Consider the following 144,179-nt stretch of genomic DNA (forward strand, 5'->3'; position numbering starts at 1 on the left):
ATATTTCAAAATCATGGATAAGTTGTAACAATAAAGCAGTACCAAAAACATAATCAATTAAACTGGTATTCTAACATGTTAACATTCCAATTTTATCCTTCCCAACTCTACCAATCAAAATATATAAGTAATTATCCTTGCAAAAACCTTATTATCTTTCGGCCAAAACCATTTATTACAGTATCTGGGCTGTTCTTCATTCTTGACAAACCCATGTAATCTAAAATGTTTACGTCATTAAACTCACTGAGATCTAAAACATTTTGTACAAAAAAGTCGTGTTTTTTTTTTAATCAACAAAATAAGGCAAAATGTGTTTCGTTAGAAAAATATTGTTTGCATCTTTAGAAAATCTATCACGTTTAAAATGCTTCTTCTTTTGACGTTCCTTTGCTTCTTTAAAGTATGGCCATAGTACCTTGCAACGATCATTAACCTCTTTCGCAAATAGCTCTCTTATACCATAGTAAGTCCCTTTTAGAGCATATGCATTTTGTCGAACCAGTTCTCTATCATTAAATGTTTTGAATCTGCAAACTATTGCCCTAGGTTGTGTGTCTACTATACCGAATCTGCGCACACGGACGAATTCAATCAAGTTTGATAATTTTAGTTCTTTTGTCATAATAATCTATGCATATGTGCAATTGTATATTAAAGCAATATACTACTAGTTTTTAATTATATGTAATCTTTACTGTAATTCTAATTAATCAGATTACAAAACTTTTGCAATTATTTTTATTTAGGAATGTTATTTTTTTAATGCTGCGAAACTTTAAATAATCCATGCCTTTTGTATTTAGTATTATAGAATTATATAGAAGTAACATTCTTTAGAAAATAATTCAATATAAATTACGTTAATATGAATATGCATTTAACTACATATACATTGTGGCATTTCAAAAAAATCCTTATTATGCAGGTTTGTCAAATGTTAATTGTTTTAAAGTAGGACGAGCTTTATAAAAACCATCAAATCAAAATCAATTCAAACCATGAAGAACCTACACAATCGATCGCTGCACGCAATTAAACAATCTAACATTAAGATCCAATTTTAATTTTAAAAAACTAACCAGGGTTTACATTGATTCCACGATAAACGTGTAGACTAAAATCGCTATTCATATTCGTGTTTAGGTGACCATGGTTTATTCCTAAGAATATATGTAAATAATGATTTCTAACTGTTTCTATTTTTCTAAAAGTTTGTTGTTTAATGAGGTATTCAACAACACGATTACAAGGGTGTAACGTAGAGAAATTAACAGTATATATCAACATTATATTGGCCCTACAAATCTGGAAACTAGGAAATAAGCCTTTGCTTAACGATTTGACATATATGTAGATATAATTACCACAAATGTGTATGAAAAAATGCTTTGAACGTTTAACGTGTGGTAGTTGTTTTTACCAGGTATTTTTATATGTGACCCGGTCCAATGGCCTGTGAGGAGGAGATATAGACAGCACAGCATTACACATGATAATAATGAAGTGAGAGCACAGGAAAATAAAAACAAACCGCTATAACAAAACACGAACAAACAGCAGAACAAGCCAATAACATATTGATGTGTTGAAATAGTCGACAGTGAATATTTTTCTCGATGTAATCAATTTACACTTAGGGAAAATGAGAAAATGGCTGAGCGTTCGAGATCTACGCAAAAGGTAAGGTCATCTAGAATTAAAGCTTCACGTGTTCAATACTCTCCCAAAGGAAGAAGAAACAATGTTTACTTAGATGAAGACGATATGCTTTCTAGTGAAAAACTAATAAAAAATCATAGAGATGTAGAATTTGTTAGAAGACCAAGATCCGAAGAACTAGAAACGTATGTTAAAAAGCAAGAATCTGAAGAAACAAGTGTAAAATACATTACTAGGAATAGCTATCAAGACAGGCAACCTATTGGGAATATAATGAAAGAACAAGCAGCTGATGAAAAGAATTTTCAAAGACAGGAATATATAGACTTCCCACAAACCGCTATAACAAAACACGAACAAACAGCAGAACAAGCCAATAACATATTGATGTGTTGAAATAGTCGACAGTGAATATTTTTCTCGATGTAATCAATTTACCCTTAGGGATAATGAGAAAATGGCTGAGCGTTCGAGATCTACGCAAAAGGTAAGGTCATCTAGAATTAAAGCTTCACGTGTTCAATACTCTCCCAAAGGAAGTAGAAACAATGTTTACTTAGATGAAGACGATATGCTTTCTAGTGAAAAACTAATAAAAAATCATAGAGATGTAGAATTTGTTAGAAGACCAAGATCCGAAGAACTAGAAACGTATGTTAAAAAGCAAGAATCTGAAGAAACAAGTGTAAAATACATTACTAGGAATAGCTATCAATACAGGCAACCTATTGGGAATGTAACGAAAGAACAAGCAGCTGATGAAAAGAATTTTCAAAGACAGGAATATATAGACTTCCCACAGGAAAATGTAGGTCGAAGTCCGCAAAAGCGCAACGTCTGTTGTCAGATGACAACACATTATGTGATACAATCGCAGCCGTTACAGAATAGACATGATGAACAAACTCAAACTCAACTAGAGATAGTCGTACCTCAGCATGACATACCTTCTCTTCGAACTCCGACTCCATCAACGCCGCTATCACGGCGAGACGAATCACCTGACAATATCAAAGTAAAAACTTTTGACGATGTAGATTTTAAATCATTGTACCCGAAGCAACCTAAAAAAGGTTACCAGAATTATATAGATTCCACACCTACTACAGAAACATCAGAGCCACCAACAGAAACATTAGAGTCACCTACAGAATCATTAGAGTCACCTACAGAATCATTAGAGCCACAACCATTTTACGGGTTGATCGTATCTGAACCGAAGGTAAGAAATACAAAAAATATTTAAATTAAAATCAGATTTCATAACAAAAACAACTTTTAAACAGAATCACGAAACAACGACTACATTAATTTCTGAGTAAGAATAAAAGAAACACTATTCTTCATGGGATATCTGTGTCACAGATGACAACGGAAATGTTCCAACTGTTGTACATGAAGCATCAATCTCATCCTGTTTCCTCGATTGTAGCATCCGCGAATGCAACTCATCACCTAATCTGTGCTTGTCATACACAGTACTAGACGAGTACGATGTCCTTACCCTTCCGGAGCACCTTTACTCACTCGCGGTTTTTTAAGGGGGTTCGTGTTACTCATACGTAGTTCTTAGTCTACCGTTTTGTAGATCAGGCCGGCTCGTTATGCTAGTAAACGAATTTGATCTCAAATGGTTAATTTTGATCTGAACAGATACTTAAAAGACTGAACACGTAATTAAAAAAAAAAGTCTTTCAGTAAATGTTTAGATAAATCCACTACGGTAAATTCAGTACTGTTCAGATAATACGCTTGCAGTTGATTAAGATCTGTTTAGTTTGTGTTCAGACTGTTCAGTAGTTGATACTTACCTGTACACATAAAGAACAAACTGAATTGTCTGAAAAGCTACTGAAAAACGTACCTTATTGTCTGCAATCGAATTTTCTGAAAAAAAGTAGAATCACAAAAATACTGAACTCCCGAGGAAAATTCAATCGGAAAGTCCCTAATCACATGGCAAAATAAAATGACAAAACACATCAAACGAATGGACAACAACAGTCATATTCCTGACTTGGTACAGGCATTTTCAAATGTAGAAAATGGTGGATTGAACCTGGTTTTATAGCGCTAAACCTCTCACTTGTACGATAGTCTCATCAAATTCCGTTATATTTACAACGAGGCGTGAACAAAACAGACATAATAAATAAAATAGTCAAAATATGGGTACAGCAGTCATCACTGTGTTACAATATCAAAACAAACAATCATTTACAACAAAGTACAAAAGCCTCTATCAAATTAAAAACCATATTCATTGCTTCGCGTGTCTGATGTCAGAAAATGTAAACGTCACATAAGAAGAAATTTTGTCGTTCAATGTTTATTCAAAACAATTTAATAATTTCACATGGGGAATGTTGGTATACAGGGTTAAAAAATCAAAAGTAATGTTAGAATTAATTTCAGAAATAGACCGAGATTTAAAATTGTTCAAAAGTTCTTTAGAATTTTTAAGAATCCACATATGGTTAATACCACTACGCGAGTAAAATAAATCTGTCGTTTGTCGTTCAAAGTATTTTCAAATTTATAATAGAACAATAACATACTGACATATATAATAGAACAATAACATAATGACATATAATAGAACAATAACATAATGACGGGATCTTTTAAAGTACAGAGTCACGTTATAAGAACCAAAGAAACACAAAAAGTCCCATAAACAAAACACACCAGCAAAAATGAAAGATAATACAAATACATTGACGGGATGTATAAGTACCCAGCCTCGTCAAATGGATATCACAGAAAACAAACCAAACAGTAAAAGTAATATTAATAACAGAACAAAAACAAACGAAAGAACAATATAACACGTTGTTTACGATGGTAAACAACGTCAGTACGCAGAATCTATACTTCAAGACCATCATGTATTATTTGTGAAGTTGATACGGAATATTTATCAACAAGGTCTTGGTACCTTCCGATGAACTTTTTTAGAAAAAGGACGAGACGTTCTTTGAGATACCCCTGGTTCATCAACTTTCTGCTCAGACACTGGTGACGTTTTACAAAGTCTGAGTAGGAGCTGCAAGCTCTTGAATATCGAATAAGTTGGGAAATGTATATCCCATATGCAGGTGAAGTTATTATATTTCTACTAAGGTGGCGGAAATTTATAATTTTAAAATTAAAATCGTCCCGTTTGTCATAGATTCTGGTACTGAGATGACTGTGTATGTAAAATTCGAGATATAACTGAACAGTACCAAATTTCACCGTGATCTGCCTTTTTACAAATCGAAAACGATATTGGTCACAATAGTAAGTTAACGTGCATTGAATATATATTTCAAGAAGTATTAAATTCTTCAAATCGTATATATTTTATATAAAACGTTTAAGTTCTGATCTGTTTTTAAATGTAGCAATAATCTTTAAAATATGGTTATCAGATAAAATTGATTAACAATGGCAATAACGCGCAGTTCATATATTGAATAAAATAATCATGATAAACGAAAGCAATATTGGTGAACAGTTACTAATATTTGTCATGTTTATAGTCTAAAATTCACTACTGTTTCTTCGTCTGCATCAATTAAGAGTGCCAGCATGTTCTCTTCTTATTCAAATAATTCAATCGTCTCAAAAAAAACAGTAGTTTTCTCAGACTCAGACTGGCTCGTATAACAAAACTTGTTGACACCATCAACATACTACAACTGACCATTTTTGCACTTTATTATAAAAAAAATTGTATAGCTGCAAAATAAATCAGTTAATGTTTTAACTCAGGACAGATTGTATTATACAAATGACAGCAATAATGGAACACAATGACTACACAATTTTGTCCGCATCAATTTAGAGTGCTAGCATGTCCTCTTTTTATTCAAAATATTGATGTCTCACAAACAATCAGCAGTTTCGATATCTTAACCTGGCCTGTATAACAAAAATTGAACCGCATCAACCAAAACTGACGACATTTGCACTTTATTATTAAATCTATATAGCCGCATCATAAGTCAGTGATTTTTTTATGTAATGATAGATTGTATTATAAAAATGACAGCAATATTTGAACACAATGACTACAAAATGTTGTCTGCATTAATTTAGAGTGCCAGCATGTCCTCTATTTATTCACAATATTGATTCGTAAAAAATCAGCAGTTGTGATGTCTCAATCTGGCTCATATAACAAAAAATGAACGTCAACAACCATAACAAACCATATTTGCATTTTACTATGTAAATTTATAAAGCTTAATAATACATCAGTAATTTTTCTTTATGCCAGGATAAATTGTATAATACAAATGACAGCAATATTGGAATACAATGACTACACAATGTTGTCCACATCAATTGAGATTGCCAGCATGTCTTTTTGCAGAATATTGACTCGTCACAAAAAATCATAAGTTTTGATATCTCAGACTGGCTCGTATGATTAAAATATTTGACCGTATCAACCAAAACCTACCAATTTGCACTTTAATATGAAAGGTTTTATAGCCGCATAATAAATCAGTAAATTTTGTTTAACTCGGGATCGATGGTATAACACTGTATAATACAAAAGACAGCAATATTGGAACACAATCAGTAGAAAATTTTCTCTACATAAATTTTGAGTGCCAGCATGTCCTCCTTTTATTTAAAATATTGACTTGTTACAAAAATTCAGTAGTTTTGATATCTCAAGCTAGCTCGTATAACAAAAATTTGACTCCATCAACTAAAACTGGCCATATTTGCCACTTTATTATGCAAGTTTATATAGCCGCATAATAAATTAGTAAAGTTTTCCTATGTCAGTATGGATTGTATAATAAAATTGACAGCAATATTGGAACACAAAAAACTACATAATTTTGTCTGCATCAATTTAGAGTGCTAGCATGTCCTTTTTTTATTCAAAATAAAAGTTTTGTACTCTTTGCATTTACTGACAACTTGTTTCTGAATAGTTGTATGTTAGTCGTAATGATTCTTTCTCCTGTTTGGGTTGTGCATTACTGCTTCCGTACTCATCTTGTCTGTGTAAAATAGTTGTACCACTGATACGACAATTTAAATGTTTTTCCTTTTTTTTACTTTCTCATGTTTGTACAATCAGTAATACAAACCTATCTCAAAGACAAAAAAGTTAAATCATTTTACCAGTCTCTAGTTCATGTTAAGATACATTGATGAACCTAAATATCTATATAAAAAAGAAGATGTGGTATGATTATCAATATGACAATTTTTTACTAGACCATCCGACACGGACGTACGCAACTATAGATCACCGTTCGATATTCAACAATTAGCAAATCCTTTACAGTATAGTGAGTAATAAAAGGCCCTAAATGATTAAATGGTCCGAGGACACAGTTATCGTCCTTTGATTTTCGTTGTCTATAAATATAGTCCCTAGAGTTGATAGTGTATAACTTGCAAATTTTTTTCATACACATTCAGGGTTTATTTCTATAGATTGTATGCATGACATATTTGGTAAGGGGATAAAATTACTTAAACGTTTTGGGTGCTGAATCTTTATGTTAAGTAGTGATTTGGTCCAATTAAAAAAAGTCAAAAATTATTATGTCTGAAGCTGTCAAACTGAATTGTAGACCCTCTTAACACAGAATTGTCAATATTTTGAGTTAGAGCTGGTTGACTTTTCTATAATTTGATAATATTTGTCCCAATAGTAGTACACTGCACTGTAAAAATCTTTTTGAAATAGAGCAGGTGCGATTTTTTTTTATTTGAATTTATTGTCTAAAAGAAATGCACTACAAAATAACTGTGTTCTCGGGCCAAATGTGAAACAATCCAAACGGGAAAAGCCAACGGCGTTATTTATCATTAAACACTTAACAACAAAACATAAAGCTATATATGAATCAGATAATCTTTGCATCTCGTTTATCCAATCAACTTTGCCATAATGGGTACTGCCGAAAAAAGAAAGTGTTGTTTTTCGAATTTTGATGTCTATGGCTTATATGATAGACTTTAAACCTAAATCCAGGAAAAATTTAAAAATATCCTTTCTGATGGATAAATAATTTGTTTAATCTTACTTTGCCTCTTGTGCACTTTTTAGATAAACGATCTGATAGATTGATCTATAAATCAATGTCAAAATGCTGAGCAGAGTGGCAAAAAAATATCATTCTAGTTTTATTGAAAGCCATTTAGACTATCGCTGTTATATTTGACGCCATTACGACTACTATTTTCATTATTTCAAAAAACAATTGATGATTTTATAGTTACGGTTGGTGGAGGATGGAATACGATGAACGACTATATGGAAATACATGACCCTGTGCAGGGATTGGTTTATGAAAGAGAGCATTCAAAAAATTCTGACTTACCGGAAAATAAGAAAAAGTACTATGGATTCAAATCAATTTATAAGTACCCTCAATATAAGACAGCATATCGCTTTTATAAATCAAAATATTTTTTCAGGGTAATAGATAAATTACGTACAATTGTCCTCAATTAAAGTTACAAATTTACTTTATTGTAAATAGTCTAAGATCTATATTGCTGCTTGTTAATCCCCTAGTGAACCATAAGCGCTGTTCACTGTTACTAGTTAACTTCTCATGCTATTCATATATCAAAAATATTTATTTTATAATCTGTATTTGTATTAGGGTACAACTCTGAGTTGGCCATATATGGTTTATGTTGTTCTGGTGTGATCAGCTTTTTGCATTTATACTCTGAGATATTTAATGTTATAACAGTTCTCAACTTTCGGGAGAAATGCTTATTGTAATTAAAGTTATCTATCAAATAGTTTATCACTTATCACATGAGACGCCACAATTCAGTAGGCAAGACATTTTTGTTCCCGATTTTGATATGCGAGTTGTGAGTGAATATTTGTTGTGAGTTTTCAATAATTTAAATATAAATGAAAATTCCTTTCTCGGGGTATATTTATTTCACCAAAGATTTTCAAACTATATGTAAGCAAGCTTTGTTGTTCTTTCTGGTAATCTTTCTATATATTGCTGAAATATATTTATCATTTAATGCAAATTAAAACATGTTCTACAATAAAACATATTAACATTAAGGACACAGATAAACATCGAAAGAGCAGTACAAATGGTTATTTAATTCTAAAGCAAATAGGAAAAATGCTCTTCGAGACAAATCCAGATAATTCGATTCCATCAAATGAAATACGTTACAATTTGACGTTTCAATTTAGACTTTAAAGGATTTTTTTTCTCATATAGACTAAAAAGGTCATACGTGAAATATGAATTATGACATTAAGATGGCACTGCTGGTTGGCGTTACGTGCCAAAGAGTATCAACAGTTTAGTAATAAGACCTTTTGGGTTGACATAAAATATCATTATTATGTTAACTCTCTGTAACTTATTATTAATAAAATGTTGAAATTGTCTGTAACACTAAGGCATAGATTACATTAGCCGTATTGGCAAAACTTTTCGGAATTTTCGGTTTTGTGATAATATTAGAAAACGGACACGGATAAGAAAAAAAAACAATGTCAAAATGTTCAGGCTTTAATTAAATCTTTATTTGGTAAGTTGATGCAAGCGTACGACCATATTGTTTCTTATACTGTAAGCAACAAATAATGTTTAACGATTATATTAAAGTAGTGATAAACACTTTAATAATGAGCTATGAAAGTCAAGGAGTTTGCGCATTATTTTGGGTAGGTTTTGAAAAGTTTCAAACAAATATACTCTACTGTGGGTTAGCATTCTTTAAGCGTCACTATCCTGTAGAATAACAACTGTTGATTACATTGATAATTTTGCTTTGAATCTTCATTGAAGCTGGAGCACGAATGTTGTGTTAATTAATTCGTGTGGTGTGTCATTTCTATGCAAGAGTGACATCCCTTTGAATTATGTTTCAATTCTAAAAAGTATATCGAATCAATGTGTTTATTGTCTCCCTTGAACAGGTTCACAATTTCATCTTAACTTATGATAGTTATCTGATTAATTTTAAATCAATACAAAATTTATAAATTTAATAGATCATAGTATTTATCATTCTATTTGGTTTAATAAAGACGGTATGTACAAAATGTATATCTATAATTTATTTATTAGTTTTGAAATGTAAAAAAAAACTGTGATATACCAATATGAAGAACCTTTTATATTTTATAAATATTATTTAGTTACATATTTAGTTACGTAGTAAGATGAGGCAATCTACTGTGAGAGTGCAGATCGTTTTCCTCAAACAAAACGTAGAATTGTATACTTTCAAAGCTGTATCTTATTCCATCTACCCTCAATCAGAACTAAGATGTAGTCTAAAACAATGTGACGTGAATTATTTTAAGTGATTTAGTGAGATAGAAAGATTTCTACTTTCGATATGTTCAAATATCCTCAAAGTGCCCGTCAGATTCCTTTTTCGACCATCTCCATACCCTGGTATCTTGTTAACCCGTTTCCCTGTAATATTCCCCCTTTTCATAATATGCTTTTGTCGATTTAGGTTATTTCTTTTTCGCTTTACCAATTAAGGGTTCCTCTCCATCAATCCATGAAATTATGCTTACTGGTGATATTGGAAAATATTTCAATCTCATTCAATGGAAAATCAATTCCAAAGTTTAAACTAGATCCATTTTTATAGAAGTGCAACTTTTGATTTCTGAAAAAAAAACAATGAAGTCTTTTATTTGGGCTCTCTTTGTCATATCAAATGTTGCTATGAAAAGTCTATTCTAAAATGGCGAATTAATGGAGATATAAAATGTTATTTTGATTTGTTTGCATTCTTCCTACACTTAACAGCAGTTTAAATGTGTCTATTCAAATAAGACATGCCTGCGTATTTCTACATCCTGCACATCAAATAGACACTCCCCTTTCAGTATGGATACCACTACCAGAAAGGAACATGTTACAGAAGTATATCCACAAGACAATATGTTTTAAAATTAGTTTTAGAAACATCTTACTGAGGTCCATTAAAGTGCATAATGAAATAAACATTATATTTTATATTATTTATGTCAAAGTTTCTGAACATTTGGTTTTTTTAAGACACAAATGTAAATATGAACCTTAGATAATCCCGCCCTCTTATTCCCGATTGTGTTCACTGAATAAGACTTATCACCACATGTGGAACAGGATCTGATTACCCTTCCGGAGCACTGAGACCACCCCCAGTTTAAAGTTGGGTTCGTTGTTCTGAGTCTTTAGTTTCGTATGTTGTGTTTTGTATAAAGTAATTTGTCTTTTGGTCCGTTTATTATTTTATTTTTGCCATGGCGTTGTCGGTTTATTTTTGACTTATGAATTTGAATATCCCTTTGGTAAGTTTCGCCTCTCTTTTAGAATATTTGCTCACAAAATCAGTACTGGGTCTGAACCTGCGATTGGATGAGATAACATGTAAACTGAAGCATGACTGATCCTTCTCCTTCCATAGAAGCCAAGAAAAGTCTTTTCTTGTACAGCGAGTGTTGAAAAATTTCAAACTATTGGCAGACAGGAAGTGATTACATCGCTGATGTAAAAAACAAAAACATTCACATAACTCAAGAGGAGGACCAAATATAACATTATTCCCCTCCATAGAGGCCAAGATAATTTAACGAAAGATTCGTACAAAAGGTCTTTCGGACGGAGTGGAACAATACTATTACTAGACCTGCTTCGCCGATGGCTGTGCAGGTAAAAATACCTTTAAAAAAACAGTTCCTTTTAATCCCCATCATTGGATCAATTCCTGATTTAAAAACCTCTTTACTTTTTTTTTGGTTTTCTTTTAATCTGTCAATGATAGTGTTGAAAAGGATTTAATATTAGTAAACAAATATATGAGCCCAAGTTAGTTTTGATAGAATTTTAATATTTGATTTCAATTCAGGTCAGTGATTAATTTTGGTTTTTCCAACACTACTTGCATTTTGCAAAGTAAAAGAAAAATAGAAAATAAAAGAAAACATTTATTTTGAAATCAAAAAGATTTCGCAAAATTCCATTTTCAATTGTTTTTATATAACAAAGGTCTTACCAGAATTGTAACAGTTACGGACCTGAAATACATGTGTGTAAAATCAGGTCCGGCCATCATCCCGATTTGTATACGGTTGGTGTGTTCACTACATGATATATCAAACTTTGTCAGCAAAATCAACATGATTCAAACAAAATATAAAACCTGTGTTGGATGCCTGATTTTGATATAATGACAATTTGTGTGTAACGTTTGGAGGGAGTGATGTTTTAGCAACAAATCGGCATGTATTTTGGAACCAATATATATTCAATAAACACCTGCATATGAAGTATATACATCACACTTGTTACGATATTTAAGAGTTTGTGTGTTCTATCATAATTTCCTTAAAAGAGGGTAGCTGCATACAACGAAGTCATTGAACCGAGGATGCTAATTGGTAAAGTTGAAGTCATTCCTTCAAACGTTCTATGGAAGCCATCATAAGTTGGTTTACCTTTATGGAATATTTGTGTCCAAGATGACACCGGATATGTCCCACATTCATCGTTTCCTTGATTGCGACATCACTTAATGAGACTTAATTTCAAATTTGAGCTTACCATGAGCAAGACGATGGTTGATTTACTTCGCAAAACCTTTTAAAATATGGATAATGTTTACAATTAAGCATGCAACAGTTTATCCAGTTTTGATTAATTGTAAATGTCTGCAGAATTTTGTCATGAGAATTTGAACGTGAGGATTTTAATTTCCCATTTAAAGCACCGCAGAGATCTGTTGTTAAATCCAAATATTTTTCGTGAATGTGGGTGATGATGTCTAAACATTATCTGTATCTAACCTCAGATTTAGAATTTGTTGTTAGCATATAAGTGTTGATAAGGCAAAGATTTTGATTATTGAGTTCGATTTTGATTGCCATAGTTCTGGTATTTAAATCCGGAAGTTTTTGTATACATTTATTCATAGTATGCGGCCACATAATTGCAGTTTCAGCTTGTCCACGTGGAGACTTAAAGTTGACAATAAGGTCATCGTCGTCATGGGAACGAATGAATACGGTATGAAGAAGAAAATGTGTTTGTAAAAAGTCCTTTTCGAAATCCCAAAGCAAATAATTAATGAACGATCTTTTGCCAATTCTTTTAGGTAGTTGATGTTTGTTTTCGTTCCCTCCACATTAAAATTTAATAGTTTTAATCCCGGGTGAAAATCAAGTGGTCTTTGGCGATGTCTGGCGCTTTTTCCCGAGGCGGGAGATATAAAAAATTATTTCCTAGATTAGACTGGCCATTTTTATTCTTTTCCTTGTTGTTCTATGTGTCTCCCATTAGGCTAGAATACTGTTTTCAGCTAAGCTGTTATTAACTTGGTCCACTGCCAGTTTAGCAGCTTGGAACATCCATGCTGACTGGTCAGATTTTCTAGAATATAATTCCATATAATTTATATTAATATGCATGTGTATTCAATAACATATAAGTTATGTTATTAAAACATAATCCTTATTATACTGATTTTTAAAAAGTTCATTGTTTTAAAGTAGGGCTAGTATTTTAAAAACCACGAGTTTAATAAACCGTGATGATCCTAAAAAATTGGATTCAAAAGATCACTTCACGCAATTAAACAATATAATATAAAGATCCAATTAATAGATTTAAAAACAAACGAGGGGTTACCATGAATCAACAATAAACGTGTAGACTTAAAGCGCTTTTCATATTCGTTTACATGTGATATGGGCTTTTGCTAAGAATGTATGTAAATAATAAATCATGACTGTTTGTACTTTAATATAAACAAAAATTAAGAGGTATAGATCCAAATGATTACCTGCTTGTGACGTAGAGAAAGTGACAGTATATTTCAAACTTACAAACTGCTATTTAAAGCTGGTTACTAAGGAAAAAGCCTTTCACTGACGGATTCAGTATTAATAGCTACGAAAGTGTAGAGAAAAATGCCAAGATCTGAAGAAACAAATGTTAAATCCGTTACTCGAAATAGCTATCGAGATAGAAAACCTATTGGGTATGTTACGATAGAACAAGCAGTTGATGAAAAGACTTTTCAAAGACTAACATATATAGACTCCCGACAGGAATATGTAGTTCAACGTCATTCACCGCGAAACGTCGGTTGTCAGATGAACACAAATTACGAGATACTACTATCAAGACGCACCTCTCCTCCGACTCCAACACCGCCACCATCACCACCACCGCCACAGCCGTCACCGCCAGCACAGTGCGACGTCGGTTGTCAGATGACCACAAATTATGTGATACTACTATCAAAGCGCATCCCTCCGCCTCCGCCACCACCACCACTTCCACCGCCACCACCACCACCGCCACCACCACCAACGCCACCACCTACTAAAAAGGTAATTATTTACTTCTTATTTGACTGATGTCGAAAAAATCTGTATGAAGAGTCCTTTCATTCATATTGTAAAGACTACAAAGATCATACGGATATAGATCAAACAATACTTACTCTCATTTTCTAATGTCGTCCTTTTGAATTACATGAATCTATTCAATATTTTCGGGCTGATAATTTCATTTTCTGGGTTCTGTTATTCAACTTGTCGTTAAACTTATCATATGATTAACTTTATCGAGCCGTTCAAACTTAATCGCATGATCAGTAAAAACAATGATTTAATTTTGTTGTTCAACTTTTATCATTGTATTATTTAATCACTTTATTGCATATTCAATTTGTGCAATAAATATACAATTATAGATTTGTTTTGTTTCATTCCTTCGCCAGAATAATATAAACAACAAACAATTGAAATTTGGCTTATTATTTGTCATGGCATTTATTCAACAATATTCAACAATATCAACCAACAAACAACCAACATCAACAAACTGGCCAACAAGTTAAAACTTGATGACAATTGGTCACTGAAGGTAAAACCAACAGTAAATGCATAATAATTTCTAGCTGCTGGGCAGATCCATAACAGCTCGATGAACAATATTTGAATAAATCACTGCCAGTTGAATTAATGTGATGATGACATCCAACGCACTTTCCATATAGAACGTAATGCCATGACGATAGACATTTTTTTTTTTTTTATTATTACTGCAAATTTCTTGAATATTCAGGTTTCATTGAATCTGCCGATGAATGTTGAAACGTCCGACATTTTTGATGATATATGACAATCTAATTGAAATATTCAATACATGTGGATCTGTTTACCATGTAATCTGAAAAATAAACTTAAAACAGCAGCAATTTTGTTTATTAAAGGGAGGGAGGGTGGGTTGTGCAATTCTGTTGAGAAATAATCATTGAATGAAAATTGAGCGGGAACACGTGTTTATATATGACAAAAGTCCACGAGGCGCTTCAAAGCATATTCTTTCGTATGTTTAAATATATGGTTGTAAAGATTTAAATGGCAAACCGTAAACAATGGACTGACTGTACAATCGAAACTCAATAAACAAATACATGTATTTTGAATGCAATAAATCAATTTAATTATTAGATCATTAAATTTTATTATTGCATATTCAATTTGTGCAATAAATATACAATTATAGATTTGTTTTGTTTCATTCCTTCGCCAGAATAATATAAACAACAAACAATTGAAATTTGGCTTATTATTTGTCATGGCATTTATTCAACAATATTCAACAATATCAACCAACAAACAACCAACATCAACAAACTGGCCAACAAGTTAAAACTTGATGACAATTGGTCACTGAAGGTAAAACCAACAGTAAATGCATAATAATTTCTAGCTGCTGGGCAGATCCATAACAGCTCGATGAACAATATTTGAATAAATCACTGCCAAAATTGGCATTTTATTGAACTCTCAATCAAATGCTAATCCGCCATGACAATTGAATAAGCAGCATAAATTAAACGAAAATATATCAACTAGTTGTTATTCATTTCAACATACAACAAATATAAACAAACATCATTCATGCATCGGATAAACAGAATTATTTGGTATATTATCAAATTGTTCTAAAGCAGTTTGAAAAGAATTCAAAACTATATCATTGCCAATAAACGATAAATGTACTCCATCATGACTAACCAAAGATAAGAGTTTGACTTCAAAATCAGAATGAATTATAGTGTAACCCCCAGTTTAATTAAATGTGATTGAACTCCCCTATTTGTACGTTTCCTGGTTGCATCCATTGCTTTTAAATCTTTTGAACATCTTCATTTCAACCTTGGTAATATGCTTGAAAAAATAATTTAACTTCCATTCACCATACGTCCAACTATATCTAGCATAAATTAAATATAAAATAAATTTTTTTGCACAGTTTACAAGTCTAATTTCATTGCCACCACAGTGAAGCAAAACAGCATCTGGTAAACCCCCACCATGTATCACATTCTCTTCTATTGGTACAAAATTATATAGTGACATACCGGACATTCCTGCCCACATCAACTTGTATGTAACTGTAAGTTATCTGCAAATGTTTTGACAACACAATGTTCATCATCATTATCATTTGAAGACAACATTAAACTTGTCGAACAACCAATTTGATCCTTCTTAGAAGACATAATTGTAACAAAAACTTTAGAACTAATATCATCAAATTTAATATCTGAATTTTTTTAAACATGATCATCAGTTTTGTGATTTCTCTAATTCTCATAAATCCAAAAAAGGCTTAAGCAAATCCTCCCCTAAACATTTACAAACATTGAAGAATTAATTCAAGTTGTTTTAATACATCAACAGTAATAGGTTTTCTTTTACTTTTTTACCTTTTAACATTATTTTCAAAATAAATGATTTGCTATAATCATTTCAATTATTTATTTTCAACTTATGATTTATTCCTGATAGATATGTTTTTGAAGGTTATAGGAATAACTATTTATGAAAGCTATGTAATTTAATTGTATGATTAACAAGAGGTGGCCAACTTTCCTCTATTCGAAAACAGGTCAGAAATTTATGAATGAATAGATGCATTTTCATACACATCCATTGTATTTGAAGAAACAGATTGCCTTAAAAGTTTATTCACTTCATCTTTAAAAGGTTCCAGAACTCCACTGGAATTGGATGTGGAAAATCGCTGTCAAGTGGTGCAGACATTGAAATTTCTGAAAATTTGCACGAGATAATGCATCAGCAATTGCATTGTCCTTTGACAAAATGTGAACAGCTTTAAACTGAAAATTACCAATTAGTGAACAGTGAATAATTAAACTAAAAACGGACGAAACTAGTTAATATTTTCTTGACATTTTGTTTAAAACATTCACTACTGCCAGGTTATCAATGGGAAAAAGTATGTTTCTTGTATAATTTATCAAACCAGTGTTATTGGAATGATTTCAAAATATGTTATATCTTCAATTATTTCTGAACTATTACATTCTTTATGCCACTCAATTGAGCATTAATATAAATTGCACACCCTTTACCTTATTCACCAGCAGTATCTGTATATAGTTCAAAATAAAAATTTGATATCCATCCTATATCATTTAAATACGAAATCCTATTATACTGTTCCAAAAATAATTTCTATATCAATAGATAAAAGTGAAACGGATTTGACACTTTGTCCATGGTCGAATACAACTAAACGCTCTTCCATCAGGTATAGCCTTCGTGCAGAAAACTAATGAACCACATATTGACTGCAATTCTTTTAACGTTACTTTTTTCATGGCTTATAAATTATTAATTCTGTTTAAAATTTCTTCAATCTTTTCATGTGGAATTTAAACAAGCATATTAACAGTATCAATTGTAAGACCCAGATATTCAATCAGTGTAGTTGGACCTTCATTTTTTTTTTTTGCAAGTGAGACTACAATATCTTTGCAAATTTCATCATTCTGAAACATCAGTTGTTCACATTCATCAGAATCTGATTAGCCAACAATATTAAAATTCTACCAAATAGTGGTCTATATTATTTAAACCAGACTTATTTTTAAAACCAATTCAAAAAGGCTAAAAACTTCTCAAATTTAGCATATGAAATTGAGCAGCCCAATGTCATTGCCTCGTCTATGTAGTATTCATTTACAATTTTAAAACCAAATTAGTCAAAATCTCATGTATAAACCGGAAGTAATCAACAGCATTATCAAATGAAGAATATTTAACAGAGGTAAACCTTTCATCGATGAAGTCGTTAACGCTGCTCAATGGCTGATATGATAAATGGGTAATCAGACGAAAAACCTGTTTTTTTTTTTATTTATTTATTTTTTTTTTTTTTTTTTTTTTTTTTTTTTTTTTTAACTAATCCAATAGGAGAATATCTAAGATTAGATATTGGTCTCTTACAAAGAGCACCTGCTATTCTTCATAACGATATTTCAGATTCAATCTTACATCTAGCTCCAATAGGATTTGTCAAAAAAGATTTTAATTTTTTGATTCAAGTGGAAATCTTGGTCAATTATGATTCAATCTAAATCCAAATTTAAAACCAATAAACAAAATTTGTTTGTCCTGTTCATTAGGATAATCTTAATTGTTCAATATTAAAGATGAATGTCTCTTCTTCCAAATATCATATTTATCCTTTGACAATTCTGAAAGAAAAGTTAACTATATGTCATTTGATTAAATCTAGGGACGAAATACCTTGTGTTTATTGGTGACCTATATCTATTTGTTGAACAAATGAAGGCCTGTTTTGTCGAAACTGGTTAGACATATGAGATCTATTTTGGATAAACACAGGTGGCATCAATGATCCCTTATGATAACCTTGGTTACTTTGTAAGCTATCAAATCTAACACATAAGACTGGATGTTGTAATGAACATTTCATACAGTTATGTCTGTAAAACACTTGAGATTTCTGACAATAACCTTTAAAGTTATAGTCATAACAATGTTTTTGTAAGTTAGCCTGGCAGACTACAGGATTAGGTGTGCCTTGCGATCCCTTTACAATGAATTTCAACCAAAGAAAGCCATCAATCTCAGACAAAGATTTAGAGTGTTTTAGTGATACACTTAATCTAAATTTTCTATCATACGGGTAAACTCTGTCAAAATGTGCATCTGATATAAAAACTCTTATGATTAACATGTATGTAAACAAGTCTTGTGTTAAGCCAGCATGTTTTTGAAGAAGTATTTTAGAAAAAAACTGCAAATGCTTCAGTCCATAATTCAATGGTATTTATTGTATTGTCCTTTGAAGGGTAATGAGAAATGACAAGCATTCCATTTTTAACCATTACGCTTTGTTTCTGATCCAAACTACTATAATATTGACTATTTTGTTGAAGAAGAGTACCAAAATCAACATTTTTACAATTCCGAATTTTCTCTATTATTTGCTGAGAAATAATTATGTCAATTTCATTAGAACATGGTATAAACAAAGGACAGTAGTATTTAAAGTATTACCCGGTTGAGCGTGAACTGCCGTAGTTTTCAGTTGTTTCTGAGGTGGAGGTTGATTATTGGGCTCCACAGGTTGATCTGGTTGTTGAAGCTCGGGCGCTGCACGCCTTCTTTTTCCGTGTCTTCCTCTGTTTACCACTCGGACAACTTCCTCAGGAACGGGTACCTGTTCTGGTGCTGGTACTTCACGAGGAGCAGGTCGTTGAACTCCAACGTTGTTTACCCTTGGTCTTAATCTCCGGCTTACTTCATTTCTTCTATTCTTTTATAAAATGAAGTCATTATAAGTATATTGTTTTCATAAATATATAAAGATGTTTTAATTTATGAAACATTACATTGATGCCTCGGCTGCATATAGATAAAATGCTCCGTACCTTAAATATATACTATTATAAATGTGTATATAATGTACGTCTCTTAAGACATCTATAAGTGTATAATAACCAGCAGTAATTTGAACGGCAGTTGTAAATGCCATTACATTTGTAAGAATCGTGTGTTCCATAACATCATAACAGGAATAATATCATTATCAATTTATTGAATCAAATTTAAAGAAAGCTTTATATGCACAATAACATGCAGCAAACTAAACAGCAGTTGTATTTATAATTAAATAAATGCCGTCACATTTGTAATAATCGGGCCTTCCGTAACTTGAATAACCGGTATTTCAGTGTCAATTTAGTACCTGAATTATGTGCAGGTAAAGAACATAAATTAAAATAATGTAACTAAGCGTATAATTGTCAGCAAGCCTACACAAGTATTCCATAGCTAATTATACATGAGCATATTTATTGCTACTATGGTAAAATATAAAAAACAAAAACTTACCGATAGAACTGTGAATTAAATGCAAGAACCATAAGTAAATGAAAATGAATGGTCATAAATAAGCACATATATATATATATAAATCTAATTAAAGTGACATTAAACAATTCATTAATTTAATAATGAACGTGATGAGAAACATATAATTATACGAACACATGCGAACACGTGTTAAACTTAAAGTTACCCGTTTTACTTTATCGTCACAGAATTTCAACTCACAGGTAAAAAAGGTTTGCTCTGTAAATATAAACCAAATTATTATAGTAAATTAAAATGAATAAAAGGAAACATATCTAAAGTATAACGGATAAACTTAACCAACTTATCTTATTTACGCTCTGGTCCTATCCTTGTGCAATTCTGTTGAGAAATAATCATTGAATGAAAATTGAGCGGGAACACGTGTTTATATATGACAAAAGTCCACGAGGCGCTTCAAAGCATATTCTTTCGTATGTTTAAATATATGGTTGTAAAGATTTAAATGGCAAACCGTAAACAATGGACTGACTGTACAATCGAAACTCAATAAACAAATACATGTATTTTGAATGCAATAAATCAATTTAATTATTAGATCATTAAATTTTATTATTAGTTTTTAGTTATCATTCGATTAATTTGGAAACAAGTGATTCCCACAATGCATTGTAAAACGGTACTCATTACTTCTTTTTTTTATTTTACCTAGTTTTTGGGTGTCAAATATTATTGAATGTAAAATTTTTAAACATGTTCATATTTTAATGGTAACATATTACTATTTTAGTTTAATACAAAAAGTAAAATCACAAAAATTTTTAACTCCCAGGAAAATTCAAAATGGTAAGTCCATAATCAAATGGCAAAATTAAAAGCTCAAACACATCAAACGAATGGATAACACATATTCCTGACTTTGTACAATTGTCTGTTTGAGTTAAAAAAAAAAAAAAAGTGAAACGTGCTCTGAAGGGAAATTTTTCAGTAAATGCAGAAATTAACACATACTTTTTAACAGAATATGCTTAAGTATACATTTTGCAATAATAAACATTTGCATTACGGCCATGACTAGGGACAGAGTTCTTCTATTGTTTGTTCACATATCTTCTATCTGAAATGATGGGTTCGGATGGTAGAAAAATACCCAACAAATTGCATTCAACATATTCAATGAGTAAAATAAATTTTTATAAGAAAAAGTTTCAATCATTGTTTAAAATAATTTTACTGTGCAGCATGTGACTGTTCCAAATCGTTGGTTGCATAACAATGTACCCTTATTGAATTTTCATAGAATTTGATATTGATAGCAGATAACTTGAAGTCTTTGTTTAATTGATGTTTCCACATGATAATTCCTTCAAAAACCTGTAATTTCTGTAATTAATGTAGTACAACTCTCTACAGAGTTATTAACGCTTTTTGTTTTATTAATGACGAAATCGTCGTAACGTAAAATCATTGGAATGTAATCTCTGTTTACGCTTTGGCAAAGACGTCTGCATTTCTATCAAGTAGGACATGCCAAGTTAACTTTTTAGATAAATATTACGGATGGTAAAAATTAACTACAGAACTGTGACTGATAACATTCATTGTAATGCATACGGCACAAGGAGACACAATGTGACAATTTTAATTATTCAATTTTGTAATTGTTATGCCATAATACACAGTGGTTTAATTTGGAAATTAATATTTTTTATTTCAACTGAATTGCGATGTATCGTTATATTTATTAACAATACCCTGAACATTTTTTACAATTTGCAAATAAAAACAATTATTATAAAGAATAAACAAAAGTATAAGACACTTTGACATAACTTGGGTATCCGATATTCAAGCAAGATAGGGTTCATAATAGTAAATAAACAAATAAGTTGTGGTATGATTACCAATGAGACAACTATCCACCGGAGACCAAATGATGTAGAAGTTAACAACTATAGGTCACCGTACGGCTTTCTACAATAAGCAAAACTCATACCGAATAGTAAAAAGTAAAATCACAAAAATACTGAACTCCGAGGAAAATTCAAAAATGAAAGTCCATAATCAAATGGCAAAATTAAAAGCTCAAACACATCAAACGAATGGATAACACATATTCCTGACTTTGTACAATTGTCTGTTTGAGTTAAAAAAAAAAAAGTGAAACGTGCTCTGAAGGGAAATATTTCAGTAAATGCAGAAATTAACATATACTTTTTAACAGAATATGCTTAAGTGTACATTTTGCAATAATAAACATTTGCATTACGGCCATGACTAGGGACAGAGTTCTTCTATTGTTTGTTCACATATCTTCTATCTGAAATGATGGGTTCGGATGGTAGAAAAATACCCAACAAATTGCATTCATCATATTCAATGAGTAAAATTCATTTTTATAAGAAAAAGTTTCAATCATTGTTTAAAATAATTTTACCGAGCAGCATGTGACTGTTCCAAATCGTTGGTTGCATAACAATGTACCCTTATTGAATTTTCATAGAATTTGATATTGATAGCAGATAACTTGAAGTCTTTGTTTAATTGATGTTTCCACATGATAATTCCTTCAAAAACCTGTAATTTCTGTAATTAATGTAGTACAACTCTCTACAGAGTTATTAACGCTTTTTGTTTTATTAATGACGAAATCGTCGTAACGTAAATCGTTGGAATGTAATCTCTGTTTACGCTTTGGCAAAGACGTCTGCATTTCTATCAAGTAGGACATGCCAAGTTGACTTTTTAGATAAATATTACGGATGGTAAAAATTAACTACAGAACTGTGACTGATAACATTCATTGTAATGCATACGGCACAAGAAGACACAATGTGACAATTTTAATTATTCAATTTTGTAATTGTTATGCCATAAAACACAGTGGTTTAATTTGAAAATTAATATTTTTTATTTCAACTGAATTGCGATGTATCGTTATATTTATTAACAATACCCTGAACTTTTTTTACAATTTGCAAATAAAAACAATTATTATAAAGAATAAACAAAAGTATAAGACACTTTGACATAACTTGGGTATCCGATATTCAAGCAAGATAGGGTTCATAATAGTAAATAAACAAATAAGTTGTGGTATGATTACCAATGAGACAACTATCCACCGGAGACCAAATGATGTAGAAGTTAACAACTATAGGTCACCGTACGGCTTTCTACAATAAGCAAAACTCATACCGAATAGTAAAAAGTAAAATCACAAAAATACTGAACTCCGAGGAAAATTCAAAAATGAAAGTCCATAATCAAATGGCAAAATCAAAATCTCAAACACATCAAACGAATGGATAACAACTGTCATACTCCTGACTTTGTACAGGCATTTTCTTATGTAGAAAATGGTGGATTGAACCTGGTTTTATAGCTAGCTAAACCTGTCACTTGTATGACAGTCGCATCAAATTCCATTATATTGACAACGATGCGTGAATAAAACAAACAGACACAATAGGTAAAAATGTCAAAAATAGGGGTACAGCAGTCAACATTGTGTTATCATCTTAATCACTATAAAAACAAACAAATGTAACGAAGATGCACAAAAAGGCATACATCAAATTTAACATCCTCGTTTTGCTTTTTTATTATACGATTTTATTTATCTATGTGAAATCCACCAAGTAAGCAATAAAAGGCCCCGAAATGACAACTTTAAAATAATTCAAACGTGAAACTGAAGAAAGCCTGATTTATGTACACTAGAGGCTCTAAAGAGCCTATGTCGTGTATCTACAACTTTAACGATGCCCACTTTGTAGTAAAAATCATTATTAAAAGGGAATAACTCTATTAAGAGTTAACTGATAATTTCAGTTATGTCGATCACGTTAACCTATTTGTAGATCCTGTCTTGCTGATCATTTTTGTTATTTCAAGTTCATTGAATCTTACATAGTTTTTATGATATTGGCAAAATCGTCATTATAGGGCAATAAATCTAATCTGAAGTCGACTGGATATTTCGGCCATGTTGACTTTTATTTGTAGATCTTTTCTTGTTGATCATATTTGCCTTTGAAAGTTTCTGTCTATCTGTTATAAGTTTCAAGATAATAGTGAAAGAAAATTAAAAATGGTTAAATTCATTCTTAAAAACACAATAACTCCTATAAGATTTATTATGGCAGTTTTGGCGTAAATAAACAAAAGGTAGAGCTCAACATTCTGAACAATTTTGCCCTGTCACATTTTCTCTACTTGAAGCGGTTTTCAAAATAAAAGACATTTAACCCCTATGTTATATTTTTAGCCATGTCGGCCATCTTCATTAGCACGCGAGGTCACCTTTTTTAAACAATGATGATTGTTGACAATCTTGGTTATTTGGCCCAGTAGTTTCCGAGAATATTTTTGTAAAAAATAACAGACGACGACGACGGACGACGGACACTAAGTGATAGGAAAAGATTACTTGGCCTCACAGGCCAGTCGGGCTACAAATCCTGTCGGGATATGTAACGACAAACGAAAACCACTGAAATAAAGTCTCTTGACTTGGGACAGACACATACAAAAAAGATTAAACAAAGAGCAGTTGTTATATGTCTGTCCTTTTTTTATAGTCTCTTTTAAATTTGGGTAAGATTATGCTACAACAGACCGATAACTATGAATAAAACATTTAAGGAATATGTTTATATTTCTGATTTTTAAAAGTTTTTGATGATTTACTTGTGTTCAATCTGAAGTTACCTGTTTTTATATGTCTATGTCAACTGATCGACAATGTGACTTATTGTTTTTTCCTCACTTTCTTCTTTCCTATTATTATTTTTTTCCACCTAGTTTTGTCCGGGCAATCCCTGGGTGTTTAGTGAACCAATCATAATAAATGGTTATCATAATGACGTCTGTTGAATTTTTTCAATGGCCGCAGTAATCATGGAAACGTCAAAAATGTTCAAACTGGATAAAACTTCATGGAAATATTGCCTGGCATACCTAGATGTGCTGACCATATTTAGAAATTCCCAAATGGCCGCCGTTACCATGGAAACCGGGGGATAGTTTACAAAAAAACCCTATTAAAAAAATCTTAAAGTAGCTTTTACTCACTTTACATGATAGGTCAAATACAATGAATCTATGCTACTTCTGTCTTTGAAATTTTGGAACGGTAAATGTTACCATGGAAACATCACAAATACAAAAAAGGCCAAAAAATTTCAAAATGTTCAAAATTTTATCAAACTTTTCAGAAATGTTAACTGGCATGTGGAGAGTTGCTATTGGACTTTGGAATTTTCAAAATGGCTGCCGTTACCATGGAAACAGCAAATATATAAAAAAAAAATCAAAATGCTGCAACCTGGGGATGGGTGACATACGCTTTTGCATGCAAAACTAATTCTAGTTTGTTAATTGCTGTCTGTCTTTGGCACCCCTTTTTGGTCATGTTTGTTTGTTTTAATCGGACTCATAATTTATTCTCCCCCCTTTCCACTTTTGAGACTTTCTCTCTTTTTCAACGATAACACGTGCAACTTCTTGTTTGCAATAAATTCTTTTAATTGCTCTCCCTCATATATATACATGAATCATTTGACACTGGATGTTCAGCAACAACAATCAATTAACTATATCTCCTCTAAAACTACAGTAAAATCGTATTATGTGTTATTTATTTTAACATCATGTATTTTACAATTCTCAACATCCACCTCTGACCATGAAGTCAGTCATTCCATGTAATCATTCACTCCTTTCAATCTGTGGTCAATATACATTTGACTTACTTTTAGTTTGTTTCTTGAATTTCATTACAATTTTATTTAATTGAAGATTTGAATGCTTTTTTTTTGTAATTTTAATGAGTGTAAAAACGAGGAACAAAGCATTTTGTATGGAGCGCCCAAGTTACAAGAAGAAGCATTCAATTCTTAAAATTACATTTTTATTCTACAACCTGCATAGCATAATGAATGTTATCACATTTTTCGTTTATTTTTCCTATGCATGATTTTGACGTTGTCATGCTAGTGATTACTGTAGACTATCCAGGTCCCGACAATTATTTAATTTATATCAAAATAAACAAAATCACATATAACATGCATAGAAATTACAACTTCTTATAGCTATATGAATATTTGTACGTCATTTGTAGCATGATCTTAGATCACCTTCAGTTAAACACGTGTATTACAAATATTTCTCATTTGAAAACTATAACAAAACCAAAATTTCAGATAAAATTCTAAATCCATTAAATTGTTTCACAGAATGACAGAAAGGGATGCCGGTTTTGTGGTCAAGAAAGTTAAATAAAAAAAAAGATATATATATTCATGCTGACATGGCTGAATATTTCTTTATTTTTAACTTCCAATTATGAAACGTGCACGTTTATGTGAATTAATAAAGATAAAACCAATAAAACACCATGAAAAAGAAATGATTTCAAAGGTTTTAGCATGGTTGTTTTTTTCTTTTATAAAAATTACACTGTTAGATAACGATGTCAAAGGAAATAAAAAAGAAGACGTTTAATATAATGGCTATTTATCTTTATCTCAAATGTAACGATCACCTACTAACATATAGTTTCTCCAAGCTCTTTTTTTTGTCAAATTTGATGCCATTTTTATTTTATCATTTCTTAATCGGACCTTGAGCGCTTTACCGAGGAAGCAGTTTTCAGTGTTAAAAATTCAAACATATATTGATGATATGAGTTATTGGGAAGTGTTTGGCTTTCTGAAGGGTACTAGTAATAGGACACCTACCTCTCATCCCACGGGGTATAAGACTTCTTTGAAAAATTCCTGACACTCTGAAATGAGGTTTCCCAAGTGTTTTTGTATATCGTGTCAGCTGAGAGACATGATAATCAGACTTTTTATTGGTTATATACTTAATCACTGACATAAAACACATGTTTGTATTGGATACCTAAACTTCACAAAATTCCGTACAAACAATGGTACATTGCCGGCTCATCTGCATGTTCCACTAAAGAATTGTCCATTAGATTGACTAAAACTCTGTCCGCAGTGAAAGAGGGTCTTCAGAAATACTGTAAAACTGTTTACTCGCGTAGTGGTATTAACCATATGTGGATTCTTAAAAACTCTAAAGACCTTCTCGATAATTTCAAATCTCGGTCTTTTTCTGAAATTAGTTCTCTCAAAACTTTTGATTTTTCAACCTTGTATACCACCATTCCCCATGTGAAATTGAAAAACCGTCTAAAAGAAATAATCCACAATGCTTTTCAACATAAAAATGGTATCATACGCTATAAATTTATTACTTTGGGATACCATAAGGCATATTTTGTTAATAGTGACCAAAAGGGTAAAACATGCTACACAGAGGAACAAGTGATCAGTATGTTGGAGTTTCTTATTGACAACATATTTGTTGAATTTGGAGGTAGACTTTTTCAACAAATTGTCGGCATTTCTATAGGAACGAACTGTGCGCCTCTCCTTACCAACCTCTTCTTATTTTCATATGAACATGAGTTCCCTCGGACACTTTTCAAAAACAAGAAGATCAAAGAAGCCAGGTTATTTAATTTCACTTTCAGATATATTGATGATGTTCGTTCCATTAACAATCCGAACTTTTCTGATTGGGTTCCATTAATATATCCCCCAAAACTAGAAATTAAAGAAAGAACAGACACGGCTTCCTCCGCCTCATTTTTAGACTTATACCCCGAATTTAACATACACAGTCATCTCAGTACAAGAATCTATGACAAACGAGACGATTTTAATTTTGAAATTATCAATTTCCCCCACCTAAATAGCAATATACCAACTTCACCTGCATATTGGATATGCATTTCCCAACTTATACGGTATTCAAGAGCTTGCAGCTCCTACTCGACTTTATAAAACGTCACCAGTGTCTGAGCAGAAAGTTGATGAACCAGGGGTATGTCAATGAACGTCTCGTCCTTTTTCTAAAAAAGGTTCATCGGAAGGTACCAAGACCTTGTTGATAAATATTCCGTATCAACTTCACAAATAATACACGATGGTCTTGAAGTATAGATTCTGTGTACTGACGTTGTTTATCATCTTAATAACGTGTTATAGTATTCTTTTATTTGTCTTTACTTATATTACTTTTACTGTTAAGTCTGTTGTTTGTGATATCCATTTGTTAAGTCTGTTTTTTGTGATATCCATTTGTTAAGTCTGTTTTTTGTGATATCCATTTGACGTGACTCTGTACTTATGTATCCATTCATACTTTGAACGACAGAATTATATTATTTTATTAATATTACTTTTACTATTAAGTCTGTTTTTGGTGATATCCATTTGACTTGACTCTGTACTTATGTATCTCGTCATACTTTGAACGACAAAATTATTTTATATCTACCTGTGTGACGTCAAACGCGCGATTATATGCCAGTACTTAAAATCTTCCATCCTTTATGGGTGGATTTTGCATAGATAAATAAAATCGTATAATAAAAAAGCAAAATGAGGATGTTACATTTGATGTCTTTTTGTGCTTCTTTGTTACATTTGTTTGTTTTATAGTGATTAAAATGATAACACAATGTTGACTGCTGTACCCCTTTTTTGACATTTTTACCTTTTGTGTCTGTTTGTTTTGTTCACGCATCGTTGTCAATATAATGGAATTTGATGCGACTGTCATACAAGTGAGAGGTGTAGCTAGCAATTAAACCAGGTTCAATCCACCATTTTCTACATAAGAAAATGCCTGTACTAAGTCAGGAATATGACAGTTGTTAACCATTCGTTTGATGTGTTTGAGCTTTTGAATTTGCCATTTAATCATGGACTTTGCTTTTTGAATTTTCCTTGGAGTTCAGTATTTTTGTGATTTAACTTTTTACTGTATTTATAAAAAAGAAGATGTGGTATGATTGCCAATGAGACAACTATTCACAAGAGACCAAATGACACAGAAATTAACAACTATAGGTCAACTTCCGGCCTTCAACAATGAGCAAAGTCCATACCGCATAGTCAGCTATAAAAGGCCCTGTAGTATATTTTCATTATAGAAATGTGGTTCCTCGTCGAGCTCATACTCATAGTGTATACTAAATGGAAATAAATATATATGATGAAATATAACTACTCAAAAATAATAATATCCTATGATCTGAGCTCTAAAATTTACCTTTGTGAGCTGTAAGGTCAATGGCGCTACTAAATGTGCTAATATTTGAATTTAGAAAAACGGGGAAATTAGCAAATAAAGGCAACAGTAGTATACCGGTGTTCAAAAGTCATAAATCGAGTGAGAGAAAACAAATCCGGGTTACAAACTAAAACCGAGGGAAACACATCAACTTTAAGAGGAAAACAAAGGAACAACAGGAACACTGAAGTGCAACAAAAACAAACGCCAACATACTAAACGAACTATTTGATAACAACTGCCATATTCCTGACTTGGTACAGGACATTTCAAGAAACAAAATGGTGGGTTGAACCTGGTTTAATGGCTAGCCAAACCTCCCGCTTTATGACAATGTTAAATAATATCGCTGAAACGACAACACTACGTGTCAGAAATACAGCACAAACACACGCAAGAACATTCATCACAGAGAAATGAACAAACACATAACATAATAGTCGACACAACATGCAAACCGCACTGTGACGCGCTTACGTAATTAACATGCAATCTCAAACTTTATACAATTATTTTCACAATACTCGTCCAAACAATTGTCATGACAATGATGTCATAGAAAGGCAATTTTATAATTATTTGGACTACAAACGATAATACATAACAGATTATCCAACCGAAACCATAACAGAAACACATCACAAATAAATACATGAATGTTGGATGTACAAAGACTTGCTTTGGAAATCACTGTGCATAATGCTATGGTAACATTTATTATTTACAAAAGCTGGTTCGTCATAATTTATTGAATGAATCTACACAATAATGGACCCTTCTGTACAATCAACAGTGCTCGGAAAACAGGGACATAAACACAAAATAAAACCAGCCGAAATGTGCAATTTTTTCTGTTATCAGATTACCATTACATGTATTCGTCCAATCATTCGCCTTTTCTTGACTAATCCCTTTCCAATTTATATTTTAACTCAACTCATAACACATTTATTGTGTTTCTTTCAAATTAAAGGCGCTTTCATAGCTATTCATTACTAAAAATCCCTTTCTAGGGGATAAATACCTTTAAAAGGTCTCACTTTTCGAGCAAACATTGACACAGCAGCCTTATTGTATATTTTTATCGCATGACTAATATCAAATACACCTTCACGAGGTGGATTAGATTTAATGACAGCTTTTTCATTTCTAACACAGTGCTAACATTAATGACAAGTTGAACATCACACTAATCATATAAATATGTTTATGCAAATGATTAAGAAATTAAACGACTCGTTAGCACTAACAAAAAGTTGAACAAATGATCCTGGAGTTTTGAAAAGTGAAAACTGAATCGTTTTAGAAAATGGGAAAATTAAAAAAACAAACAGGACAAGTCAATACATATTTAATCACCCAAAGTCATATGTTGCAGGACCATGTTGTAGTAGTTTTATTCTGTAGCTGTTGTTACTGATATAAAACTAACCTAAGAAACAATGAAATCTTTACCAATTTTGTACATCTCTGGGTGAACGTTATATAGATGGGTAAAGTACATAAGTCATTTCAGGACTAATCATACGAGTACACTGTCAGTAAATTACTCTTCCTTTTTTCTAATCTTTTAGTATAGAAATTTTTCAAACGGTAGCAAAATGTTAGTATCTTGTAGATTTCCTGTCTTTATAATACTTATAACTTTATGGCATTGTTTACTTAGCAAAAAATTACCCGATGAAACATACAAAAAATTAGCTTCATACAAAACAATACACATTGGTGTGAACAACCGAGTATTCTTTCATGGCACTTTAAAAATAGAAACTTAAACATTTATTGATATGATTTACAAAGCAATGGATATGGATGATATATAAAAGAAACATTAACTTTCTTAGCGTTACATTTCGTGGTTTTGTCTCTAAACTCTATTTCATAGGAATTTGTTTTCATGGTTTCCAGTTTGCGAATGTATTATTCTATGAAGGTTACAATTCAATGGGGTTTAATTTCGGGGATATAATTTATCCTCGAAATAAACAAAATGTAAACCCCAACGAAACTGTCTGCTTTTATATATATATATATATAAAACACATTCTTTGCTATATAAATCGATAGCTTAATACTTGAAAAGATTAGCGTGCAATATTGTCAAATTGTGGTACTATCATGTACTATCATGTTTCAAAGAAATAGATGTTCACAAAGTCTATGCTGAGTGTACAACTTTATTTCTTAACTTCCATCTTTAAAACAATTTAATTTGTAGGGCCAGTTAGTTTATTGTATAGATTTGAGACCACCTACAGAAATATTTGAGCCAAAACCATTTGAGATTGATCCTCCTATCCTACCTAAACAGAAGGTAAAAAAGGTAAGAAATCTAAAAAGATGTGAGACAAATCCCAAAACTACAAATTATAATAAGATAAAAAAAAACAGCATTCAAATAGAATCACGAAACAACGACTAAAATAATTTCTAAATAAGAATGAAAAGAAAGCAATACTATCCTTTATGGAATACATGTCTCACAGATGATCACCGATATATTCCAACTGACGTACATGAAGCAAAAATCTCATCATATTTCCTCGATTTTGGCATCAGCAAATCAAACTCACCACCTAATGTGTGCTTGCCATGAACAGTGCTAGTTGAGCACGATCTGTTTACCCTTCCGGAGCACCTGAGAATACCCGCGATTTCCCTTTGGGTTCGTGTTGCTTAGTCGTAGTTCTTAGTCTACCGTTTTGTAGATCAGGCCAGCATGTTATCACTAGTTAAACAATTTGATCTGAAACGGTCATCAATTTGTTCTGAATAGATCTTAAAAGACTGAACAATTAGTAAATAAGACAATCTTAGTCTTTCAGTCAATGTTAACATAATGAATTGTCTGAAAAACTACACAAAAACGTACCTTATTTTCTGAAAGGTACTATTTTTTTCGCAGTTGATAGTCTTTTCGGCTATATTATTATTTACTTTTTTCCGAATCATTGTTATTTTTTTGTACTCTTTGTATCCACCGCCTACTTTTTTCTAAAGTATTGTATGTTAGTCGTAATATTTTATTCTCTCGGTCGTGTATTGCTACTTCCGTACTCCTTTTGTCTGTGTCATTTAATCGGTTAAATATCTTTCTTACTTTTGACGATCAGTAATACAAACCTTTCTCAAAGACAAAAAGTAAAAGCATTTGACCAGTGTCAAGTTCACATTAAGATATATTGATTATGACCTCTTGTACCTCATTATCTTTATAAAAATAAGATGTGATATTATTTTCAATATGACAAATACTTACCCGAATATAGCTCAATGTACGACATTCAGCAATGAGCAAACCCTTGACAGTGCAGTGAGTAATAAAAGACCCTAAATGCAACAAAAAATAAAGCTATGATTCAGATAGTCCTTACATCTCATCTATCCAATCTACCCTGACATAATGGGTATAGCTGAAACTAAAAAGTTTTTTTTTTTTCGCTTTACATATCAGAATGTATATGGCTTATGTCATGTAATACAAAGACTAAAACCGTATGGTAAATATGAAACACTAAAAACTCCTACTTGATTGAAAAATGATTTTTAAAGCTTACTTTGTCTCTGTATATTTTACTAGTACACATTTTTATTTATGGGCCAGCTGAGGACCACCTCCGGTCGCGGGATTTTCTCGCTGCGTTAAAGACCTATTGGTGGCCTTCGGTTGTTATCTGCTCATTGACCGGGTTGTTGTCTCTTTGGCATATTCCCCATTTACATTCTCAATTTTATTTACACAGACGATCTATAAATCAATCTCAAAATGCGAAGCAAAGTGTCAAAAAAAATATTTTTGTTTAATTGAAAACACTTTAAACTATCGCTTTTATTATTCCCGCCATAACGATTCATTGTCATTATTTCAGAAAAAAAATTGACGATTATATAGTCACAGTTGGTGGCGGATGGAATAAAATGAACGACTATATGGAAAGACATGAACCTGTGAAGAGATTCGTTTACGAAAGAGAGCAATTAAAAAACTCCGATTTACCCGAAAAAAAGAAAAAGTACTATGGATTCAAATCCATTTATAAGTCACCTGGATACAGAAAAGCTCATCGTATTTTATAAATTAAAAACTTTTTTCCGGATATATAATAATTGACGTACATTTATGTAAAGTAACTTATTTATGTTATTGTCAAAAGTCTAATATCCAGCCCCCCAAGGGTGACTGGGGAATAGAAGTATGGTCACCATTGGTCTTCCTCCGACCGGCAGTAAAACCCGTGCTAAAGTGGGGCGTCCGTTTGGCTGTGCGGGATGTACAAATTTGCAGCCACGTCCGGTCAGAATGGGGACGTTAAATCCGATGCCTCGTGTAAAGAGAGTGCCACGCTCTTTGCACGTTAAGAACCTTTGCAACAACTCTTTGAGGGGTCCGTAGGTGACCTGTTGCAAGGCTAAATGTCTGTCCCTATCCAATATACCCTCATTTCCCGTGGCAGTCTAAATTTCTCCGACCTCAATCCCAGACGCCTATATTACAGAACCTACCTATTGTATTTATTGTTAATTTGTTCTCGTCCTGAATATGCATGAAATATTTGCCACTGGACGTTAAGCAACCAACAATCAATCAATCATCTAATATCCAGACCGATGCTAGTTAGTCCCCTATTGTACCATATGCGCTGTGTCTACTAGTCAGAACTAGTATACCTAGAATGCTATTTTTATATTAAAAATGTGTATTTTATAACTATGTACTTTTATTAAAACTTAGGGATGGTCATATATGGTTTATGTTGAACTGGTGTTATATGTTTTGCTTTTTATGCTCCCAGATAGTTAAAGTTATTAACATTCCTCAATTTTCAAGAAAAAATGCTTATTGTAAATTAATGTTATCTATCGAAAAAGATTCAGATCACATAAGACACCATGATTCTGCAGGGGAGACATTTTAGTTTCTGATTTTAATATGCGAGCTTTGTTATGAGTTTTCAGTATTTGAAATAAAAATGAGAATTCTTTTCTCGAGATGTATTTATTTCAACAACGATGTTCAAACAATATCACAAAAAGCTTGGATGTTCTTCCTGGTGGTCTTTAAACAATGTTGCTGAAATCTAGTGTTCATTAAATGCAAATTAAACCGTTTTCATCTTCATAATACATACAATTAAGGATAAAGATAAAAATCGAAATTGCAATACAAATGGGTAAGAAATATAAATCCATAAAGAAGGCGAACTGGTAGGACCTCAAATTAAAAAAAAAGAATGCACACGTCAGTTGGCCATTTTTCCCAAATAATTACAAGGAGGAAGTCTGTTATTTATATATTATGGACAATATACTGCATCAATTGCGATAAAAATCAAAATTAAGAATATAGAGGACAATACGCAACTGACACAAATACAAAAAGGAAAACGGAAACTACCTACACTATACCGACAGTAGTTTTAACGACTGTTGTGAGTGTACGACATCGTCTATAGAAATGCGCTTTGGACACATGGAATTTAAAAAGTGTTTTATCATTTTTTTAAATCACTTGATTGATATCGGTGCTGGAGGACTATCAATTCCTGAGGGTATCGTAATCTCAGTAGTTAGTTCTTCGTTACAAACATGATAATAACAAACATTTTTAGAATTGTCCGTTGCTACATTTAGAAATTGTAAATAAAGACTTCAACTTCCTTAGGAAATTTATGGAATTGGTTATTATTTTTAGACATTTTGTGGTCATATAGCTCTTCATTTCTTTCGGTTCTTGTACATGATTGGCTTTTAAAGATTCGGCTTTCAGATTTCCTGATGAAGGTAAATCCAGCAAAGCGCTTTGGACGCATAACATTTATTAAGTGTTGTTCTATTTTTTTTCTACGTTTGTGCAAAGTCAAAGTGTTCTTACAATAGTAATCATATCGTATCTTTATTGTTAATAACTAGTGAAGCGTGTTTTATAATAATTTTTTTTAAAGAGCACAAACAAATCTTAAATCTCAATAATTATGACCTAGACATAATATGGCATCGATTGTTTTCAAAATCTTTTGATCTCAAGGATCCAAGAAAACCGTGATATAATTATGTGCATTATATTTTCAAATTTAACAAAAGTTAACTTTTTACAGATTCAGCTTTAAATGACAGTGTTTTAACCATCTTCCACGATTCAAAACATTTCGTTCGACGGCATGTTGTTTAAGGAGAGAAAATATTCGTAAAAGACCAATCAGAATCCATTTTTGTATGTTGGTTTTGACTTTTTATAAGTTTTAAAAGTTGTAAGCCTCCTGCATTTAAAATATTTTCACCACCAGTTGAATCAAGAATACCCTGTTTATTTGATTGTTACTTTGTTTCATTTTCTACAAACATTATTCATTCATATTCTTTTCACGTTAAATGAAGTGTTGTTTAGCACTTTAAACTTTAATGCATAACTTATAAAACGTATATACGAGTTGTTAGAATACACTTATGTTATTTTATATTCATTTAAACAACTTAACAATCTAAGAACGTTTTTATTCAGATAAAATTTTGCATTTAACATTTCAAAAGAATTCCTGTAAGAACAAAACAGTGCATACCTTTGGAAGCACGTTTACATAAATATTAAAAAAACAGGCCATCAGATTTGTATATTTTCCAAAAACACGTCTAGGTGTACTACCTATAAAGACAATGATGGATTTTACGCATTATCGATGACTTGGAAAATAAAAAGGTTTGAGCATACGTTTATGGATATCCGAATCCTTCCAGAGTACCTGATATCAATATTAATCAATCTAAATTTATATTTCCGCAAGACCTAGTGTTCAGTCTTCATTTATTTCCTAGACTAAAAACTGATGTCACAGTAATGTAAGAAAGATCTCTACATGCTAATAATTGGCAATAAATTGATTTTGATATAGTTTATGATAATAATATTTTTGCCCTAAAATTATGTAAAATATCTTAAACAACACTTTAATTATCTTTGTAAAAATATTGATGATAATGTACAATGAGTTGTCGATTATTCGGACACTCGCCAGTGATGCCCCAGTACTACATACTCGCTAGTAATCAAGTGATTAGATAAATGAAATAGATGCAAATTCGAGTGTTCTACAAAACCACCATATCCGCTAAAGACAACTATTGAAAGTTTTATATCTCACCTGATCTACAGGGTCATATTTACAATTTTCAAAATGACCAAACAGAATCCAAAATTGTCACTTCATGCCATTTTTTTCAATTCGATAAGAACCAAAGGCGGATTATTATTTCATGCAACAGTCCTACCAATTTGACCATATTTGATTAAATTTGAACAAAGCAACAAAAGAGGTGATTAAGAGAAGGAAATGAACAAGTCTTTCCATAGGGTATCAAGATCATTCCACATGTATTATTCCTGTCAATTATGATTCATTTTCCAGTTCGTTTTATACATGTTATATGAGAATAGTAAAATGTAAATTTCTTGAACGACGGACTCAAAAGCGGCAATAGAGGACGAAAAGATTCATCTGGAAAAGAATACACATATACATCATATACATTTTGAATAAAGAAGGACAACCTACGCAATGAAAAAATACAAGTATAGAGAATCCAATGTCAGGGAAGAGGACGAGATAAAGCAAGTGCAGAAATCACATAATGCATTAAATGATATAGACGGAATATAACATAAAAGTGAAAATATAACCCTTTAGCAAAATACACCTAAAACACATACCAGTTGTGTCTTTGATCTGTCTTTGATCTATATAAGGTTTTAAAAAAGCAAACTGATATTCAATCGAACAAATATTTCATTATGATATACAATTGGCGCGTGTTAAAACGTTTAAACCCACTGCATTTGTTTGCACCTATCCTAAGTCAGGAACCTGTTCTTCAGTGGTTGTCGTGTGTTGGTATTTTTCTCTTTTCTCGTTTTTTATATAGATTAGACCGTTTGTTTTTCTGTTTGCATTGTTTTACACTAGTCATTTTTGGACCCTTTACAGCTTGTTCGGTGTGAGTCAAGACTCCGTGTTGAAGGTCGTACTTTGACCTATAATTGTTTACTTTATAAACATTGTGACTTGTGATAGATAGTTGTTTCATTGGCACTCACACCACAGCTTCTTATTTCAATTTGTAAGATATTAGTTGAAAATAAAGTTAAGCCATGAAAACATAATCCGTTTCCTGACCACGTAAATGAAATGGAAAACGGAAAAAATATTGAGCAAAACATACCACTGTACACAAAAAACAGACCAGTAGGCCTGCGAACTTCATAAAGTTAATGCATTTATTGTCACTTATGTTCAAATAATGACAAGGAATTAATTCATCTATCGGATATCAATAATATTATTAGTTACATAGTGTGTTAGTGACCTAATACGATATACACGGAGTCAGTAAATTCAATATGGGCTGAGAGCGAAGCACGAACCCCATATGGAATTTACTGACCCCGTATATATCGTATTAGGTCACTAGCACACTAAGTAACGAATTTATCTTACCGACTATCTTTATTTGTTGAATTTAGACTAGAGTTGTCTTATTTGCAATCATACCCCAGCTTCTTATTTCAATTTGTAAGATATTAGTTGAAAATAAAGTTAAATAAAGGCAACAGAAGTATACCGCTGTTCGAAACTCATAAATCGATAGAGATAAAAACAAATCCGGGTTACAAACTAAAACTGAGGGAAACGCATCAAATATAAGAGGAGAACAACGACACAACAAAAACACAACATTAAAATGTAACACATAGAAACGAACTATAATATAACAAAGGCCATTTTCCTGACTTGGTACAGGACATTTTAAGAAAAAAATGGTGGGTTGAACCTGGTTTTGTGGCATGCCAAACCTCCCGCTTTAATGGCAACGTCAAACACAACACCAAAACGACAACATCACATGACAGGACCACAATACAAATAAATGGGAGAACATATAGGACAAAGAAACACACGAATAATAGCTAACAAAAGGTACTAGGCTTAAAACTCAATACGCCAGACGTGCGTCTCGTCCACACAAGACCATCCAGTGACGCTCAGATGACAAAAAGCTTGAAAGCCAAAACAAGTACAAAGCCGAAGAGCACCGAGGACCAAAACTTCCAAAAAGTTGCGCCTAACACGGCCAGGGTTTTCTGCCTGGGACAAGAACATCCTTATTATTTAGAATAATTTATAATTTGCAAACAGTAAATTTTATAAAATGACTATATAATAGATATACATGATAAAACCGGAGTGGCACTAACTACAGAATAAAAACGGATACATTACATAAAACAACTTAATCCAACATATAAAAATACACAGCCGAGTTAGCCAAAGCATCAACGCACAAAGTGACGTCACATTTGAAATTCTAAAAATACACACAAAATGACGTCACTTTTGAATTTGTAAAAATATTTCCCAAAAATAAGATAGGATTCGGATTGATTCAAGATTAGATTTGTAATACTGACATTACATTTATTAATAACAATGAAAATTACAATACTTATTAATATCAAATTGTGGTAGTAATTAGATAATTAATTGTATTATCTAGCTATGTCGGTGTTTCTTCTGAATCAAACTGTAAACCAAATATATCGTATAAATTTCGTTGAACCAAACTAAAATCTAATAAATGAAGGGGGTGATTAATTATCTTTACCATAACACACGAATATAACAGAAAAGACGTTAAGACATTTGCCAAATCCGACGAGAATAACAAATATAACATCAAAATTAAATACATGAATTTGAGATAGAAAAGTACCGTGACACGTCTTATAGCAATGCGGTTTCACACTCAGCAAAACAGTCACAATCGGGAATAAGTCACGTTCGGTAATTAAAAGATCAGACGACGTAATGAAAAACCACAATCTAACACTTGGTAAAAATGTCCTTAGTTAGTTTGGACAAAGACACATCGTATAGACTAACCAATTCGTGATGGTGTCCGTAAAATTTACAGAGTGTCATTTTTAATCTGTCCTCCTTAAGCCATTAAAACATAATCCGTATCCTGACCACGTAAATGAAATGGAAAACGGAAAAAATATTGAGCAAAACACCACTGTACACAAAAAACAGACCAGTAGGCCTGCGAACTTTATAAAGTTAATGCATTTATTGTCACTTATGTTCAAATAATGACAAGGAATTAATTCATCTATCGGATATCATAATATTATTAGTTACATAGTGTGTTAGTGACCTAATACGATATATACGGAGTCAGTAAATTCAATATGGGCTGAGAGCGAAGCTCGAACCCCATATGGATTTTACTGACCCCGTATATATCGTATTAGGTCACTAGCACACTATGTAACGAATTTATCTTACCGACTATCTTTATTTGTTGAATTTAGACAAGAGTTGTCTCATTTGCAATCATACCACGTCTTCTTATTTTTATGTTAAAGTGTTCAAGTGTTCAATTTTAAGAACTTCGTCCATTGGTCTGCACAAAAGAAAATAATTTCAGCGATTACAATTTAATATGAACAACCTTGGTGTAACAATATTAAACAGAACTTTCAATACATTTAAATACTCAAATAGTGCAAAAGTCGTAACTCCACTACTAACCGTGTATTGAAATAAGCCCCGCCTCCCTTCTAACCTAAAATGGAATAAACACGGTCTCCACGCGGACGCTTTTAACCAATCATATTCCTAGAAACGTATAGGAGGTAAGATAATATATATTAGGTGCAATATACTGCATCTGTTGTGATAAAAAAAATAAGGATACAGAAGTCAATATACAACTGACGCAAATGAAAAATAATAACATATATGTACAATATACTTAGATTTGCATTTCCTTCTTCATTTATAAACAGCAAGTCCGTTAAATTTAATGCTAGAACTTAAATACAAAATTTGATACTCGAATACTGGCATTATATATTTAGCTGTAATCTTTTTATTTTTATAATGTTTACATTTTACAAATACCAATGAATATTGTTAGTAATCAAAAGCTGTATGTCAATCAGAATTGAAAATAAAAAATGAATCTGATAGTAGATGAGTCAGTTGACATCAAAAGATCAACTCTGACATGAAAAAAGATTATGCAGTTAAATCACCAACACTAAAAAGGTTGTAACTGTAAAAAAACTGTGACGGATAAGATTGTCTTTACGTTTTATGGATCGTCATACTTTTCTTAACATAATGACTATTATCGAATCTTCATGACACACAATATGGTCAAGACTTGTGTTTTCCAGTTACTTTACAAAAGAAGTCTGAAATGTCAAACATTGAGAACTAGTCATAATATATTTTGCAATAATTGGTCGTTAAATCGTTATCAACTCCAGGAAGTCCAGATGGTATATCTGAAATTTTTGCATAATATCCATCAATGTTCCATTGAGATTATTTCACATGTAAGACTGTTCACTGATTTTGTTTTTGACTTTTTTGTCAGATATTCTGAATTCTTCGGTTTCATCAATACAAAGACATTACATATTATACCTGCTAACCCATACTTTAATTTTACTTTTTTAACACTCAAATTGATTCTTTATTGCACATTTTGCAAATTAACAATACAACTTGGTGTACAGAATTCCATCAAGTATCCTTGTTGAATTTACAACATATATATTCAGGGAGAATATTCAGTAAAATAACTATGAATAACATTAGTATAAATATCTGAATAAATTGATAATTGTTACAAACAGTCTTTGCTCTTCCACAACTAGTATTTTTTTTATTTTCATAATTCAATCACATAGGCCCTTTTTGAAAATATTTGATTTTTTATAGTTTTTGAACGAACAAAAGTACCAAATGTAAAAGACAAAAAAAAGAGATCCTGCTAAATTGTCGAAGGCTTTGATCTTATAACAAAGACACGAACACTCCTTATTTTCTACATTTTTTAGTTATGTTATTTCTATGCTATCAATCAATAGCAGTCTCGAAAAACTTGCTATTTGAAACCAAGTAGTCAACAACCTTAACTACTAAGCAAAATGGTATAAAATTGCTGAAATTTCACCTATCCGCTATCTTCAAATTATTTCTTAATGTAGAAGAGGGGCAAAAGGATGTTTGCATATCCCAAAAGGAAAAGAAAATACAATTAATGTAATATAATAGGTAGGTTCTGGAGTGTAAGGCAAAACAATTTATTCTGACAACTGACAATGAGAATATATTGAATAGAGGAGAATGGTTGCTATCTACGAACTCCTCAAGGGTAGTTGCATGGGGGTTCTTTAACGAGCAGATAGCGTGGCAAGACGGTGTTGCATATTCAACATTTCGCGAAGCAAAATTGATGTTCTTAGGCATCAGCTGGAATTTTTGATCCACAATATATTTGTTGAGTTTGGAGGATATATATTTCAACAGACAGTCGGTATTCCAATGGGAACTAATTGTGCACCCCTACTGGCCGATTTGTTTTTGTACTCGTATGAAGCAGAATTCATTCAGAACCTTCTAAAAAACAAAAAGAAAAAGCACCTTGCGAAATTCTTTAATTTTACTTTCCGATATATTGATGATGTTCTATCATTGAATAACCCATATTTCAGCCAATACTTACATCTCATATATCCCAGTGAACTTGAAATTAAGGATACTACTGATACTAGAATGACTGCTTCATACCTTGATCGTTTCCTCAATATGGACACAGATGGACGACTTCACACGAAAATCTATGATAAACGGGACGATTTCAACTTCCCAATTATCAATTTCCCATTTCTCAGCAGTAACATACCCTCTGCCCCTTCGTATGGTGATTACATATCTCAATTGATACGTTATTCTCGTGCTTGTTCACACTATACCGACTTCATATACAGGAGTGTGCTCCTTACGCAGAAACTGCTCCAACAAAGTTATGAGGAGGACAGATTAAAAATGACACTCCGTAAATTTTACGGACACCATCACGAATTGGTTAGTCCATACGATGTGTCTTTGTTCAAACTAACTAAGGACATCTTTACCACGTGTTAGATTGTGGTTTGTCATTACGTGGTCTGATCTTTTAATTACCGAACGTGACTTATTCCCGATTGGACTGTTTTGCTGAGTGTGAAACCGCATTGCTATAAGACGTGTCACGGTACTTTTCTATCCCAAATTCATGTATTTAATTTTGATGTTATATTTGTTATTCTCGTCGGATTTTGTCAAATGTCTTAACGTCTTTTCTGTTATATTCGTGTGTTATGGTAAAGATAATTAATCACCCCCTTCATTTATTAGATTTTAGTTTGGTTCCACGAAATTTATACGATATATTTGGTTTACAGTTTGATTCAGAAGAAACACCGACATAGCTAGATAATACAATTAATTATCTAATTACTACCACAATTTGATATTAATAAGTATTGTAATTTTCATTGTTATTAATAAATGTAATGTCAGTATTACAAATCTAATCTTGAATCAATCCGAATCCTATCTTATTTTTGGGAAATATTTTTACAAATTCAAAAGTGACGTCATTTTGTGTGTATTTTTAGAATTTCAAATGTGACGTCACTTTGTGCGTTGATGCTTTGGCTAACTCGGCTGTGTATTTTTATATGTTGGATTAAGTTGTTTTATGTAATGTATCCGTTTTTATTCTGTAGTTAGTGCCACTCCGGTTTTATCATGTATATCTATTATATAGTCATTTTATAAAATTTACTGTTTGCAAATTATAAATTATTCTAAATAATAAGGATGTTCTTGTCCCAGGCAGAAAACCCTGGCCGTGTTAGGCGCAACTTTTTGGAAGTTTTGGTCCTCGGTGCTCTTTAGCTTTGTACTTGTTTTGGCTTTCAATATTTTTTCATCTGAGCGTCACTGGATGGTCTTGTGTGGACGAGACGCACGTCTGGCGTATTGAATTTTAAGCCTAGTACCTTTTGTTAGCTATTTTTCGTGTGTTTCTTTGTCCTATATGTTCTCCCATTTATTTGTATTGTGGTCCTGTCATGTGATGTTGTCATTTTGGTGTTGTGTTTGACGTTGCCATTAAAGCGGGAGGTTTGGCATGCCACAAAACCAGGTTCAACCCACCATTTTTTTCTTAAAATGCCCTGTACCAAGTCAGGAAAATGGCCATTGTTATATTATAGTTCGTTTCTGTGTGTGCTATATTTTAATGTTGTGTTTTTGTTGTGTCATTGTTCTCCTCTTATATTTGATGCGTTTCCCTCAGTTTTAGTTTGTAACCCGGATTTGTTTTTATCTCTATTGATTTATGAGTTTCGAACAGCGTTATAGTACTGTTGCCTTTATTTACTGCCGGTTGGAAGAAGTGAACATGACCATACTTCTATGCATTGACGAAATACGATAAAAGTTTCTTCCTTTCCAATATGGCAACAATAATAAAAAAATGTAATAATAAGAAAGGAAACAGTAAAATAAACTAAATAACCAGATATATATATATTATCCGTGTTTCTAAACCAGCGCTCTTAGCCAGTGAGAGAATAATTCGGTTTGTCAACAAAATAATTAGATAGATATTTTTTTATCCCTGTTAATCTGTAATAAATTATGATTATAAGAAATTGTTGTATTGATTAATTGGTGTTAAGCGCCACTTTTAGCACTTTTTTGTATACAGCGCTTTTTCGTAGCAGTCAGTTTGAATTGGTGGAGGAAGCCGAAGAGAACGACCGACCTTCGGTAGGAAAACTGACAATCCTAGTCAATTAAGATTGCAATATAATTAATCAGGTAACAAAATCAATTCGTTTTGGATAAAAACAAAAATCTACTAATACTTACCATTTGCTAGTATTTTCAATAAAACTGAATTACTTTTGCAATAATGATTATTTAAAAAAGGGTTGTTTTTTTTGTGAATGTGAATATATATTGCTATCGTATAATTCATCATAAAATATTGTGTACACTAATATGAATATGCCTTTAACTACATATATACATTGTGGTGTTTAAAAATTATCCTTATTATACAGATTTGTAAAATGATAATTGTTTTAAAATAGGACTCGAAAGATCACTGCACACAATTAAACAATATAGTATAAACATGATAAATATCCAATATTAATTTGTTAAAAACTAACCAGGGGTTACATTGATTCAACGATAAACGTGTAGACTTAAAGCGCTATTCATATTCGTTTTTATATGGGACGTTGTTTTTTCATATGAATATATCTAAATAATAATTTCTGACTGTTTTTATTTTTAAAAAAGCTTTGTTAAATGAGGTATTCATTCACATCATTATAAGGGTGTGATGTAGAGAAATTGACAGTATATTTCAACCTTATTATTGGCCATACAAAGCTGGTAACTAGGGAATACGCCTTTGACAGGCTGATGGACATTTATGTAGCAATTATAATTACAAATGTGTATAGAAAGATAAATACTTCGATTTTTATATTGTGCAGTGGGTGTTTTTCCAAGGTAATTTTTTTATGTTCAAGTGACTGTGATGAGCAGGTATAGACAGCACAGCAACACAAATGACTATGATGAAGTGAGATCAAAGGAGAATAAAAAGAAACCGGAATATGTAATTCAACATCCGCCAACGCGCGACGTCAGTTGTCAGACGAGAACACCTTACGTGATACAACCGCAGCCTAAACAGATAAAACCTTTGCGTAATAAGCAACCTATTGGGTATGTAACGAAAGAAGAACCAGCTGATAAAAAGGATTTTCAAAGACAAGATTATATACTAGTAGACTACCCACAGAAATATGTAATTCAACGTCCGTCAACGCGCAACGTCCGTTGTCAGATAAGAACACATTACATTATACAACAGCCTAAACAAAGAAAACGTCCACGCAATAAGCAAACTCAAGTCGTTCCTCAGCCTGATCCACCTTCTCCGAGAACTCCGACTCCATTACCCGACAACATTGAAGTAATAATTTATGACGATGAAGGTTTTGAATTATTGTACCCAAAGTCACGTAACAACAGTTGTCAGTGCGTTCATTATATAGATTTGAGACAACCAGGCACATTAGAAACAAAACCAATTGAAAGATTTGGACTTGATATCGTATCTCAACTGAAGGTAAGAAATCGATAAAAGATGTCGGACAAATCCCAAAATTACAAATTAAAATAAGATGGAAATAAAAACAGCATTTAAAAAAAAACATGAAAAAACGAGACTTAATTCATTTCTGAATTAGAATATAAAAAAACTAACCCTATTCTTTATGGGGGATATGTGCCACATATGACCACGGACTTGTTCCAACTGTCGTACATGAAGCAATTGTCTTGTTCTGTTTCCTCGATTTTAGCATCAGCGAATGCAACTCATCACCTAATCTATGCTTGCTACAAACTGTGTTACGTGAGTCGGATTTTTTTTTAAATACTAAATAGCCTTTTTGGCTTTGTTACTTTGAAACTAATAATCTATATACAAATAGGAAGAGTTGTATGATTTTACAACTATATCCATTAGACCATCTGACATTGATGTATGGCCTTTAACAATGAGATAATCAAAGAAAAGTGATAATATGCCTTGAATGGTAAATTGTGGTACAATTTAAACGAGAAACGCCAACGGCGTCATTTATCCTTAAACGATAAAAGTCTATCATAAACAGTAGTCACGTGGCCGCGAAAATTCAGTAAATCTACGGAGGAGACAAACATAAAGTTTTCTCATTAAAAGACAATGTTTTGATTAAAACTCAAAATAATCTCGCGTTTATATTTGCTCTTGATCGAAAAGTTGAAATATTTTCAAAAAATCAAAAAAGATGGACTGAATTTAAAATTTATAAAGAATTTCATTAATACAAACACTCGGTATGAATATCTAGGCAATAAAGTTTGGTAACGCAAACGTCAAGTGATTTTCAACACGAAGAGGTGTTTTGCTTTTTTCATTTCTGATTTCCACAAAAAGTTGTCTCCCTGATATTATCAGTTTAAAAAACCAACAAAATTAATAGAAATGAGTAAACATAATACAAAAACAAGAAGAAAAAAAAAATAAAATTCGATTTGCAACTACAGTGTGTATGTAATTATCTTATTATCAAGAGATACCTCCATCCTTTCAGAGAGAAAAAAAGCTAGAAATAAGAATTGTAATTTGTATATTGAAATACAGAATCTTGGTAGATTTTTAAAATACTATTTGAAAGCAATAAAACTTATTTTGTGTAATTTTAAAAAGTCTTTCTGAAATACTTTTCATTTAAATTTTACATTTTGAAAAGTTGAACCCAGAATCATAATATTTTCTTCATAACATAAAAGCTCTTAAGCCCCTTCTAAGTTTCTTAGTTGATCAGTACAGATCTACAGAGTCCTGGAAAATATCCTACAGAAAAAGGATAAGTAGACCAAAAATATTTCAAAAAACCTATTGTCACTGAGCAATAGACATTCTGTAAACAATAATACTTTTATAAGAGTTTAATAATTGACTTAATTCTTTAATTCAAAATCATTATTTAAAAATGGCTTGCACAGTAGCCCTTTGCTAAATTTATCAAGGTACTCTATACATTAGGAAAGTCAAATTTTTCAATAATTCAAAAAAAATGACGCTTATACTCGTCAAGTTGCTGGGTAAGCTGTACAATATATCTATGAACAAAGTATTGTATATTTTAACCTTAATGATTGATTGGATATTTATATAACAAATTACAAGATCCCCATTTGACATAAAAGTTGGTGTTACAAATCTTGTGCATTTTACTAACTGGTTGTAATATTTGACAAGAATTTACCAAATGTGTTAATAAATTCAGTTATAAAAGAAAATAACTTTATTAATTAAATAAGTTTTTCACACTCACTTACTGTAACTTGTTTCTTATTTGACTTTGATATATTTTATTTAGAATTCGCATTGCAAGGCATATTTCATTTTCTCTCGCAATTTTTTTAAGACGTGCAGTTTCAAAATCAATAAACATGAATTCTGTTTTCACTCTGCACAATATGACTCTGACACATATGTTATTAGCGTTATATGATGTGTGCTGAAAAAAATGTCACCGTCGATTGGTGTAAGAGATCGAGGAGGGATAAGGGACTACTTTGTATTGAAGTTATAGTATGAAATTGTTAAAAAAATCATTCATTAATATCTAACAAAATCAGTAAAATTGGAAACAGCTGTAATGAAAACAATAAGAAGTTTCGCTCTTTTAAACTGGACTCGCTGCCAAAACTAGCTTCAAAATGACATGCTTAGTGGTCATTCATAAATGTGCAGAAATTTAAAAAAAAAATTATCCTTTTTTATAAAATAAAATATTTTTAACGTTTTTTTTTTCGTAATTGGATACACAAACGTCTAGTTATTCAAATTTTGACGTTATCTAGGACTTTCAAACAAAAACAACAAAAAAATAAAGCTACAATTCAGCTAGTCCTTGCATATCATTTATCCAATCTAGCTTGCCATAATATGTACTACCGAAACTACAAAGTGTTTTTTGTTTTGTTTTTTCTTATCTTGATCTTTATGGCTTGTATGTTGCAATACGAAGGCTTAAACATTTATTTTACGGTGAAATACTAAAAGACCAAATCCAGGGAAATGAAAAAAATCCTTTCTATTTGATAAATGATTTGTTCAAGCTTTTCTTGGGCTCTGGTGATTATTTTACACAAACTAACTAAAATTAATCTACGAATGCAAGGAAAAGTGTCAAAAAAATATTATTCAAGTTTATTGAAAACACTGTAAAGTATCTCTTTTATCATTGACGCCAGTACTAATATTTGCATTGTCATTATTTCAGAAAAAAGGGTATATACATGATAAAGCCTCATGTGATGATAGGTTGGATACAATGAACAACTCTTTGGAAAAACATGGAACTGTGAAGATATTTTGTCACGAAGGAGAGCAATTAAAAAACTCCACTTTAGCGGAAATGCAGGAAAAGAACTTTATAAATCAAACCATTGTTTATGATTATAGATAAATGACGTACATTTATATAAAGTTACATATCTATGTTATTGTTAATAGTTTGAAGTTCAGACCTTTGCAGGACTAGCATACTTAACATGTTTTTTTCATATCAAACATGTATTTAATAACAATGTTTTTTTTTAAATAAGGAGTGAACTCTAAGTTGGTCATATATAGTTAAGGTTGTGACTTGTTTTGCTTTTAATCCTCCCTGATGTTTAATTTAGGAAAAAATGCTTTTTGTAGGTTAAAAGGGAAAATTCTAGATTTTTTACTTATCATCAAACTATGTTCATTATAACATAAAAACGACATTTACAGAGTTTTAGATTTATATTCCCTCTAATAATGGCAAAAATCAAAGGTTTGCGGAAAGGCTATTTCTCGAATAGATGAGCATTTATCAAACAAATCGTTTGAACTTTACTTGAGATCAATTTAACATCAAATGGATACTAATACAGGTGTGGATGTAGTCATTTTGAATAAATAACCAGAAGACTATAGCGAGTTTAAAACACCAAGATTAAATATCAGATGACAATAAAAAAATTGAATAAATTCATCGAAAGTAAAATTCAACATTCCGGCAGTGTATAAAACTAAACTAGAGGCTCTAAAGAGCCTGTGTCGCTCACCTTGGTATATGTGCATATTAAACAAAGGACACAGATGGATTCATGACAAAATTGTGTTTTGGTGATGGTGATGTGTTTGTAGATCTTACTTTACTGAACATTCTTGCTGCTTACAATTATCTCTATCTATAATGAACTTGGCCCAGTAGTTACAGTGGAAAATATTTTGTAAAAATTTACAAAAATTTACAAAATTTATGGAAATTGTAAAAAATTGACTATAAAGGGCAATAACTCCTGAAGGGGTCAATTAACAATTTTGGTCATGTTGACTAATTTGTAGATCTTACTATGCTGTACATTATTGCTCTTTACTGTTTATCTCTATCTATAACAATATTCAAGATAATAACCAAAAGCTGCAAAATTTTCCTAAAATTACCAATTCAGGGGCAGCAACCCAACAACGTGTTGCCTGATTAGTCTGAAAATTTCAGGGCAGATAGATCTTGACCTAATAAACAATTTTATCCTGGTCAGATTTGCTCTAAATGCTTTGGTTTCAGAGATATGAGCCAAAAACTGCATTTTACCCTATGTACTATTTTTTAGCCATGTCGGCCATCTTGGTTCGCAGGCGGGGTCATCGAACACTTTTTTTAAACTAGATACCCTAATAATGATTGTAAACAAGATTGGTCAAATTTGTCTTAGTAGTTTCAGAGAAGAAGATTTTTGTAAAAAATTACAAAAATTTACGAAAAATGGTTAAAAATTGACTATAAAGGGCAATAACTCCTTAAGGGGTCAACTGACCATTTTGATCAAGTTTGACTTATTTGTAGATCTTACTTTGCTGAACATTATTGCTGTTTACAGTTTATCTCTATCTATAATAATATTCAAGATAATAACCCTTTGGGCCAGGTGAGCTAAAAAGGAGCAATTTTGAATTACGTATGCAATTAACACAAATAATTAGATGAGAAGAATAATAATTTGAATGCTATATGTTGTCCAATTTAATAAAGATATACCATTGCAGATATGTTTAATTTACTTTACCGGAAATCTTTAACTTGTATTTTTATCTGGCGATGTATAAATGCAACAGGTGAAAAAAAGGAAAACTATCTAAATTGCAAAATTTTCAATGGATCAATACAATAGTACAACGTGCATTATTTTTTTTCTCTTTGTATTAGACATTTCATCCGTACATACTTATATTCAAAAAACAATCACCTGGAGATAGTTTGGTGGGTGTTAATTCAAAATCGTAATTCAAACAAGGATATTTTGTTTGCAAACTGAATGTTTTAGGGAATCTTCAGTATTAATATCTCGTTGTCATATCTCTGCCGACGATAGGTAAATGCCTGCATGTTGTATTATTTGGTCTAGTGGTTTCAGAGGAGAAGATTTTTGTAAAAAGCTAACGACGACGACGACGACGATGGACGACGGACGACGGACGCCAAGTGATGAGAAAAGCTCACTTGGCCCTTCGGGCCAGGTGAGCTAAAAATAGCAGGGAACTTGTAACGAGAAAAAGCGACGTTCAATAAGACTACGGGTTCAGCATTGATATTGAAAACAAATATCCGATAATAGGCCAAAAAAATACATATCATACTTTTTTGTAAAATAGCATTTTCATTAATGAGGTATACAGTAAAACAGTATACTTTTGATTTAATCATTGTAATTTGATCATTTAATGAATCTTCAATGGCTATATTGATTTAATTTGCAAAAGTCAATTTAGTTAATTCATTTCAAAGATGTGTATGTATGTTTTGACATATCATTAATAAAGTTCCTCGATGGCATGAACAAATACTAGATTTCTGTTTGATATATACAGGCTGATATTCAGTTGCAACTGAAGAAAATAATGGAACTCTGTATTATAGGAGTTAAAGTTGTTGTTTGTTGATGTGGTTCATAAGTGTTTCTCGTTTCTCGTTTTTTATATAGATAAGACCGTTGGTTTTCCCGTTTGAATGGTTTCACACTAGTAATTTTTGAGGCCCTTTACAGCTTGCTGTTCGGTGTGAGCCAAGGCTCCGTGTTGTAGACCGTACTTTGACCTATAATGGTTTACTTTTATAAATTTTGACTTGGATGGAGAGTTGTCTCATTGGCACTAATACCACATCTTCTCATATCTATATACAAGTTGGTATATTTGAACTGTTTTCATTTGTTTCTATGGGATTTAAAAGTTTAATGTAGGTGTATAAATAAGGATTGTATGCATCTTATATACGTGTTTTACTTAAAGTATTGTATGGAGCTTCGAGAAATTTGTATCATGTTTAATTAGAGACAAAGAGGTAGGGCCATTTTCCCGTGAGTTTTTTTCATTTGATTAGCTAGTTAAATCATGTTTTTAAATAGCCCGATAGATACTATTTATAGTATATGGAAACACGTCACATCATCTATTTTCATACCTTGAACAGGTCTTCCTACAATAATCAAGGCCAAGACTATTGATTTTTGTTGTTATCAAAACCAATATTGATTGTGTTTGTAAATACCCCTGAGGAGCATTAAAATATGAATTATCACTATAGATATTCAAAATTAGTTTTGTATTAAAAAAAAAAACATGGTGCTTCAGTTAGCGTGTTAATGTTGGTAGGTGATTTGTAGCGTACACGTATTTAACAGCTTTGTTTAACAAAAAATTAACAAAATATTAAACATGAATGTGTCCATAGTACACGGATGCCCCACTCGTACTATCATTTTCTATGTTCAGTGAACTATGAAATTGGGATAAAAACTGTAATTTAGCTTTAAAATGAGAAAGATCATATCCAAGGGATCATGTGTACTAAGTTTCAAGTTGGTTGGACTTCCACTTCATCAAAAACTTCCTTGATCAAAAACTTTAAGCTGAAACGGGACAGACGGACGAACGAACAGACGGACGAACGAAGGGACGGACGGACAAACGAACGAACGGACGCACAGACCGAAAAACTGAATGCCCCTAAGTGGCGCCTAAAAAATGAGGTTAAATATAAATACAAGAAACATTTAATAATCTAATTATCTGATATAAATCAGCTAATCTAATTCAAGATCGGTCTCTGTTTTAATGCCAAGAAACCAAAAAATATCGGACGCATTTAACTGGGATGTTGTTTTCCTCAATCTGGATGTATCTTTATCTTTACACTATTCCAGCTTTTAAGGTTTACCGTCTATATGAACCGGACAACAGCTTACACCAGTTGGTACTAGAACGGCTTGCGTTACAAACACATGTAATCGTGTCTTTTCTGCATGGCATTGTACCAAATGGGTCGACCCTAGGTTGCGATACAGATTCAACACTTTCTTGATGTTTTACCTACAGTCACGATTGGTAGTGTAATTGATTTTTTTCTGTGGTGTTGTTTCATTTTTTGATGACTTAGGTTCCGGTGTAGGGACGGTGGTACAATGTAACAATGCCAGTACTAGTATCTACACAGTTGGTGGATTGGAGATAAAATTACTGTCTGCATTTGTTACATCTCATACCATTTTCTAAAACGTTCTTGTTCAAGATTTAGAAAAAATATTTTTGTTGTTTTGAAATTTTTCTGCTATGGCCTTTTTTCGTTATGTGTATAACACACACAACATTTGGGCTTTATTGCTATATAATCAATTCTCGTGTTATTGGTTATGTACAAGCACCTACTTCAGTGTGACTCTTTGAATTAAACTAACATCCGAAAAAATGTGATAGAAACATAACATTTTAATATTTCAACATAAAAAAACAGAAAAATTAGCGTGAGATTTGAACCCCATCTTAAAAACAATCCATTATTTACAGTTTTAAACTCTACCGATGGGGCCACGGCGACTCTTGAAAACAAAGTCGATATTAAGCATCTATATAAATAAAATTTAGTGATATTCCACTTTTTATTAAAAAAAAGTTGTTTTTTAGGTATTAAGGACACACTAAACCAATTTCATTTTTGAGGGAAAAGTTGTATAAATTACAACAACAACAAAAAACATAACTTTGTTTTGGTTTGAAGTGTCTTTCTTGGGGGATTCCCTGGTTTTCCAACCTAAAAACACGGTAAATTAGTTTTTAATTACGCTTATTTGACTCTCATCCTTTTTTTGAGGTTAAATTAACTATTTTCCAGACATAACATAATACATAAAAATCGAGATATTGACCAAAAAACATTTTTATTTCATTTTTTTATCGTAAATTTTATTCTTTCAGCACTTTTTGAAATTGACCCTTCTGTGAAAAAAATTCAGGGGAAATTGGCCCTACCGCTTTTCACGATTGTGCTAGGCGCACAGACATTTGGATCTTTTTCGTACATAAGCATAAATTCCACCAAAACCAATTCCACAGAAAGATAAAAGATTGATCTCTTAAAAGCATTAATTTGCATCTCTGCCCCCGGCGACATTATTTTCAAAAAAAATCCTTAAAACAATCAAAAAGTTCATCGAAAAGAGAAAGAAAGGTACACTTTTTAATGTTCAGGCGTATTTGTGTTGAATAATTTGTCTTAAAAACGTATAAAGCAGAAATGTTTGATACATCATCTCGCTTCAGATTCTATTAGTTTTATATGTTTAGGCTACCGGTTTTTATAACAATATTAAAATTCACAGTGAAATACCTTTCTTATGAGTCGTAACGATAGAGTAGGTGAGTTTGAATTGCATTTTATTTACTTTTACTTAGATTACTTGACGACAGACTTTACTTGTGGATCTCAAAAATGCATAACTTCATTTATTGATTGTGCTATCTAGGCATATTAGTCTTTAACCTCTGCGAATTTTTAATCTTGAGTCATTGCTTGTGATTATAGGATGGAAAAGGTGTACGTATGTGCGGGGGAGGGGCCTATAGTTTTTCTAGCATGCACTTCTAGATTTAAAAAAAAATCAAATTATAAGCCAGTTTGATTGTATTATTAATTACGATAACAATCTGTCACTCCACTACTGAACCTAGTCCTGAAAATGCATGAAATATTCGTCACTGGACGAAAAACAAACAACAATCAATCAATCTCTGAAAAACCCGCACAAAGCTCTACAGTCTGGTTGATTGTTTTCGGATGTCTCCATAGTCTTCCACTGACTGAAAGTTTTAAGCGCCTAATCGCGTGTTCCACATATACTTGACATACAAAAGATAATTGCAAGTTCATTTTTTTCGATATATTCTTTTTGGTCTTGTTCTACATGTAGATCTAAGTTTATGACGCCAATAGAGGATAACGAACGGAGAACGACGTGTGGTATTTTTATTTTACCTAAAATGACAAAATGCTGGGGAAATTTTAATTTATACCTGGCCAATTGAAGGCAGTAAATTAAACTGTTGAGCATCATCCTGTTATCCTAGGAAACTACTGTGTGTGAATCTTATATGATTTCTATTGTCCACAAAAAACTGCGTAGGTATGCAATGCCGGTATCTGGAGTAAAATTGTGCTCAAGGCTCCGTGTCTGGTCTGATATATAATGGCACGAAAATTGCTGCCAATTACCGCTAACGCTTTGAGCATTTTATGCCACCCTTTCACGTAGTTATCGGGGATGTGCAACCGGGGAAATGCGAGTCACATTTTACAAAGAACCCTTACAAGAGAAATTACAATTTAAATCTAAACTTGTTTTTGTTTGTTTTTTTAAAGATTTATTTAAAGTTACAGTTAAAGAAATAAACAAAAAAAGTACATGCATTAGAGTGTTTATGACGGAGTGTATATTCGAAATGTTTTGAAACTTTGCAGGAATATATATATATATATATATATATATATATATATATATATATATATATAAGATGTCTTTTTCCAAAGATCCTCTGAGTCATTTCGTTGGGTCGAACCAGTCACATTTTACATGAAAATAATATAAGGGAAATTAATCTTTTTCTAAATAGGTACTAACAGATTATGTTATATAGATACAATGGATACGCGTGGATTCTTGAAAAAGAAACCATGAGCCCGGAGGGCGAATGGTTTGTTTTTCATGACTCTACGCTTATCCATTGTATCTATAACTTAAACTATTGTGTTTATTTCTTTTCAAAATTAAAGCCTTTTCTTAATTAGAAGGTATTGTAAGTGATTTTAAATAACCATGTTATCGTGTCCAACGATGCATTGATAAATCTCAGATCACAATTAATTGGTAAACAAAATACAAATATAACACTTCTACCTTTATAGATCTTAATATTATCAGGCATCTGAATATTATCTGTTTTTACAAAATAAGACATATTCGAACTTATTTCTAATAAAATTGAGAATGGAAATGGGGAATTTGTCAAAGATACAACAACCCGACCAAAGAGCATATATAAAGTATATATAATAAGTATGTTACCAAAATTTCTAGCACTCTAGGCACATCACGATTTTCTCGCATAGGATTGCGAACAAACATTTGTAAAATTATGTAGTAAAACAGATGAAATCATACTATATTTATACAACAAAAATTGACAATCATTTTTGTTTCAAAAATGTGAAATAGCCAATAATAATCAAAAAAATAAACGGTAAAACTCGCTATTATTACAAAAATATCCACTATAACATGCAAAATTAGAAAAAAAACAGAATTGGGACAACAGAGATAATACAGGGATTCGAACCTAAACCGACAAATCCCTATCTTTTAACTCGTTGATTTAAAGCATGCTAACCTCGCGGCTACCAACTTATACTATACGACTGCCCATTGTGTATATATAAATGTACAACCCCTGTGTGTCCGATGTTCATTTATATATATAAATTAAGACATCGAAGTTGTAACCCATTGGTAGCCGATCGGTTTCGTAGATGTGTTGATGTCAGTCATTCATAACAGATTTCAAGGAAGGGTTCGATTCCCAGAGAAGGCATATACAAATTACAAAAATTAAAGGTAAGTTTTTAAATTAATTCCATTAGTGAACAGAAATCAGTAAATTAGCAAATTCAAACTTAATGAAATTAGACACACAAAGGAAACAATTGAATATAATTTGGTGAGTCCATTTCAGCGGCGGATTTAGGAAGCGTTGATTCTAGAAAAAGAATCCACGGTAAATGAATAGGCTGACGTCACCACAATGGTTTAATATATATAAAATCATGTTTAACGTCTACTAAGGGCTAGTGAGGTCCTAGAGGTGTCATGTTGGTCATATGTAAAATTGTCAAAAAATCACGAAGTTTCAACCTCCGAAAAAATAAAAGCCGACAAACTATATCCAAAATGAATCCATAAAAAGAACTGCATATTTTCTATGTATATACATACATTGTGCAAAGTTAAAACTCGCCTAGGTTAGGAGTTTATTACTCAAAACGGGTATCCTCTTCTCCCGCTCGCCTGCACGTCCACCCGACCGCCAGCTGGATTTCATCATATTGTATAAGCAGGTTTTGCATTATGTACAACTCGTCCAAAAGTTCTGACCACGGGTTAACACACCTTTTATTAAATGTCCGTCACTATTGATTTCGAAAACGCTAAAATTAAAAAATCCAAGTTGCTTTAATTTTTAGGGGTTGGCGAGGGATTGTTTTCCTCATCCATTACTCCTTTTTCTCGGCTTTCCTTTTGGATTTTATATCCTTTCTGCTCTAAACCCTCGCCTCCTGTCAATGTTCCAATATATAAAAAGGAAGAAATATAATGGGATGTATCATTTTATTCTTTACGGAATAATTATTATTGAACATTTGTTCCATAAGGAATATTTATAAAGAAATTGTCTATGATAAAGTTTTCAAAGGGACGTTTGTTATAAGAAACAAATATACGTGGATTATGCAGTTTAATCACAAGATTCAATTGATACACAGATAATTTAAATCTTTAAATCCCTTTTGTGCTTTGAAACGATACCCGCATTTAAAGTCAAATTTGTCAACTTCAGCTTTGAGTATATACCATTTCGTAACACGTCTATTAGATTGTTTAATTGCATGCAGTGTTCCTTTGAGTCCTACTTTACCACAATTACTATTTTATATATCTGTATAATAATGATTATTTTGAAATACCACAATGTATAATTATGAAGTTAAATACGTATTCATATTAACATAAGTTTTATGGAACTATTGCTTGAATGTACAATTGCTCATTATTGTGAGGTTGCATAGATTTACTTAAAATCAATTTAAATCACCTGCATGACAGGTAGCTATTGTCTATTTGACTTCTATACATTTGCAGAAAAAAATTCTTAAAAATTCATTTTTTCAAATTAATATTTTTTCCCCTGATGTCTGTTAATATACGATATAAACGAGCCCTGACTCTCAAATTCATAATTTTGATGTATAATTTTAAATGTTTCCCGTTTGGTATCTATGTTAATTTTATTTTTTATTTTTGAGTGTTGATTACCTGATGAAGTAATAGTCCGGCAGATTGGTGAAAAAATTGTGGGTTTGATGATAAAAGCACCAAATTTGGCATGGTAGTAGTTTTGGGTGTTTCAAGCAATATTAGCTATGGACCCACATTGAAATTTCAATATGGCGGCTATTTCCAAGATGGCCGCCATTAAATATCAAAAACAACATATATCCCTTATATAAGGTCACATTTAAGGTCAAATTTGGCATGGTAGTAGTGCTGGGTGTTTCAAAAATATTAGCTGTGAATCCACCTTGAAATTTTAATATTGCGGTTTTTTTCCAAAATGGCCGTCTCAAAATATCAAAATCATCAAATATCCCTTATATTCGTTCAAATTTGTCATTTTATAAATGCTAGGTGCTTCAAACAATATAAGCTATGGACCCAATTTGAAATTTCAATATTGCGGTTTTTTCCAAGATGGCCGCCATAAGATATGAAAATCAACAAATATCCCTTATAGAAAGTTACAAAGTGTTTTATTTTGACGTACCTGCAGTAAAACTAAGTGCCCTAGAATACCAAGTGCGTGCCACATTTATATACTAAAGACATCCAACAAAACATTTGTGAGGAAAGTATAGAAAATCGTAACTACGGTACCATTCTTGCAGAACAGTAACCAACAACGAGGGATCACGTATAGACACTGGCGTTATTCTAAAATTTAAGTTATAAAATTCAGAATGGAAATGGGGAATGTGTCAAAGAGACAACAACCCGATCAAAGAGCAGAAAACTGCCCTAGGCCACCAATGGGTCTTCAACACAGTGAAAAAATCTTGCACCCGGAGGCGGGCTACAGCGAGCCCCTAAACAAAAATGTGTACTAGTTCAGTGAAAATGGACGTCACACTAAACTCCGAAACATATAAATGAACTGAAATTAATTAGACTTAACTAGAATGTATACTTCTCGATTGGAACAGTTTTTTTTATGATCAATTGGAAGAGGACATAGTGAAAAAAAAATGCAGGTAATCTCAGGCTTGCCAGGCCATTAACAAGGTATGTGCTTGCTTATCCTGTTTAATGATTATTTTGGTGTTGCATTTAAATAAGCAACCACAACAATCTTTTTGTATGACAACGGTATTTAAAAAAAGCTGCACATGCTGTTAGTTCAAAAAGACATGATGTAGGCAAAAGTTTTTTCCACGGTCATTAAAACATTAGTTGATAATCGTTCGGCCAAATATTCAGATGCCGTCGAGTTATTCTATTGAGGCAAATACGACGCTACCTATTTCCAAGTTATTTTTGTTTGTTTTTCTCTATTCTTCTTTCATATTACATTTAACTGAACTTAATCCATCTCTTAATGTATATAGACCTTCTTATGAATGCTAGGACAAGAAAAGGAGGTACTAAAGTGAATGACCAAAATGTACAGTTTACGTTTGTCGTTTGGGAATGATCCAATTATCCATGTGTCTACAGTACTAAAAGATTTCATTTTAAAACATTCAACATTGAATATGTGGTTCCTCCCTTGTATCCTGGTGGTTTTACAACAGCAACCGTGAACAATATTGACAACAACAAGAGTTCAACTACGGATAAAGAATCGTTATATTATGCATCTTCTAAGTCTAACTTGGCAAATTCGTCATTCATTTATGCTTTGAAATATATGCATTTCCCTTATTGTAATCTCTGGTACTTTCATCCATATGTTATGCGCCAGCACAACTGTTCGTATTATTGCACTAACTAAGTATATAATATATATATATTACTATAGAATAAGATACAATGTATATCTTTAATACTTACCAAATATAACCATGCGTTTCATGCTTACATGATGTGTTACATATTTGTTTTTCGTTCATTATTTTGTACATAAATTAGGCCGTTAGTTTTCTCGTTTGAATTGTTTTACATTTGTCATTTCGGGGCCTTTTATAGGTGCGGTATGGGCTTTGCTCATTGTTGAAGGCCGTACGGTGACCTATAGTTGTTAATTTCTGTGTCATTTGGTCTCGTGTGGAGAGTTGTCTCATTGGCAATCATACCACATCTTCTTTTTTATATTTACATCTTATAATTAATGTTTTATAAACATACACTCTGTCAATTGTCTAACCAGAAACACCCATGAATTATATAATGTCATTTAACTAAACAGTTTAAATGTTGCAAACGTGATTTGAATATTGAACTGTAGATTAAGCCCATGCGTAGAATTACACACTTGTAAAAGGAGAAGGTGGGGCAATCAGATTGTCAAAATTATCGCACAGAATTTAATGGTGTTTTGTCTAGAAATGGCCATAGTATTTCACAAGTTTTAATCCACCATTAAAATAATTTAACGTGATCAGGTAAACCACATGATGTTCTACATCAGGAACGTTTTAAAAGCAAACACAACATCCTCAAAGCATGTAAAAGCTTAAGGCATGTTTCGCCCTTTAACCCAGATTGCTACTTCGAGTGACTGTGGATGGCATATGCCATATGGACATTTATTACAAAGGTATCAGCATTTTGTAATGAGCTCATAAAATGTGGTTGACAGATATAAAACGAATGTCACGGTAGATGAAGTTGCGCGAGGACAGTTGTGTTATGTAAAGACTAAATGGAATGTCCTTAAGATACATTTTGAACACTGCATTAAAAATATGTTGTTGTTAAGATGATAAAATAAATGGAGAAGATACTTAGGCACTCAAAAAGTATTAGTAAAACAAAACCAGATAAGAAAATGGATAAAAAAAACGCAAAAAGGACTAACAGCGAAGATATCACTACACAAAAATCTAAAACTTGAGCAACACAAACCCAACTGAAAGCCGGGGATGATTTCGGGTGCACAAGAAGAGTCAGCAGCTCCTGTTCAACAAGTGATACCAGCATGTAAACTATACAAAACTGGACCGAATGTGAACGTTTGAAACTTTTAAGGTTTCCCATGCCTGTACGATGAATAAACAAGACTTTCACTGTTTGACAACACAGACATTGAAAAATAAAGAGCAAATAACACAACATTGAAAGCATAAACAACACAAGCCCCTTTTTATTTAAACTAAGGGTATTCGTAGGTGTTCCGGAAGGGTGTGTAGTTTCTGGCCAAATGGAAGCACTCGTGATGCTACAATGATTACCGTTTGCAACTTGAAATTTGGTCATAAAAAAGAAATAAAAAGAGAGGATTGAAAAAAGTAAAACATATTAGTTGTCCTTCTGAAATTTTTCTACATCTCATCCCTTTTTTTTATTAATTTTGTATTTACATTGCGTCATAGATCAGATTTATTCGTTCAGTGTATGTTCACTAGTTTTTGTTGATATGTCTTTTGATTGAGTTAAGCCATTTCAAGTGATTTTTTATAGTGTGTCTTTCTATGTTGTAATGTTTCACTATTGTTTCAGGTTATGGTGAAGGTTTGCGCCTATTAAAACGTTTAAACCCGCTGCATTTGTTTACACCTGTCCTAAGTCAGGAACCTGATGTTCAGTGGTTGTCGTTTGTTGATGTGGTTCATAAGTGTTTCTCGTTTTTCGTTTTGTATATAGATTAGACCGTTGGTTTTCCTGTTTGAATGGTTTTACACTAGTCATTTTTGGGGCCCTTTATAGCTTGCTGTTCGGTGTGAGCCAAGGCTCCGTGTTGAAGGCTGTACTTTGACCTATAATGGTTTACTTTTACAAATTGTGACTTGGATGGAGAGTTGTCTCATTGGCACTCATACCACATCTTCTTATATCTAGTTATCAATTGTGACTCAGTTGGTACCTAATGGTCAAACAAATTCAGATGGGGCGTCCTGAAAACGTTCCAATGTTTCCATTTATAGAATCTTTGATTAAATTATCTTTCAAGCAGCATCCATGTATCATGGAAATACAATCCCTAGAATATTGTATATACTGCAAAATGCAATTCGATAAAATATAAACTAAGCCTTGTCTTATTTTTGTACATTTTGTCACTTTTTGGCGGCCATTTTGAAATTTTTCGCCATTTTGAATAAAATGTATAAGTCTAATATATCGTCATGACTTACTAGAAACGTTGGATTACTTTTTATATGTTTTCAAAAGATTTGGTTTGAATATTATGTGATATCAAATAGACATGGTTATGAAATTTAGATTGATTTGCAGACATCTTGAAAATGGCCGCCATATTGGATTTTTCAGAGTGGGTCCATAGCTTAGATTGACTATCAAATATATATCTACTATTGTGCAAAGTTTCATGCTTTTATCATCAAACCCACAATTCGTCTAAAATTATGCACGAATCAGCGGGAATGTAAGTATAAATAGTGTTACAGCATTCAAATAAAGACAAAATCCACATACATGTTCTTTAAATGTTTGTTTCCTTTGTACCATGTGTTTTTGTATATTTAAATATTAAGATGACTTTTAGGCATGTTAGGTGTAATACCACCAAATCATAGTACGTCACATCCGGTTGCATATGAAAAGGGTCGAAAAAAATATTCCCTTGAATTTGACAGTTGTAGGAAAATAATCCTACATTTCAAAGCAGTAAAATATTTCTGAGTCATAAACATATATCTTGGGTGTTTCAAAGCACCTTTATATTTTATTTTGTGTTTCTATAAAATATTTTGGAAACTTGAGGTTACATGGTTACTAAAGCTTGTACACAGGAAAAAAATGGGTAAAAATTTGATTGGTTAACTTTTAGTGATGGTTATTTTCTTATATGCAATGAAATATTATTGTGAAATTTTGTCTATAGTACTGGACAGGATAAAACTTTACTCATGCCAAGTATTTCTTTATTTGAAACAAAGATAAATTCTGCACAATTTTTTGAAAAGTGCAAATATATAAAAGATTAATAGGGAAAATCAATGGTGGTATTACACCTTAACAGATCAGCAAACAAAATTCGGGTTGTTGCCTCTTTGACACATTCCCCGTTATGATATGATTATTTATTGTCCATTTCCTATTTAGAAAATATTAGATATAGTATAAACAAGTAAAACAATACTTTATAGGCAAATGATATAAAAATGAATATATCATATTTTTTTATGTATACCTTCATATTTTATGTTAATAGACATGATTTATGACATAATTTATCCACTTTTTATGCTTAAGTTTAGGGAAAAGAAAAAAAAAACATTCCTCACATCAAATATATTTTTACGGCCATTTATGATCTTCAGTCTCATCTCCATCACTAGAATCGTTTTTTTCACTCTCAGATTCAGATTCAGAATCAGATTGAATATGTATAACATTTTTTTTGAATTTCATCCTGGATTGCATCATTTTGCGAATAGCTCGGTTCAATAATATTTTTAACATGATCACAAGATTTTAACCACTTATCACTATCAATCCTTTTTTTTTTTAGGTTAATTGATTTAACATCATTGAGCTTAAAAGTTGAATTTTCCTGACCGATAAATCCCGTCAAATCAATACAAGTTCAATAGAGTTCAAATCACAATGGTGAGGGGGAATCTCACTACTTCATATCCTTTCATTTTGAAGAATTATCTACCTTATATATAGGGAGAATGTTCTTAGATTTAATTATTTGGTATAACTTTGGTTTTGTAAACTTGCTGTAAAATTCGACACCATTTTTATCTAAAAATTTCTTCATACCGTCTTTTCTCGAGTTGGATGTTGGAGGTTTCGTACCCTTAACACGGATACTGGTATGATGCATTTTCCATGACTACAATACTTTTTGGGGGCAACCAATTGTTCAATTGTTTTACAATTCATTCCTGTATGGTAATCCTGTCTATCTGTGCTCATACCCGTAAATACTCAATCGCATCCTTTAAAAAAAAAAGTTTACAACCTGCATGTACAGCCCTTGGATGGTGTAAACTTCCCAAAAAAACGTGTATGGTGTAAACGTCCCAAAAAAACGTGTATGGTGTAATGGTGTATACCATATGGTGCAATGGTAGAAGGTGTATGTTGCTATGGTGTGTGAAGTAAGGGGATGGTGTAATGGTGTAACGTGCGATCGGGAATGGTGTGAATGAATGATGTACGACATTTAAAACTATGCAAAATATTGATAAGAACTGATATTTAATCTTATACATTAATTTACAATATTATGATCAAAGTTGGTTTTTTAAAATAAATACATAATTTTGTAGTCGCACGCTTTCTTTGAAATTATGGTGTAATGTGTAAGGTGTATGGTGCAAAGGTGGAACGTGTATGGTGTAATGGCACAGGGTGTATGGTGTAATGGTATATGCTGAATGGTGTAATGGTGTATGGTGTTAGTGGGAAGTTTACACCATCCAAGGACTGTAACACATCAAATCTTGTCCTTTACCTATAGGAATTTTTGTATTTTTCGATTCATCAGAACAAGTCCATTGATGAAATATAGTATGATTTTTGTCCACCCATGACTCATCCAAATAAATAGTTGTGTACCCTTCTTCGCGTATTTTTTTCATAATTATTCTTAGAATTGGAAATGTTGATTTATGATATCTTTTCCTTCCACAAGCCTTTTTATGTTTTTATCAACTTTTTATATTTGAATCCAAATCCATGTAAGGTTGTCCTTAGCTTGAACTTAGATAAAACAAGATCATGGTCTTTCTCCAAAAAGATTTTTCAGTTTTTGTAAGGTAACACATTCATTTCTTTCGTAATAGCTTATGAACAGTAGTCTTTCTCAAGTCTTTGACACACTTGGTCAGCATATCCTCTCTGGGTGCTTTTTTTAATTTAGATTTTCTCCAAAAAATCAATTTGTTAATAAAACTTTCACTTATCTTTAAACATTGAGCAGTTCTTTTTGTAACTTTATTCCAGGAATCAAATGGAGCTCCTCGCTTTGACTCTGCATTACAATAATTAAACACTTAAAAATAACATCCTTTCATTCTTTTGAAATTTTGGGTGGCATTTTAATTCCTTTATTGAAATGTAAGTAGGGGAGACATTTAATAACAATACCAAAAAAAATGAAAGATTTTCTTCAGCCATAAAGATCTTCATTAAATTGTTACTTTCGAAATTGGAATTTTCCTATTTAAATTTTTTTTTTTTTTTTTTTTTAATTATTTTGCCTCAATTGCTTCCAAGATGTGATTTATTAATAACTCAATGTATATTGATTTTTTATTCTGCATTTTAATAAAACTTTTCAGAACCTGTTTTTCTTGTTATGAAACTCATCATACTAAAAGCATGAAAAGTCATAGAAATATTAAATCAATCAAAGACAAAATATTAAAAAAAAAAAAATTAGGAATTAAAAAAAGAATATCTAGTAATTATAATTTTGTTTCCAAAATCATCTATGAATATAAGTAAGTTTACTTATACAATGATATAAAATCAATAATCAAAACTATAGTGATGATAATTTTCTTTGATGTTCTTTTATATCTAAAAAGGTATAGTCACATGGTTTTAAAGAAACAAACATTCAAGGCACATGTATTTTTTTTTTATTGGAAGGCTGTTACACTATGTATTCGTACTCCATCAGGTAATCAACACTTCAAAAAATGAAATTAGCATATGAGACATAATGAGAAACTTTTTTTTATCATAGACAAAAACAATTATGACATTAGTATCCAGATTTGGTGTATCTCATACTTCAACGTACATCAGGAAAAAAATATTAATTTGAAAAAAATAATTTTTTAAGAATTTTTTTCTGCAAATATATAGAGGTCAAATGGTCAATATATATAGTGGATCAGAGCAATCGATTTCATTGTTATCAATTAATTTATTATTTCCTTTTGTCGTTAAAGTAATGCGTATCTTCATTATGCCTTGTTTGCAGATCTAAAATTGAAAAAAAAAGAAATCAAACGAACAAGATAGGGTTTTTCCTTTTGTCATTGTTGTAAAAAAAGTCTATTTTGTACTATTGGAACTAAAAACAAATGTAACCATAATATGAAAAAAGACATTCGCAATTTTGAAAATGTACTGTGCAAATTGTCAATAAATACACGAATGAATTGAACATAACATTGGTCATGTTGGTGAATTAAATACCTATGAAGTATTAATAAAATTGAGAATGGAAATGGGGAATGTGTCAAAGAGACAACAACCCGACCATAAAACAGACAACAGCAGAAGGTCACCAACAGGTCTTCAATGCAGCGAGAAATTCCCGCACCCGGAGGCGTCCTTCAGCTGGCCCCTAAACAAATATATATACTAGTTCAGTGATAATGAACGCCATACTAAACTCCAAATTGTACACAAGAAACTAAAATTAAAAATAATACAAAACTAACAAAGGCTAGAGGCTCCTGACTTGGGACAGGCGCAAAAATGCGGCGGGGTTAAACATGTTTATGAGATCTCAACCCTCCCCCTATACCTCTAGCCAATGTAGAAAAGTAAACGCATAACAATACGCACATTAAAATTCAGTTCAAGAGAAGTCCGAGTCTGATGTCAGAAGATGTAACCAAAGAAAATAAACAAAATGACAATAATACATAAATAACAACAGACTACTAGCAGTTAACTGACATGCCAGCTCCAGACTTCAATTAAACTGATTGAAAGACTATGTCTTCATCATATGAATATCAGGCACAATCCTTCCCATTAGGGGTTTAGTATCATATCATCATAACATATATGAGAAGAACATAACCCGTGTCATGCCAACAACTGGTTTTAAAATAAATGTGTTTAGTGCCGATGCAAAGACCCTATAAGTGAATCAATATTAACGCCAAAATATGCAATCTTTAATGACCTGACAACAGTATCGTAACTATATCCCTTCTTAATAAGTCTATTTAAAGGTTTTGTTAGCTTCAGAGGTGAATACTGACATTTTTGTGCTTTATAAAGAATATTTCCATAAAAAATTGCATGTGAAATACCTGAACGTATAAGAAGTCTGCATGTTGAGCTATATTTACGAATGATGTCCTTATACCGATGATAAAATTTAGTAAATGTTTTGACTAGTTTGTGATATCGAAAACCCTGGTGTAATAATTTTTAAGTACATTATTGAGGCATTCGAGGCAAAACATAACAGACCTTGTATAAAAATCTGCCTCCCTTGTCAATAGACGTAAAACATTGCATTATTACCTAAACATTTACTACTTTTTTTTTCTTTTCATGTTGACAGTTTAACATAAGAAGCTAGAATCTCAACTTCTGAAAATGTTAAATAGAATAGTAAATACCTCCTTTTAATTAATACTCAATTCAAAAATAAAACTGAATTTAAACCAAAAAATGCTTTTCAACCAAAAACAAATATCGTTGTGGTGAACACATATAGGCTAACATTAGTCTGTTGTTATTTATGTATTATTGTCATTTTGTTTATTTTCTTTGGTTACATCTTCTGACATCAGACTCGGACTTCTCTTGAACTGAATTTTAATGTGCGTATTGTTATGCGTTTACTTTTCTACATTGGCTAGAGGTATAGGGGGAGGGTTGAGATCTCATAAACATGTTTAACCCCGCCGCATTTTTGCGCCTGTCCCAAGTCAGGAGCCTCTAGCCTTTGTTAGTCTTGTATTATTTTTGATTTTAGTTTCTTGTGTACAATTTGGAGTTTAGTATGGCGTTCATTATCACTGAACTAGTACATATATTTGTTTAGGGGCCAGCTGAAGGACGCCTCCGGGTGCGGGAATTTCTCGCTGCATTGAAGACCTGTTGGTGACCTTCTGCTGTTGTCTGTTCTATGGTCGGGTTGTTGTCTCTTTGACACATTCCCCATTTCCATTCTCAATTTTAACATTAATTCATTTCAATTTGGTAAACTGCTGGTAACCATTTTATATACAAACATTTCTACCTTTTGAATCGATCACTTACATCGTACCTGTTGTAGCCGTTGTCACATGTAGGTGTAGACAATTGTTGTAAAGGTCTAATAAAGCGGCTGTTTTAATTAAAGCTTCAAAATAATAGTTAGTGAATATAAGGTAATTAAACTCATCATAAGTAAAGATTCTTGGAGAAAAACGAAGAAAAGGAACAACATATGATTTTGGCTTTGAGCATCACTGAAGTGAAATTTATACCAATTATCTGTATCCATCAACCAAAGTTACGCCCAGATGGTAATCAATTATGTTTAAACTTTCTGATAATAAACATTGATATATAATATGAAAAATTACTGTTCTGTCACACTGTATGTTGTTTGGTTACCATGGCAACAGAGATTAAATTTTAGCAAAAAAAACCCCCAATTTTCGGGATTCCCTGCTTAATCACTTATACATGTATATTATATCATATGTTTGTTAAAGTTCATAACATTAAAACTAACAAATTATAGTGTAATGACTTTTATTTACCTTTTTCTTTTAATTTACACCAATTGTGTCTTCATCGGGTAAACATTATGAATTTAGGCATATGTTTAGGCAATTATGTTCACTGAATTACAAAAGACCGTATCAATATATCTTAAATGTCTTCTTTTCAGCTCTCTGTAAAAAAAACCAATTGAGACAAATATTAAACGCCTACATTAAACAGTATATCACGTCGGTGATTTCAAGTTTAAAATAACATCAATGGAAGCGTATTTTAATGGTAAACATTTTATCTGCTGTTCAGTGCATTTTGAACAAAAAACAGTGTTTGCTGTAATGTCTCGCTAGGGTGTCGCTGTGGGATAAAGTGTTGGTACAGTTATCAATAAATAGGTTCGTAAATTTCTGTCATTCAGACATTTTTATTGACTAAATATTCATAATACTTGAAAAAATTAACTGCCTGGCTCTAAACAAAGTTGTAATCTCTGATAAAAGTCGAATCAGTTTATACGTTTGAAATCTTCAAAACTCTTGTGTAAAGCCATGCTGGTAGGTTAATGCAGGATTTCTTTAATTCTCCAGGCATCCCCCTTTTTTCATTTATTATTTATTTTGAAAGAACAATAATTGATTTCAGAATGGTTTATGTGGTGACATTGTTGATTAGTCTACCAGGAAAATATTTTCTACTAGCACACGAGATGTCTAAGTGATTTTACGATAAAACTTATTTCCCTTATAATTTAGTCTGTAGAACACCACTAAAAATTTCGCTATGAAATTTACAGTATGATAAAAGATATCTTTTACTCAATTGAAACTGCTGATCGCTCTCTGAAAAATGGTTCCCTTTACCTACACGACATGATATCCACAATTTCACGTCCGTTCTTGTGAGCTTCATCATAGAAAATACATCGGCTTTTTTTTTTTTTTTTATTTCACAAAATATTGTCCTAGCATTCAGCAATTTTCAATAAGCTGACTAATTCTTTTATAAATAACTTTTTAAGAATTTGATATAATATTACCTTTGGTAACTTGATCTACTCGTTTGTTTGTTGTCCGTATATATCATCTGAAACGACAACCATTGAATAAACGCTTTTTTGATCGGCATAAGGGAGGTAATCGAGGTAAAGTTGCGTATACGGGAATTTCAATATGAAAACAAAAACATGCTAGCGCTGTTTTTTCTGATAATATCGTGCACGCATTTTTAGGAAATCACCCTTATATGATAGTTTATATTATTCGTTAACAACTACAGAATATCATACCCTTAATGAAGTACGTTCTTTGAAAAACAAAGGGGTGGGTGTTTCATATTTCATACACAATGTGAGCATCCTTTCTTGGATATACATCAAGGATTTGTGTTGGTTATGGATAATTAATCTGTGTCATACTTTTGATACGCCATTCTGATCTGTTTTATTATAAGGGTCCTCAATTATCAATTTCCTGGTGAAGTCTACATTCATAATAATAAATATTGTACACAATGAATGAATTTCCTTGTTAAACTCAGTCATTCTATAAATGTAGGGTTTGTTGAAATGTGTAACTTGGCCTAAAGAAATCACATCGGATTTGAGACAAAATACATGCTATGTTGTATTTGTATCAATCATTCTCCCCCAGCAACTGTAGAAGAACAATCAGTTACAAAACCCACAAAATATCATAAAGTACATTTCTTTAATAGTTAAATCCATTTATCTAAGTTTAAAACTTAGTTATACTTAATTTCCAACACATGAAGTACTTGGAAATCATTTGTACCAAACCTTTAAAAATGAATATAAAAGAAAATAAATAGCATACAATAAGAGAATTTCTAAGAAAGATTTAAACCTGTATTTATCTTCATATAAAATGATTTGTTATGTGACAATGAAAGCTTAAAGCTTTTGATTTGGGAATTCACAATGTAGTATCAATGAATGATAAAACAGTAAATGTCTATTTTGAAAGTTTTATATAGATTTCTGATGAATATTTCTGATCTAAATAATGCCTCACACTTCATTTTGAAAATTATTAAATTGTGCTACACTATTTTTTGAAAACATCCAAATCACATTTATATCTTTAAAATATCTCTGTCTTACATGTTCCAGAATAAAATTGGTTTTTGGTTACTTTTATCCATTTGTGGTAATACCAAACATTGTTTGACTTCAAAGTTTGTCAACTGGTTTATTTCAAATTCACTTTTTAGCATGACACACATCAGCTTAATACTTTGTTAGTTAAAGCTAACAGTCTGTATTGACATCTTTGTAAAAATTGTCACAGTATTCATAAATATTTCACTTTTCGTAGCTTGTAAATCATCATAATAACATGTTTTATCTGACAACTTCCATTTGTATGTTAATCCTTACAAGAAACAAGTACACATTATTTTCCTCTGATTTAATATTTCTATTTCTCTGTTTTCTATCTTCCATCTTCTAGAAACAATTTCTACATTGTTCATTTTTTTGTTATCGTACTGAAAACTGCTTTTTTCCTCAGTTTTTCTTTTATTTCAAATGTGACAGATCATGAATCATCTTATATTAAGAGACATGATTTTCAACACAAGTAATTTTGACTTTCTTAAAATTATACATACGATTTACATTTTCTTTAAACACTGCCTTCCGTCCTTGAAGTTTTGAAGTAGCTAGAAAAACTTGTAAAATTTAGCCCCCTTTTAAATGAACGGTACAGTTTAATCTAGATGTCTACTCATTCTTCAATGATATGTAATATACGGGCTTTGGAAGTGAAGGAATATGATAATTAAAAACAAACTTACGTCAAAATAAAAGCAATATCGATCTTTCAAACGTGTGTTTAATTGATAAGACACTCATTCCAAGGAGCCTGATCAACTGGCGACCATGAAATATGACGTGATGTACAAGCCACCCTGACGTTGATCATGTTGATGAAACGATCTGGCCAATCAGATTCCTCATAGTTTGATAAATGACGTAAGACTTATATGTCGATGCAAACACCGATATTCATTGCCAATATGTTTTAAAAGTTCATTAACATTCCTGCGGATATCTTTTTCTTTTGATTTTTTTTTTCAGTTAAGGATCTGCAAGCAAGACATAATGTAGATACGCATTTCTTTAACGAAACGAGATAAAAGAGTAAATGATTACAATGAAATCGATTACTCTGATCTATCTACCTGCCAAGCAGGTGATTTCAATTGATTTTGATTCAATCCCTACAACAATGTGCAATTGTACATTAAAGCAATTTACTACTTGTTATTAATTATATATAAGCCTTGCTGTGTGTAATTCTAATTCATTCCATTGCAAAATCATTTCGTTTTGGAATAAACAAAAAATGTACCAATACTTATTATCTGCTGGTATTTTGAATAAGACTCAATTACTTTTGCAATTATGTTTTTTTTTAAAAGTTGTTTTTTAATTCTCCAAATAACTTTTAAAAGTCGGCCTCGAAAGATCACTGCACGCAATTAAACAATCAAGATTAAAGATCCAATTTTAAATTTTAAAAAAAATAAACCCTGACGTTGATCCATCGATTAATGTGTAAACATAAAGCGCTATTCATATTCGTTTTCATGTGACCTTGGGCTCCAAAGTTATTGTGAAACTGTCTATTCTAGAGGTGGCGTGAATCAGATGTGGATGCTAAAAAATTCCAAAGATCTTTACGAGTACATACAATCTAAGACTCTCTCATCTTGCAATAGTATTAAAACATTTGACTTTTTTTACACTTTACACAAGTATTCCCCATTCCAAACTAAACGACAAATTGAAAGAGTTGGTTTTACTTTGTTTCATTAAAAAGAATGGCGAACGTAGTTACAAGTATCTTGTCTTGGGCAGGGATAAATCCTACTTTGTAAAGAATCACTCTGATTCAAACAAAAAATTCTCTGAAACTGACATTATCAAGATGCTTGACTTCTTGATTGACAACATATTTGTTACGTTTGGAGGACGTGTTTTTCAACAGACTGTCGGAATTCCAATGGGAACCAACTGTGCCCCTCTTCTGGCCGACTTGTTTCTTTATTATTATGAGGTTGACTTCATACAGGAACTTCTTAGGAAGAAAAATAAGAAGTTAGCAATATCCTTTAACTTTACGTTCCGCTATATAGATGATGTTCTCTCACTAAATAATACAAAATTTGGTGAATATGTTGAACGAATCTATCCCATCGAACTAAAGATAAAGGATACTACAGATACAGTTAAGTCTGTCTCATATCTTGAATTACATTTAGAAATTGACAATGAGGGTCGGTTGAAAACAAAACTTTACGACAAAAGAGATGATTTCAGCTTCCCAATTGTGAACTTTCTATTTCTATGTAGCAACATTCCAGCAGCGCCTGCATACGGAGTATATATCTCCCAATTGATACGATATTCCCGGGCTTGTATTTCCTATCATGATTTCCTTGATAGAGGATTGCTGCTCACAAGGAAGCTATTAAACCAAGAGTTCCAAATGGTGAAGTTGAAATCATCCCTTCGTAAATTTTACGGACGCCATCACGAGTTGGTTGACCGTTATGGAATAACCGTTTCACAGATGATATCGGATATGTTCCTTGTGTCGTAACAACAATACCCTTCCCTTTTCACGAATGTGACCTACCGAATTAGACTATTTACCGGATTTGTAATAACATAAGCAACACGACGGGTGCCACTTGTGGAGCAGGATCTGCTTACCCTTCCGGAGCACCCGAGATCACCCCCAGTTTTTGGTTGGGTTCGTGTTGCTTAGTCTTTAGTTTTCTATGTTGTGTCATCTGTACTATTATTTGTCTGTTTGTCTTTCTATTTTTGGCCATGGCGTTGTCAGTTTGTTTTTCGATCTATGAGTTTGACTGTCCCTCTGGTATCTTTCGTCCCTCTTTGCGTTTCCTAAGAATAAAATATTATAGTAAATAATAATTTTTGACTGTTTCTATTTTATAAAGGTTTGTTTGATGAGATATTCATACACATGATTTCAAGGGTGTTACGTAGAGAAATTGACAGTATATTTCAACCTTATATTTGCCAAATAAACCTGGTAACTAGGAATCAAGCTTTTGACCGATGGACCGACATCTATGTAGTAATTATAACTACAAATTTGCACGTGTATAAAAAGATAAATGCTTGCAATTTTATAAAGTGTGGTGGGGTTTTTAACGAGGTAATGTTATTTGTTATACGGTTCCATGGACTATGATAAGCAGGTGTAGAAACCACAGCAACACACATGACTATAATGAATTAAGAGCAAAGGAAACTAAAAACAAGTCGTTATAACAAAACACGAACAAACAACAGAACGAGCTAATAACATCATGAACATATTGATGTGTCAAAATAGCCGACAGTGAATATTTTCCCGATGTGATCAAAAATAAATGAAAACAACACGTTATTAATGTCATGCGTCCGAAGCAATTTACACTTAGGGATACTTAGAAAATGAGTGAGCGTTCGCGATCTAAGCATGATGTGAGGTCATCTAGAAATAAAGCTTCGCGTGTTTAATATGCCATGAGGGCAGACGAGGCAATGTTTATATAGATGAAGAAGATATGCTTTCTAGTGAGAAAATTATCAAAAATAGAGATAGGAAACCTATTGGGTATGTTACGAAAGAACCAACAGCTGATGAAATGACTTTTCAAAGACTAAGATATATAGACACCCGACATGAATATGTAGTTCAAAGTGTGTCAACGCGCGACGTCCATTGTAAGTTGACAACAAAGTTCGAGATACAACGACCGCCAACGCGGGATGTCCATTGTCAGATGACATCAAAGTACAAAATACAACGACCGCCAACGCGAGACCTTAATTGTCAGACATCAAAGAACAAGATACAACCACCGCCAACGCGCAACGTCCATTGTCAGACGACAATAAAAACTTTCCGTGATATTGCATGTCAATGTCAACCACTGCAATCTTCGCCGATTCCACCAAGGCCACCTACGAAAAAGGTAATTAATCATTTCTTATTTGACTCAAAAATGTCGAAAATTTCTGTATGAAGAGTATTTTCATTCAAATTTTATAGACTACTAAGAACAAACGAATGTGGATCACAAAATGCTTAGTATCAATGTCTAGCCTCGCCCTACAATTCATGACTACGCATTACATGAATATTTTCACTATTTTCAGGCTGATGTGTTGATTTTCTGTACTTTTGAAAAGTGAAAACTGTGAACCGCTTTAGAAATAAAAAAATTTAAAAAAAAGGAAGGTGAGTTATGGCCCCTGAACTAAGGTGATTAGTTTTTCATAGCTCCGTAACAAAATTATAGTCTGCAGATTTCAACTAAACTATGGTATGGAATTGATGTAATGTGTATACAACACATGTTTTCAGTACTTCAGCGACTTAAATATATCAAAACTGATACACAATTCTAGTATTTATTGATGTGTACCGACAAACAAAATCCAAAAGAAGAAAACAAAAAACAAAGACAGGAAAAAAATGCATGTTTTAGTGAACCGAAAGTTGCAGGACCATTTTCGAGTTGTTGAATTCTAAAACTGTTGTTACTGATATAAAATTGACCTTAGAGGCAATGAAATGTTTACATTTTTGTACACCTCAGGTTAAACGTTATATAGATGTGTAGGGTAAAGTACATAAGTCATGTCAGGACTAACGAGTACACAGTCCAAAAATTACAGATTCTAATTTCTAACCTTTTACTATAGGAAGATTTCAAACGGGAGAAAAAATAGTTAATGGTATTTTTTTTGTAGATTTCCTTTCCATTTAAAACTTGTAACATTATGTCATTGATTACTTAGTAAAACATTAACTCATGAGACATAGAAATAAATTTGCATTATACAACATGACTCACATTGATGTGAACAACCGAGTATTCCTTCATGGCACGTTAATAAAAGAAACTTAAACATTTCTTGGTATGATATTCAAAGCAAAATGTATGGATGATATAAACAAGAAATAATAATTTTGTAAGGGTTACCATTTCGTGGTTTTGTCTCTTAACTTTTTTCCATAGGGATTAATTTTCATTGTTTCCAGTATTTGAAAGTATTAATCTTTGGCGGTTAAAATTTCCATGGGGTTTTAAATTCGAGAATAATATTGATCCACGAAATATACGAAATATAAGCCCTAACAAAACTTTCTGCTATAACATATATATAACACATGCTTAATATATAAATCAATGGCTTAATACTTTTTTATATATCAAACAAAGATTTGCGTGGAATATTGTCAAATCACGGTTCAACATGAGAAATGGATTTTTACAACAGCTGAGAGTATAACATTATTTCTTTTATTCCACCTTTAAAAACATTTTAATTTGTAGGCCCAGTTAGTTTATTGTATAGATTTGAGATCACCAACAGAAATATTAGAGCCGAAACTATTTGACGTATTTGAACGTCGTATCGTTTCTCAACCAAAGATAAGAAATTGGAAAAGGTGTGAGCTTCAGCGAATTCAACTCATCAATTAATTTGTGCTTGCAATGAACAGTACTCGATCACGATCTGATTACCCTCCTTGAGCACCTGAGATCACCCGCATTTTCTTGTTGGGTTCGTTTTGCTCAGTCGTATTCTTAGTGTACAGTTTTGCAGATCAGGCCAGCTTATTATTACTAGTAAACCAATTTGATCTGAACATATCTTAAAAGACTGAACAATAAATAATTAAAACAATTTCAGTCTTTCAGTAAAACAAATAATGATAACACAGTAAAATTTACTGTGGTAAATTCAGTACTGTTCAGATAATTCGCTTGCAGTCAAATAAGGTCTGTTTAGTCTGTGTTCAGACAGTTCAGTAGTTGGTATTTACCTGTACAAATACTTACAGTATTACATATTTTGCAGTGGGTCGTCTTTTTGGCTATGTTATAATTTCCTTTTACCGAATCATAACATTGAGAATGGAAAAGGAGAATGTATCAAAGAGACAACAACCCGACCAAACAGTTCGTTATTTTTGTACTATTTGTATATACTGCTTACTATTTTCTAAATAATTGTATGTTAGTCGTGATGATTTTTTCTCTCGTTTCGGTTGTGTTTTGCTGCTTCCATTCTCCTCTTGTCTGTGTCATCTAATTGTATCACTAATACATACGACAGTTTAAAGGTCTTTCTTACTTGTTACGATCAGTAACACAAACCTTTAATTTCTCAAACATAAAAAGTAAAAATATTTTACCAATCTCCAATTCACTTTAAGATATATTAATGGTGACCTTTTGAACCTTATAATCTATATACAAATGAAAATATGTGGTATGATTGTCAATATGACAACTATTTACCAGACCATCGGACATGGACGTACGGAACTATAGCATGTATAGGTCACCGTAAGACAATTAACAATGAGCAAATCCTTTACAGTTAAGTAATTAATAAAAGGCCCTGAATGATAAAATGTGATACAATTTAAGTGTTAAAAGCCAACGGGGTACTTTATTCTTCAACAATAAAAAAAACATAAAGCTATGATTCAGCTAGTCCTTGCATCTCATTTATCCATTCAAACTTGCCATAATGGATACTGCCGAAACTAGAAAGTGTTTTTTTTTTCGAATTTGGATGGATTTGGCTTATATGATGTAAGACAAAGACTTAAAACCAGATGATGTAATATGAAACACTAAAAACTAAATCCGGAAAAGTAAACAAAATCCTTTCTGATGGATAAATGATTTGTTAAGCTTACTTTGCCTCTGATCTACTTTTTACATAAAGATCTATAAATCAATCTCGAAATGCAGAGGAAAGTGTCAACAAAATATTATTCTAGTTTTATTGAAATCCATATAGACTATCGCTTTTATCTCTGACGCCATTGCGATAACTAATAATGTTCAGTCATTATTTCAGAAAACACTTGACGATTATATAGTCACTGTCGGTAGAGGATGAAATAAAATGAACGACTATACGAAAAGACATGACCCGGCGAAGAGATTCGTTTTCGAAAGAGAGCAATTGAAAAACTCAAATTATACGGGAAAAAAGAAAAAGTACTATGGATTCAAATCAATTTATAAGACACCTAAATCTAAAGGAGCATATCGTTATTATAAGTTAAAATATTTTTCAGGATATTAGATAAATGAAATACAATTGTGTAAAGATAAATATTGATATTATTGTAAGTAAGATCCAGATTGCTGCTTGTGAGTCTCCTAATGTACCATATGCGCTGTGTCCACTGTCTTAGAACTAGCATACTTAAAATGCTATTTTTATATCAAAAATGTTTATTTTATAAATATGTATTTAAATTAGGGTTCAACTCTTAGTTGGCAATATATGGTTTATGGTGTTCTGTTGTTTGCTTTTTAAGCTCCCAGATATTTAATGTAATTAACAGTTATTCAACTTTCTGGAGAAACGCTTATTGTAAGTTAATGTTATCTATCACATTAAGAGTGTAGTACTGATCACATGAGACACGACATTTCTGCAGGAAAGCTTTCAGTTTCAGATTTCAATATGCGAGCTTTGTTGATTGTTTTCAATATTTGAAATAAAAATGTAAACTCTTTTCTTGATGTATATTTATTTCATCAACGATATTCAAACTATATGAAAGCAGGCTATGTTGAAGGCCGTACTTTGACCTATAACTGTTTACTTTTTATACATTGTGACTTGGATGGACAGTAGTCTCATTGGCACTCATACCACATCTTCCTATTTATATTTGTTGTTCTTTAACAATGTTACTGAAATATAATTTTCATTTAATGCATATTTAAACTTTTTGTACAAAAATACATAACATTAAGGACAAAGATAAACATCGAAACAGCAATACAAATGGATAAATATTCTTCAGCAAATTGGAAAAATGCTCATTAAAAGAGTCAATTCGATTCAATCAAATTAAAATACATTTCAATGGGACGTTTTCATATAGCCTTAAAAAAGTTTAAAAAAAATGAAACATGAATTATGACATAAAGATGGCCGTACGGTTGCCTATAATTGCGTACATCCACTTCGTTTGAACTTTGGTGGATAGTTGTCTCATTGGCAATTATACCACATCTCCTAAATTTAAAACTGCTGGTTGAGGTTTTGTGCCCGAGAGTATCAACAGCCCAGTAGCCAAACATTTTGGGTTGACATTAAATATCATTGACATGTTCACTCTTTGTAAACCTATTATTTATAAAAATGTTGGAATTATCTGAAACACTAATGCCTAGATTGCCTTAGCCGTATTGGCAAAACGTTTTGCAATTTTCGGTTTAAAATCCTCTTCAACATCGTAATGTATTCAGTCTTTAAACTTGATTCTTTTGATTGGCATTACAGAGTCTTAAGTAGACAAAACTTGTGTATTGAATCAAATTTAAAGCCTGGTATCTGTGATGAGTTTATCAAACCTTCCTGACAGAACGGTTTCGGAAAATCCTACCCTTTGTAATAACTGGAACAAATAACAATTAATAATTTTTACAACCTGGAATTTACCATACCAACAGAAGAAAGAAATCAACTACAGATGGATATAAACTTTATTTGGTGATAACCTGCAACAGAAAATATTATTGACTTTATGAACATTAATTTGAACTGCACATATTGTAACATTTGTATCTTTTAACTTTTTCCATTTTTGTTTGTTCCGTTACCGTTGTATTTATACATTAAAGTAAAGGCGGACGTTTCAACGACCGTATTTTCACCCTGTATGTAATCAGTTTTATAAAACAAACACAAAATAATGTTTGTTATTTTTTTGATAAAGCAGCAGAAATGTCAGACTTTGAATGTGATGATAATGAGACGCCCCAATTATTAAAACCTCGAGAGGAATCTCCCGACCGAGAAATCATGTTCAGACGGAATCTAGGGCCGAGTGGCAGCGGTACCGCCGGGGACGACGACGAAGCAGGTCAAGGTGACGTACCGATAAGAGACGAATACCGAGGCGTTGGCGAGAATTTTTACCGTAAAGGATACCCGCTTGTACCAAACCAGATAGATTTCCCAGACAGAAACCCAAATATCCGTGGCAACGATCCAGACTCTGTAGTTAGTGGTATAATAAATTCTAACGATGAATACCCGTTCGTCCAAGTGGTTAATTACAGTGATTCAGATGTTAAGCTTTATCCTAACACCATGCTTATTACTTGTGAATCTGTAGTAGCCTTACCTGATTTTAGACAAGACAGATGTGCAGGCGTTAACATAATTCCAAGCAGACAATTAGAAAATGCTGAAAATGGGGTACCAGCGCACCTCCAAGACCTTTTGACAAGAAGTGGCACACATTTGACACCCATAGAAAAGACGACTCTTGCAGAACTCCTGAATAAATTCCAAGATGTATTCTCAAGGTCCCCAGAAGACATTGGAAGAACTGATAAAATTAAACACAGCATTGATACTGGAGATGCTCGACCTGTTAGAGTACCTACCAGGAGACTACCAATTGGTAAGAGAGAAATAGAAAGGACAGAAGTTTCAAAAATGTTAGAACGTGGTATTATTGAGCCCTCAAACAGCCCCTGGATTGCACCTCTAGTCTTAATAACAAAGCCGGATCTAACTACAAGAGTATGTGTGGACTTCAGATCCCTAAATCACTTATCAAGAGTCGATTCTTACCCGGTAGGACGAGTAGATGACTGTTTGGAGGCTTTATCCAACTCTAAACTGTATAATTTAATGGACTTAAATTCAGGATTTTGGCAAGTGGAGCTTTCGGAATCCGACAGAGAGAAAACAGCCTTTTCCACCAGTCAGGGCCTGTACCAATTCACGGTAATGCCATTTGGGTTGTGTAACAGCCCAAGTACCTTTCAGCGTTTAATGGAAGATGTCCTCAGGGGTCTCCAATGGAAGGAATGTTTAGTTTATATGGACGACATCATAGTACCTGGATCAACATTTGAAGAATGTGTCAAGCGACTTGACCATGTTTTTGAACGCCTTTTAGAGGCCAATCTAAAACTCAAGCCCTCAAAATGTAGTTTTTTCCAAAAGAAAGCAAAATTCCTAGGTCACATTGTATCAGAAGAAGGTATAAGCACTGATCCAGGAAAGGTAGGATCTGTTAAAAACTGGCCAGTTCCCAAAACTGTCAAGCAAGTTCGCAGTTTCCTAGGCCTAGCTTCATATTACAGACGATTTGTGGAAGGGTTTGCCAAAATAGCCCGCCCATTAAACAAATTATGCGAGAAAGGGGTAAAATTGACTTGTTCGGATGAGTGTAATGACTCGTTTCAGACCCTGAAAGTGGCACTTACAACGTCACCCATTCTTGCTTATCCTGTACCGGGCCAAACTTTCATTTTAGATACTGATGCCAGTCAGCAAGCTGTTGGTGCTGTACTTTCACAAGAACACGAAGGAAAGGAGCATGTGATAGCTTACACGAGTAAAGCTTTATCAAGGCCTGAACAATCTTACTGTGTAACAAGAAAAGAACTCCTTGCAGTCATTTCAGCTTTAAAACACTTCCATTCATATCTATACGGTCAAAATGTACTTTTAAGAACAGACAATGCCGCAGTTTTTTGGATGAAAAATTTAAAGAAACCTACAGGACAGACAGCCAGATGGCTCCAGGAGCTAGGTACCTATGGTCTGAATGTTATTCACCGCCCTGGCCTGAAACATACCAATGCAGATGCCCTATCCAGAGTGCCTTGTACATCCTGTCTAAACCAACAGACCCAGAATGATGTGCAAAATATTGAAGAAGACAGCAAAGAGACAGCAATCCCCCAATGCACCCAACTTAATCAAATCAGAGCTGTAACAAGATCCAGACAGGTTAATTCAAGTGCAGGATTAATGAAAATTAAAGACCTGATGATAGATGGTTGGGACCAAACCACACTGAGAAAATCACAATTAGATGACCATGAGATATCTGAAATTTTAATGAGAATAGAAGACAAAGAGCGCCCAGAGTGGAACGAAATCTCCAATCAATCCGCAGTTATTAAAACCTTATGGAGACAATGGGATCGACTGGAAATACATCAAGGTCTTCTTTACAGGAAATGGATCGAAAATGAGACAGAAGAATTTCTGCAACTAATCGTACCAACATCAAAAAGACAGGAAGTTATCAGATATTTTCATGATATCCCAACAGGAGGTCACTTAGGCACAGATAAAACCTTAGATAGAATTCAGAAAACTTTTTATTGGCCTTCGATGAAACACACCATTGTCGAATACATAAAACGATGTGACAACTGTGCTGCCCAAAAGCAACTACAAGCAAGAAAGGCCCCTATGGGAAAATTCCTCACTGGTGAACCCATGGAGCGAGTTGCCATGGATATACTTGGTCCTCTCCCAATGTCTAATAACAACAATAGACTTGTACTAGTTCTATCAGATCTATTCAATAAGTGGACAGAAGCATATCCTCTCCCAGACCAAGAAGCAAAAACAGTGGCCCAGGCCCTAACCAATGAATTTATAAGCAGATTTGGAACACCTCTCCAACTATACTCAGACCAAGGTCGGAATTTTGAGTCAAAACTTTTAAAAGAAGTATGCAGCCTGTTACAAATAGAAAAAACAAGTATGAGGCCACAAGCAAATGGCTCTGTGGAAAGATTTAATCGCACATTAGTATCCATGGTTAAAATGTATTGCCAAGAACATCAAGACTGTTGGGATGTGTTTATACCCCAGTTGCTGATGGCGTACCGATCATCAAAACATGCAAGTACAGGTGTAACACCAAATAAAATGATGTTAGGAAGGGAGATAACTCTTCCAGTCTAAGCCTTTATCCCAGAACCAGAAATAGAAAATGAAAACAAATTTAAACCCCATGAAATTGTAGAAATACTCAAAAGTTCCCTTATCAAAGCCCATGACCATGCAAGAAAACACCTTAAAGGAAGTCAGGAATATCAGAAAAAATATTATGACCAAAATGCCAAGAAGAGAGAATTAATTGTAGGACAACCTGTATGGCTACACGACCCAACCAGGAAACCTGGCGTTTGTTCAAAGTTATCGCCTAAATGGAAAGGACCCTTCATAGTTTTGAAGAAAATTGATGATCTGATATATATGGTGAAAAAGTCACCACGGCAACCAGCAAAAGTTTACCACATAGACCGGCTAATACCGTACAAGGGCAGAAACCCACCAACCTGGTACAAGAATAAAGTAGAAAAAAAATTATGAGAAATGAAATTTGTAGTAATTGGCAGAAGATTTGACACATATTTATATACTGTTTATTGTTAATTTTGTATTATGAAGAGAGACAGGAAGAGTTACTGGTGACGATGCGCACTTGTCAGTAAATGTTTTTATTATAGATCCTGTGACGTCTAGACTCATTGGATACATGTGGATAATCTTTTATTTTTAGAGTGGAATTATGGGATTGGCCATCCTAGGAATTCCGCTAAATATCTTATGTTATATTTAATACTCCTGAAGGTAGGAGAGAGATGAAGAAGAGAAGTCCTGTCCAGTCAGCAGAGAGACTACTGATGATGCATATAATCAGTTTACCAATGCCATATATAAAGATAGCCCTATTGTAACCCTTGTACCAGTGTTGAAATGTGACAAAAGAAATAAAGTTATTTCACTCGTTTACCTGAATTAGTTTTGTGTGTATAAAAGGCCTGTCCTGTCCAAGCCTCCCTTTTAACCAGGTACTCAGTGTGGATATACTGCCAGTGTCCATTACAATAGTATAACCTTTGTGTACAAATATTTAGATGTATAATATATACCTGTAGCATTTACCAGTTCCCAATGAGAAGTAGTTGAAGTGCTATATTATACATAAACAGAAAAAAAACCAAACAAACAAAACCAAAACCCTGATGCTAAACCATCCTATTACCAGGATTCCAGTTGTTCCAGCCATTTATTTTCCATGATTTATATTTATTATGAATATTATAAGAAAAAAATTGGTGTACAGTTAAGGGGAGATAATTGAAAAAAAAATATTTAATTGCTACCGCATAGAAACCACCAAGTATACCGGCCACAGAAGTTACTAAGAGAGACCAGTACCAAATAACAAACCATGATTGCCTACCTAAAGAAAAATAACCATACCTAGCCATAAGAGAGACTGTGTAAGAAGATATTTATGTATATATCTATAACCAATTGAAAACTTTAACTTCATAAGTTGACACAAGAACCAAGAAATAGATATCTTACTGTTCCATGCTAAAATAAAATACCATGTAAACACCCTAACTTACCATCCGGTTCAAATCTATATCTTTCAGAATGAGACCGCTGAACCTAGACGAATGTTGGATTTGTCAGCAACAATTTCCTGACCTGAAGACTTTAAAAAGACATTTAGCCAGTAAGGGAACACATGGAGGCCGCCTATCTGTTGTTTGTCTGTGGTGCTTCTCATATGAGAAGAGATTCTCACGGATCAGTGATCTGAAGTGCCACATGGACGAGAAACACCCAGATATAGGACCAAAGTTGGAGAAAAACTTCATGTCCGAGGCAAATGGATACTGGTTCAGTGTATTCCCAGAGGACTACAGGAGATTGGTCACTAAGGTAACACCAAAAGGAAGTTCTACTGCAGTCCAGGCACGGAGCAACGTAACCAGTTGGTTGGGGAAATGCAAATCCATTCGTAGATTGAGACAGAGCTGGGTAGAGGATTGGGCAAGCCATCCAAGCGATTTGGATATGGTGGGAACACCTAGACAGGGAATCAGGGAACCATCTGTGGAGTCAGCAGTGAGTGAGTGGGAGCAAGATGAGCCCACCATAAGCTTGGAAGACGACGCACCCATGGAAGAGTATGACCCACTGTTGCCATCAGTCCTCACACTTCACAGCATTCAGATGAACGCAGATGGACCCCTGACTGCCCTCTTCATGGTAAGATCCAAAGAGATGATATGGTACCGGATAGAGATCGACCCAGTAATAAGAATGGTGGAGAAGTATTATGCTGCATTAAAGAGGAAAGCCAATACCACCAGGCCAACCGACATCTCCACCATGTCCCAAAGCGGATCACCAGTTTATGGAGAAGAATTTTATATAAAGCAACAGATGTGTGCTGACACACTAAACCTCTCTCCTGCCTTGATAACCAGGATCGAAAGACGACCAGACATCTTCTCCTCCACATCAAAATCATCAGTCACCAAGACCCAACCCACCATGGCTCCAAACAACTCTCCACTTCCTATAGTACCAACCAACCAGTCTCTATCTTTAACATCCTCATCATCAGAGCCAACATCATCTGCATCTAAGCCAACCTCTTCTACCACCAACCATCAGCTTTGATAACCAAACCATCATCTTTGACAGCCAAACCATCATCTTTGACAACCAAACCATCAGCTTCGACAACCAAATCATCAGCTTTGATAACCAAACCATCATCTTTGACAACCAAACCATCACCTTTGACAACCAAGCCCACATCTTCCGCATCCGAGCCATCATATTCATCATCCAGGTCAGAATCTTCAACCAACAAGCCTTCAACATATAATGTTCATCACAAAGATACACCCAGCCTTCCAGTGGTCCTACCATCTTCAACAGATTTGACCGCCGCAGAGGAAACCCCTACCCAGAAGAAGGCCAGGGAGATCCTAACCCTGGGTTCCATGCCAGCCATACCACCTGCCAGAAGGGATTGGAAATCAACATCCATTAAAATACCAACTGGGACAACATACTTGGAGTGGCCTCCTAGGGATTGGGAAACCCTAACACCAGACCGTAAGCTGTTGGCCTTGGAATTTGCAGCTTCCTAGTTGGAGTATCACACCACTGGGAAATTTCCAAAACAAGACAGAACGGATTTGTTAGATAAATACAATTTCATGGCCCTTCCTTGCACAAAAGAACAGAAAATAAAAGGCAAAGACAATCTAGTTAGGAAATGTCGGTATTACAATTATGAAATCCTCAGAACAATCGTCAATAAAGACAAACCTGAATTCCAAGTCATTGTAGACCAGCTGTACACTACAAGGGACTTAAGGAACACGTCAACTGACAAAATTATTGATATTTGCAACCGTAGCAAAATTCCGTTACGCCTATTGTAAAAATAACATACTACCTTTACCATAGCAGATAGACATTAAATTATCATGTCACTGGAGAAAACCTTAAATCACAGTGGAAGTCATATATATTTTTTTGTTTCTAAATAATGTGTCAAACACTAACTGTATATCTAAATTCAGGAGAATTTCCGTTTCTAAGGAGGGGATAGTGTAATAACTGGAACAAATAACATTTAATAATTTTTACAACCTGGAATTTACCATGCCAACAGAAGAAAGAAATCAACTACAGATGGATATAAACTTTATTTGGTGATAACCTGCAACAGAAAATATTTTTGACTTTATGAACATTAATTTGAACTGCACATATTGTAACATTTGTATCTTTTAACTTTTTCCATTTTTGTTTGGCAAGTGCCCCCTTCCACTTGTTTACCAAACTCGTTTTACTTGATAACATATTTTTTAAAGATCGTAAGGTGTCTGGCATAAATATTCATATACCTGAAATTATATTTCAACCCATTATAAGTCCTGAAAGTGTCTAAGTAAGGAAATATTTAAGATTTTACTATCGGTCAAAACCATGTTTCTCGTTTCTCTGTGAAGAGCCATTTTACTGATCATGTGACCGCAGTAGGAAATATTTTTGTCGTTGTATCGTTATACCTTTAATATCAAAAAGTAGTCTTTAAGAGTAAGAAATAATGCATTGTATTAATAATTTTATTAAAGCTTCAATGTTTATACCTGTAAAAGAATAGTTTATAGGAATTATATTGTTAACCAGTTTACCGCTGGAATTTAATATAAGTACTCCCGGCGTCTGCTAGTACTACGCACTGCTAGAACTTGGAAACAATTCTAGTTACAAATATTTAAGCTTCTAACTATAAAGTTTAATAAAGGAAAAGTTAAGACTAAGTCCCATCCCTTTGATAATTAATGGACAGGCATTTAAATGTCCATTTTGTACATTATTTCTTAATGTGCAGGTTTTCCTGTAAAGCCCCTATTTTGTCGGACATTTTTCTGTCAGTCCTGACAGGGTTCTCATTGGCCCTCAGGGATCCCTGGCTAGATCCCTTATTTTCGATTGGCTTTCAGGGATCTCAAAAGAGTATAAATAGGGCTCTGCTCAGTGAAATGGCGGATAACGTGTTAGCTCAAGCCTAACTAGTAAGCTTAAACATCTTTTTGAAAGTTATCATTACCAGACCAATTCCAAACAGAAAAGCCAAGCAGGTTAATATACTTTAATTCATTATGATAAGATGAAGTATTTTTAAGGGAAAGTAATGTAGCGGCAGTTATCCCCCACCACACTGAGTGACCGAAATGTCCCGAAAATGATTACTAACTAAGGCGTCTGCATTTGTGTGTATATATATATAGATGTAAATAAATATAATATACGTTAGAACTTTATTTTACAACCCGAATATGGAGTATAATGAGTGTATTGCCTGGCATCCATTCGTCTTCGGAGGTAGGAAATCCAAGATGCAGTATATTCCGGACGAGAGCATAATGGGCCATAAAAATTGTCAACAGACCCTTCCACAATATTACTCGGCCTGTGGCTGCGGTTTGTTACACCTGAAACAATTATGAACAGTTCTACCCTTAAACTGTTATAAACAGTTCTACCCTAAAACAGTTCCTGACATTTCTATCTTTAGAACAGTTTTAGATAGCTCTTCCTTTTTCTTACAGTGTATTGTATGAAATTTTTTCAAACATTTATACACTCATATTATTCAAAAACAATATTGGGATGAATTTTATAGTGTTGTGTTTTGTTTTGTTTTTTTTGTTGTTTTTTTTTTTTATCTTTATGAACTCTTGTTATCAATGCGATCTGAATATACACAGTAATAATATCAAAGCACTCCCCGAGAAAAAAATGTGTTCACTGTGTTATCATTATTTGTTATATCTGAGAAAAAACAACCCCAAAGTGCTCCTCGCCCGGTATATTGGTCATTCTAAGGTTGTGGAGAATACTATCATATCGTATTTCTTGTGTATTTGATATTATTCTTGTTACTCCCCTTTAAGGTATGATTTTTACATCAATACGTTCATCATTATTAATCTCAAATTTTGAATTTGATATATAAATGATAAAAGTAAATTAATGATTTCTTGGAAATTATGTCAAAGTCAAGGTAAGTTCTTTTGCTGCTGGTTCAAGATTATATTGTCTGTTACAAAGATTGTACAACAACTCCATTTGAAAATCCGCATCTGTATCGGTAACAATTCCCCCCTCGGATGGTACATATTCTTTGCTGTCACACAATTTTCATCGAATTTATTTTAAGTTAAGTCAAGCCCTCGAATTTGTTTGATAGCGTTTGTTAGGTACGGAGGGTTGTGAATTTTATTGCTCTGAATCATAGTGCTATGTACAAATCAAACCTCGTCCCATCTAACCTCAATCAGAACTATTATGTGATTCCAAAACACAATGTCTTGAATTATTTGATAGGATTTCTTCATTTAATATGTTTATTTATCCTAAAAATCATCCCGTGGATTCCTTTTCCCAAATAGGCTTCGGTCGATTTAGATTATTTGTTTTTCACTTTACCAATTCTTTCAATACGTTCAAGTATGCCTACTAGTGATATTGGAAAGCATTTCCATCTCATACAATTAAAAATCAATTCCATAGTTAAAACTAGTTCTAGTCAATTTTGATTTCTGAAAAATTACAATTGAAATCTTCATTATGTTTGTATGTCGACGAAAATCTATTGATATCATATCAAATGTTGCTATGAAAAGCATATGATGGGAATTATTGGAGGAATAAAACGTTAAATGAAATTGTTTGCATATTCCCTTCACTAGACATCAGATTAAGTGTGTATATTCAAACATGCTTTGCATTGTGTACAATTTTAACCTTTGAAAGTTAAAATTAGGCAAAGGATAGTATCAAAGACACATCACTTCATTTTTCATCATAAACATGTGTAGCCAAATTGTTTTGTGAGTAGCTAAATCAAAGTGGGTTGTACGACGAGTAAATTGAATAAAAGTACATATCATAAGGCGACATCTAAAATTTTTATTTAAGAACAGTATCGGACAGACAATATTAAGGCATAAAAGAAGTAATAAAATCAATTAAACAATTTGTATAAAAACTTGAGTTTTTTAAACATCTTACTGGGGTTAATTGAAGTACATTATGAAATACAAATTACATTCCACATTATTTATGTCACAGTTTCTGACCATTTTTTTACGCAACTGTAATAATATGAACCGTAGACCATCCCGTCCTCTTTTTGCCGAATGTGACCTACCGAATTAGACTAATCACCTGATTTGTACTTATACAAGCAACACGACTGTTGCTGCATGTTGAGTAGGATCTGTTTATCCCGATTTCACACCCGTCTTTGGAAGGGGCTCGTGTTGCTCAGTCTTCAGTTTTCTATGTTACGTTTTGTATACTGTTGTTTGTCTTTTTGGTCCTTTTCTTTTTTCCCATTGCGTATTCAGATTTGTTTTATTCGACTTATTAGTTAAAATGTCCCTTCAGTATCTTTTTCCTCTTTTAGAATATTTACTAACACGATCAATATTGGGTCTGGACCTGCAATTGAACGAGATAAAATGTATACTGGAGCAAAACTGATCCTTTCCTGTCCATAGAAGCCATGAATAGTGGTGTAATACCACCAAATCATAGTACGTCACATTCGGTTGCATACAATAATAGGTCGAAAAAAAATATTCCCTTGAATTTGACAGTTGTAGGTAATTGATCCTACAATTCATTGCAGTAAAATATTTCTGGGTCATAAACATATATCTTGGGTATTTCAAAGCACCATTTTTTTTTATTTGGGGTTTCTATAGAATATTTTGGAAACTTGAGGTTACATGGTTACTAAAGCGTGTACACAGGTTAAAAAGGGGGTTAAAATTTGATTGGTTAACTTCCAGTGATTGTTATTTTCTTATATGCAATGAAATTTTATGTGAATTTTTTTATATAGTACTGGACAGGATAAAACTTTACTCATGCCAAGTATTTCTTTATTTGAAACAAAGATTAATTCTGCACAATTTTTTGAAAAGTGCAAATTTTACAAAGACTAATAGGGGAAAATCAATGGTGGTATTACACCTAAACAAATATTTTTATTGTACAGCGAGTTTTGAAAAAATTCAAACTATTGGCACACAGGAAGTGATTGCGCTGATATGAAAAAAAAAATGCTTCCACGCTACAATTCAAGCAGATGACCAAATATAACATCATTCCCTTCCATAAAAGCCAAGAGAATTTGATGAAAGTTTCTTACCAGAGATCTTTCGGACGGGTGGTCGTATTGAGTAAGCTGTTACTAGACCTGCTATTGGCGATGCAGGTAAATATATTATTAATACAACTGGTCATTTTAATCCCCTCATCGGATAAATTCTTATATCAAAACTCTCTTTACTTCTTTTGGTCATCAATTCGTCAGTCAATATTATGGTTGAAAGGGATTTGTAACATAGAAATTAAGCGGAAACAAAACTTTTTAAATGTAGAGGATTTTGCAAAATCCAATTTTCTATTTTTTACATAGTACAAAGGACAACTCTTACCAGAAATGTAGCGTTTACGAACTTGAAATTCATGCGTGTAAGTTCAGTTCCGGTCATCTTCCCGATTTTTTATAGAATTGGTTTGTTCACTATATGATAAATAAAAAAACAAGCACGCCGATTAAAAAAAATGATTTTTTTTTATTGACAATATATGTGTAACGTTTGGAGGGCGTGGTTTTTTTTTTAAACCAAACTTCGGCATTTATTTGTATAAATTCAAGTAACACCTGCATATGAAGTATATACATCACACATGTTACGATATTTAAGAGTTTGTGTTTTCTATCATAATTTCATTAATAGCGAGTTGTGCTTACAAGCTAGGAAACTTTTGAACCGAGGGTTATAAGTAGAAAAGTTGAAGTCATTTCTTCAAACGTTTTACGGGCGCCATCATGATTTGGTTAACCGTTATGGAATATTTGATGACACCTGATATGTTCCTCATTCATCTTTTCCTCGATTGTGACATCACTTAATGAGACTTAATATCAAACATGTGCTTGCCATGAGCAACACGATGGTTGATCTACTTTGCAAAACCTATTTGAAATATTTATTATGTTGTTTCTTAGCGCTATATGCCTGGAATATTCAGCTAAATGTTTAGCATTGAATAGACCAATTCTTCTAAACCAGCGCTCTAATCATGAGAGAGTAATTCGGTATAGTCCAACAAAATAAGAAGGTAGATATATTTTGTCCTTGTTTATCTGTAAATGTTAATGATTAAAATAAAGAAGGTGTTGTAAATTAAGATTCAAGATGAAAGGGAGTGAATATTAGGTAAATAAGCTCTTTATAGGTAAATATTTGAGGAGAAAAATGAATAAGGGAACAATATACGATGTTGGTTTTGAGCATCACTAAAGGGAAATTAATACCAATTATCTGTATCCATCAACCCAAGTTGGGTACGGATGGTCAACAATTATGTTTAAACTTTCTGACAACAAACATTGAGATAAAATATCAAAAAAAGAATGTTATGTCACACTTTATGTTGTTTGGTTACCAAGGCAACAGAGATTAAATTTAAGCAAAAAACAAACTATTTTGGGGATTCTCTGCTTAGTCACTTATACATGTATATGATATCATATGTTTGTTAAAGTTCATATCATTTTTAAATCTCTTAATTTACACCAAATGTTTCATCCATCTAGGTAAACAGTATGAATTTGGGCATATGTTTAGGCAATTATGTTCACTGAATAAAAAAAAACGTTTCAATCTGTCTTAAATGTATTCTATTCAGCTCTCTGTAAAAAAAAAGCAATCGAGAAAAAAACTTAACGCCTACATAAAACAGTATATCTCGTCGGTGATTTCAAGTTTAATAACATCAATGCAAGTGTATTTTGATATTAAACATTGTATCTGCTCTTCAGTGCATTTTGAATAAAAAAATATTGTTTGCTGTAATGACTCATCAGGGTGTTGCTGTGGGTTATAGTGTTGGTACAGTTATTAATAAATAGGTTCGTAAATATCTGTCATTCAGACATATTTTCTTTACTAAATATTCATAATACTTGTAAAAATTAACTGCCTCGAAACAAAGTTGTAATCTTTGATTAAAGTCAAATCAGTCTATAATTTAAACATTTTAATATCTTGTTTAAAACCATATCCTTTTCTATTGATTTCTTTTTTGTTTTTCAGGTAAAGATCTGCCAGCAAGCCATACTGTAGACTATAATAAAATAATTGATTACTATGAAATCGATTGCTCTGATCTATTTACCGGCAGGTGATTTCAATTGAATTACTCGGCACATCAATAGTGTTTTAATATTGCTTCCAATAAATATAAAAATACATGTGGGTGAAGTTTTCCACCTTCTCTAACATGATAATTAGTTGATAGGTAAGTTGATACTTTTTTACATAACTTCTATTGCCGCATGATATTCTTCATATTCTTTACTTGATGCATGTTCCATAATGATTGTTTCATTTATTGATTGTTACTCTGACGTACAATGACAAATATTTTACGCACATTATGTACTCGCAGAATGATAAATGCTACCTCCTCCAAAAAAAGAGACAGGCCGGGAACCAGTTCCTGGATTAAAAAAATATATATCCGGGGTTGGGTTTCAAGGAGCAAGTGAAGTAGGACCTAGATCCCTTTAAATTACATGTATTCATGTCAGTGCAACATGTTTTATTTTTTTATTTAATTCGTGGCATTTCTAAGGAGATGCAAAGATTCAAAACCCCTTTCCTTTTCCCCTTTTAAATATATACGGGAATATTTCTTCCTAAATTTCATTTTTCCTAGGGATTCTCAAAATATAGTTTTTGTTTGTGTGTTGTGTGTGTATTTTGTGTTCATTGTAATTAGAATCCGACCATGATCTTAGCCTTTGTTTTTTTCGTGTCTATGTGAATTTGATAATTCCTTTGTATGTTCTTTTTCACATGCTACAAGAGAATCGTCCGAAGTATCCCAAAAGAGAGGTGGAAGATACCAAAGTTATAATCAAACATAAGTAGACGAAAAGTTGACAACGCCATGGTAAAACGAAAAACTACCCTTAGACAAACAACAGTATACAAAACACTGCATAGAAAACTTAAGACCGAGCACCAAGAACCCCATCAAAAACCGGGAGTAATCTCTGGTTCTCCTAAATATCGAGGAAGTGGTCCCCGTCCTGTTTCTCTGTTGTAGGATGGAAATCATTTAACATGTTTCTCTAAATAAAGAATTATCGTTAAATATTCGTCAGTGGACGTCACACAAACAATCAATGAATAAGTCAATATGAAATATGCATCTTTTTACGTAATACAAACTCTTAATTATTAAGTAATGAACCATTCCAACGATCAATAAACCAATCAATCAACCACAACACACAGCGACCAACCAACCCATCGATATGTGAAACTTGTCATTTGGTGTAATGCAAACACATTTTATCAACCAACCAACCGAGCAATCAACCAAACATTATGTTTAACTTAGATAATATGGAATGACATTAAAAACCAATTTGTTTTGCTAAAACAGCCTTTTCCTACAACACCTATTTGCTAAAACGATTATTAAATATTTTTTTTAATGCAATATTTCAAAGCTGATAATGTACTGCTAATTATGAAAGTCATACTTTTGAGATAATCCCTTATTCAAATGTCTCAACTCTAGACTCTCGACTCTCACTTGTCAATTTTAAACATGTAACTTACATGTCTAATATCAAGATCCAATTTTAAATTTTAAAAAACGAACCATGAGTAAAATTGATTCAACGATAAACGTGTTGACTTAAAGCGCTATTCATATTTGTTTATATGTGACCTTGGCTTTTCCTAAGCATATATTTAAATAAATTTGTGAGTATTTCATTTATTTAAAAGGTTTGTTTAATGAAGTATTCATCCACATGATTTCAAGGGTGTGGCGTAGAGAAATTGACAGCATATTTTAACCTTATCTTTGCCATACAAAGCTGGTAACTATGGAATAAGCCTTTGACTGACGGATGGACCTATATGCAGTAATTATAACTACGAATGTGTATAAAAAAAATGCTTTAAATTCTATAAAGTGCGGTGGGATTTATTACAAGGTAATTTTATATGTGACACGGTTTATTTGACTGTAATGAGCAGTTATAGACACCACAGCAACACAAATAACTATAATGAAATGAGAGCGAAGGAAAATAAAAATGTACGAGCCAATAACATGTTGATGTGTTAAAATAGCCGATAGTGAATATTTTTCTCGATGTTATCAATTTACACTTATGGATAATAAGAAAATGGCTGAGAGTTCGAGATCTAAGCATGAGGTGAGGTCATCTAGAATTAAAGCTGCACGTGTTCAATATGCCCCCGAGGGCAGACGAGGCAATGTTTATATAGATGATGAAGATATGCTTTCTAGTGAAAAAGGAATCAAAAATCATAGAGATGTTAGAAGACCAAGATCCGAAGAACTAGTAAAGTATGTTAAAATGCCAGAATCTGAAGAAAAAATTGTAAAATACGTTACTAGGAATAACTACCGAGACAGGAAACCTATTGGGTATGTTACAAAAGAACCAGCAGCTGATGAAAAGACTTTCCAAAGGCTAAAATATTATGACACCCGAAAGGAATATGTAGTTCAGCGTGAGTCAACACGCGACGTCCATTGTCAGATAACATCAAAGTACGAGATACAACGACCGCCAACGCGCGACGTCCATTGTCAGATGACATCAAAGTACGTGATACAACGACCACCAACACGCGACGTCCCTTGTCAGGTGACCTCAAAGTACGAGATAAAACGACCGCCAACGCGCAACGTCCATTGTCAGACTATAATAAACAATTTTCGTGATGTGGCATGTCAAAGTTGTGCAACGCCACCTACTCCGACTCCACCTACACCAACTCCACCACCACCACCTACACCGACTCCACCACCACCACCTACACCGACTCCAGCACCGCAACCTACTAAAAAGGTAATTATTCGAAGTCTTATTTGACACAAAATTTCGAAAAAAGTCTTTATGAAGAGTACTTTCATTCATATTTTAAAGAATACAAACAACAAACTGATGCGGATCAAACATTACTTAGTCTCGTTTTCTAACGTCGTCCGCTATTACATGATTTCGCATTAAATGAATCTATTCAATATTTTCGGGCTTGTATTTTCATTTTCTGTATTTTAAAAAAAACGAAAACTGTAAACCACTTTAAAAAATAAGGGAAAAAAGACAGGGCAAGTAAATACATGTTTTATCACCGTAAGTTATATGTTGCAGGACCATTTTCGAGTTGTTTGATTCTACAACTGTTGTAACTGATATAAACTGACCTTTGAGGCAATGAAATGTTTACTTTTTTGTACACCTCAGGGTGAACGCTATAAAGATGGGTAAAGTACATAAGTCATTTCGGGACTAACGAGTATTCTGTCCAAAAATTACTTTTCCTTTATTTCTAAACTTTTAGTAAAGGAAGTTTCAAATGGTAGGAAAAAATAGTTAAAGGTATTTTTCTTGTAGATTTTCTTTCCATATAACACTCGTAACATTATGCCATTGTTTACTTAGCAAAACATTAATTAGCCCATTAACATAATAATAAATTGGCATTATACAAAATGATACACATTAATGTGAACAACCGAGTATTCTTTCATGGCACGTTAATAATAGAAACTTTTTACATTTCTTGGTATGATTTACAAAGCAATGGATATGGATAATATCTACAACAAAGATTGATTTTATTGGGGTTAACATTTCTTGGTTTTGTCTATTAACTTTATTTCATAGGGGTTAATTTTCATGGTTTCAATTTTGTGAAAGTATTAATCTTTGGAGGTGAAAATTTCGACAGGGTTTTAAATTCGAGGTTAATATTGATCCACGAAATATACGAAATATAAACCCAACAAAACTTTCTGATTTAATATATAAATCAACTGCTTAATTTTTTTTTATATATCAAACAAAGATTCGCGTGCAATATTGTCAAATTGTGGTATAATCACGGTTCAAAGAAATTGATAATCACAACAGTTTATGCTGAGTGTAAAACTTTATTTCTTTTCTTCCATCTTTAAAAGCAATTTAATTTGTAGGACCAGTTAGTTTATTGTATAGATTTGAGACCACCTACAGAAATAATAGAGCCGAAACCATTTAATGTATTTAAACGTTGTATCGTACCTCAACCGAAGGTAAGAAATCGAAAAAGATGTGAGACAAATACCAAAATTACAAATTCAAATAAGATATAAAAAACAGCATTTAAATAGAATCATGAAACAACGACTAAATTAATTTCTAAATACGAATAAAAAGAAACTAACACTATTCTTTATGAGATATCTGTGACTCAGATGACCACAGGTATGCCCCAACTGTCGTACATGAAGCAACAATCTCATCCGGTTACCTCGATTGTAGCATCATCGAATGTAACTCATCACTTAGTACTTTTCATAGACATAATTAGTTAAGCACGATCTGCTCACCCTTCGAGAGCACCTGAGATTACCCGCAGTTTTATGTGGGGTTCAATTTGCTCAGTCGTAGTTCTCATTTTGCAGATCAGGCCGGCTCGTTATTACTAGTAAAGCAATTTGATCTAAACAGATCTTGCTATTCAGTGTGAGCCAAGGCTCGGTGTTGAAGACCGTACTTTGACCTATAATGGTTTACTTTTATAAATTTTGACTTGGATGGATAGTTGTCTCATTGGCACTCATACCACATCTTCTTATATCTACTTAAAAGACTGAACAATAAGTAAGTAAGACAATTTCAGTCTTTCGGTAATTTTTGAAACTTATCTACTGCGGTAAATTCAGTACTGTTCAGATATTTCGCTGGCAGTCAATTAAGATCTGTTCAGTCTGTATACAGAATGTGGAATAATTGTTATTTACCTGTACACAACAACAACATACTGAATTGTCTGAAAAGCTACTGAAAAACGTAACTTATTGTCTGTAATCGAATTTTCTGAACAGTACTATATATTTCGCAGTGGATAGTTTTTTTGGCTATATTATAATTTCCTTTTCTCCAAATCATGGTTATTTTTGTACTCTTTGTATCTACTGCCTACTTTTTTCTAAATAATTGTATGTTATATGAGTCGTGATGATTTTTTCTCTCGTTCCGGTTGTGTTATGCTGTTTCAATTCTCCTCTTGTCTGTGTCATCTAATTGTATCCCTAATACGACAGTTAAAATGTCTTTCTAATTTTTTACGATCAATAATACAAACCTTTCTAAAAGACAAAAACTTAAAGCATTTTACCAGTCCCCACTTCACGTTACGATACACTGATGGTGACCTTCTGAACCTATTAATCTATATATATTGCGTCTCATTTATCGAATCTAGTTTGCCATAATGGGTACTGCCGAAGCCAGAAAGTGTTTTTTTCTCGAATTTGGCTGTCTATGGCTTATATGATGTAATACAATGATGTAATATAAAACACTAAATATCAAATCCAGAAAAAATTTAAAAATCCTTTCTAATTGACAAATGATTTGTTAAAGCTTACTCTGCCTCTGATGTATATTTTACATAAACGATCTATAAATCAGTCTCTAAATGCAAAACAAAGTGTCAAAAAAATATTATTTTAGTTTTATAAAAAAAAAAACATTTAGACTATCGCTTTTATCTTTGACGGCATTACGATTATTAATATTTTCAGTCATTATTTCAGAAAAAAAATGACGATTATATAGTCACGGTTGGTGGAGGATGGAATAAAATGAACGACTATATGGAAAGACATGATCCTGTGAAGAGATTCGTTTACGAAAGACAGCAATTGAAAAACTCCAATTTACCGGAAAAAAAGAAAAAGTACTATGGATTCAAATCAATTTATAAGTCACCTCAATATAAAAGGGCATATCGTTTTTAAGAATTAAAATATTTTTCAGGATATTAGATAAATGACATACATTTGTGTAAAGTTAAATACGGATTTTATTGTTTATAGTCTAATATCTAGATTGCTGCTTATTAGTCTCCTATTATTCCATATAAGCTGTGTCCACCGTCTCAGAACAAGCATACTTAAAATGATATTTTTATATTAAAAATGTTTATTTCATAAATATGTATTTGAATTAAGAGTTCAATTCTAAGTTGATCATATATGGTTTAATATGTTCTGGTGTGATCTGTTTTTTGCATTTTATGCTCCCAGATATTCAATTTAATTAACAGTTATTCCTCTTTCTGGAGAAATGCTTATTGTAAGTTAATGTTATCTATAAAAAAAAGTCAAGCACTGATCATATTAGACACCACAAACCTGTAGGCGAGACATTTAGTTTCAGTGTTTCATATGCGAGCTTTGTTGTGAGTTTTTAATCTTTGAAATAAAATTGTAAAGTCCTTTCTCGAGGTAAATGTATTTCACCAACAATTTTCACACTATAAAAATACTATGAAAGAAGGCTTTGGTGATCTTTCTGATGATCTTTTAACAATGTTCATTATATGCAAATTAAAACGTTTTCTACAATGGTAAACATCAGAAGAGCAATACAAATGGGTAAGAAATATTATAAATAAAGAATGCAAATTGGCATGCTGATAAGGACCTAAAAATGTTTTAGATGCGAAAAATTAATACGTCAATTGCCCATTTTCCCCCAGATAATTACAAAGACGGATTCTGTTATATATATTTTAGATACAATATACTGCATCAATTGCGATAAAAATCAAAATTAAGAATAAGGAGGACAATAAGCAACTGACACAAATCAAAGACGGAAAGTAACCACACTACACCGACAGTAGCTGTAATGACTGTGACAGATTAGTTTGTCTACAGAAAAGCGCTTTGGACACATAAAATTTATTAAGTGTTGTTTTAATTTATACATTATTGAGTTGATTTCGCTGCTGGTGGACTGTAAGTCCCCGCGGGTATCATCAGCTCAGTAATCAGTACTTCGGTACCGACATGATAATAGCAATTATTTTTTAAATTGTCTGTTGATAGATTTAGAACTCTCTTATTTCTGCGTCACACTATCCCTAAACGGACACACAATAAAGGAAATTTTCGGATCTGATCGTAAAAACATCGGGCTATTCGTGAGGGCATCTTAAGGCCATTATATGACCGCCGGTTGAGCTTTTATATATAGTGCGTATTAATCAAAGATCCTATAAGATTTTCAAATTGAACAAGAGAAGCTAACTTCTTACAGATTCCGCTTCAAATTAAATTGTTTTCCAAATCCCCTAGATCCAAACATTTCGTCCAACGGCATGTAGTTTCAGGATAGAATATATTTGTAAGAGATCAATCAGAATCCCTTTTTGTATGTTGATTTGAATTTTTACGAGTTTCAACATTTGTCAGCTTCCTATGTTTACCGTGTTAACAACAAATTTAATCAAGAATACCCTGATTATTTTTACGTCATTTGTTTCATTATCTACTGACATTATTTGTAATCCTTTCACATTAAAAAACAGAGTTTGTTTAGTAAATTTCAATGCACAATTTACTAGTATAAAGCATATTTATCAAATGTTAGAATAAAGAAGTGTAATTATATGCATTTAAACAACTTAACAATCTAAAAACGTTTTCAATCGGATAAAATTTCCATTAAACATTTCAAAAGAATCCATGTAAGAACAATACAATGCAAACCTTCAAATGCACGTATACATGAAGTTAAACAAACAGGCTATCAGATTTGTATATTTAACTGGTATATTTTTCAAATTCACGTCTAGGTCTACTACCTATTTAGACACTTATTGAATTTACATATTATCGATGACTTGTATTTCATCAAAACATTTGCTAATGGAAATCCCTATTCTTCTAGAGTATCTGATATCAAACCAAGTTAGAGTATTCATTTTCCCAAAACCTATTGTTTTCATACTTCATGTATACCCTAGATACTTTAATGAAAACTGATATTAAGGTAATGTCAGAAAAATATCTCTCTTTCATATAACACATGCTAATAATTGACAATAAATTGCTATTGATATAGTTTATGATCAGAATATTGAATTTAGTTAAATTTTACCGCAAAAAATATCTTCAACAACAATTGCATTATCTTTGTAAACGAAAATATTGATGATAATGTACAATGAGTAGTCGATTGTTCGTATATTCGCCAGAAATACCATAGTACTCAATACTCGTTAGTAATCAAGTGATAAGATAAATTCAAAAGATGCAAACTCGAGTGTTCACAAAAAACACCATAGCAACTAAAGAAAACATTGAAATACAAGTCTTTTATCTCACTTTTACTATAGTGTCATGTTTACTTTTTGCACAATGAGAAAACAGAATCCAAAATTGTCTTTTCTGGTCATGTTTTTAATCCGATAAGAACCAAATAAGAACTATTTGTAGAAGATTTTTCATACATTTGTCCTACAAAATTGACCAAGTTTGGTTAAATCTGGACAAAGCTTCAAACGAGGTGATTAGAAGAACAAAATGAATAAGTTTTTTTCCATAAGGTTTCAAGGACATTCCATAGTATTAATCCTACCAAGTTTGGTTCAGATGCGACGGTTCGTTTCGAATTCATATGAGAAACGGAAATTTCATTTTTTTTTAAACTACAGACTCAAAGTCGGTAATAGAAGACAGAAAAGATTTAACTAGAAACAGAACGAATACACATGAAGATTTTGTTCAAGGAAGGATTACGTACGCTATGGAAAAAGACAATTACAAAGAATCCAATGTCAGGGAAAAGGATGAGATAAGGCAAATGCAGAAATCGCCAAAACATTACACGATAATAAACAAAATCAAACATCGACGAAAAATCAAACCCCTTGACAACATTTACCTCAAAACACATACGAAAGTATTGTCTTTGTTGAATTAAAGAAGCCAACTTATATTCATTCGAACAAATATTTCATTATAAGATACGATTCTGATCATGATGAAAATGAAGTTAAGCCACGAAAATTCTCTCAATATAATCCGTTTCTTGACAACGTAAATGAAATGAAAAATGGAAAATGTTATCGCACAAATTCCGTCGGACATCAATAATATTACATGTATATATTAGGTGCATTATACTACACCTATTGCGATAAAAAAAAATAAGGGTACAATATGCAACTGACACAAATAAAAAAAACATATATTTGCATTTCTTAATTGATTTTTTAAACAGCAACAGTATGTAAAGATCAATGCTAGAACTCAAATACAAATTGTATGCTCGTATACTCCCATAATATGTTTAGCTGTAATCTTTTTTATATTATATTAACGTTTTACTAATACATCTAATATTGTTAATATTGTGTATGCAGTGAAATCGCCTACACAACAACGGCTGTAAATGTAATAACTGTGACTGATAAGATCGTCTTCACGTTTTCTGGAACGTCAAACTTTCCAACAGCTGATGGGCATTATCTTATCATTATGACACCTGATATGATCAATTCCCCTGTTTTCCAATTACTTTACAAAAGAGCAGAAGTAGCCTTAAATATCAAACATTGAGAACTAATCGTAATATATATATTGCATGCATTGGTCGTTAAATCAATATAAACTCGAGACTCAAAGAAGCCCGTATTTGTGCATAATATTCATCAATTGTGTAGTGAGATTTTTAACATTTAAGAATGTTCACTGATCTGGTTATTGTTTTTTTGTCAGATATTCGGAATTCTTCGGTTTTATCCATGTAGAAACATTAAACATTTTGTCTGTTAACCCCTATTTTTCTTTCAAAAATTTTATGACATGTGCTTTAAAAGCCATTTTTTAATATCTCATGAAATCTTTTTTATTTTTTCGTAGTGTTTCAAAGAAAAAAAGTATCAAATTTGAATGTATGAGAATCATTTCCCACCAAATTTTCGATGGCTTATATCGCAAAACAAGCACACAGACTTTTCTCTTTTTTTTGCATTTTTAGTTCCATTTTGATTTGCAATTAATTTATGACAGTCCTTTAAAACGCGTGCTATTTTGAAACCAAGCAGCCAACATCCTTACCAAGAAAAGATGGCACCGGATTGCTGTATTTTCACTTATCACCTAGATTCAAAACATTTCACAATGTAGTTTCAGAGGAGAAGATGTTTGCATATTTCATGTATTTAGAAAGAGAAATTTTTACTATGAATGTAATATAATAGGTAAGTTTTGCAGTGCATGTCGATGATGATATAGGACAAGAAAATTAATATTGCCACTTGACGATGAAGACATGTTAGATAGGTGATAATTTTTGCTATCTACGGACTCCAAAAGGGTAGTTGCAAGGGTTTCTTTAACGAGTATATAGCACATTAAACATGTTAAAATAAAATGATTGTTTATAGATGCAATTTCGTCTACCTGATGTTCAGTTCGGTACTGTTTTCTGATAACAACATGACAACAATAATAAGACTGACAGCTTTAAAGAAATATGACTGATTAAAGGTGCAATTTTGTGTAGATTTGTATGTGTTATTGTCAGAGATGCCTATTTTGATTTTATTAATTAGATTGAAAAGGCCGACCGTGTGGACCCTCATGGGTATTCAAGGTTGTTATATACCCCCGTTCTGATTGAATATTAGTTACAAAAATTGTATAAGAAAGTTATTAAATGAATAAATTAAAGATATCATATACTATTTCAAAAAGACATTACTAACCGGAATTTGTTTACCTTCAACACCATGTTTTAAACCCGTGAGACGGAGTCGACTGGAGTTGTTTCAATACAAAATGTTTAGTACAATTAGTTTAATATCTTTAATTTCCTATGTGATAATCTAATAGAAATGACTGTATTGTTTAATGATCGTAAAGTGCACCGAAGAAGGTCTTCGTTTCCCTTTTTTTTTCTTTTAGTTTCCAGTGAAATTGTGGAAAGAGAACTGAAATATTAATATGATTGCCTATCACTGTATCATTGAGGTATTCATGGGAAACACTAAAGTGTTCACGCATTTACTTGAATATCCCGTAAGATAAATTGATAGTACAATTCATTTATTTAAATTTGGAATGGAAGCCACGCTGCATATGTAATTTCTTTCTCGTTCACGATAGTACATAAGATCTCATTTGATAAGTGTCTGCTGTCGTTGACAAATGCCTAAAATGAAAAAGACAGAACATATAATATGAATAACTAGTTCTTAGATTTAAAAATAAGTATATGATTGACAGGATATGTGATAAACATGTCTTTGGGCGACAACCCAATAAAACAAAAAAAAAAAACAATAAAATCATTTCAAGGTCAACATATGATATTTAACAGTAGAAAAGTGTCAATAGCATAAGTCAAGCTCTAAATCATTTGATTCTAGACAAAATGGGAATATCTTCCCTAGTATAGTTAATAGTTTGACAGGGACTCCAAAGATCTGCCACTAACACCACATTTTTAAAAGAAAAACAAAACCACTTCGATCAAACTTAAGGCGAAGTGTACGTAATTAACTACTAAAAAGAGATTTTTTTTTAAATTTTACATATGGATTCTGCTTGCAAAATACATCAGAAAATAAAATAAAAAAAGGGGGTATCCGTTTTCGTTTTTCAGATACAAGCTGTTAAAATTAACAGTATGATAAGCCAAAAATACAAAGGATATATAGGGAAAAATCATAAAAATCGGCAGATATTTTTACTTTATCAAGATTTTCTAATTCGTTGGTCCACAGATTTGTTTTAAAAATCGATATACGATCCAAAAATGAACAACGAATCTATTGGTGCAAAGAAAGTTCTTACCAACCGTGCTAGTTTTCAAGCTATATCCTGTGGAAATTTGATTTTTAGCGGAACAAATAAAAATATTCGGCGACGTCATTGATGTCTACTGTAACGTCACCACAACTTCTACTTTATAACGCTATTATACAGTACAGTGTTGTAACAAAATCGTGAGTGTGTTACTGTATAACCCATTTTCCTAATTATTGCAAATGCTCAAGCGTAATCAATTGAAAAGGAAATAAACTGACTAGTTTTTAAGGATATTTCTGCTGCTAAAAAAAATGCAAATTGGCAAATAAATATACTGCAAGTGAAAGATAGTAGTTACTGTATAGACTTTAACTCCATCTTTTCTAAGTTAGACATGGTTCCACATCTTTTTTTTTAAATGCTTGTATTGTTCTAATTTTTATGAAACAAATATCGAGTTTGAAATTGTTCCGGTTAACACAGCGTTGAGAGAATGATTCTATACATATTTAAAAAATCGGTTATAATATTGGGATCGTGTATACACGTCTTTTTCAAAACTTATTTCTGCATGTTTGTATTTAAAAAAAAGTAAATATAATCTTCTGCATCTCTTCATCCTCACCATTTCCGGCGATATTCGAGGTATTGCGCACAAAACCCATTTTATTTGTCATGTTCACAAACGTGCATGTGACACAACTCTGCAATGTCATTTTTAAAATTTTCTGTCTCGATCGCTTTCCTTTTTCTTTAATTACACGACAAAGCATGATATAATGTTTGCTGGAGTTTCAGTAACAAAGTAAATAATTTCTTGTACCATTATTTTTGTAAATATCCGATTGCTCGACTCCCAAAAAATAAGAAAACAGCATCTGCATATTATCTTGATAATTTTTATGCCTGTAATATTAAAGGTCAAAAGAAGAACCCGCATATGAACATGTATGAATTTCAGCAAATTAAACAGATCGGAGTTTATGATATAACTTCCCGTAGCACAGATCATTCCAAGTGTTATGCTTTAGCATTGTGTATACTGTAATTCTATAGCATTGTGTATAGTGTAATACTAAAGCTTTGTGTATGGTGATTTGCTATAAATGTACTTGTGTCATGCTATGAATGTACTGATGTAATGCTATAAATGTACTGATGTAATGCTATAAGAATGTAACAAGGGCAATGTTATGAGAATGTATCCATCCAGTATGATGCTAAAAAAAATGTACCTAGTGTAATTTTATTAGAATGTACCTAGTGTAATGCAAGAAAACTGTTCATAATGTAATGCAATACGAGTTTACCTAGTGTAGTGCCATACAAATTGTGCCTGTTTAAATGAAAATGAATTGTTTTTTTGTTAATATAATATAAAAATAAGGAGACGTGGTATAATTGCAAATGAGACAACTATCTACCACAGTTTAAGGTAGGTCGGGTGTCTTTTTCTAAGCGTCCGTTCTGGTCATGTTGCAAAAATACTTTTTTGTTTTAAAAATATTTTACCAAGAGTATCAATCAATATACAACAAAATACCTAAAACTGAAGATTGAACTGTCAAAAAATTAAGTGTCGTGAATAGATATAAGAAGATGTGGTATGAGTGCCAATGAGACAACTCTCCATCCAAGTCAAAATTTATAAAAGTAAATCATTATAGGTCAAAGGACGGTCTTCAACACGGAGCCTTGGCTCACACCGATCAGTAAGCTATAAAGGGCCCCAAAAATTACTAGTGTAAAACCATTCAAACGGGAAATCCAACGGTCTAATCTATTTAAAAAACGAGAAACGAGAAACACGTATGAACTACATCAACAAACGACAACTACTGAACATCAGATTCCTGACTTAGGACGGGTGCAAACAAATGCAGCGGGTATAGTTAACATTATGGGGGATTTTTTTCAAGAAAATAATGCCCGTGACCCCTTTTTTTATTGGATATTTCAGAAGTATTAATGAAAAGCAATTCTCTAATCGAAATTTAGCCAATCCTATCGTTTAATGTGTCCTCAATAAGGAAAACTTAAGTTTCCCCTATATAAACAATAAAAAATAACCCAAATTTCGTTAATTTCAATTCCAAAAGGTTCCAAAATTCCGTAGGTACTGGAAATGCATCTGCCACTGGTGGCAACTCTTTGGATTTTTCAAACTAACCACGAGAATGAACATACGCAGTACAATTATTAATAGAAGAAATATGAAAAGCTTTAATATCATTGACCAATAGACAATAAATCGAGAAATGATCAATACTCTTAACACATATCACAACTCCTTATTTTTAAAGACAGTACTTGGTCCTACTTTATTTAATGATAACCAATGCAAAAACGAAGAGCCTTTACTTCGAGAACGGACCCGATTACATAATACACAGGCGCTTGGGGTATGCCTCCTCACTTTTCCAACGTGCCTCTTGTCTTTCTGTTCACTATTACATTTTTAAAATTAATGTTCTTACTGTCAGATATAATTGAACAGTGTTTTCAAGTGTTGTAATAAGAAACTCATATTAAGACGAAACTATTACTATAAAACATACGATAAATCCTTTATGTTGTGTCCTTCTAGTTGATACAGGTAAGCATATTTCTTTTTAATTATAAATCTCAGCTTTGTTTGCCAAGAAGTATGTTTCTTTTAACTTTGATCTACCACTCTTCTTCATATAGCATTTCTTTGTCCAAACTTGAAGGCCTTTGTCAAGACACACTTTCAGATTAACCCATATAGACAAGCATATCATTTGTCAAGGATGAGATTTTGGCGAATCATAAGTCCTTCATGGCTTCAATGAACATTACATTGAACAGCAATTCTGAGGACTTAACTTGTTTTTATGGGATACCTAAGCTTCACAAAATTCCGTACAAACAACGGTACATTGCCGGCTCATCTGCATGTTCTATACAGGAATAGTCCATAAGATTGACAAAAATTCTGTCCGCAGTAAAAGAGGGTCTTCCGAAGTAGTGTGAAACTGTTTACTCGAGTAGTGGTATTAACCATATGTGTATTCTAAATACCTCTTAAAGAATTTCTGGGTAATTTAAAATCTCGATCTTTCTCTGAAATTATTCTATCAAAACTTATGATTTTTCAACCCTGTATACCACCATTCCCATGTGAAATTGAAAAATCGTCTAAAAGAAATAATCCACAATGTTTTTTCAATATAAAAATGGTAGCATACGCTATGAATGTATTACTTTGGAATACCATACGGCATATTTTGTTAATAGTGAACAAAAAGGTTAAACATGTTACACAGAGGAACAAGTTGTCAGTATGCTGGAGCTTCTTATTGACAACATATTTGTTAAATTTAGAAGTAGACTTTTATAACAAATTGTTGACATTCCTATGGGAACGAACCGTGCGCCTCTTCTTGTCGACCTCTTTTTATTTTGATATGAGTCGGAGTTCCTTCAGACACTTGTCAAAAACAAGACGATCAAAGAAGCCAGATCATTTAATTTCACATTCAGATATATTGATGATGTTTTTCCATTAACAATCCAAACTTTTCTGATTGGGTTCCATTAATATATCCTCCAGAACTAGAAATTATAGAAACAACAGACACGGCTTCTTCCGCCTCATTTTTAGACTTATACCTTGAATTTGACATAAGCGGTCATCTCAGTACCATAATCTATGACAAACGAGACGATTTTAACTTTGAAATTATTAATTTCCTCCACCTTAGTAGTAATATACCAACTTCACCTGCATATGGGATATATATTTCCAAAATTATTCGGTATTCAAGAGCTTGCAGCTGCTACTCGACTTTATAAAACGTCACCAGTGTCTAAGCAGAAGGTTGATGAACCAAGGTTATGTCAAAGAACGTCCCGTCCTTTTCCTAAAAAAAATCATCGTAAGATACCAAATTTTCCGTATCAACTCCACAAATAATACATGATGGTCTCGCAGTATAGATTCTAGGTACTGACGTTGTTTATAATCTTAATTTCGTGCTATAGTGTTCTTTTATTTGTCTTTGTTAATTATGAACCATTACTGTTTAGTCCTTTTTTTTGTATTATCATTTTGGCGTGGCTCAGTACTTATACATCCCGCCATTGTGTTATTGTGTTATGGTAATTCTTTGTATTCCCGTCTTTCATTTTTGCTTATGTGCTTTGTCTATATGCCATTCTGTTTTTCTTTGTAGGTTTATGGTTATTGTGGTTACAAGCACAACCTGAATAGATGAATTCAATTTAAAGAACATTAAATTCAGTACAATTAAAAATATGTATGTGCCTACCCTTTTAATCATTATTATGAAATATGTAGTGATTTTTGTGTGTTTTTTCTCGTATTCGAAGATCGGTAAGCGGAGAGACCAAGTGCCTTATCAATAGTCCACTGGAATCCGATAGGGTTGATACAGTTGTATTAAACATGTTGATATAAACATTAGAAATACTTTTTACAGATAAGTAGAAAATGGTAATTTCTTATATGAAAAGAATCTCACGAGAGCCAATTGTATATTTAGTCTTGCCATTATATATATTTTGAAAACATGCCCATTTAATGAAAGAAACACTTTAACATGTTAGGGTGTCCGAAGCGCTTTTCTGTACTTATTTTCAACGGACACGCTCAAACCCAAATATTTGAAAGTAAGGGATTAATAAATACGTAGAACGGTTTGGAACTGTATGACCATAGACTATGATGGTTCATAACACTACAGTTGAAGATTGCTCATTGATTAACATATCCTTCAACCAGTTAAGGTGTATTCGATTTGCATGTGCATGAGATATTTGCCACTTGACGTATAACAACAACATTTTAATTTTGAATATTTGAAATTTTCCTTATATGAAGCTCTACAAACTTGGTAATTTCCAGTGTAAAGGAACATTGTGGTCGTGTGTTAAATAAACAAGTTATATATCTGATATTGAACGACAACAGATAATGGACAATGACAAATTATGACATCGGAAAGCATTCCAATTTGCTTTTGAAGTATAACTGACAGACAAATCTTATTATGGTACAGACTTATCCAGAATCAAGTAGTACATGACAATGAATAGATGTTAGAATTTTTTTCAGTTGTCTAAAATTGAAAATGAAAGAATCGATTATATACAAATGGCTATTAATTGCTATCTTTTTAAATAGACAAAACGGACATTCAATTTGGTTCTAGCGTATATTTCTTATCTCTATTCTTTCAAATGATCTGTTTTAATTTAATGGAGATGGGTGATTGGGATATAGAAATATGACCACAATGGACTTTTCCTGGTTGGCAGTAAAACCATTTTGGCTGTGCAGGATGCATAAATATGCAGACACGTCCGATCTGAGAAAGAGCGAGCAACTCTACACGTTTAAGAATCCGTGCCACAGCTTTCAAAGGTGGCCTGTTGCAAGCCAAAATTTGCCCATTTTTAAACAGACCCTCATGTTCCAGTGCCTTTATCCCGTCCAAATTGACTTACATAACCTACCCGTTATATTTATCGTCAATTTATTCTCACCTTGAAAATACATAACATACTATTCAGTGGTTAAGGAACACCAGATTAATTGTCAATCGTTTTATTCATTAAACGTTGATAATGTATAAGACAAAAATTTAATCATGGGAAATATACTTAGGACATGAACCTTCTCACTGTTTCACCGGGGGAACCATATGTATATCTTATATACATATAGCTTTTCTGCAATCAAAGGTAAGCATTTTCACTCGCCGTCCTGATCTTGAACTGTTGTTGACTTGCAAATTGACATATTTCCTGTTAGTTATTATCCATGGCACATGTATTTACTACATCTTATCCGGTATGTCCTTACCTTATTATCACCCCAATCGAGAGTATATTTATCTTTATTGATGAGTGAGGACAATACATTTGAAATTCTTATACAAACGTTATATTTCAGCTTCCCAATTGTGAACTTCCCATTTCTATGGACCAACATTCCAGCAGCGCCTAAATACGGAGTATATATATCTCTCAGTTGATAGATATTCCAGGGCTTGTATTTCCTATCATGATTTCCTTGAGAGAGGGTTGCTGCACACAAGGAAGCTAGTAAACAAAGAGTTCCAAGTGGTGAAGTTGAAATCATCCCTTCGTAAATTTTACGGACGCCATATAGAGCTGATGACTAAAAACTGCAAAAGATAAAGCCTATCACGGACAGGACTCATTACTGTGCATCAGTGATATGCATTCCTTACTTCAAAATGATTAAAGGTAGCCTGTATTACAAGTTCATCATCAAGCAGAAGTTCATTTTTTTGTTATATGAAATAATAAGCATTCTATTAGTGCAGTGTAAGAGATTAAGCGGTTCGAGTTTTCTATATTCTTAATTTAATTATTCTATGTTTCTTTAAAACATATTGGGGCATGTTCTTTTCGATAACTTGGTTCTTTTGATTAATTCGTGTTAAGATGTACAGCCATTTCCACTTCTAATAGCAAAGAAAAGGGGGGACATAACAAAGTAGGGACCAGATTTTTTTGTTCAAAGACCATGAAAAAAAATCATTGAAATTGAGTACCTATGAGCACATTTTTTTTTTTTTATCTCCCGATCCATTAAATTTTCATGTTTATGTACGTATTATTAAGGACTAATTTTTAACCTGGTGTTTAGTGGTTGTCGTTTGTTGATGTGGTTCATAAGTGTTTCTCGTTTCTCCTTTTTTCGAATATAGATTAGATCGTTGGTTTTTCTGTTTAAATGGTTTTACACTAGTCATTTTTGGGGCCCTTTATAGCTTGCTGTTCGGTGTGAGCCAAGGCTCCGTGTTGAAGGCCGTACTTAGACCTATAATGGTTTACTTTTACAAATTGTGACTTGGATGGAGAGTTGTCTCATTGGCAGTCATACCTCATCTTCTTATATCTATTACATTAATTGAATTGACATGTAGAAATGTAGAAAGATAATTTGTTTGCAGCATAAAATGGCCTATTTTGCTTTTACAATTAGACGAATGTGTAATGTATTCAATGGTGGTGGCAACTTGAATTCGGATTGGCAACAGAAAATAGAAAAAACTGAATTAATTTGAATACATCTGAAAAGTATCCATCCCATGTCACTGATACGTTTATTTCAACCATCTTCATGAATACAGTCTAACATTCTAAGTAAATTCTGTTTCATATGAATGCTGAAGAGACATCAATGAAACTGATTTTAAAAATGTTGCCCTAAATCAAGATCTATCCCCTTTACAAGTAGAGAGTATTTGCAATTTTGGACATCGATCATGTCGATACTTTGAGCAGTCAGATGCCTATAATGCCATTTACACAGGTACAGTACTAGCATAGTTGATTTAACACAAATGTATCGTGGTAATTTAATCCTCTCAACTACAGTCAAACCCGGTCTAATGGGTACCTGTTTATAAAAGGCAGTCCCTGTTTTTAGCAGGCACTACCTAACAATTAAAGTATTCAACATTTATAACACAATCACAGTACATATGATTACAAATCAGAGAATATAATTATAGGCATCTTCTTATATCTATGTACAGCAACTAGAAAATAAGTAATTCGGTTTCAACGACAACCTCCATATAAAGAGCGCATCTCTATAATGGGCCCTAACGTGATAACTATTCATAAACAGGTTTGACTTAACTGTTTTGGTGACAGACAATGATAGTTGTCATGATGGAATAAACAGAATGCTTTTATATAATCAATGTAAATTGTTAATGTGATTTAATTCTGGCATCTTTCTTCATGAATATAAAACCTGTAGTTTTCACAAATATCATTTATTAACTGCGATCAGTCATCTTGATGGAGACCGTCAAAATTAAAACTTGCACTTGTCCTTCTTGTCCTTTATAAAATACTGATACATATGGGAAGTTAAAATCAATTGCCAGTATTGAACTGTACAATTTGCTGGTTAAGAATTAAAATTGTGGTTGATAGATCACCCTGCATATTCAATTGTAAGGTTTGACGACTTGTTAGAAACAATCTTGTCACATTCCATATTTTGAACCTCATTGGTTGGTACTGAACAGAAAAAATAAATAGCCACGACGTAAAAGCCTTTTAACAAATCTGTAGCTGCATCCATCTCAACCCTTCATATAAACATTTCATTTAGAGAAGGCTTGTAAACAAAATATGTTAATAACTGTTTGTTATAGCTATTTGGGATGACTGTAAGTTTCTGATTATATTTCTACAACAGCCTTTTGGATGAAAAAACCATCCCTAATCAATACCCTGATTGAAATTTTTTTTCAAAATGAAAAGCAGTTCTCTTCGAAAAAGGTTAAATAACAAAAATTCCGAACTCCAAGGAAAACTGATATTGGACAATCCCTCACCAAATGGCAAAATCTAAAGCTCAAACACATCAAACGAATAGAAAACAACTGTCATATTCCTGACTTGGAACAGACATTTCCTTATATGTCCTTTATATAAACCTGGTTTTATAGCTAGCTTAACATCTCACTTGTATGACAATGTGTGAACAAAACAAACAGACATAATAGGTAAAAATGTCAAAACATAGGGGTACAGTAGTCAACATAGTGTTATAATCATAATCACTATCAAAACAACCAAATATGTCCACAAAGAAAAACAAAATGGCATATAGACAAAGCACATAAGCAAAAATAAAAGACAGGAATACAAAAAGTGACCACAGCACAACACAATGGCGGGATGCATAAGTACCGAGCCACGCCAAACAGACATTGCCAAAAATGAACTAAACAGTAAAGGTTAATAATTTACAAAGATAACTAAAAAAATACTATTACACTTAATTAAGATGGTAAACAACGTCAGAACCTTGAATCTATACTTCGAGACCATCATGTATTATTTGTGAAATTGATACGGAATATTTTTCAACAAGGTCTTGGTATCTTCCGATGAACTTTTTTAGGAAGAGGACGAGACGTTCTTTGACATAACCCTGGTTCATCAACCTTCTGCTCAGACACTGGTGACGTTTTATAAAGTCTGAGTAGCAGCTGCAAGCTCTTGAATACCGAATGAGTTCGGAAATGTATACCCCATATGCAGGTGAATTTGGTATATTGCTACAAAGGTGGGGGAAATTAATAATTGTCACAGATTCTGGTATTGAGATGACCGCTTATGTCAAATTCGAGGTATAAGTCTAAAAATGAGGCAGAGGAAGCCGTCTGTTGTTTCTTTAATTTCTAGTTCTGGGGGATATATTAATGGAACCCAATCAGAAAAGTTTGGATTGTTAATGGAAAAACCATCATCATTATATCTTAATGTGAAATTAAATGATCTGGCTTCTTTAATCTTCTTCTATTTTACAAGTGTTAGAAGGAACTCCGACTCATATGAAAATAATAAGAGGTCGTCAAGGAGAGGCACACAGTTCGTTCCCACAGGAATGCCAACAATTTGTTGAAAAAATCTACCTCCAAATTCAACATATTTTCTTTGGAATTGATCTGAACATTATTTGATTACTGGGTCCATATACACAATGTGGTGGGGTTAAACATGTTTGTGAGCGCTCAACCCTACCCTTAACCCGGGACAGTGGTGTAACAGCACAAAATAAGAACAAACTATCAAAATCAGTTGAAAAAGGCTTAAATCATCAGATCGATACAAAGCAGAAAAACCTCAATCAAAAACACAGACCGGACGTTGCAGGGTATTTATCCATCCTTCATCCCTCACAACAACAAAAAAACACTTCCCTCATCCCTCACAACACCAAAAAACTAAGTACAGATCTAAAAGTACTCGCAGTTACTGATATCTAGTTTCAAAGCCAATAATTGCTTATATAAAAAAAGTCATGTATCCAAGACTAAAATATCGATCAGTACACGTCCAACATTCAATGAATTTAGTGTAAAGACGTCATTAACAATCAGTTAAAAAAAACTTGTACTTGTGCAATGCAAAAATAAAGGTATCGACAGATTGTAGTACCATGAAAGTACATATGTGTATATCAATAATATTTAGTATGGTTTTAACTGATAATAAAATTAACATTTATACAAATAAAAACAATATTCAAATATTTAATTACAGTGTTGAATTGGTAACCTTTTAGAATAAGTTTATTTAAAGGATTGATAAGTTTATCTGGATCGTATCTAAATTTCCGTAAAAACACGATTAAAATACGTGTTCTACAGGTACAGCCAAACTAGCAAACCAAATCTTTGTATCTATGGAAGAATTTAGTGAAGGTTTTATGTAATTTGTGGTAACGAAATTCCTGACTTAATAATTTACTAGTAATAAAACTGAGAATGGAAATCGGGAATGTGTCAAAGAGACAACAACCCGACCAAAGAGCAGAAAACAGCCTAAGGACACCAATGGATCTTCAACACAGCGAGAAAATCCCGCACCTGGAGGCGGGCTTCAGCTGGCCCCTTAACAAAAATGTTTACTAGTTCAGTGAAAATGGACGTCACACTAATCTCCAAAACATATAAATGAACTAAAACAAAAAAACATACAATACTAACAAAGGCTCCTGACTTGGGACAGGCGCAAAAATGCGGCGGGGTTAAACATGTTTTGTGAGATCTCAAATCTCCCCTTATACCTCTAGCCAATATGGAATAAACAAACACACAGCAATATGCACAGTAAAATTCAGATTCAAAGAATTCCGAGTCCGATGTCAGAATAGGTAACAAAAGAAACTAAGCAAAATGACAATGACACATAAATTAACAAAGGACTACCAACAGTTACTTACATGCCAGCTCCAGACCTCAATTAAACTGATTGAAAGATTATGTCTTCATCATATGAAAATCAAGCACAATCCCTCCCGTTAGGGGTTAAGTATCATACCATCATAAAATATATGAGAAGAACATAACCCGTATCATGCCAACAACTGGTTTTAGAATAAATATGTTTATTTCCGATGCAAAGACCCTCGTATGAGTGAATCAATATTAATACCAAAATATGCCTTCTTTAATGACCTGACAAAAGTATCGTAACTATATCCTTTTTGAATAAGTCTGTTTAAAGGTTTGGTTAGCTTTGAGGTGAATGTCGACATTTTTGTGCTTTGTATAGATTATTACCATAAAAGATTGGATGTGAAATACCTGAACGTATGAGATGTCTGCATGTTGATTTATTTTTACGAATGATGTCCTTGTACCGATGATAAAATTTAGTAAATGTTTTGATTAGTTTGTGATATCGAAAACCCTGGTGTAATAATTTTTCAGTAATACAGAGATTTCTTTCGTTTAAATCAAATACGTTGTTACATACACGAGCGAATCGAACAAGTTTAGATATATAAACACCATAAGATGGTGACAAGGGAACGTCACCATCTAAAAATGGATAATTAGCAATAGGAAATGAAAAATCATCTCTTTTATCGTAAATGTTGGTATAAAGCTTCCCGTTAAAGATATATATATCAAGATCCAGGAAAGGGCAGTGTGCATTGCTAGTATTAGCTTTATCTAAAGTCAGTTCAGCAGGATGAATCTCTTTAGTGTACGTACTGAAGTCGTCATTATTGAGAGCCAATATATAATCCAAATACCTAAAAGTGTTACTTAATTTTTGTACCAGATGTTGTTTCGATGGGTCTTTACTGATTTTAGTCATAAATTGTAACTCATAACAATACAGAAACAGGTCCACAATAAGTGGTGCACAGTTAGTCCCCATTGGAATTCCGATAACTTGACGATATACGGAATCTCCATAGCGAACACAAATGTTATCTAGTAAAAATTCAAGGGCAGTTATCGTATCAAAGCAGGTCCAATTGACATAGTTCTTTTGTTTGTTGTTACTAAAAAATGACCTAAAAGAGTTTGAACATATATATTCGCATTCTGACTTTTTGATTGGGTGTGCGATATTTTCTTGATGAGATTATGAGGGTAGAAAAATCAGAACTTTGAACATATTCGAAATCAGCAATATTAGCATCCAATTTATCAAGTCCTTCCAACGAAATTTTGACACTTCAAAAGTAATTAAATCTAATATTAACAATAGGTAAATTTAGAATAGCGCTGTTGACGCACCAAGAAAATAAGAAAACATAGTGTTTTATATTTTCTTCTTTTCTTGGTAGCAGTTAAATATAGATACGTTACGCCGATACATGTTCACACTATACGGGGTCCATTAGTGCGGATGTGCTCCTAATAATTACAAAAAAAACTTATTCAATAGAGCTATGAGGAAGAACGACTGATATTGACACTACAAAACTTGTATGACTACCATCATGAATTGGTTGACCGATACGATACGTCTGTGTCTTAACTCACAAGAAATATGTGTTCGCCTTCTTAGATCTTAAAATACCAGAAAAATGTTCTAATCTGAAATTTTATCGATTGTGACATTTTGACTGACTGCGGATTCGTATGGCGTGTTATGGACCTAAAGCAGTCGACGTAAACGGTTTCGTTCTTTTTGAGTTCATGCGATTCCCTCAGTTTGTTTTGGTACCTTTATTTTTCTGCATAGTAATTTTTTTAGATTGACAGATCAATAAACTACTGTTGCCTTCATTAAACTAACGCTGTTACTTGCTATCGATGAGACAAACGTCCAATTTGCAATCATCTCTAATTAAACCTACAAGATGAAAAAACTGAATTTAAAATGATTGATTAAATATGTTAAAAGAAAACGATCTTCTGTTCGTAGGGATTTTAAGCGGAGTTTGGAGACCACGGAAAATATTCATGCATCTTCCAGGGTCGGGAACCTTGTCTTATCACATTTTATTTTGTTATTTGGAGTTTGTTTTTGATTACGGGTCTTCTGTTTTAATTCATTCACAACTTGTTTTGGACCAGTGTTATTTACAGCATGTCATATCATAATGTTCTTGATGACAGATCATTATTTCTTTTTAATTATTTCTCACTTGTGTTTGGCTTCCGGTAATATAGAGCATGACATATTATACAGACACATGTTTAATATTCAAGAATGTGTGATGACATCCAGATATATTTTGGTCATTTATGTCTGTATATTGCTGTCCCAAAGACGTCATGGTCGATTACCCTTATTGTGTTTATTCACATTGAAGTCTTGTATAATTTTTATACAGTACGTAGCTTTAGTTCCATAAATGTATTAAAAGACCAGCACTATTACAGTACTTAGTATGAAAACTGTATATAGATGTTCAAAAATGAAGAAGAAAGTGTACTTTTATCAAAAAAGCAGGAAGTGCACGTATGCACATATAAAAAAGCAGAAAGTGTACTTTTTCAGTCATTCAATTTGCTGTTAATGTCCTGAAAAACTACTGATTGTCATTTTCATTGCAAGAACAAATTTTGAAATTCTGAATACCAAAGGTGGTTTATTATTGGATTTTTACACAATTGTATTAAGCTTCACGGAAAAGAAACATTTTTGTTATCGAAAAAATGTGAAAGAAATAAAATGTAACATTAAAGGTAGTTCCTCAAAAACAGAATTAAAATGGTAAACTGTATCGTCAAGTTGAAAGACAGATTTGAAATTAGTTGGTGTTTTCTTGTAAAAAAACATTTTGGGTTGTGTGCTGACTAAACAGAAGTCCAATCCTTCAATTTAAAAGAGCTAAATTTAACTTGTTTTAATATTTTAACTGAAATAATGTAATTTTCTATGTATTCTTTTCTGTCACCTAAACACTTGTATTACATTAGTTTCAACTGTTTAAGAAATAATCCATGGCAGCCGTAGATTTGTTTTCATTTAACCATGGGTTGGGCATTCATATTCGATTATTTTATCCTGAGCGTTAGCGAGCCGTAGATTTGTTTTCATTTAACTATGAGTTGGGCATTTATATTCGATTATTTTACCCTGAGCGTTAGCCGTAGATTTGTTTTCATTTAACCATGGGTTGGGCATTTATATTCGATTATTTTACCCTGAGCGTTATCCCATGGTTAAATGAAAACAAATCTACGGCTGCCATGAATTATTTCGATTCTAATAGGACAAATTCGGTAATTTTGTTAAACGTGAAAGCCCTATACATACGATATTGTTTTGGCTGTTCCGTTTACCTAATTTTGATAATATTAGTAATATTATATAATTCAATGATTTTTTTTTTAATCGCTTTTTTCACTTATATATTTTGTTCCAATGTAATTTTATTCGTTCTGAGGCGTACAAGAAGCTTTAAAACGCCCGGTATTTACATTTGATTTTTTGTTTACGAAAACATACTTGTGACGTCACCTTGTTTCGTTGCCATGCCAAGACAATAACATCATTTCGCGGAATTTTCGTTTTATGCAATTTAACCATGACTAAATAAATTGAAATGGACTGATTTGTTTATTTTGCTGTATAATAGAGATAAATATATTGTATCTGAATCTTGGCCTACGTAAACTTGGGGTTTTGATGTAGAAAATTGAGAATATCTGGTAGTATAAATAAGTTGGTCGTAACGCGGAACAACCGTTTTTGTGTATTACTGCGTTTGCGCTAAAGGTAGATATATTGTGATTATACTGGTTGACGATAATAGGACGTCATATTAGAATGTTTAATATACCCTGTTTTATTCATTTGGAATATCACTTCTTGGTCATCAGTTAGTATGTATTATGTGTCACTAAACACTTGTATTATATTAGTTTCAACTAATGTTTAATATACTGTGAATTCATTATTATTCGTCGGATACCAATTTTCGTGGATTTCGTGGTTACCCAGGAACCACAAATTCAAATGTCCAACGAATTACAAATTTTGTATATAAATTAATGCAGACTTTTGAAAAACCACGAAATCAAATATCCACGAAAATGCAAGTTTTCATCAATCCACGAAAATTGGTAACTACGAAAATAAATGAATCCACAGTACCCTGTTTTATTCATTTGGCATATTTCTTTTTGGTCATCAGTAAATATGTATTATTGGCTAGCAACATACAAAAAATAGCACTATTAAAGCTGATCGATTTTATTAATACATCTCATTGCTATGAATATATTTAAACGATACTTTCATAATTATTATTTCTACTGTTATTATCTGTGGAATTGACTATGCCTGTCTCTGGACTTTGTCAGTCCGGCAGTAAAAGCCTTGTAGAAAACTTATTTCAAACTGGATAGCACATCCTCATTTTTACGGAGATGTTGTTAACCGAGCCCGGAAATTTAGAAACGATCCGGGTAAGCTTATCGATCCTGTAAATAAACTTATTCTTAAAGATTACCATTTCAACATCGTAATTAGATTTGTGAATATTGTTTTATTGGTATTAATACTGATTTTGTCATCAGTAAATTAAAATCAAACTAAATATTATTATGAACATATGCACATTCATGGCTCTATAATCTGTCGATACCTGTGTATTGGCATTGCACAAGGTCATGTTTTTCTCTGACTTGTTTATGACGTCTTTACACTAAATCCATTTGGATGTTGGATGTGTACTGATTGATAAGTCAGTCTTAGATGCATGATTTTTTTTTTATTATTTGTTATTGGCTTTGAACTAGCTGTCAGTAACTGCGAGTACTCTCAGATCTGTTCTTAGTGTCCTTTTTGTTGTTTGGATGTACAAGTACCCGTCCACGTTCACTCTGTGTTTTTGTTAGATGTATTTCTATTTGTATCTATCTGATGAGTTAAGCTTTTTACAACTGATTTTGATAGTTTGTTCTTATGTTGTACTGTTACACCACTGTCCTAGGTTAGGGGAGGGTTGGCGCCTTCAAACTAGTTTAACCCCGCCACATTCTATATGTGCCTGTCCCAAGTCAGGAGCCTGTAAATAAGTGGTTGTTGTTTCTTGCTGTTTATAACAGTTGATTTTCGTTTATTTTTTTTGTAGAGTGTGTTCTTGTTGTGTGCTGTTACACCAGTGTCCCAGATTAAGGGGAGGGTTTGGCGCCATCTAACTAGTTTAACCCCGCCTCATTTTGTATGTGCCTGAACTTGATTTTCCCATACAGATCCGCGATCTGGTTAAAAAGTGACGGCTAGCACAAAATGCACCCCCCTAAAAAAAAAAACATTACTTACAGATTGTTTTATTAGGTCTATTTTGGTAAGTATATTTTCTAACGTTTCTACGTATTTATACATCTCTTTCCTGATAAAGGTAGTTTTGAGAAAAGCGTTGGACGCACGAAGTTTATAAAGTGTTATATTCATTTATTAGCTTTAAATTCCTGTATTTGCATGGAGTTACCTTGGTTATATATAGGGGACATTATTTTCAACCTCCACTCAGGGTCTTGTGTTTTGGACTGGAATAAATTTCAATTGCCACTGCTATAACAATTGCTGATTGAAAACGAGTTTCTAAATGTACTTTTGGTCGTCATTGATGATCCATCCTGTCTTCCACTGACGGTTTTCTGAGGGACATGTTTGTTTACACTGTTTACGATGGTGTTTTTGAAAGAGTTCCAGTTCGTTACTACTGTGTTTGTTAAATTGTCTTTATCTTCAGATGATCTGGAAAGGCATGGTCAATTTCATTATGAAGATTATTCATGTTAGCTTTTTTTTTTATAAATATAGACATTTCTTTTTTTTTTCTTTAAGCGCTTGCTGTTATGTTGATATCTGTAATCACAATTTCATGGTCGCTTCTTCCGGGCTGTATTTGATTGATTGATTGTCGATTAACGTCCAGTGGCAAATATTTCATGCATGTTCAGGACGAGAACAAATTAACAATAAATACAATAGGTTGGTAGGTCTTGTAAAATAGGGGAAATTTAGGCTGCCCCTTAAAAATTAAAGGTAAATTGGATAGGGACAGAAATTTGGCCTTGCAACAGGCCACCTACAGACCCCTTGCAATGGTTCTTAACGTACAGCGAGCGTGGCAATCTCTCTACACGAGGCATCGCATTTAACATCCCGATTCTGACTGGACGTGGATGCGTACTTGTACATCCCACTCAGCTAAACCGACGTCCTACTTTTGCAAGAGTTTTACTGCCGGTCGAGAGATGACCTGTAGTATACACATTTTATCCCCAGTCACCTTTGGGGGTTATTTGTGTTCTTTCTACAAGTCCTTGGTTGGTGGTAAACATCAGGTATAATATGCTTTTTTCCTCTGATGGGTTCTTTTCACATTTGAAAAAAAGTCATTTCTGTTATTATCTCCGCAAGTTTGTATTTATCGCTTTTCCATACAGTGGGCTCGTGTTGACAGTGGCGTTATCCATGTTAATATCTGGCAAATTCAATGCACCTCCTAGAATAATACGTGGTCTGTTCCCTTGATGTTATTTGTTGAATGGACTTCACTTGTTCCTCCATCATATCAATTGATTTTACTTCAAGGTCTTCTTTAGTAGAAATCAATGTGTACTGGATAGCTGCCTTGGATAGTAAGTGTTGCCAACGCTATTTCGCAATCATTGATTGTGTTAACCTCTGTTGTAATGAAGTCGCTTCTAGCTGCTATGAACATTCCACCCTCGCCTACCTTCTGAGCTTTCCTATACGTGTTACCGACAAGAGGGATGCTCATTTTGGTAACCAAATGAACAAAGAGGAGATACACAATTTTGAGATTACCAAATTAAATCAGTACCTTCATAATCACACACAGCCTGCATATTTACTGTTGTGTCCCTTTCTTTTGACACAAGCTGTCTCTTCTTCTGTAGGCCCTGTATTCTCGCATTCAGGCAATTGATGCATGCACTCTAAAACATTTGGAAAGTTCCTACGACTGTGAAAACCACATTGCATTCTGTTTTTGTAAACAGCGTCTGTTGGCCAACGAATGAAGTTGTCTGTAACGTCCAGCAAAACATTTGTTACAACATTCACCGCTCTGGAGACTGTTGCCTTGTCATACCCCATGATATCGCCAATAACTTACAGGAATGACCCAGAGACATAAAATACCAAAGATCTGCAAACTTGCTGCTCCCCTGTTAATGCAATTGTCTTTGATGTCGATCTGCTTAGTTTTTCTTCCAGAAGATTGCAAATGAAGGCAATAGACTCCATTCCAAACCTGTATCTAGCCTTCATTTCAACATCAGTCAAATTGTCAGGTTGGAGACATTTTCTCAAAAATTCTTTCTTTTCCTTGTCTAGCTAAAACTATAAGGGCAGCCATTTTGAAATAATAACCCATTAAGTCTTTAACGAAGGTCTAAAGCTGGGTACGATTTTCTAGAAGTTAACAACTGTTTAGCGTATCGTTAAATTTTACGAAAAAATAATACGTTAAAAAATTAACAATGTGTTTATTATTTTTCAATGACAGCGTTCGACTCAAAAGTTGAACAACCGGGACCAGGTTAATAAATGAGACCCCTTCCTTTGAAAAGAAATCATCCAAAAACTTAAAGTTTTTGCACGACTGATTGTCATACCCATGGTAATTTATAGAATAAATACGTAATATAGTATTCTTAGTTTTAAACAAAATGACTACATATCATTTTATGGTAATATGAACGAAAGAATACTATAAAACTGGTAATTAAAATTTAATGATCTTCGTTTTTGTCCACATTTCTTGCATCAAATCCGCACATGTTATATAACATTATTGACCCAAAATATAAACCCATATAAAATAAAATGTGGTATGATAATCAATGAGACAACTATCATCCAGAGTTTAATGAGGTGGTTTACATTAACTGTACGACCTTCATACTTAGTTTTGAAAGATATGTAATCAGTTTATTTGAGTTGCATTATTTGTTTTTCTTTCATGCAAATGCAAATAAACGCTTGCAGGATTTCAAATTATAATTCTTTTTTTCTTAAACTGATAAAATTTATCGAATTGAATTCGTTTGCAAAGCAACAATTGCATAAGTATCAAACAAATTAGACAAGGCCTTAGTGAATATAAAAGTGCATTTTGCTTTAATGTAATTTGCTGTCATGTTTTGAGTTGATTTCAGTATTGGACGTAAAATAAAAACTTACGTTCGTCATCATATTGAATTTCCATGTTACGAAATATGAAGAAATGAGATAGTCTGTAGCCGAAAATTGAATGTTTTATTCTCTGTAATGAAGTCGATTCTTTCTGGTATACTTTTCAATATGGTTGCACTAGAAAATTTAGTGATTGACAAGTACAATCAAAACTTAAGTTTGTTTTGCTGTTTAATTTCCATATTACGAAATATGAAGAAAAAAAATAGTCTACAGTGGCAAATTAAATGTTTTGTTCTCAGTGATGAGGTAAATTATTCCTGTTATATTTTTTTTCACAATGCGATTGCATTGGAAAATTCACTTATTGAATATATGCATGTCAATTTCATTCACTTCATAGATTTTTTTTACTATTTGATGTACACGATAATATCAGTATTGTCAAGTTCTATTCATGTGTTTATTTGATACAGTTATTTTCTTCTAAGGGTATCAATATATAAATATTTCTGTAAGATTACAGATTTATTCATTTATTTATGAAAAATCATGCAGATAAACTCATCATCGACACCAGTATTAAAATTTTGTACGCCAGACGTGCATTTCGTTCACAAAAGATTCATCAATGTCCCTCGAATCAAAAAGGTTAAGAAGGCCAAATAAAGTACGACGTTGAAGAGCAATGAAAACCATTAATTCTGAGAGTTTTTACCAAATACAGCTAAGGTAATCTATTCCTGGGGTAGAAAATTCTTAGTATTTCGAAAAAATTCAAAGTTTTGTAAACAGTTAATTTACAATTAAGACCATGTTAATGATGAGTAGGTGCGAAATTCATCCTTAAAGTAAAATAATATAAATTAATAACATTGCGCAGAAGCAGAAAAGAACTGGATAAATTTCATGGAAAATAACATCATGTTCCCAAAAATCCAATTGTCAACAATTTTAACCTAATGGAACAGAAAGATAATCGATTCTCATTTCAAGGGAAAGAATTACGAAGTTTAAAATAAATTTTAAATAAAATGATGTAACAAGTTAAATGAGTATCTGCAACAAAATAGTACCTTTCTTTTAATATCTTGCCTCGCTATTCAGAGAGGTGTTGTACTCTAAATAAAGCGTCCAAGAGCTTTTCTTAATATACCTTCAACACAAACCCCAAGCCCTGAAAGACAGGGATGCATAAATACACTGCAACGTTAGGTGCTATATGACAAAAAAGGACCTGAACAGAGTTACCAAATTCTTCCAAGATTAAATTTGAATCAAGGGAGTGCAAACCTTGGTTTCATTTTTAATTCTTAATTGATGAACGGGAATTTCAAATAAGTATATTTCAGTACCGAAGCACAAACTACTGAGCTGATGATACCCAAGGGACTAACAGTTCAACTGAATCATTCCTAATTTTGTTTCTTTATTGACCGCATATATTTAAATGATCTTTGAAGGAATGAAAGTCAAGTTTTTTTTCAAATATTGACTTGAAGTAAGTACAAAAAAGAAAAGGCGAAAGAAACACATTCAACATGTTCAAGTACTAAAAATGGCAAATAAAAGTATAATTTTGTATCGGGGTTTTCTCGCGATTTGAATACAAAATGGGCAGGTTAAATTTTTACTGTGTATTTTCTTCGCTGATTGGGAAAATACACGCGAAAAATGACTGCAGTATGTTATAATTCGGATGTTAACATAAAGCAGGTTAAATTTTTAATGTGATTTTTTTTCGCTGATTGGGAAAATACACGCGAAAAATCACTGCAGTATGTTATAATTCGGATGTTAACATAAACTTTATTTACTGACAGAGATTCAGTAACAACAAAATACGAGTACTACAAATACATATAATTCGGGGATCATTCAAGGAAACTAAATTATGTACATCGCCAATGATAACAAAAAAATAAGGTTTTGATCATTTTTGTGATGGTATAACAGTTACATGTCTATTGTTTATACCTTATAAATAACAGTAAAATGTATGAAACGTAAACAGCGATACGTGTTCGAATATGCAGGAAAATTCACGCGTTGTCATATTTTTTTGCGTTTTCTAAGCTGTCGCGAACAAAGCGAATATAAAACACACTCAAACAAACCGATATACGGTATTAGGTAAATGGTTGGGAATTCTTTTTTTCAGTTGTCCCAAGGGTTCTTAACGTGCAAACAGCGTGTCACACTCTCTACACGAAGCATCGGATCTAGCTTTCCCATTCTGACCGGACGTGACTGCGTACTTGATACATCCGCACAGCCAAACGGACGCCCCACTTTGGCGAGGGTTTTACTCCCCGTCGGAAGAAGACCTAAGTGAACATTTTTCTATTCCCCAGTCACTCTTAAGGGTAGGGACAAAATTTAAGGTGCACTTAAAAAGTCCTTGCCTGACAGTTTAGGGGTAGGGATCTGAACAGATTAAGATACATTTAAGAATTACCGTGGAGGGGCGAAGGCCATGATGCCCACATGACGTTAAGTGTACTAAAATGTCCTGTCATGACAATTTAGAATATATATGGTTACGGGTTGGAGATATGAACAATTTTTCAGCTGTTTAACAATTAAGTGTATGCAGGAGCAAGGCATGCCTCCAGGGACAACACCTTAGGTGAAAGACCTAGAAATTGTTTATCAAAGCAATTTAGACTACTAGTATATTATGTTAAGGATTGAGGGGTCTAAACCATTTTGAGCTATTTAATTGGTTGATCGTTATGGCATATCTGTTTCACAGATATCGACGGATATGGTCCAATTGTCCCGTCCCCTTTTCCTCGATTGGGACATATACCGAATTAGACTTATCACCGGATTTGTACTTACATGAGCAACATGACGGGTGCCACATGTTGAGCTGGATCTGCTTACCCTTCCGGATCACCTGAGATCACCCCCAGTTTTTGATGGGTACGTGTTGTTCAGTCTTTAGTTCGTTACGTTGTATTTTGTGTACTGTTGTTTGTCTGGTCTTTTTCTTTTGCAGCAATGACGTTTTCAGTTTATTTTCGACTTATGAGTTTTAATGTCCCTTTGGTATCTTTCGCCTCTCTTTTAATGATTATAATATACTGTGGATTTTTTTTTAAAATGAGGAAAACAAAGCTTTTTATGGATATTGTATTTCGTGGTTTTGAAAGTCTGTATACAAGCCTATAGAGTATTTGTCATACCCAAGAAATCAACGAAAATTGGTATCCCAACAAAAATAATGATTCGTCAGTATATGACGGGGCGTGAAATTGACCAATAGACATTGGAACGCTGTTTTTTATTGTTGTAATTTGCTGAGTGTTTTATACTGATCTGATGAGTATATCCCCCTTTCAACTGTTGATGACAGCTTATTGTATTGTTTTACTGCTACACCAGTGTCTCGGACGGCGCGGGACGATTACGGTTTTTCAAATTGACATTTGCGCTTTTCCTACAGGATATTAATTTTGTGCTTTATCAACATTTGGTGCTTTATGATTTCCAGTCTCATTTACATAGGCTGGAAGTATTGTGTCAGACAACAATTCATTGAATAAAAATACATATAAATTCTTCTAACAACCATGACTCTTTAAAGTCAACATGAACTACAAACGAAAAAAACCTTCCGTGTGTCAGAATTGCATTTCTGTATTTACCTTCAATAGATATGCTCAAACCCAAACATTGGAAAGTCAGGGGTGTACAAATATGTAGAAACAGCCATTGGTTTAAAAAATATTTTTTGGATCTAATTTGAAACATGCCTAGATAAACAATGATGATAGATAATGCTGTGGTTTTTGGTTACTGTCTGTCTTATATATTTATCATTTTATCATAAATCAGGCAATTCTCTTCGTCTATTCAGTATTTTCACATTTTATCATTCGGGGACCTTTTAAAGGTTACCTTTTCACATGGCTCTTTTTGATAACAACCATGCCTTTTGTAAAATAATGGAAAGTTATATCATTGAAAAACATACCACGTCTGCTTGTTACCATATTCATGCACATAAAGCAATTATTAATTGACATTGACATTTTCATGGCATGAACAAATTCTGAATTCGAAATATCAAGTAATTGGGTTGAGCTTTCCTTAAGTATAAAAAGTCGTAACATTGATATGAAATACAAGAAACAGAAAACAATTAAACTGATTTGTACGACTTTGCCCCCAGCAGAGCTATAGAAAAACAGTACATTAACGGGTGTTACACGGACACTTTTTAGATGATACACGGACACTTTTTAGTTGTTACACGGACACTTTTTATGAATAGAATCACTCGTGCATGATCAGTGAGTTCATGGGCACTTTAAATTTCAATTAGATTTGAACTTTTTGTTTCACCGACATATTTCTTGTCTTTTTCATTAAAATATTTACGTTGGCTTCAATAACTATATTTTTTTCAAACAATTCCAGTATATTACTATTCATATCAGTACACTAAGGGATTGACCATTTAACTTCAAAAGGGGAGTTATGTTTTTTCCTAAAAAAATATTCTGATCCCCAATTTTATGAGAAAAAAATATATTGTGGTCAATCAGATGACAAAATAATGTTCTGATTCCTGATTTTGCGAATACCGTATATAAAAGTGCTAATTTCGAAAAAAAAATATTTGGGTGATAGCGTTGATAAACTAAATCATTTTCTTACTCAGAAAAAAAAACATACCCCCCTTTTGTAGCTAAAGGTCGGTCCGTAAATGTATTTATTTTTTCAATAAATGGACATGAATAGTATTCTGGACAATGCTGAAAGTAAAGAAATGCTGATACCGACGTTTATATTTCAATAAAAAAGACAGGAAATATATATAAAAAAATCAAATCTAATCAAAAGATAAAATCCCTTTCAACTCACCAATGCACGATTGATCCTATAAATAAAAAGTGTCCGTGTAATACATGTTCAAATAGGCAGCAAATCTTGATGAAAATCATTCAACTTATGTCACCAATTTTGGACGGTAAGCTGCGATTGGATCATATTGTGACACGTGTTTGATCCTGACCAACACTATTAGAGACATATATAAAAACCTATAAGCATAATTTTTTTTTTAAAAATCCAAAATATATGCCTATATTGGTGATTTTAACAAGACAAAATCGATTTTTTCGTACCATTTCATTCACTAATGAAATAGGAAATTCATTCTTTTTATATTGTTATTGAATTTATATATTTGGGAGCAAACTTACGATTTTTATTATTTTTTTAAGGCGGAATGGGGGAATGGAATGACACATCCTGCATGTTTTCAACAAAAAAGAATCAAGCCTGTTTATTTTAAATTTATATTAACCCCCAGACCCCCTTTCCGTTTTCCCCCAAATAAAAATCAAATGTTAGCTTGCTTACCTCTGAAATCTTTTTCATACATTACTTACTTGCGAAGATGCATTTTTAAAAGTCTCAAATATGTACGACATTCATCTTTTACTTCACATGGTTCTTTTTTTATGAAATTATTAGATTCTTGAATTTCTTTAGAAAAAACTATAGGATGAAGGGAATTGAAAAAAAAGTGTGTTTAAACTGTCTTACTGTAACTTACATTAACTGGTATATGGCCATTTAAGTTTCGAATCTGTTAAATTTTGCTACCTCTTCTACATGCAAAATGTACTACTTCTTTCTTGAAACGTCGTACAAGTCAGATACAAAACAAAGGTAACAAAAAACAGGCCGGAAACAAACTGCCGAATAGTTTTTCTGCACTCGTAGTCAGGTCAAGGTCCTCGGCTATCGCCTCGGACCTTCACCTGACTACTCGTGCAGAAAAACTATCCGGCAACGCTTGTTACCGGCCTGTTTCTTTGTTACCTTTGTATTGTATCTAATACTTACCCTATCATTTTAATAAAAGAACGGTTGTAAATTACACACCAAATTTCTTGAGTCTAGCATTTTGATTTGTGTACAAAAGAGAAACATTTCAAATTGAATTCAATCCTTCAACTGAGATGAAGATTATTTCAATTAATTTTGTTTATCATATTGAAATAAAGTAATACGTGTTAAATATAGTTATTCTCTAATCTTTTAGATATGTTTTTTTCATGTTCTACTCCATCTACTTTCAAGCGTTGGTTTAATGTTATTGTTTCATTCCTTTAGAATACATTTAACCAAATAGGCAATACAATTTACAGTTTTTTTAATTAAAGCAGCATACAAAAAGTGAACATGATCAAAGCTAAATGATTTTTGTTTGTTTAACGTCCAATGACAAATTTTTCATGCGTATATAGGAAAATAACAAATCAACATTATATTCAATAGGTAGGTCGACCAATGTACAACCAATTTATATTTTCACACTAAAATTTATTTTCACTTTTGTACACAATTATTTTTTGCAGTATGTATTGCATTGCAGATTATTCATTTACATCCGGTCTTGAGCAAAATTATTCACTTTCAGCTCTTACCATTCATGGATATTAAGGATATTCATTTTTTAAATCCTTCTCTTATCTTAAAAGAGGGACAAAAAATACCAGAGGGACAGTCAAACTCATAGATCGAACACAAACTGAATCGAACACAAACTGACAACGCCATGGCCAAAAATAAAAAGACAAACAGACAAATAATAGTACAGATGACACAACATAGAAAACTAAAGACTAAGCAACACGAACCCCACCAAAAACTGGGGGTGATCTCAGGTGCTCCGGAAGGGTAAGCAGATCCTGCTCCACATGTGGCACCCGTCGTGTTGCTTATGTTATTACAAATCCGGTAAATAGTCTAATTCGGTAAGTCACATTCGTGAAAAGGGAAGGGTATTGTAGTTACGACATAAGGAACATATCCGATATCATCTGTGAAACGGTTATTCCAACATTCTTAACAGTCTTCTTGTAAATTTTTGAGTGCTTGGAATTGATTTGTGTACGTTAAGTTGTTTCTCATATTGAATTTCCTTTTACCTAAATATAAGATAAAATCATTAATTGCATGAAATCAAATAGTTTGTTCTCAGTAATGAGGTAAACTATTTTTACTATACTTTTGTACCCGAACCATCCGGTCAGTTGAATATATCTACATTGTCACTTCAGTTCACTATATATCTTTTTAATGTGACACATAAGATTATACTACAGTTTTGTCTTCTCTGTAAATTGGTTTATAGTTCGCTTGGTATGTACTTTACTCCTAAGGGCATTGGTATTTTGAAGACCTCTGTTTTCTAAAATGTAATATTCCTGCGCAAGGGCTATACAAAAAGAAATAAATCAGATTACAGTGATTGATTGTTAATGTTAAACGTCCAGTGGCACACACTTCTTGGCTATTCGGACCCCAAAGAATTGTTGCAAGGAGTGTGAGAATGACGCTCAATCTTAAACTAGCTATATATATAGACGACAGATTTAAATCCCATTCCTATCGAACGGGGCTGTTGTTTATGCATCTTCGTGGATGTGCAACTAAGAAGGTTTTTAATGACCGGGTGAGCTGACAGTATTTCTGTACCCCAGTCAATCTTTGGGGTATAACTATTAACACAAAGTCCTTTTCTTACTTGTTGAAAAAGTGTATCTCATTTCCAATCACACAACATTCCTTAATTTCTAACGACTAAAACACGATATTTTAAGTTATCCTGTTTTAACTTAAAAAAATACCACATTTTCATTTAAATTCTATACCTTTTATTTGTAACAACTGTACTCGTTTTCAAAAGATATGTTTCCTTCATCGTTCATTGTTCAAAAGAGTGATCAATAAGAATATTAACTTTTTTATTTTATTATCATGCATAAATATTACACCCCCCAACCCCCAAAAAATGGAAACAAAAATAAAATACGTATTGTTATTTGCTTTCTGTGCATTACACATATTTTCAAGTACACACTTAGCCTAAATATGATAATAATATATTTAATTGTTTATAATTTGAAATGATCTGAAAAAATTCAATACAAAAATTTAATCAATGATAATTAAAAGTTAAGTTTACAAATTAATACAATTGTCAATCAGTTGAAACAGAGAGAACGTTGTCATTGTTTGTTTTCAACTTCTTCGATGGTTCATATTTGCACTGTTGTTAATTGCATTTTCATTATCCTTAAAACCCACCCCAAATTTGGAAAGTCTTGTATTATCTCAAGAGTTTCCTCTAAAGACAGATTGTTAGTAGATGGTTTGTTTAAAATAAACATCAGACGACCGCCACCCTGTGGTTTCAGGCCTTGTTTCTCCACGTCCAATTTCACATACTATCTACATTTCCGCGGTACAACTGGTGCTTTTAGTTATGGCATTGCACGGTACGATAGAACCCGGGTATAGTATTGATTGATTGATTGTTGGTTGCTTAACATCCAGTGGCAAATATTTCATGCATATTCAGGACGAGAACAAATTAACAATAAATACAATAGGTCGGTTCTGTAAGAGGGGCGTCCGGGATTAAGGTCGGAGAAATTTAAACTGCCACGGGAAATGAGGGTATATTGGATAGGGACAGAAATTTTGCCTTGCAACAGGTCACCTACGGACCCCTCAAAGAGTTGTTGCAAGGGTTCTTAACGTGCAAAGAGCGTGGCACTCTCTTTACAACGTCTTTTTAACGTCCCCATTCTGACCGGACGTGGCTGCAAATTTGTACATCCCGCACAGCCAAACGGACGCCCCACTTTAGCAAGGGTTTTACTGCCGGTCGGAGGAAGACCAATGGTGACCATACTTCTATTCCCCAGTCACCCTGAGTATAGCAAATTTTTTCTTGCAAGCTGAGACGCGGGTATCATTGGCTCTGAAAACTCAGACATGGTGTAGCCAGACAACAACTTTTTATGTTGTAGAAAATATTTCGACTATTAAATAATTTTTTTCTGCATTTTGCAGACTAATTTCAATGTGATCTTTCAGATTTGGACCGCTGTCTATAACATCATTCATGGTGTCTACAAAACATGTTGTTATTGACTGGTCCTTTGCATTCCTTGCTGATCGCAATACATTTGCTGCATTTTCAGTGGCTTGGAATATAATTGCCAGTCTCTGTGTATGGCCTTTTAATTACCCTCATATTCCTGTACAAGAAGAAGACGCCCCCAGGGGTGACTGGGGTATAGAAATATGGTCACTACAGCACTGGTGTTAAACCGTCCGTGGTAACTGCAGTTACCACAATCCAAATATGGCAAGGGCAGAAGTTGGTATAATCGTTTTCTGCTAACTTCTCCGTGTATACGTGTTGTTTTTTAAAGAATAACTCAGCCGCCAGGTTGATCTGTACTGGTTTGTTTCGTGTGCGTGTTTTAATATCATATATGGCCTCGTTACAAAAATATAAGCCATTGAAAATTTAAGGAAGATAATCGTAACTCCAAGAAATTTGTTAAATATGATAATCGTAACTGGACTATCAGATAGTCGTAATTTGGACATGATAATAGTAATTTATCAGTGATATTTGTTACTTTAACTGTTGATGGGGACGGCGAATATATCTATATCTTGCTTAAAAGTTTGATAGTGTAACCAGAATAAATGAATCTTAAACTAATTTACTTTTTGCTTTGTTGATATACTATATATATTTCACAAGTTAAAATTTAGGATAAATATTGATGGTATATTGTATACTTATAGAAGAAGATATGTTCTTTAATTTAAATCATTTTTAGTTTTATAACAAAATTTTAATCAATCAATAACCGTTTTTGCGTGTAAGTACCATGTTACTGGCAACTGGGCTGGCGATAACCTCTGGCATTTACAGTTCACTAACATGGATGTCGACCCGGTAGTAGTTATAAGATTAAAGGTACTAATGTGCCTGTACTGCAACAGATGTGTATATAGACAACTCATATTATGTCTCTTCAGTGATGCTCGAGGCCAAAACCTAACACAAACGTATCAGAACTGATGAAACCATAAATGACCTCAAGTATACCCGAATCAGGACAAGAAATCGGAGCTTTGCATGAAAGAGTTAATTCCTTTATTTAAATTTTTTTCAACTTTTATATTAGCAACGAAAAAAATATCCGTATTTTAATACTAGTACCTAAGTAGAGGCTACTGTGCAAGTGATATACCCGGGAACTGATAGTCCACTTACAAAAGGTATCGGCCCAGCGGTAGTTTTAACATTGACGATATCAATTGTTCTTCTCCAGATGCGCTTTCGACTATTATTGCTGATCGTGAAAAAATGGATGCCTTTTAGGACAGCAGATATAAAATTGATTGATTGATTGCTTAAGGTCCAGTGGAAAATATTGCATGCATGATCTGGACGAGTACAAATTAACAATAGATATGTCTTGTAAAATGGGTCGTCCGAGATGAAGATCGGGAAATTGGGACTACCACTGGAAAATAAGGATAAGTTGAGAAGGGACTATTTTTTCCATGCAAAAGGTCACCTTCGGACCCCTCAAAGAGTTGTTGTAAGGGTTCTTAACGTGTAGAGAGCTTGGCATTCTCTTTATGAGTTATCGTATTAAACGTCCCCATTCTGACCGGACTTGGCTGCGTATTTATACATCCCGCAATTCAAAAAGGGCCCACTTTGGCAAGGAGGGTTTTACTGCCTGTTGGAAGAAGACCAAGGGTGTCAATATTTCTATTCCCTAGTCAACATTGTGATTTATTTTTTTTTTTTTTGGGGGGGGGGGGGGGGGGGATTGAGATATTAAAAGGTTTACCAAAAGATGGAATAGAGCATATATATATACAAAAAGAATAAAAGAATAAGCAATCTGGGAATACAAGAGATGCTTCTTCATAAAACAGAGGAGAGCGCTAACAAGCATGTTTGATAATACTACAATCTGCCCATAGTCCCAAGTCAGGAGCCTGTAATTTAGTGGCTGTTAGCTATCTCTGAGTTTTGTACATTGTTGAAGGCCATACAATGATCTGTAGTTTTTTTGTTTTTTTTTTTTTTTTGTCTCGGGTGGATAGTTGTTTCATTGGCAATCATACATCTTATTTTCATTTTTAAAGTTTCTGATTCAGTTCTATGAATGGAAAAGTTGTGTGCTCAGTAATTTCATACCATATTTTAGTCGTCCATTGAGGTTAGTGGTCAACACAAAAAATGATGTAGCACTATCGCTATGGTTGTTGTTAAGACGAAATTTTTTTTTTTTATCAAATTCAAAGCTACTATTATCGTTGATATAATCTGCAGTTACGATTATCTTTCAAGTTATTTGTCCACAAGTTACGATTATATTTTTTTGGAGTTCCTAAAATTTTCGATGGCTATTATTTCGGTAACGCGGCCAAATATGATATCAAGAACACACCTGTCGATTGAGTAATTCTTGAAAACAATACGTATACGTATTCACGGAGAAATTAGCAGATAACCATTTTACCAATGTCTGCCTCCGCCATATTGGGGTCGTGGTAACTGCCATTACCACGATCAGTTTAACACCCGTGTACAAGTCTTCTTCCGACCGGCAGTAAAACCCTTGCCAAAGTGGGGCGTCCGTTTAGCTGTGCGGGATGTATCAAGTACGCAGCCACGTCCGGTTAGAATGTGGACGTTAAATCCGATGCCTGAAGAGTGAGGGGCCAAATATGATATCAAGAACACACCTGTCGTTTGAGTAATTCTTGAAAACAATACGTATACGTATTCACGGAGAAATTAGCAGATAACCATTTTACCAATTTCTGCCTCCGCCATATTGGGGTCGTGGTAACTGCCATTACCACGATCAGTTTAACACCCGTGTACAAGTCTTCTTCCGACCGGCAGTAAAACCCTTGCCAAAGTGGGGCGTCCGTTTAGCTGTGCGGGATGTATCAAGTACGCAGCCACGTCCGGTTAGAATTTGGACGTTAAATCCGATGCCTGAAGAGTGAGGGGTCCGTAGGTGGCATGTTGCAAGGCTAAATTTCTGCTCCTATCCATTATACCCTCATTTCCATTCCAAACGGCCTCTATTACAGGACCTACCTATTGTATTTATTGTTAATTTGTTCTCGTCCTGAACATGCATGAAATATTTGCCACTGGACGTTAAGCAATCAACAATCAATCAATCAAAAAGAAGACTACTTCGAATAAGTAAACGTATTATTTTTACATTGGTTGCAGATAAAAAAAAATAATTTCAAATGAAAAATTAAGCGATAATTTCACTGATTGTGCGTAATTTAAAAATGGATAAAACGTTTCCTAAATAAGTGGGAAAATGTAATTTCATTTTCATAACTTTCAAAACGTTTGTATATTTATCTCCATTAAACATAACACAAATCATTTTATCTGTTACCTAAATGTTAATCTTAAACCATAAGCCCTACCCTTAACCTAACCGTAAACACTGACCCAAACTCTAACCATAACATACATTAACCCCTATCCCTAACCCGAACCATAACCTTAATCCCATAAATAAAGGCAACAGTAGTATACCGCTGTTCGAAATTCATAAATCGATTGAGAAAAAAACAAATCCGGGTTACAAACTAAAACTGAGGGAAACACATCAAATATAAGAGAACTACAACACAACATTAAAATGTAACACACATAGAAACGAACTATAATATAACAATGGCCATTTTCCTGACTTGGTACAGGACATTTTAAGAAAAAAAATGGTGGGTTGAACCTGGTTTTGTGGCTAGCCAAATCTCCCGCACTATGGCAATGTTAAATATAACATTAAATTGACAACATTACATGACAGGACTACAATATAAATAAATGGGAGAACATATAAGACAGAGAAACATACAAATAATAGCTAGCAAAAGGTACCAGGTTTAAAATTTAATACGCAAGACGCGCGCCTCGTCCACACAAGACCAACCACTGACGCTCAGATCAAAAAAGTTCGAAAGCCAAAACAAGTACAAAGTTGAAGAGCACTGAGGACCAAAAGTTCCAAAAAGTTGTGCCAAATACGACCAAGTTTATATGTCTGGGATAAGAAAATCCTTAGTATTTAGAATAATTCATACTTTTGCAAACAGTAAATTTATAAAAATGACTATATAATAGATATACATGATAACACCGAAGTGGTGACTAACTACAGAAAGACGGATGCATACAACAACATAAACCAGCACATAAAAATTCACAGCCGAGTTAGCCAAAGAGATCAACGCACAAAGTGACGTTACATTTGAATTTCTAAAAATTTTCCCCAAAATAGGATAGAATTAGGATAGAATTCAAGATTAGGTTTGTAATACTCATATAACATTTATTAATAACAATGAAAATTACAATACTAATTAATTTAAAATTGTGGTAGTAATTAGATAATTAATTGTATTATCTAGCTATGTCGGTGTTTCTTCTAAACCAAACTGTAAACCAAATATATCGTATAAATTTAGTTGACCAAACTAAAATCTAGTAAATGACCTGGGTGATTAATTATCTTTACCATAACACACGAATACCACAGAAAAAAATAAGATTTACAACTACAAACGATAAGACATTTGACAAAATCCGATGAGAATAACAAATATACCACATTTCTAAATACATGAATTTTGGATAGAAAGGTACCGTGACACGTCTTATAGCAATGCGAATTCACACTCCGCAAAACAGTCACAATCGGGAATAAGTCACGTTCGGTAATAACCCTCACCTTTAGCCTTCATACTTATTATTATCATAATCTAACCTTTTTCCTTCTTACACTAACGTAGCGTAGCGGAGACAGGTAAACGGGTATTTGCGACAGTAAAACTACCGATGGACGTCCGCAAAGCTTCAAATACAATACAGTTATCTCTATTCTAATGCAAAATAAACAAATCATTCTATTTTAGTCATTATTTCAGTGTAAATTTTTCATTAAACGAAAATTCCGCGAAATGATGTTATCTTATTTGCCGCCTAAACTAGGTGACGTCATAGGTGTGCTTCCGGCATCAAACGGAAACACCGGGCGTTTTCTGGCTTCTTGTCCGCTTCAAAATGTAATAAAATTTGATGAAAAGAAGATTTGTAGGTCCAAATTTGAGTTTTTTTTGCTTATTATTGGAGAAATTACATGTTAATATATTCCGGAATTCAAAATGTCGGCTTCCTTAGTGAAAGACAGGGAGATAGAGAATTTTACGCTTGTCGTCATCCAATCAGAGCCATTGATACAAAATATTTGCATTAGAAACTGTTATATATGTATACTTTCTTTTGCTTATGTAATTTATCAACTACATAAAATATTTTGAAATCATAACGTATAAAGTTAAAAATCTTTAACCCTTTCGCTGCCAAACAAGTTGTAAACAAAACCCCTTCAATGCCAAGGCTTTTTTTGATTGTCTTTACGATTACGCAAATAACGTCGACGTCATAGTACAGGTTTGATAGCGCCAAAAGATTTTAACTGAAAATTGGCGGGAATTCAACCTTTTAATAGTTTATTTTCATATTACCGACTTTTGACTCTGGAGTTAATAATATTTAGACAGGTTACCTACTCTGTTGTAAGATATTCTGGTCCCCGTTCGAGTAAGAGCAACTAGATAAAGTAAAATCCAGCTTACAATTGGTAAAACTTTTTTTTTTGGAGGGGGGGGGATAAACTGATTTATGTTTTCTATACATGACAAACTAATTTCACTGATTGTAAGCTTGACCCTACTTCTTTCAGTTGCTCTTACTTGAATAGAGACCAGAAATGTCCTACCACAGAGAAGGTAACCTGTCTAAAAATCATATACTTAAGAGTCAAAAGTCGGTAATATGAAAAAGAACTATTGCAAATTAAGTTATCACTACTTATAAAAGAAAGTTTGTGATTATTCTTTATGAATAATTTCATTACATGAGCTTGGGATACAAAAGTCAAGATTCATGTATAATCATTTATCAAGAAAGATTTTTTATTCATCAGCGTTACATCGTCTGCTGTGTTTCTTATAACATGTTTTATGAACAACTTTACGACAGAGAACACATATAATTATATACGTTTCGACCTTTTCCTGTCACCAGGGACATATCGTACAGAACATACAGAACAATCTCTTTTTTTTTCGACCCGGCAATTTTCTTAAATGTTGGTTATTTCTTTCATCATTCAAGACCCCAAGTGAGGCACGATTTCTTGTCATATGATCTTCGTAAAATGTCATCAATTAATAATTGTATAAAATGGAGGCGATATCCAACATTGTGAGAGTTCTCTTAATATGTATTAGATACAATACAAAGGTAACAAAGAAACAGGCCGGTAACAAGCGTTGCCGGATAGTTTTTCTGCACGAGTAGTCAGGTGAAGGTCCGAGGCGATAGCCGAGGACCTTGACCTGACTACGAGTGCAGAAAAACTATTCGGCAGTTTGTTCCGGCCTGTTTTTTGTTACCTTTGTTTTGTATCTGACTTGTACGACGTTTCAAGAAAGAAGTAGTACATTTTGCATGTAGAAGAGGTAGCAAAATTTAACAGATTCGAAACTTAAATGGCCATATACCAGTTAATGTAAGTTACAGTAAGACAGTTTAAACACACTTTTTTTTCAATTCCCTTCATCCTATAGTTTTTTCTAAAGAAATTCAAGAATCTAATAATTTCATAAAAAAAGAACCATGTGAAGTAAAAGATGAATGTCGTACATATTTGAGACTTTTAAAAATGCATCTTCGCAAGTAAGTAATGTATGAAAAAGATTTCAGAGGTAAGCAAGCTAACATTTGATTTTTATTTGGGGGAAAACGGAAAGGGGGTCTGGGGGTTAATATAAATTTAAAATAAACAGGCTTGATTCTTTTTTGTTGAAAACATGCAGGATGTGTCATTCCATTCCCCCATTCCGCCTTAAAAAAATAATAAAAATCGTAAGTTTGCTCCCAAATATATAAATTCAATAACAATATAAAAAGAATGAATTTCCTATTTCATTAGTGAATGAAATGGTACGAAAAAATCGATTTTGTCTTGTTAAAATCACCAATATAGGCATATATTTTGGATTTTTAAAAAAAAAATTATGCTTATAGGTTTTTATATATGTCTCTAATAGTGTTGGTCAGGATCAAACACGTGTCACAATATGATCCAATCGCAGCTTACCGTCCAAAATTGGTGACATAAGTTGAATGATTTTCATCAAGATTTGCTGCCTATTTGAACATGTATTACACGGACACTTTTTATTTATAGGATCAATCGTGCATTGGTGAGTTGAAAGGGATTTTATCTTTTGATTAGATTTGATTTTTTTATATATATTTCCTGTCTTTTTTATTGAAATATAAACGTCGGTATCAGCATTTCTTTACTTTCAGCATTGTCCAGAATACTATTCATGTCCATTTATTGAAAAAATAAATACATTTACGGACCGACCTTTAGCTACAAAAGGGGGGTATGTTTTTTTTTTCTGAGTAAGAAAATGATTTAGTTTATCAACGCTATCACCCAAATATTTTTTTTCGAAATTAGCACTTTTATATACGGTATTCGCAAAATCAGGAATCAGAACATTATTTTGTCATCTGATTGACCACAATATATTTTTTTCTCATAAAATTGGGGATCAGAATATTTTTTTAGGAAAAAACATAACTCCCCTTTTGAAGTTAAATGGTCAATCCCTTAGTGTACTGATATGAATAGTAATATACTGGAATTGTTTGAAAAAAATATAGTTATTGAAGCCAACGTAAATATTTTAATGAAAAAGACAAGAAATATGTCGGTGAAACAAAAAGTTCAAATCTAATTGAAATTTAAAGTGCCCATGAACTCACTGATCATGCACGAGTGATTCTATTCATAAAAAGTGTCCGTGTAACAACTAAAAAGTGTCCGTGTATCATCTAAAAAGTGTCCGTGTAACACCCGTTAATGTACTGTTTTTCTATAGCTCTGCTGGGGGCAAAGTCGTACAAAAAACGTCTATCGTACCTTAATATGAAAGATAATGTGTTCTTAATTCTTGACAGGCGTACAATAATTATTCACTGTAATTGTAATTTAAAATTTTATAATTGTTCACAAAGTTCTGAGGATTGTGTGCTCTTTCTTTCTTTCTTTTTTTTTAATAAAGACTAGTATGGAGGGATAATACGTTGAGAGAAGGGACAACATAATAGATGAGTAAACACATGAACCGATCGAAGTTAGATTATTTGTATCTCTTGTATCCAATCCCTTGATTCATTATTTCTGTTTAACTGTTTGGCCTTTTCCTATCGTATGCCGTATATATAAATATAGTCTCAAAAATTTGAACGCAGTAAAGTTTTTTCATTAAAATTTATTCCATGCATAAACATTCACTGGTGTTTTTTTTTAAAGGAACATGGGCTTAAAACTACCTGTTTGTTTTCAAGACAGACTTCTTCATTGAATGAATTGTTGAAAATCAGCATGAAATAGGCAATGGGTCTGGCATTTCTCGGCAGCATTCTTTTATGTCCTACATTTCTCAAATTGTGTGTGATCCCTAACTTCGGCCGGAGGATAAACTCGAAACCAAGGGTTAGGATAATAAGCCATAATCCGATGGATGCATTAATGGATGACGTCATTAGCTCAATTACGTCACTAATGTGTACTGCACTTTTTTGCGTACTTTTCATCTTTTCACGTTTTTGAGGGTTTTTTTTTAATTTTTTTACTTGCGTTTTTTCTCACCCGTTCTTTGTAAAGGTATTTTGTTCTTATTTGAATAATTTCTATCTTCTATATTTTATGTATTTACATTTTTACTTATATTCTTTTTACTATGATACATTTTTGAAAGTAAACCCTTGAAAATTTCAGGAAAGTAAGCCTAAAATGCATATATAAAATATACTGCAAAAGCGCCGAAAAAAAGAGAGTAAATTTGAGACTCTATACTTCTTAATATAATAAAATAATTATATCTATTATTCTATAATATTTATAAAAGAATCCTTACATGTATAATTTTATTTTCATAAATTTCATAATCAATATTTTTTGATATTGGTAAAAAACGCGCGAAAATTACAAGATGGAGGAATTAAATTTAGCGCAAAAACGGCGACGTCATAGTACATTACGTAGTTCATAACATTATTTGAATTGGCCGATGAATCGGCCCTTTGGCACTGACAGGAGTATGACTTTGGGCCGATAATCGGCCCTGTGGCAGAGAACTCGTTAAAAACAATTTTTAAAAATGCTTACACACACAAAAAAAACATCATTACATACAGCACGGAACAAATATTAAAAATATTTATGGTTAATTCACAGGCATATTTACAAAATTAATACCATAAAGAAGATCTGTTTTAAAGTATAAATACAAATACCATTTTGAAATAGCGCAATCTTTGTAATGAATTGTGTTGTTCATGAACTTCATTTTCAGTATAAAAGCCCATTCTGACTCATAAAATTGATTATAACAACATCATCATTTTACAAGTAAAAATAATATATGTCCAGTGGACAATATTTCAGTAAAAAAAATACATTTCACCTTGACATGCTTGGTGCGTCAGACAATTTCACCTCAGTAATAATAACATTTCTAAATTCCGGCTGTGGAATGCAAATAAGGACCCGACTGTATAAGCCATCATTGCTATAGGAATTCTTTCTTTATTCATCCAGACATTTGCATATTTTCACAGGATGTGAAATTCCACATATGTTAACTTCCGGCTTCTGAATAGAAATGTTTTCTTAGATGAAGTATAACTATTTATTTGTCGACAGTCACGGTTAAGTTTCTGCAGTAATGGTTCATCAGTTGCAGCTATATTAAAGGAATAACAATAAAAATGTATAACAACAATTAAAGACGTGTTCATGTTATATATGTTATTTAGTAAAATTATGAATTGCCATATATGTTATCTAGTAAAATTATGTATTGCCAAGTTGTTTTATAAATATTATGAATTGCCAAGTTGTTTTGTTCAAAGTATGAATTGTCAAGTCGGTTTTTTTTTTTTTTTTTTTTTTTTTTTTTTTTTTTTTTTTTCTCTTTCTCTCTGCTTAACGAAAATGTATGTATGTCCAGTAGCAAATATTTCACTAAATGTATTATAAATGTTATGCATGCTGTAGCACTTTAGTATATGCTAGTTGCATAAACTGATATGGTATTATCTTTTGATTCAACTATTGAGTTTATAGCAAATACGTGAAAGATGTCTTAACTTATAATAGCCATTAAAATCGAAAAAGGGTATGTATAATGAAATATGTTTAAGTAATGTTAGGTTATAATGATTACATTAATGGACAACTTTCGAGTTCGATTCATTTCCGTCAAAAACTTTGGTTTTAGTGAACATCATTCGTGCGTTTTGGGGCGTCGTCACTTCCGTTCCCATGTTGAGCCAGTGGTTGGAAAACTATGATGTTATATTGCACGAATTCCTCGGCAAATTGAATTCTCATAATTGACTATCAGCACTGCTGTCATTAGGAAATTGTGATTAAGCACCTACAGAACACACATTATTTCTAGTTTATCCTGCACAATGACGATCACTAAGACGCTTGATGAACGTTAATAGTGCAGGGATACAGGCGATCCCCCTTATCTGGTAAATGACGTCATAAAGGCGCGCATAATTGACGAATTTTTTCCGGTGAAGGACAAACTCGAAAGTGGTCTATTGGTTTATCCTGGATTGCACCTCTGCAATACCATTTGCTGTTTCCACTTCCATTATTCCATTTCTTACTGCATCCATTGCTGTGGTTTTGTCTGTTCCCGTAAAGCCGACTGTAGAAGAATATATTATAGAAGGCTGGTACCAACTACCCCATGGATAAATGTCTGATTTGTTTAAAAAATGAGAAACTGCTGTAATAAAAGGAGGAACTATGTATTCATTTGGAACACTATTGGCAGTTGCTGAATTCTTTGAAGTTTGTTTTTTAATTCGTCTGTTATCTTTAACTTGTAACATTGGTTACATTTTTTCTTGTATATAAAAGCAGCCATGTTTGACAGTCGCCGTTTTAATTTACTTGAGCGACGTTACAAAAGGCTACGTAACGTTACAAAAAATCGATGGAAGCGAAATTATACATTTTCGTGGAAAATGTACGTCACATAGATCAAATAAACAGTATTGCACAACACAAATGTGTTGACATCGATTTAAAAGATAAACTGAAGCCGCTAACTAAAGTTCAAGATGTCAAAAGAGTTACGGAATTTATAAAAATTTTACAATTTGGAGTTTAAGATAGGTATAAGCACAGAACCATTCTTTTAAATAATTCAAAAAGAAAAAAAATTTCTGTGACAGAAATTGCTGGACTTATACAAACTTTATAGATAATACTACCAAGGTTAAATGATATTATCAGGAATGTACCGGCTGAATCAGCAGAACAAGAAAGCAGTAAATACATCAAAGGAGGAATATGTTATGTTGCGGTTGTAAATCTTGTTCCACCAATTGCCAAATATTGTGGTGTTCTGAGAATTGTTGTGTCAAAAGCTTGCACAGTCTACCGTTCAAGATTCAAACCAGTGACTAGTTATATAGATTGATGTACGAAATGAAATGCAACAAATGCAACATAATTTACAAGTGCATCACTCATAAGATAAATGGAAAGGAACAGTACTACACAGATGCTTTGACTCTGGACTACTTTATGTCAATTATGTGACATAGTCTTTTCAAAAGAACTTTAAAATATAGTAGATAGACCTGTAAGTTAATAAATACATATTAAAAAAATATTTATATGTTGTTCAACTATTTCTTGTATTGTATTAATAAATCAAATCCTCATCGCGTGTATACATATAATAATAAGAAAATATGGTATGATTGCCTATGAGACAATTATCCACTGAAGACAATATGTTGGTTTTGTAAGCAATTACAATGTACCGTACGTCATTCTTTTTCAAGTGTATAGTGAATATCGGGATGTAGACAATACTGTTTGTACGGTGTGCACTGGACATGATGAAAAGGTGATGAGGGTTACCCGTCAACATTACACAACTCAACAACATAAGAACTAAGAAATCTAGTTATCAACATTATGCTGCTGCTTAACAATAGACAGGTGTCTATACAAAGTGTATTTACATGTATTTCAAGCTCAAAATCAACCAGTTTGAAAAATTGTGAAAAAATATAAGAGAAACTATAAAAAGAAATGCCATCATCACTAAATTGAACAAATAGTAGAAACCAAAATTTGTGTACATATGTCAGACAATCCTAACTTTAGATAGGCTGTTATCAGTAGTATTTTTAGATTCAACCCTCCCTCTTTTTGCTTTTTGGCAATGGGCTAAAAAAAAGGGTTTATGCAACATACGCAAAGTCGGGACAGGGAAAGAATTAAGCTCTATAATATCGGCATGACAGTAAACCGTAAAGAAAACAAATACACAAACAAATAATAGATTTAACTAAACCATATCAAAGAATCAATTAATTTACAAATCTAATGTACTATTAACTTAAGCTCAAAGTACATAATGTATCGCGTCGTAACTGCATGAACTCTAACATGAAGCTTTAAAATGCCAAGAAAATGAACATGATTTAAATAAATTCATTGTGTTTTTTTGTTTTTTGTTTATATATATATATATACTAGTATATATATATATATATGGAGATTATTGCTGCAAACTTAAAGGAGATGATATCCTTTTTTTGTTTGAGTTTAAGATGAAAACATGTCCTGGAAAGTTTCAAAAAGCAAAGAGAATTAAAAGTGGATATGATAGTGCTTCTACAGCACCATATTGTTTTCCTTTAGATGTCCAATATGAAATTGAAGTTGAAACAACACTAGAAGCAAAAGGGGTCAAATGTATTTAATCTTGATGGCCTCACACCGGAACCAAATTATACATTTTGACATTCCATCTTTTTGTTAATTTTCTATAAAATCCTTCAAAGAAGATTACAAACTTATAAATTAGTATACCGGTTTTCAGAATTATGAGCATTACAGGATGTTTTATCATTGCCTTGGACCCAGTGCATTTGAACTCGATTTTAGGGGTCATTTACTGGATCCAACTGATCAACTTTTTATAACTTTAATTTAACTTCGACAATAATTCAACTTCGCCAAAACAAAGAAGACATTGAATTGTCAATGTTTTTTAAGGTATCGCAAAAAATAAGTAATTTAATAACATCAGTTAATAAGCTATTTCCCTTTTTCATTATATACATACATTTTGCTTGCTCCAGTACTAGTAAATATTTATCTTACTACTATAATGGCCTTACTGTTAAATCAAAGAAATTTAAAGAGTTATCTGTCCCATTTTAGGATGGTTTTTTTTTCATTATGGTTGATTGTATAGGTAGAAATTGTAGCTAATGATATGAATCAAATTATTTGTTAAAAGCGTAGTTTTTAATATAGCTTAAAAAAAATATTTGAAGAGTACTATTATAAAAAGATATTGAATCCCAATTTGAACCTTGTTTGTTTGTTTAAAGTGTTTGTGATTTAGTATTGTATTAAAATATTGTGGCAGTTTTTCAATTCATACATACATGTATGATGTAAATATAATAATGTTTATGATTCTGTAAGAAGTAACAAACGTAACAATAAAGTTTATTTTGACAATATTTGATTTTTTTGACTGGTTATTTCAATCAATTTTATAACAACAAATACACATTCAGCATTCAACAGCCAAAAACACTGCACCTGGTCGTCACTATAACTTGGACTAGTTTTAAGCCATAAACATCGTGAAAACACAGCAGAAATCACCTACTTACGGTTAATGGTCAGTGGACCTTAGAAACGACTTGAAAGTTCCACAAAATGAAGAATGACAATTTAGCGCAAAAAGAAATTAATCAAACGTATTTGGTTTTATTTGTACCTTAATCATTTAACTTTGATCATTCGATTTTATATTTGGATATATTTAAACGTAATTGACGTCTCAAAGGACATATTCAGACTGCAATCTATTCTGCAGGCTCCTATTTATACATTTTTGCACTAACGATGACGTAAGAGTAAACGTCAAATCATCCAATCAAAAACAACGTTTCTTACATTTTTTGGTTAGTAACGCTTCAAAAAAAAATAGATTTCGTTCTTCTGAAATATTAAGCTTTTAAGAAGTTAGTTAACTCCGCCGCCGCCGCCGGATCACTATCCCT

General features: G+C 32.7%; 2 protein-coding genes and 3 long non-coding RNA genes across 6 annotated transcripts; 3 read left to right on the forward strand and 2 right to left on the reverse strand.

Annotated features, from left to right (window-relative positions):
- Nucleotides 1–13,343: 13,343 nt before the first annotated feature.
- LOC127724103 (ras-associated and pleckstrin homology domains-containing protein 1-like) lies at nt 13,344–33,990 on the forward strand. The gene is made up of 3 exons (XM_052230963.1): nt 13,344–14,011; nt 31,227–31,331; nt 32,879–33,990. The coding sequence occupies exons 1-3, from the start codon at nt 13,586–13,588 to the stop codon at nt 33,083–33,085; spliced, it is 738 nt and encodes a 245-aa protein (XP_052086923.1). The 5' UTR covers nt 13,344–13,585; the 3' UTR covers nt 33,086–33,990.
- On the reverse strand, nt 14,429–20,462 carry LOC127724109 (uncharacterized). The gene is made up of 2 exons (XR_007992361.1): nt 20,193–20,462; nt 14,429–19,289 (listed from the first exon to the last, which is right to left on the reverse strand). It is a non-coding gene; the product is annotated as an uncharacterized LOC127724109 (long non-coding RNA).
- A 9,744-nt stretch (nt 33,991–43,734) lies between the features above and the next one.
- Nucleotides 43,735–48,267, forward strand: LOC127724105 (uncharacterized). Its single transcript, XR_007992357.1, has 2 exons — nt 43,735–45,055; nt 47,769–48,267. It is a non-coding gene; the product is annotated as an uncharacterized LOC127724105 (long non-coding RNA).
- Nucleotides 48,268–67,268: 19,001 nt separating this feature from the next.
- On the reverse strand, nt 67,269–70,317 carry LOC127724111 (uncharacterized). The gene is made up of 3 exons (XR_007992362.1): nt 70,036–70,317; nt 68,258–68,304; nt 67,269–67,397 (listed from the first exon to the last, which is right to left on the reverse strand). It is a non-coding gene; the product is annotated as an uncharacterized LOC127724111 (long non-coding RNA).
- On the forward strand, nt 67,496–96,809 carry LOC127724110 (WASP homolog-associated protein with actin, membranes and microtubules-like). Of its 2 annotated transcripts, XM_052230966.1 has the most exons (5): nt 67,497–67,616; nt 90,589–90,793; nt 92,299–93,398; nt 94,529–94,627; nt 96,137–96,809. In XM_052230966.1, exons 3-5 carry the CDS (start codon nt 92,691–92,693, stop codon nt 96,338–96,340), a joined length of 1,011 nt encoding a protein of 336 aa, XP_052086926.1. In that variant the 5' UTR covers nt 67,497–67,616; nt 90,589–90,793; nt 92,299–92,690; the 3' UTR covers nt 96,341–96,809. The 2 variants fall into 2 exon arrangements, with proteins under 2 accessions (XP_052086927.1, XP_052086926.1); XM_052230967.1 differs by lacking the exon at nt 94,529–94,627 and having other exon boundaries at nt 67,496–67,616.
- The last annotated feature ends 47,370 nt before the right edge of the window (nt 96,810–144,179 follow it).

This window comes from Mytilus californianus, unplaced genomic scaffold (assembly GCF_021869535.1).
Source record: "Mytilus californianus isolate M0D057914Y unplaced genomic scaffold, xbMytCali1.0.p SCAF_14, whole genome shotgun sequence".
NCBI classification, from domain to species: domain Eukaryota; kingdom Metazoa; phylum Mollusca; class Bivalvia; order Mytilida; family Mytilidae; genus Mytilus; species Mytilus californianus.

Bases quoted from the DNA above. Each gene is read 5' to 3' on its own strand.
- LOC127724103 (XM_052230963.1), top strand. From the start codon at position 13,586: ATGCCAAGATCTGAAGAAACAAATGTTAAATCCGTTACTCGAAATAGC. The intron at 14,012-31,226 runs GTAATTATTTAC...TTTAATTTGTAG, and splicing joins CGCCACCACCTACTAAAAAG to GGCCAGTTAGTTTATTGTAT. The intron at 31,332-32,878 runs GTAAGAAATCTA...CATTATTTCAGA, and splicing joins CTAAACAGAAGGTAAAAAAG to AAAAAAATTGACGATTATAT.
- LOC127724110 (XM_052230966.1), top strand. From the start codon at position 92,691: ATGGATAATAAGAAAATGGCTGAGAGTTCGAGATCTAAGCATGAGGTG. The intron at 93,399-94,528 runs GTAATTATTCGA...TTTAATTTGTAG, and splicing joins CACCGCAACCTACTAAAAAG to GACCAGTTAGTTTATTGTAT. The intron at 94,628-96,136 runs GTAAGAAATCGA...TCATTATTTCAG, and splicing joins GTATCGTACCTCAACCGAAG to AAAAAAAATGACGATTATAT.